At 47.6% G+C, this 144,179-nt stretch overlaps 1 protein-coding gene across 5 annotated transcripts; it reads left to right on the top strand.

Annotated features, from left to right (window-relative positions):
* The first annotated feature begins 54,743 nt into the window (after nt 1–54,743).
* LOC144128132 (uncharacterized) lies at nt 54,744–134,952 on the top strand. 5 transcript variants are annotated; one of them, XM_077661221.1, is made up of 23 exons: nt 54,744–54,891; nt 55,243–55,338; nt 55,451–55,569; nt 62,164–62,269; nt 62,516–62,621; nt 66,621–66,735; nt 68,560–68,702; nt 75,203–75,488; nt 82,667–83,350; nt 85,165–85,455; nt 86,344–86,417; nt 87,596–87,726; nt 92,190–92,247; nt 92,766–92,909; nt 93,250–93,420; nt 101,610–101,705; nt 102,404–102,516; nt 105,394–105,622; nt 112,742–112,861; nt 117,402–117,506; nt 129,452–129,568; nt 131,099–131,260; nt 134,134–134,952. In XM_077661221.1, exons 3-22 carry the CDS (start codon nt 55,476–55,478, stop codon nt 131,213–131,215), a joined length of 3,300 nt encoding a protein of 1,099 aa, XP_077517347.1. In that variant the 5' UTR covers nt 54,744–54,891; nt 55,243–55,338; nt 55,451–55,475; the 3' UTR covers nt 131,216–131,260; nt 134,134–134,952. The 5 variants fall into 5 exon arrangements, with proteins under 5 accessions (XP_077517347.1, XP_077517345.1, XP_077517346.1 ...); XM_077661219.1 differs by having other exon boundaries at nt 86,341–86,417; XM_077661220.1 differs by having other exon boundaries at nt 117,402–117,510; nt 129,456–129,568; nt 134,134–134,271.
* Nucleotides 134,953–144,179: the final 9,227 nt, after the last annotated feature.

Below are 144,179 nucleotides of genomic sequence, written 5' to 3'. Positions count from 1 at the left end.
AATGACAGATGCCGTGCGCGAGCTGCATTTTGAAGAGAAGTACATATTAAGAGACTATGTGCATATCATCAACGGCAAGGAGGTGCGCATACCACGTGGCAAGCCATCTCTTTCGCCAGATGCAGAACCAACAATTCTGCCCAACCTTCCCGCGTATCTGTCCAAAAAGCCCTCGCGCGAGAGGCCAGCAAGGAAAAGAACGTCTTCGCAAGTGCCCAGCGACCCGTCAGCCAAGAGGCAGTGCACACAAGAGGATATATCACCGATTATTACGTCCCAGAATGACGAAGCAGCGGAGTTATGTGAGCCTAGCGAGAATTATGCGTTTCAGCTGAGCGAAGTCCCTAAACCATCTGAGCTCTGGGCACTGCACAAGTTTTGGAACTACGATGGTGTTGCTTTCGTCCACTGCTCCCTCAATTGTGAAACACACGCTATCAGCATAGAGAAATCTGTGTTCATGAACTATGGGGAAGCCCAAGTACAGTGCTTTGCCGCACGTTTGTTCGCAAGACACTGATTTCCGAAAAGGTTTTAAGCTCACTGAGCGAAGGGGAGCAAGTGCTACAAGATGCAGATTCTTTGCAAATTTGTAAAGGCGTGGGTAGACCAGAAGAGTTCGTCGGTGTGCCGCTCACAGAAAGACTCAAGCAGCAGATATCGGATGCAGATGGCCTTTTTGTGAGCACCAAATGCAACGGAACTGTAAATGACAAAGGTGAGCCCTTGCATCAATGCACATTTTTTACTGGTCTAGCCAAATTCTTAATGAGCAACAGAGTTTTACTGATGCATATGTTAAACAATTAGTTAATTAGGTTGAAAATCAATATGGTTTATCTGTTTGTTCATATAAACACACAGGTATCCCAATGTCAAGCAGTTATCGCTGTGTCTAGAAAAGCCTATTTTTGAAAATTCTGGTTCACCTTCGCTGAAGCAGCCTTTACAGTTCATTGATTAGATCTTACTGCATGTGCGGCATATCGCACTATTGCAGCTGCATGTCATTAAAATACAATAGAAGGATCAACATAAAAAAAAAAAATTGATAGCGTTGTTGCCAAGCAATGCGTAGAAATATATTTTTCTTTTGAAACTCTCTACAGGCTCAACATGCATTCCATGCAAGTACCTGCGGAAGGCCCTATTGACACGAAAAAGCCATTTGAAGCGGAGGGTACAAAAGTGCACAGCTGCCACAAAGACCACAAAATTTCGACTTTTGAGCCAGAAAAATCGCCGCATTTCAACCAAGCTCCTTGGTATAACAGCACGCCTGGAGGAAATGAGGGCCAAGAATGCAGTGATTGAAGAAGATGTGCTTGAAAAAAGCATCAGTTGCCTTCCACGAAAACAGCAGGCTAGTGTGCGGCAGTGTTTTCAAGCAACAAAAAGGTCAAGCAGGAGGGGTATGCGCTACAACCAGGAATGGATCCTAGAGTGCATTCTGATGAAGCTCAAAAGTCCCCGTTTGTACGAACACATACGAAAGCATGAGATCCTTGTGCTACCAAGCAAGACTACTATAAAAAAATACATGAGGTCATACCGGTCATCGTTTGGCTTTAGCGCGACGACAATGGATATTCTAAAAAAGAAGACATCGAGCATGTCAAATTTCCAAAGGCATGGGGGTCTACTAGTCAACGAGGTAAAGCTGTCTGAGCACTTCAGCGTAACCTCGTCAGGAGAAGTTCAAGGCTTCGTCGACCTTGGTACTTTTACGAAACCACAGGATAAACACCAACCGTGCGATCATGGTATGGTAATTATGTTTGTGCCCCTTGTAGGAAAATGGAGCCAAATCGTCGGTGTCTTTGCGACAAAAGGAAATGTAAAGGGCGACATTTTATTGAAGATGATGATCGAAGCCGTGATTATTGTTGAGAACGCCTGACTTTTCGTAGATTACATAACATGCGATGGGGCGGCCTGGAACCGAAAAATGTGGAGGCTTGCAGGGGTTGGCGCATCAGCAAAGAGTGTTACGTGCAAAGTGGATCATCCCGTTGACAGAGAGAGGAAGTTGCATTTCGTTTCGGACTTCCCTCATCTGATTAAGTGCTTACGAAATGGACTCCAGAGGGCTGACTTTACCACCCCTGAAGGAAAGGTAATTCGGCACACTTGAAACTACGTATCCCTGTTTGTAATTGAGGAAAGCTGCAATCTTGTTTTTGCATTTCTCTAGGTTTCAATGTGGCCTGTTCGAAAAGCATTCCGACGCGACTGCAGCGTGTGGACACTGAAAGTCATGCCTGGACTCACTGAAGCGCATACAGATCCCAACTGTTTTGAGAAAATGAGGGTTTCGTACGCCTTCCAACTTTTCGGGACAAACGTCCTGAGAGGAATGGCATTTTACAAGAAAGATATTGAAAGGAAATGCGGCTCCATCGAAGCTACGCAAGAATTCTTCACGTAAGATATACTATCCATGAATTACTGATTTGTCAGTCGGCATTAGCCTTGCATACAACGTTTGATTTGTGTTTCTTTTTGTCTTCTTTTCAGGAAGATAAACAAATTGATAACGGCCATGACGTCAAGGTTTCCCGCCGAAGCACTCAGGCCAGCATCTCCAACAGCTGCCATTCTTGTGGACTTTTTGGACTATCTTGACAAGTGGGAAGCTGGCACCTCTGGAAAACAAGGATTTCTAAGCGATTCCACAGCGACTGGACTTAGAGTTACCCTTGCTAGCACGCTATCATTGCTGCAGTACTTGACAGAGACGCTTCGATTTAAGTACCTAATGGCTTCGCGTTTGAGCACAGACCCTGTGGAGCACTTGTTCGGAATAATCCGGCAGTCCAGTGGATGCAATTCCCATCCTTCTCCAGAGCAGTTCCTCATCACTGTGAACTGCCTATCATTTTATAACCTTGCTCGAAGCGTTGACGGGGCCAACGCCACTCCAGAAGAGATAAGTGCCCTCCTGAACGTAAGTGACAAGGACAAAACTATAACCCCAAAGACAGTCGATGAGCTTCTTGCCCAAGGTAAACTACACCAGGCTGAGACTTCTCTCGTTAAGGTGCCACCTGCAAATGACCAACACTTGCCATTAGTGGTCGAAAAGAGTGACTCAAGACTTATTTATTATATGGCAGGGTACGTGGCCAGAAAATGTGTCTTGAAACTTAACTGTGCGTCTTGCAAAGACATTCTTCTCGTGGAACCAAATGAGGCAGCAGTGCACCATCTCCCATCCGAGTATACAAAACATTGTGACTGGGGTGGACTTTTATACCCCTCGAAAAATTTGTACTGCTTCGTCGCTGAATTGGAAAATTTATTTACAGAATGCTTCAGCACCGGAGAATTGCACGCCAACAGCATCTCCGACGTGATATCGCTTGTGAGGCAAACATTCATTCATTCTAATGCTGTTGGGTGCAGTGTACACAAGGAAGAGATCAGCATGAAGGTGGTCTCTTTCTATGTCCTTACGCGCTTGCACTTTCTCGTCAAAGGACTGAACAGCGAAAATAGCGCAAAGCGAAAAAGAGCCAAACTTGCTAAGCTGAGCAGGAGTGTGTAAAATTCACGGCAGTCAGTTACACCAATGCAGCTTTGCGTTTTCTTGGAAATATTTGGGAATTATTGCAAATAAAGCCATTTTGTATATATTTCCAGTGCAATGAGACTTTTCACATGCCTATGTGAGCTACAGTGAACGCACGCCAGCCATACGTCACACGGAACGTTTATGACTTTACAAGAGATGACTATCTGCCTTTCTTCCATAAATGTCTGATGTAAGATTAAACCTCGCAGAGCCCGAATAACTTCAGGAGCATACCTGCCTGATCACCAGCTACTCGCCGAGCTGCTGCGAGCGAGCGCGCGCTTGCCAGGTGAAGGGAGCGGCAGCGCCATCTGTCGGCGTCGGCGCAAGCAGCTTCAGCCCGCCGCCTTCCCTCGACCCACTACTCCTAATTCTAGTACACTATAGCTTTGTGCAATGGATTCGCGGCAGCGGAATGCGATCGCTGCGAGTCTATGCTTGCGAGCACAAAGACGCAGCAGGCTGGCCCTGTACAAAGGCAGATTAGCGCAGCTGAGGGTAGCCATACGCCATCAAGAAGCAGTGAGCGCTGACCTTGAGGATCGACTTATCGCCAATGCCTTCGCGACGCGCCTGCCGCTGGCTCATGGGCTGGCTACGGCTGGCTTTGGGCCACGCTACACAAAAAAGCCAAAAAACATGCCTGCTCGTCCATTCCGGTTGGCTGGTAGCTAGAGTGACAGTTTTATTTTTTCTGGTGCTATTCGGTATTATTATATAAATAAATGAACGACCACAGAATTATACGGGCGTTGAAATATTATAATGCTTGTGTCGCGTTTGAAATTTATGTTCGGTGCATATTCTCACCAAGTCTCTGGTGTCGAGGGAACACATTAGCTCGGAGTTTGCTGGCGAATGAGTTCCCCAAACTCATTCGATACCTAATGTCGTTTTCATCGAATGTCATTATATTTTCTCGTGTGGCAGCAAACTAATGTCGTTTTGAACGAATGTCATTCGATGGAAATGACATTAAATTTGCCGTGTGGCAGGGGTATAAGTCTGTGTCATAGGAACAGCTGCTTATGACATCCAGGTATAAACAAAACCAAGGAGTGGCTATAAATTAAATACTCATCAAAATGTTTCAAGAATGTAGAACAATACACGAAACTGTCCGCCACATGCCAGAGCGTGGAAAAGCAGGCATACATAGAAAGCAGCGCAGAAAACCATGCCACTGATCTCTGAGCCTTTCTGTAAACTTATAATAGATATGGTGGGTCCTTTGTCCAAAAAAAGCCAGGCTACAAGTACCTGCTTACTATGCTATGTCCCGCCACACAATTTTCAGAGGCCATTTTTTTTAAATGATTGAGCTCATCAGAAGAAAAATTGGAGGGCACCCTTAAGCTTTGCCTTAAGGGTATGACGCGATAGCATAGTAGGTTAATTTCCAAATATGCAGAGGGTCATTTTCTACTTTATATTTAGAGATCTCTGGGAATCCTCATGCCCCCTCCTGGTGCAGTGGTGCAGTCGTTAAGCGATGCGCCACTGCCCTGCAATGGTAGATGCTCCCAATGGTGGGTGGCCTGCCTGCTTCCTAGGTTGCTCTCTGGGGACCCAGAGCCATGTCCTTGATTTTTTGCACACGACGCTGACACCAAGAGCGTGGATGCCAGATTTTCTGGTGAACACGGCCTTCAACGCTACCGTGCTAATAGTACAGGTTCTGCTGTCAGTGTTCGCGCGGAAAGAATTTCCGACAGAAATCCAGGTGGATCAGGTGACAATCTTCAAAGTACTTTGACAATCATGTTCCTATAGACAGGTGTAGAAAGTTGATACACAGCTACGTGTATCATCCAGAGTCAAAACTCATAAAAAAAGGCACTCTGTGATTAAGCAAGTGTTGCACACTCTCTGTTATGAAAAAGCAGACAACTGGGATTATTGTCAGCCTGCCACATTGTTCGCTTCACGAACGGTCCCTCACGAAGAGGGTTCACTCCCTCAGAACTTGTGTATGAAAGAACCCTTCGCTCTCCACTCTGAATGCTGAGGAAAATGTGGGAGGGGACAGAAGAGAACCAGACTGTCAGAGTAGAAGGGTAATCCCAAAAGTATGCTCTCCATGGCGCTGAGGCGGCAGATAAACTGTTCGTGCTGATGTTGGCGACACTGTGTTGTTGCTTCCCCCTCCCTCAAACAAGGCATCGCTCAGCCCGTTGGGACGTTCAGTCTGGCTCAACATTCGTTTGTAATGAAGCTTCCGCTAGCAGCCACCCTCAGGTGCAAAGCCCGCGCAGTTATCTAGTTTGGTTTTCGAACAGAAATGGCATCAAACCTATAAAAATTCGTCGACAATATACGAAACTGTATGGAGAGTCGTGCATGGATGTCAGAAATGTCCGCAAGTGGTGTCGAGAGCTTACAGCTTGTCGCACTAAAATTCACAACAAAGAAGCAGGAGACGGTCACTTTCCGACAAGGTAGTCGCAAAAGTTCAGCAAATCATGCGTCATGACCACAGGATCGATGATCTCTACATTTTGGTTCTTGTGCTTTCTCGAAGCACCATTCATAGGAATTCGACCGAAAAGTTGGAAGGTGTGAGCAAAATGGGTCCCCGAGAATGCTCACAGCAGACCACCGAAAGCAATACGTTGACTACCCCACGAGAATTTCTCTGGCGCTATACACAGAAGAAAATAACTTTTTGTTATGAGCGGAATGGTGGCAGCTGCGCTTCTTCCAGTGGCTGCCTTTTTCATTGAGCCCAGCAAGAAAGCACTTGGACCTCAGTGAGACTAAGAAGGCAGTAATGCAATCGACTAGTAGACCAAGCACATTTCTGAGTTACTCTGGCAGAACGCACTCAACCATGTCAGTTCCTGCCAACAAGTGGAAGAACAGGCTTCTACAGTCAGCAAGGTTCATACGGCTGAAGGTGTGCACCTTCCAAACTTTTCTGCAACAGACACCTTCACTGACCCAAGTTTGCTGTGCGACCAGGATGATCCGACCCAAGCTCCTGTCCATCGTAAGACAGGTCTCCAAGCGAGCGCCGGATAACGAACATGACCGGCGTATTTCGAAGCGCGTGGATGTTCTTATGCGTGACACCTTTTCTCCTGTCAGCTTGCCTTTGAAGCGGGTTGAGCGGTATTTAGAGAAGCATGCCCTGTGTGTTCTTGCAACTGACAAAGAAGAGGGATTTGCTGTACTTCCTAGCGTTTCATTAAAGGAAAGGGCTAAGCATGCAATCGAGGCGTCTTTCAAAGCCCTTTTGAATGCGTCCTTTTGATAATAAAAATCCTAGTAAAAAATTTGTGCAATAAGCATGAGTAACGAGGCTGATGCAACAGACTGACAACAGCAAAGCAGGTAGTTTGGAACTACTTTTATCCGTCGGAGCCCACAAGATCAACTGGCCTTTGCGCACCATTATCACGGAGTGGGGAGCATGGCAGTACTCGGCGCGAGTCCTGTGTGTGTGTGTGTGTCTTGGCTCCACCGATCTTTAGCTGGTGCCACAGTCCGAATCATCCTACCCCGGCAAAAGTGGCATCAAACGATCCAGAACATCGGCCGGAACTGGATACGAAATTTGTCCAGGTGGGCCCATTTTCTCCAAATTTACGACCGTTTTTCGACCGACCGCGTGGGCGTTGCTATTAAGCCTAGCGGCAACGCCCGACTGGGTGGAATCGGCCCATCGAGAACAAAATGAACAGTTCTGCGATGCACCTACGACCCTGAGGCGATGGCTTGGACCTCGGTCCTCACCACCGGTGATGGAAACTTGAGGGCTTCTCCGAAAATCTAGAGTCAAGCTTTACTTCAAGCAGCTGCACATTGCTCCCAGGACAAAGCCCAGATGGTGGCACACAGCGCCGCCCCGGCTGCTGGCTTGTCGGTCGGAAACGTGAAAGCTACCGCGATGCGCACCACAGGAAGCAAGGGCAAGGCGTTCACGAAGTGGAAGCCGCGCCCAATTCCCAAACCCGCTTCTGAAGACTACGTTATAGTCATTAAGGCCAAAGAACATTTTTCTCTTCACGAGGCCATTTCGGTGTACCTTGGGTCAAAACGGGCTCGCGCCATCTCCATTCTGCCCTCGTGAGACCAAAACATCATGCATACCCTGGACATCGAGGCGGCCGACCGGCACATCGGGGACGTTGCAGTCAAAACCGAGAAGAGATCGATCCCGCTTAAGGATTACGTGAAACAAGAAGGCTGCAACACGTGCCACGGACGATCATGGTCCGTAACACGGACTTTTGTCATCCACCCTGCCAAGACTCCTTAATCAGTGCAGTAAAACTGAACTTTTCAAAGAAACAAAACAAAAAATACGCCATTACTATGCACTAGTGCCAAAAATATCCTATCGACTTTTTTTTTGCATGTGTACATTTCAATGAAGATCTGCAAATTTATTATTGTCTTACTCCTAGGCTATATTATCATTGCAGATTTGTTGTAAATATCGAAAATTTGTGTGTGATTCACAAGCTGTCAATAATGTATTTTAAGTGGGTTTCTTTTGCCTTGTAAGAGGGGGCTGTGGGCTTTCGTCAAGCTGCCGGTGCCATTGCTAGCAGCTTTTACTTGCAGCCCCCTCCATCTCTTTGATGGAAATAAACTATTTGATTCGATTTGATTTCACACGGACACCACAGAAACTCTTCAACACCGAGTGTGCTGGCGTGCCGGCACCATCGTGGAAATCCGGAACATCCAACAAGATGCGCATTACCTCTGCAGGTAAGGAAAAGCCCCGTTACATGCACTGTGACAACACAGTCGTCCCTGTGCAAAACTATTATAAAACTAACCCAGCCTGAGGCCAGTGTGGGGCCCTCAGGCATAGCGTGGATGAATGTCCAAACCTGCAACGGAACACGTGTGAACTCTGCGGACTCCAAGCTCTGTTAGTGGAGGGGGTGCAGGCCCCTGGCTGTTACGTGTGCGGTGGCGCCCATGCTAGGGTGTCTAGAAGGGAAGGTGTGAAGAACGCGGCGCGCGGCCCATAGAGAGGGGTGGCCCCCTGCGCGTTATGACCGCCAGGGCCAAATCGAGCGCTGCGGTCTGGGGCGCTGTCAGAAGTCCGGAGAAGACGGCAGGGTGGTGGTTGTCACGGCATGGTTTGGGCAGTCGTCACTGTGTATTTCGGTGGGATCTTCAGCGTGTGCTGTTTGAATACCGGTGCTGCGTGCTAGCAGAAATGTCGCCGACGTCAAAGAAAAAAACTCGGAGGTGGTGTTTTGTTCCCGGGTATGATTCGGGTTACAAATCGTGTTCGGAAAAAGTGTCTTTTGCGTGCGCCTTCTTGCCCGGATCAGCTCTCTAAGTGAGCGCGCACCATACCAAGAGCCGACAAGCTTCTGCAAGAAAATTCAGCTCTTTGTGAAAAGCACTTCGACGCAAGGTACGTAGTTCCAGCATTTCTATGCATCTTAATGCTTTCAAAACCGATGTAACAACAACGCCCTAAAGCTGAAAGCGCTTCTTATGACGTGCTGCACATTTTTAAACTTACTGTTTTTGTTATGATGGCAGCAGTCTTTCACGCATTGATTTTTCTCCTCTTCCTTTTCTGTCGGCAGGTATATACAAAGAGAGTTCAAACACGTTGTGAATGGCAAGGAGGTAGCAGTACTGCACGACGTTCTGCTATTGAAAGAAGGTGCTGTGCCTACCCTTTCTGCGGATGAGGCACCTGACGAAAATGAAAGTGAAGATACTTAAGGTGATGCGCTCCCCATGAATGCTGTTGAAGTCGCAGCGGACCATGCAGACTATGTAGAGAAGAGAGGCGATGCTCGCTTCGTGTATTACATTGCGGGCTACGTGGCCAGGAAGCGTGTCCTGTCCCCAAACTGTCGAGCATGCAGGGATGCCTGCCTTGTGGCGAAGGACTCTGTTCTTGACGATCTTCCAGCTGATGTGTGCAAAGAGTGGGACTTGGGTGGGCTTCTGTACCCATCGGCCTCATTATATGATTTGATTAATACAGTAGAATCTCAATAAACGGAAATCGGTTAAACGGAACTACCGCTTAAACGGAACAAACGCCTCGCGATTGGTTGGTTTTGTATTAAGCCAATGTAAAAAAAATCTCGTTAATCGGAACTCAAATTTTGCGACCAATACGTTAACGGAACCGAAAAACTCGAAACCGCAACTATAGTTGGACAAGCGCAGTGCCATCGCGGTACGCATCAATGCTCCCCTCCTCCTCCCCGCGTCACCACTCCGGTTTCCGCCTCCGGCGGTTTCCGGTTTGCTCGTACACTGCCCTCCGCATCGCTCGCTCGCGTTCACGCAACACCACCTTGACTTGACAAGGCCTGTTCATGTCCTCCTCTCCAGACTGCCTACGTCACGCTAGTTGTCCGATTCTCCTGTTGCCGGCAGGCGCTCTCGCGACGGGGGGACGGGGCGAGTCAAAAAACTTTTTGACAAGTCGGAACGTGTTTGCCACCCGCCTGTCCTTGCTTCCTCTGGTTAGGTTCAGTGCTGCGTCGCACTGCACTGACATTCTTTTTGCGCTCTTTTCGTTTTTGGTGAAGTGTCTTATTTTACTATCTTTGCGTTTGTGTGCGATCGTGCTTGTGTGTCTGTGTGCAGAATAGTTGCGGAAGTGTTGCGTGCAACAATCCTGTGGCTTTGAGCAAAAGCAAACGCCTCACTTTGTGCGACATGGGACGGTGTTGTGTTCCGGGATGCCGCGGGAATTACGACAATGGGCCCAAAGTGCGGGTTTTATCTTTCCCCAAGAATGAAGGTCGGAGGCAATCCTGGATTAGAGCCATTCCGCGCAAGGATTTCACACCCAGCATACACTCCAAGGTGAGCAGACGATATTTACTTCATTACATTGTGCATCGCATGACTCGCGTTCTCGCTTAGTAACTCTTGAAGCAATTAAGTATGGTTTGTGGTCAAAACGTTCGCAGTTTTATTGCGCTTCCGGAAGGACAATGCGGTGTAAACGAGCAGAAATATTCAGGACAGTGTCAAACTGCATCATAACAGATGTTTCATAAAATAGTGTGTCCATGTATCGATGATAATTCAGTCGTTTTCACGTGTGGCGCAGGTTTGCGAACTTCACTTCCAAGGGAGTGAACTCATCACGAAGCTGTCACATTTCGATGCAGCGTCGGGAAAAACTGTGACAGTTGACAGCGAGAGGGTGCACCTAGTGCCAGATGCCGTACCGTCGATTTTCCCTAACTGTCCAGCGTACCTGAGCACAACCAGTACTCGTCGCGAATCTCCAGCCTCTAAGAGAGCACAAATGGAAGACGAGGCCTTGAGCAAGGCAATCAAGAACTCCATAGACACAAAAGGAGAAGAAGAGGAGAGAAATGCAGTGTCATCACTTGAAGACTTGAAGGGCAAACTTTCTGCTGTCTGCAATAGTCAGTTCTGGACCGTCAGCGTCAATGATCGCTGTGTAATGTTTCTCCGCATCGAGGATAATCCTGCACCGTATGTTAGGTTTTCCGTCAGAGTGTTTGCTGATCTCTCAGTTTCAGTGTCAGCAGGTATGATTAAGCTTATTTCATTACCCTGTGGACGCTCAGTGCCAGATGCAGTGCGTGACACCCGTACGTTGTCCTTAATGCTCGAGCAGCTAAAAAATCACATGACGGAGACGCCAGAAGCTACAAGTGTGTCAAAAACAACGAGAGTGCTGCAGCAGATCGGCTCCTTGCTCAATGAACTGTCTGAAGACAACGATACAACCAAAGAACAAAGTGCCTTGTTTCGTCTTCTAAACGAGCAGATTGCTCTCACACTCGCTGCCCCCATTCGTCGATACAGTGCTGAAACTTTAGTGTTTTCTAGCATCCTGCACTCCATTTCCCCGCACGCTTATAACTTTGCGAGGTCGGCGTCGATGTTGACGTTACCCCATCCTTCAACACTGCGCCGCGTTTGCTCCAAGTATGGAGGCGATCCAATGCAGGAACAAAACCAAGCCCACTTTCTTTCCTACATCAAAAAAAGGGTGAAGTGCATGGAGCCGCACGAAAAGACTGTAGTGCTGATGCTTGATGAAATTCACATCAAGCCGTACTTCGATTACAAGGGAGACAGCATAGTAGGATCATCAGCCAATTCTCAAGAAGCAGCCACAACGGCCCATGTTTTCATGGTTCAGTCGCTCCTGTCAGCCAACAAAGATGTGATACACATTCTGCCCGTTTCTAAAATGAACTCCGAAATCCTACATGAGTACTGCAAGAAGATAATTTTGGAGGTGGAATCTATGGGCCTTAAAGTCATAGCTGTAGTTACTGATAACAACTCGCTCAATCGGAAAATGATGTCGCTTTTCTCAAGGAACCATGAAGTGAACATTGTTTATCCCCACCCAGCCGATAAAAGCCGTCCTCTTTTTTTTGTCATCGACCCTGTGCACATACTCAAATGCGTCAGGAATAATTGGATCAACCAGAAAAACGAAGGAACATGTTTCTATTTTCCTGAAATGAGCCTGTCTGGAGAACTGCCCGTAGGACCTCCCAGAATGAAAGCTGCATCGTTTGAAGCCGTGCGACAGCTTTATTCATCGGAGAAGACATCGCTCTTAAAGTTCGGCTACAAGCTAAATGCCAAAGCAGTCAATCCAACACCTATGGAAAGACAAAATGTACAGTTGGTTTTAAACGTCATGAACCCGTTTATCGCAAACGCACTTGAAATGCGTGGCGAAGCCTTCCAACTCATGAGCGCCAATTCAACAGCCCTCTTCATCAACATTATAACGAACTGGTGGAAGGTCGTCAACGTAAAGAGCCCTTCCAAAGGTCGCCGACTGAACGACTCCCTGCAGAATCCTGTGACTACGGTGGTGGATCAACAGCTGACTTTCCTGAACGGCATGGTAGACTGGCTGGACGCTTGGCGCAGTGTCAACATGACCAGTGGCTGCATGACGAAGGAAACACATACTGCTTTGAGGCTAACTTGCTACTCTCTTGTTGAGTTGTCGCGTTACTGCCTAGAAGACCTGAAATTCAGGTATGTTCTCCTAGGCAAATTTCAGACGGACACACTTGAGGATCGCTTCGGTCGATATCGTCAGCTTGCTGGTGCACAGTATCACATTTCTGTGCGACAGCTTCTCGAATCAGAAAAGAAAATTCGTCTACAAAAGCTGCTGATGCTTCCGCAGCCAGAGAACAACAGCGCGAGCGACACGGAAGAAATTCCGCAACACAACTTCTCCGTGCTGGTCTCTGATGAAGAAATTTCCAGCCCGAAGCACGACATGGAAGTCGTCGCCTACATCGCTGGATACTGTGCCCATTCAGCTCTCAAGAAGGTGTCTTGCACATTTTGCCGCAGCGTTCTCATTCTGGAGAATCGGGATATAGAAGTTGAATCCACGAAAATGATTGCCAACTTATCAAGGGGAGGATTAAAGTTCCCGCAACCATGCACTGTGCATATGGTGCTAATTACAACCCTTGTTGTGGAAAAACTCACCACGGGAGAAAATGCATATTCTTTCCTCGCATCAGACAACCAACGTGCCATTGTCAGCTCCATTTCCGCCTCTATTATTGGAGATGTTGATCCAGAAACGTGCGAAAATGGACACACTACAGAGACTCTCGTGCGACAGGTAGTGCGTGCTGCAACGAACGTAGCTTTGAACAACTTTTGTAGACTACAAAATGATACGATTCACAGCTCTGCACAAAAGAAGGCTGCAGAGAGAAAGATGAAAACATTAAGCAAGAAATGAAAAGGGTCAGTTCTAGCCATGCTTTCCAATAAAGCAATTTGTACAAACGCATTTGTGGCACTGTTTCAGTATGCTGTCGTAAAGACTAAAAGCAGCCTCACATATTCGCGTTGCATGCCTTGGAGTCGCAAACACTATATTCTACTACAAAAAAAAAAAAACGCACCCCGGTTTTTATCCTAACAAGCACCCAAGACGTATCTAACGCGAATGCGTGGCGACCGAAAGGAGCGGCCGAGGGGGGGCTGCCGGGCCACTGGAGTGACGTCACGGCCTCCGTGGAGGGGCCTTGTCTAGTCTAGGTGGTGTTGGTTCACGGCGGTTGTGTTCAGTTAGGCCTAAGCCCTAGATATAGAGCTTTTGTTCGGTCCGATGGCAGCGCAAAAACGACCGCACAATGCACTTGCGTTGGAAAGGAAGATGGAGATCATCAACGACTTCGAGAGTGGTGGCTTCACGAAAACGGCGCTAGCGACGAAGTACGCCGTCCCCAAAAGCAGCCTAACAAGAATTCTTCAGGACAAGGACAAGCTGCGGGAGGCGTTCGAGACGTCACGCTTTGGTCCTCAAAGAAAACGACTGCGAGCGGCTGACCACGAAAACCTGGAGAAATGCCTGGTGCTTTGGCTGCGCAGAGCCCGCAGTGAAAACATCCCAATCAGCGGGCCAATAATTCGTGCAAAAGCGGAAGAATTTGTTCTTCACCTCAGCATCGAGGGTTTCTCGTGCAGCGAGGGGTGGCTGACCCGGTTTAAAGAGCGCAATGGACTGGTGTTTCGTGCTGTTTCAGGGGAAGCTGCCGCTGCTGACGCGACGGCATGCGGAGACTGGCGAGAAAGACGGCTGCCCGAGATTCTGAAGGAATACGATCCAGAGAACATCTACAATGTACTAGATGAGACTGCACTCTTTTACAAGTTGCTCCCCTCAAAATCGCTATCATTTAGAGGAGAGAAATGCACCGGAGGGAAACTGAGCAAGGACAGGCTGACCGTCCTTATCGGTGCCAACATGACGGGCAGCGATAAGTTGAAGCCGCTAGTGATCGGCAAATCGAAGCATCCTCGTTGCTTCAAAAACGTCGCAACCTTGCCCGTTTCATACCAGGCCAATGGCAAGGCGTGGATGACGCAAGCCATTTTTAGTGAGTGGATTTATCGCGAGGATGCGTGCTTCTCTCGCAACAAGCGGAAAGTTTTGTTCCTGGTGGATAACTGCCCTGGACACGGAACTGTGCCAGGTTTGAAGTCCATACAGCTGGAATTCCTGCCAGCGAACACCACAGCACTGCTGCAGCCTATGGATCAGGGTGTGATTCAAGCGCTCAAGTCGGGCTTCCGCAAAAATCTTCTTAGGAGGATGCTCTTATGCATGGACCAGGGGAAGGAGTACAAGGTAGATGTACTGCGTGCTGCTTACCTCCTGGATGATGCTTGGCGGCAGGGTAGTGCAACCACCATTGCCAGCTGCTTCAGGCATGCGGGATTTGCCGCAACCACAGAAAAACCCAGCACACAGAGTGAGCCTGATGATGATCACTACGCAGCCGAGGAAGATTTGCTACTAGAGAATTGTGCTGCGATGGGCATTCAACTTGATGAATATGTCCAGATCGACAGCGATGTGGCAACATGCCCAGAAAATACCGTGCACAGCATTATAGCTGATGTCTGCCCTCCTGATTAAAGTGAAGACGAGGAGGAAGAGCTGGAAAACGAGACCGCTGACCCTGATCCTGTGGTGACACCTGCGCAGGCGGAATCGGCAGTCCAAATGCTGAAGAGTTTCTTCCAACGAGAAGAAGGTTCGGAAGTGTTTCTGCACAGCCTGTCAAGTATGGGTGATGCCATTAACAAAAAACAGCTGCGAGAGCTCAAACAAGCAAATATAAAATCCTTCTTCACTAGCCAATAAGTGGTAATTCCCACTCTTTTGACATTTTTTTTTTAAATTTCAGTACTAGTACTACTGGAACAAAAATTCACTGCTTATTTTTCTCTAATAAAGTTTGTTCTCATAGTGTACCGTTCTCCTTATTACCTAGATTTCGCAAATTGAGATCCGCTGAGACTGCCAACTGCGCGCGCGCGCGCCAGCCGCGTAGGGTTCACGCGGAAGCGGATTGCGCAATGCTGAACCTATTCTCTCTTTAAACGAAGCTCCTGATAAACGGAACATATTTTCCCGGTCCCTTGAGGTTCCGTTTAACGAGAGCCCACTGTACTATTGAATGCCAGCTAACCAACGAATTCTGCAGAACCCGTCTGCGTTTTAGATTTGCTTTCACCATATTTAACAAAGTGAGCACAAACGTGCCATTCTAGATTGGTTGTGTGGAGCACTGTTCTGAGCTCACAAAATCTGTAGTAAGGTTTTTCTGCCTCACCAAGATTCATTTCCTTTTGAAGGGCCTCAACCAAGAAATGAGTGAAAAAAAGGAAACAGAACAAAGCCTTGTGTGATGTGACCCAAGCAGCAAAATTGATCTGCTAGCTGCCAATAAAGGTTGCTTGTCCAGGAGCATATTGCATGCGCTTACTGGGTTTTTGTAACATATTAAAAGTGCACGAATCGTGGTCGCAGCACCCTACCTTATAGCTGTACGGGTAATGCTTAATTTCGTTTGCGTAGGCTGCATGATGCCCCCCGCAGCAGAAGCAGCGAATTTTGAAGAAGTGGTTGGAATGACCCTGAAACCTCTCAACAGTGTGCTTGCGATGGTTTAGTGCTGCTTTGGCAGGTAGAAACAGTCAACTCCTTTCGAACGTGATAGCACCGCCGCAAAAGGTAACAGACGAAAAAAATCCGTTGTTCCTGGCGATAATTACTGCGTTCACCCAGGAGAAAAAAAAATTGCTTATACAATTCTGCAGAATACATTCAACCCTAGATAAGCACCATAAAAATTCACTGCCTTTAGCAGATTTTTAAAATATGTGCCTTCGGCCAACTCCTTCGGCAGAAGAAAACTCGTGCAAAGTTCGCATAGATTCCCAAAGATACTGTTGTGTTTCTCCATCTTTGTGTGTCATCAGCAGCGTCGTTTAAACTTTATAATGTCTAAAAAACTGCGGTGCCTGCCAAAACCTCGAAAATTCAATAAAGCTCGTTTCCTCTACAGCCTTCTCCTTGCTCGCATGAGCAGACGCGCTGAGCACGCTGACGGCGCTGCTGACAACAGCGCCGCCGCACGGCAGTCACGCGGTGGGGGCCAGCTTTTCCTGATTGGTTTTCACTCCACCCCTTCTAGACACTCTACCCATGTTACCAACTCCCGCGAGTGTGCGGCAAAATTTCGCACACCCAAGAAGGCCGCCCAAACGAGCAGAAAAAGAAAATGGCATCCAAGAAGAAAAGCCACCATCTTGGGCCTCCCGGCAACCAGCCTTGTCAGGAAACCTCCAACACCTAAGCCTTACCATGGATGGATGGATGGATGGATGTATGGAGAAAGAAGGCTGAACCCTATAAATCGGGCGGTGGCTCAAGCCACCTAGCCATGACTCATGAAATTTACTCTTGTCTTGATTTTCGCCACCAATCAGATAACCTTCTACCCACTTAAACTGTATTTTTTTCTTCACTGTTCTTAAATCCAAATGCTTGGAATAAATCAGCCCCACTGCTTTCCACTGTAGGGTGAAGTCCTTTACAGAAAAGTATTAAGTGTCAGCCAACACAGAGAAGATGGCGCGACCTACCGTAGGTGCTGGAAAGCGACCGTTGACGGCGTTGCCACCACACGATGGCCTGGAGAAGGCGGATACCACGGCTAAGGTGGCCGTGGTGGCCACAGAATGGGTAGATGTGAACTGCAGTGCTTTCCGTCGGCTGAGCGTGATCCTTCTGCGCACCGATGCTGCCGGGGGAATATGGCACTGTTACTAGTGGCGCAGTACGCTCAGCCACTCAGCCAACGTCGGCCTTGCACACACCATAGCAGTTGTTAGCCAGTTCAGTTCATTTCATTGCCTGTATTGGAGTGTCTGCAGCAGCGTTTTCTCATGCGAGGGCGAGATGCCCTCAACAGCAAAAAAGAAGACGAAGCATTGGTGCTTTCTGCATGGGTGTGACATGGGATACAGAAAAACATCAGAAAAAGTCTCTCTGTTCCATGCCCCTGCCTGCCAAGAAATGTTCAACATTTTTAGCTAGGCTTGTGGGTCAGACTTATTGGAATGTAGAAAGTATCTAGAATAAACAGAAGTGTCACACATGCTATCGGCGTGCTGTGTAACGGTACATGACGCGTTGCACGACATTCTCGCAGCATGCCCATCCTGGTTTTTCACGCTACCTCAAACTGATCACAATGGTCTGTTCTTTCTGTTGCCTCTAGGTTTATCGTTCGTGACTTCAAGCACATTATTAATGCAGCTGAGGTCTTGACACCGCATCCCATTCCCGCCCTCTCAGAAGACACAGTACCCACTGTATATCCTAACCTACCGAAATATTTTAGCAGGACGCTGCCGAAAGAAAGAAATGGAAGAAATGCTTCACAAGCTCCTATACCTTCAAAAAGAAGCGGCGCTTGCCTTGACACGATGGAGGAATGCTCCCCAGCAGACGTGGAGGCTGCAGATACACAGCAGGATGGAATGCCCGAGCCAGTCACCGAGGAATTATTCATTTTCAATCTTAAAAGACCTTCGGAACGGTGGTCACTGCAGAAGCTTAATCAGAACATTGCTTGCTACCAGACTGCAGAATTTGCAAAGGACGAAACACCGCCTGCTGTGTTTACCAAAATGGTAGTGTTCTGCATTGGAGAAGAAGATGCCAAGTGCAGCATCTTCTTCGCTTGGCAGCTTCATAAGGAATCTGATGTGCAGTGTAAAGAACAAGCAGAAGGAGAAGATTATCATTTACATGGGAAGATTATCTGGACATTGCCTGTTCTCATCAGCATGCAACGGATCAGTACCACAATGTAAGCTGTTATAGACTTGAGGTATTGTATACAGCATGTAGAAATTTTTGTACACTAATTTCTTAACATTGATGCCCGGACTGATACATTTGAAATGTCTTTTTTATTTCAGGTACATCTGCACAGCAACCTAACCGCTGCTTGTCCTGCAAGAATAGTGCAGAAGCAGTATGAAAGCTCACTTGCTACGCTGCAAAAAGAAGGCTTGACTCCAGCTTTCAAACGTTGCTGCAAAAATTGCTAAAGTATGCCATGCATACCCTGCAATGGAGGAACAATAAGTTGACCTATCTGCAAGATGCTCTCAAAAAGATGCAAGAAAAAAACGTGGCTATCAAAGCAACCTTTTTTGAGGAAAAGGTTAGACCGAATACTCTTTTTCTTTATTTAAAAGCACTGATTTCTGTAACTATGTTTTCCAGCTTAAAGAGCTCCCAAAAACAGCAATACGCTGAGCGTGGATACTTTGAGGTATCAAGGAGAAAGTCCAACCATGGGTAACATTACAACAAAGAATGGCTGCTGGAATGTATCCTCTTAAGGATGAAAAATTCACGACTCTATGAGCCCTACGGTATCATAAAATCTTGGTGCTGCCTAGCTGAGTCTGTCTGCAAAGATACATGAAGGTATATAAGCGTGCCTTTTTTTAAATGACAAAAAGTAACTGCTTTTTCTATTTACACGGCTTCAAAGCATAGTATGGGTTTAGCACCAAGCTTCTTGGATGTGTAAAAAATAAAAAAACAAGAACTTGATGGAATGAAGTGCCATGGGGGCTTGCTCATAGATGAAATGAAACTTTCTGCTCACTTCGATATGGCATCCTCAACTCATGAAGAAGGATTTGTTGACCTAGGTCAAGTCACTGACCCCAGAGACAAGTATACGGAAGCTGACCATGGGCTTGTCGTCATGTTTCAGCCTCTAGTAGGCAGCTGGGCCCAAATAATTGGTAAGAATGTTTGTACAAATTAATGTTTAATTTCAAACTATGATCACGTGCTCGTATGACATGCTTCATTTCTCTATAGGCGTATTTGCTTCAAATAGAAATGTCAAGTCTCGGATACTTTCAAAAAAATTGGCAGTGGCTTAACTCCGCTATGCCAGGATATACGTAGCGGGAGGTACGTTTCCCTGGCTGAGCTTGTTGTTCTGGTAATGCCAAACGCAAAGTGCCATACACTGTATTACTCACTCGTGTCAAGCCCTTTTGGTGCCACAGTCTGCCGCACACACTACAACTGTGTCCAAACGGATTGTTCACAAAGTATACTTCAAATGTCCAGGTCGCAGATGCACTTTCGGAAACTCGAATGGTGTGATCAGTCACACGACGGGCCTTCACATCCTCTTCGGTTGGTTCCTGTTGACTAATGCCTTCCATAGGCTCCATTTCGGCGTCTATTACGCTCAGCAGTCTGGCGTCTCCGTTTGGCAAGGCGTTCCTCTCTCTGTTCGGGCGTCTCCGCTGCCCTCTTTGCCTTCTGACGCTCATTCTCTGTTTGTTGAGTAGCCAACTGCCAGGCGACAACCACAGGATCGAAAGAGTTATTGTTCTCTTGTCCATACTGTCCTTTAGCAGTGGCTGGACTCTCCTGCTGTGCATCCATATCAAGCATTGCGATACAGCCGCCGATTACATCTCTAACTTTTATACATAATGCTGCGCATGCGACGACGTGCGGTTCGGGTAATAGAGCGGCGTACGGCGAGGCGGTAGTGACGAACGCGGCGCAGCTGTGGGGTCTCTCTGGTTACGATAGTATCGGCGCATGCGCACAACTGCTGATCCACGTGACGTCACATTCACCTTCGACGGTGGAGCGGGCGCGCGGCCGCGGCGACGGCGGCAGCAAAGCGAGCGGCACACCCATTGCTCCTCTCCGGTTGCCATGGTAACGGCGCATTCGCACAACTGGCCTCTCGCATGTACCGCGAAATGCTCGACTGGCAGCCTAGTGTAGCTCCTGCTACAAAACTGTGTTGGAGGCAACGGTGTTATGTGAAAAAGCTGGTCTTTTTGTCTGCACAGACGGTGCAACATGGAATCTGTCTATGTGCCACAACCTTGGTGTGTACGGCAACGGGAAGAATGTGAAGTGCAAAGTAACACACCCCTGTGATGAACACAGGCTCCTATATTTTATTCGAGACTTCCCGCACCTTGCAAAATGTGTGCGAAACACAATGCTTAAGCAAGCACTCAACACTGTTATGCCTGGCGTGCCTTCCAGTCCAAATGAACAAAGACGCGAACTCCCCAACCAGGACTTCCAGAAAACCAACAGGAAGGCTATTGAGACTTCTGAAGAAACTTGACTGCAAGGACTGGCGCTCGCGGAATGGATGGCGGAAGCAGAGACGACAATGGCGTCCCCACGTGGTGGAGCATGCCACCGGGTTGACGAACGGAGCGTTGTTCTCATCAGTCACACTGGGGTTGACCATTGACGGAGAGCTGTGCCTTCGACGGAGGTTCCGCATTTCGGACAACAGGCGAGAAGTGCAAGGTCTTTCAACCCCTTCTGGAGAACGTCTTGAGATTCCTGTGCAACGTGGGTGCATTCTGGACCCACGTGCGCGCCCACGGGGAAGCTGTGTTGACAACATCGTGACCGTGTCTTGTACTCTTTCCACTGACGAGCTGAGAGAGCATCAGCACCACCCTGCCGTGGGCAGGGTGGTGCTCCTGCCCTGCGGCAGACGTTGGCCTAGATTTATAGTGTTCTAGAACTGGGAAGTGTGCAGTCTGCGAAGCGGGGCGCTGAAAAGCATAGAGGGCACTGGCTGTAAGAGCAACAATGCTGTCGCATCGCTCGCGGTGCAGAGAAAACACTTCGTTTCGTATGTTGTTTTATTGATTTCTTTATTAATGTACCGGCCTCCGAGGAGACAGAGTAAGAGGGTAGTTGAGTTGGCGGGTTGTTGCTGAGGGACGCATCACGCAGGCACCCCAAAGCCGGTAGCTTGGCGCCCCTGGTATTGTGTGTGCTGGCATATTGTCGGGGCTCCTCGAGCAGCCGCCATCCCAGCGCCGCTGAAATAGGTTTGTTTTGAAACAAATGTGGCAGATGGCGGCAATGACGGTTAACCGGCAGTGAGGAGGCCTGGCCTTGCAAGGTCACGTTCAGGCCGCAAGACGCGGCCGACGCGTGGACCCCTGGGGTTTTGAGGGGGGTGCATGTAAATTCATTGATTTCAACAGCACAGCGCATGACGGATCAAATGTCTCAGAAGCAAGCAGTAAGGGGGGGAGCGTGACCAGTGCAGTGTGCGCGGTTTGGACTGGGTGTTAGCCTTCCCTGTGCTTCCGTTGGTGTTTTTGTGCATTTGTGTCTCTGTGCTTCAACCAAGCGGAAATGCGCAACGTATCCATGGAATTTGCATGATGCTCGCGAGACAATAACCCCGTGAGTACCGGCGGGTTATTGGCTCCTTCATTGAGCGAAATTCTCCTGATTGGCTAAGAGCATTTACTATTCGTTACAAAAAGGGTTCCCAGCATACTGGCAAGGAAATTTAAGGGAGTTTTTGGCGTGAAAAGGGGAGATCGGAGGGCAGGTTGCTTGTGAGTGCCCGTGCAATGAAGTACATAGTGCCCCGAAGAAGTTGTCCAGTCTGTGCTACAATGTGTCACAGGGTCACCAAACCATTAGAAGACTTCGAGATCACCACCATCGATCTTCGATCACTAACATCGATCAAAGGGCGACCAGCAAAGGGCGACACCTTGGTGGGAGGCCTTGCCACTGTTGCTGATCATCGCAACAACTGGGCGCCTGTTGCGGAAGAAGTAAGCGACCTCCTGGTGAGAGGTTTAGGCGCCTGCTGAAAGTGAAGAGAGGACAGCAGCTGAGGAGATTCTTGGACGAAGCCACTGCAGTTCTGTGGAGCAACACACAAGCGAGAAGCTACTACAATAAAGGCCAACATGGCTGCGTCTGCAGCGAAACGACACCCCTTCGGCGCAGGCGTCCGAGGCGGCAAGAGATGCATTTATACGGAAATTGCCAGGTTACAGTGCACGGTGACTCCTGAGCTGGTTCATGACAGCACTCTGTGCAGTCCAAGCGGGACACCATCATTCAGGACCGACACGGGACGACAGCAATGAAGAAATTCAGGTGGGCCCTTCTCCTGCTCGCTACGGGTTCATCATGGTGGTCTCCACAACATCAAAGCGCATATGAATCTGGAAGGTTGAAATAAGGGGCTGGAAGCCCACAGAATGTATCTAACTCGGAAGGGCAGCGCACTCTGGAGGAGAAGCAGGGCAGAGCAGCCGTGGGCAGTGATGACGCTGCCATGCGACTCTGAGAACAAGACCTTGAGGTACAGAGGCTGAGACTGGCTATTGAGTTGAAGCAACTCGAAATGGAAGCTAGAACCATCAAGGGTGCCGGTCGGGGTGGTAGGACGAAAGTAGGGCAATACACAGACCAGCTAAGGGCAGTCCTCACACCGACGCCTGAAACTAATGAACTTGTGCCTGCATGGTTTAGGACAGCAGAAAGTATACTCCGGAGCTGTTCAATCCCTGAAAGCATTTCTGGCCAGGTCATACTGCCTTTTCTAAATGAGAAGAGCTGTACACTGGTCACCAAGTCGAACATCCGGATGTTTCCTTATAAAGAAATCAGAGCTAGTGATCACCGAGCTGAAACTCGCCCCGAGGAGTACAAGCACAGGCTGTATGCAAACTGTAAGGGCAAAGAAAGCTGGGGTCAGTTCATGACCAAACTGGAAATTTTGTTGGATTACTACCCGCGTAGTCGAAATATCACAACATTAGAGGATTTCCGGCAGTTGTTGGTCACGAAGAGGCGCCAAACAGATGATGTCAGACGAGCTGCACGCCTATGTTCTGCAACACGAAACAGAAGAATGGTTTAAGACCTCAAAGAATACCCAGCTAGAGGAAAAGTTGGAGGAGAGTAGAGTCGTGCAATGCCTGACAACGATGGACGTGCCGAAAGAAGTTTATGGCGAGCCACGAGAGGCAGACATGCCAAACATGGTGTGGCGAGCAAAGAAACGAATGCCAACCTGCACTGAAATGCTTTGGCTGCAGGGACTTCGGTCAACAAATATGGGATGTTCCTCGAACGAGGACGTCCGAGGGAGAGCGGTGTCGATGTGTGAGGGCCAGTTGCGCGGAGGGGACGATCGCGTGCCAAGGTCAGAAAAGCCAGACACTCAGCGACCACGGAGAAGCGAGGCTCTCGTTTGGACGCTCCCCGGCCAGTGGTTCTTTTCTCTTTGTGTATTTGCAAATAAATCCTCGTTCGTTGTTTTTAACAGTATCATTCTCCCGTACGTCATTAAAAAACAAACAATTCTTTCGTGCCGAAACCCGGGAAGAAGAAAAGAGCAACGGCAACGTGAGGATAGCGATTACAACTACAGCGGACGGCGGCGATAGAGTAACTCCAAACAAAGAGGAGGGTGATGTGCGCCGAACTGGACCGGCTCAACGAGGAGCTCGCGGGGTTGTCGACGATGGAGGACCTGGGCCCCCAGCAACTAGATCGCATCACGGAGATCTCAAATGAGTTGGATGTCCTTGCTAAAGAGATAAAAGAGCAAGATGCCCTTATTGAGCCGCATATTTGTGACGAAGATCTAGCGGAGGAGTACAAAGGTGTTCGTCAGGGCCAAGCGCTCATCACACGAATGCGAACCCGACTTCGGCGTTACAGTGAAAGAAATTCTTCTAACGGAGCAACGAGCACTGTGAATACAGAAGCCCCCGCGACCGCATCATCTACTGACCGCACCAGACAACTGAGATTGCCGAAGCTCGACCTCCAGAAATTCAGCGGCGACAAGCTTGAATGGCAACCATTTTGGGAACAGTTCCGACAAGCAGTCCACGAAAATACCGGCCTAACAAGCACCGAGAAGTTCCTCTATTTGCGGACAGCGTTGGCGGGGAAAGCAGCAGTAGCTAGCAGTGACCGGCATACAGGTGACAGAGAAGAACTAAGACTACGCTGTAAAGACACTCCAAGAGCGCTTCGGGCGACAGGATGTGCTCGTGCAAAAACACCTCACGCAGCTGTTAAAACTGCCACAGGTTAGAGCTCCGAGTGATGTCAACGCGCTGCGACGCCTCCACGACCACGTTCAACGAAACATCGCAGGACTTGGCACGTTGGACCTCAAATCGGACAGTTACGGTGCGATGCTGTGTGCGGCTTTGTTTCGCGTACTGCCCGCTGAGTGGGCTGTTGAGTATCAAAGGCCCACAGTACGGACAAGGATGCGCTCGACAGCTCAAGTCTCCAATCCATTCTACAGTCAGTTCGCTTGGAAGTAGACAGCAGGGAAAAGGTACACGGAAGAAGCTCGCACGTTCCTCAGCAAACACCGACAGCTGAACACTCCAGAGAACGACTTCCCGACAATGTCAAGGGCCAGCCTCCAGGTGGGTGCCAAATCTAGCGAGGAGAGGTGCCCTTTCTGCGCTTCTGATATGCATGAGGCGGCAGAATGCAAAGCCCCTATTCCAGTGGAGGAGAAGAACAAAAAACTGAGAAACGAAGGGAGATGCTACCGATGCTCGAAACGAGGGCACATGACGAAAGGGTGCAAGAATTGGCCACTACGCTGCGCGAAGTGTGGCCGACGTCACATCACCTCGCTCTGTGACCCACCTGCTCCGAATGCCAGCGGCAAGACCACTACTGGGCTGCACTCAACAGCGACTCTCAGCAGCAGCAAGAAAAACGCCGTGCTGCTGCAGACTGCACAGGTGTGGGTGGACGGGCCTGAAAGAAAGTGCCTCGCTCGCTGTCTGTTTGACGGAGGCAGCCAGAGATCATTTCTCACCAAGCAGCTCTCGCGAGAACTGAATCTGGAGGTGACTGGCGAAGAAGAAGTAACCATCTACCCTTTCGGTGGCTCGGTCAACGTCATGAAGGAAAAACGACGCCGAGTTAAAGTGTGGCTTAGAAGCCAATACAGCCGAAAAAAACACTGCATTGAGGCGCTGGAAATTGGAGACATTTGTTCTGACAAACTCCTTCTCCCAGAAAATGCTATCGAGATAAGTGAGGTGGCTGATTTGAAATTAGCGGATGTCACCGTTCCACCAGCTCGACAGATCACAAGGGGAATCGAAATTCTGATCGGCACGGATTACTACTGGACTGTGGTGCACGCCGAAATGAGAAGAGTGCAAGGAGCCTTGGTTGCGCTGAAGACAGACTTCGACTGAACCCTGCAGGGACCTATAGCGCGGTCTGCTTCAGGTGTGTCGTGCTCTACTGTCGCCGTTCTGCGCACCAATGTCTGCAACAAAGAAGCCAGCTTATCGGACAAACTTCGAGCATTCTGGGAACTGGGGAGCCTCGATATCACCTCAAGCAGCTGCCTTCCAGGAAAGGAAGAAGAGCAGGTGAGAGAAGAGTTCAATCGTTCGCTTACTTTGATTGATGGGCACTACGAGGCAAGCCTCCCGTGGAAGCCACTAGACCAAGAGCTAGCAAGCAACGAAGCTGTAGCAAGAGAATGCCTGGGCAGGTTGATGCGGCGCCCGAGACACAACAGAGACAGACTAATGGTCTGTCTTGCGCCAAAAGGAGGCAAGGGGAACCGGTCGCCACCTGAAAAAATGTCTGCGCTTCATAACCGAGCGTTTAGTTCAGAGCATGATGAGGAGGATATCGTAAATGGAATACAACGGCGCAAGAAAACAGGGACTGGAACACTCAAAACACAGGGCAGGAGCCAAATACCAAATGATTTTTATTACCTAGAAAGAAGCACTTATAACCACTTATAAACACAGACGGCGTGGGAAAGGAGAAGCAGATCAAACAACTGGCATAGAACAGTGCAGAAAGGCAATATAAAAAACATAATAAATCAGATAATAAAATCAGTTGGTAGTTGGCATCTGTCCTGTGTTTTTTTTTTTTTTTGAGTGTTCCTGTCCCTGTTTTCTTGCTCCATTGTATTCCATTTACGAAGGCTATTCACCAACTAGCTCAAACTGAAGTCCTGCTGTAACATATCAGGAGGATGTTTCGTGACAGTGTAGCCCGTGTTGCACCACTTCAGTAGAGGCCTCCGCAGTTTATTTTACTTTAATGAAGAGCAAAATGCCATAGAGGCCAGTCACGCCTGCAATATGATTTTTTCATTTCCACCATAATCTCGTGACATACTTTGATCAGTTGTTGGTCCCTTTATTAATTTGAGCATGAAGGCAACCTAACTCCTATTTTAAGTTTTGCAGGGCTTGAATTAAGACCACTGCACTTGTCGATGGGAACAAAGGCTCTATTTGGGTAAACCAGAAGTTTGTACTAACAACGGTTGAATTAGATGAGTTAAAATAAATGAGAGTCATCTGTATGTGCACTTTTGTTATATTTGCTTAGTCCAGCTATACTTTCACTTGAATTCCTGTTCTCTTATTTAGGCAAGTGTTTTCTTTTTCCCAGGCATTAATCTTTGCATCGTCAAGCTGCTGCTAGAGATATGTTCTGATATTAAAGAGCTTAAAGGCAACTATTCTGCCACTTTGAATATGAAAACGGGCAGCGATGCTGCAATAGCAGTGACATCATTAGAAAAGTTTGCCGATATTGAAGTCTTTAAAAGATAAAGACCAGAGGGCTCCTCTGGTAAGAAAACATTTGCTGTCTTGTAGTCTTGTGTCTTCTCAAGTGATGTTAGATATATAAGGCAGCAAGTCCTGAAGCCTGATCATTAATCCGAATTTTTGGATAATCTGAACTGTACTACTCGGTCCGGCCAAACTTTGTAGACACATATCTAATAATGAAGCCTGTTGATTTGAACACGAATCGATTGTGCCATGGATAATTCTAACTATGCCCTGCCGCGCCCTGTGTGGCCTGGCGCCTGGCACATGGCCGGAGAAACGTTTCTGCGATATGGCAGCCTGTTCAGTCATATCACGAGGCTATGTTGCATCTAAAAAGCAGAGAGAAAGTAAAACCATAAAACTGTATGACAAAACCAGTGCCATGACCGGCACTGTAGCCATAGGCACCAGAGTGCAAGGACAGAGGGGGTAGTGGCCATGGCAGCAGCTGACTCCTTTCTGTTCTGTGTGACATCCGAGACTTGCAACTAAAAGCTGGTCAATTCGACCTCCATTAATTCAGCCGGAACGCTGCAAGCACACGGCCACGTCAGATGTGCAACACATCGGCTCCGCCAATTTTCAGCAGGAACCGGGGAAATATTGCTGCGACTCCCCATCGAATATATTCATTACATCCGTGAACTCATCCGGCATCTGGAGACATTCTGATCCAGGTGGGCCCAATTTGCGCCAATTTACGAGTGTTTCTTTGTCTGTTATGTGGACGCTGACAGCAGAGTTCGTTCGGTGCTCCTGTGACAACATGGCCACCGAAAATCTTCACACATATGACCCTACGGCAAGCATCCCTACAAGTCACCTTGTAGCCCCAGTGGAAGCACTTTCACCTTTGCAAGAAGCCATGTTCCATGTTATGAAGCGACGCCGTCGCCAATAAGGCAAGCGTGGTGCCATGGCTACAGGCCCCACACTCAACTCACCGAAAGGGGAGAATCGCGCACTCTCCACCAAGTCTCCTACGAAGAAACCGAAGACACCGGCATCTTCGTGGGTGCCCAAACCAACTGTGCGCATGCAACCCAAGGACTATGTCGTAGTGGTCAAGCCTACAACGACGGTCTCTCTAAAAACAGCTTTCCAAGCAGGTGAGTTGGAACTGCCGTCACTCATTACGCTCGACCAACTCAGCTCAATGCCCTATCTCCCATTGTTGGGCATAGAATGGTGTATGGCACGCAAGAAGAAGAGGTGGTCCGACGCGTGCTCACCGACTTTTCAACTCCCCTCCGGCTAGGGACTCATTCCCAAGTGTGGTTATGGGAAACTAATTGCTGATATGTGCCGTTAGGTTACCACGGTGCACAACCGTGAAACCAGTGAATCACTTCAACCCAAAATCCAGTGGCGTAGTGGTGAATTTGTAGCCATCCGGAAGCAGGGAGCCACCAACGTAGGGCTCCACTGTCCCCCGTTTTGTGCACTACAACTGCGAGCTTTCCCCAGTTCGTGAGTACAAACGTACGGCCCCAGCCTGCTACTGGTGTAGTGAACTGGGGGCATCCATCGAGTCGACATCTGTTCGGCTCCAGTCAGCAAACGTTCATAATTTGAACTTTTTTTCTGGTCCCTCGAAGTTCGAATTAACGAATGTAAGGCTGCGCATAGTTTACTCTAGCTTGAGGTTACTGACCGTACGCCTCCGGTCTACGCGAAAGTTCTCAGAGCTCCCTGCCCGCACATCTACCGCAAACGCACACAAAAACGCGGAAGTCATTGTCAGCTTAACGGCGCCGCTAAATCAGCCGCGGACTCCTAGCATTGTTAACCGCGAGCATCCGCCAAGATCGCTCCGTTTTGGTGGGATGTGGGAAACACGCGTGGTGCGTACAAACGGTAAAAAATCAAGTTCGCACTTAAGTCTATTTATGAGCAAAAATGCGACAGGTTTTCTTTGTTTTCTCTTTCTTCCCCATTTTTTTGTTTTGTTAATTGAATTTTTCAGTTTTATTTTTATTTTTAATTGTCTATTTAATTTTAATTTTTGTGCTTTATATTTTTATTTTTTTTTCCATTACATACATGCTGGTTATCAACTGTTGATTGACAATTTGTGCGGACAACTTCTGTCCACGAGTCAACAGGTGGCACCGTTCGATCCGGTTTGGCATTCCCACGCCAGCGCTACAGTGAACTACTAGCAGATACGCATACGACTACCATGGAAACATGCGAACCTGCGAACAGTTTTGCGAGGGGCCCTTTCATTTGCAATGCCAGCACTGGAGCGTCCCAGGGCTCGTTTCCTGTCTTGCGTGTCGCCATCAGACACTTCTGCCATCAGCCAAGATATTACTCGACCTGTCCATTACCAAAAAGGGCAAGTCATCCTTTGAGAAGTGGCACACAGGTGCGGCGGACATATGCCAGACGCGCGGATGCATGTGCAAAAGAGGAACGAAAGAGTGTTACGCAAAGAGGGTAAGGACTCCTGCTTTGAGAGAGCGTCTTAAATGTTCTCTTGTTGCGTTTCTTTTTCTTTCTAGCCAAGTCCTTGGTGCAAGGTTGTGTCCAACCTTCAGGAGCTGTGGCTGCCTGGTATTAAATCTTCATTGGTTAAGTGAAGCCTAGGGCAGGCCTCGGAACTTGACCGCCCTAACTTCTTTATTTGTAACACCCCTAAATTGGGGCGCAAAAGCATTGGACATCAGTCTAAGTAGAGTCTCCGTACTTAGCATGTAATTTTCACAGCACCTAGGCTTTAACTAATGTGTTTAGTCAATAAGTAAGGTACTGGAGAGTTGTTTCTCTGTGTGAGATTATTTTTCTTAAAGTTAGTTTGTATTTTGTGTGTGACTTCACTTGTGCAACTTACAGTTCGCCTTTGTACATTTCTGTAAATATATTTCTTCATTTCATAATCTGCATCTTCGATGGTCTCCTCCTCCTTCGCTGCCGAATCACCACACTTGAAGAGGTCTGAGCCCCTCCAAATAAGAGAACGAACCATCTTTAAATTTATCGTGAGCTTTTACAGTAATACATATTTTGTTGAAAGCTACACTACAAGCTTTGAGATTAACTTTTTTTTTCGAACTTGAGCAGAGCTGACTTGTTCTGCAGATCATATCTTTGCAACATAAACCGAAATGTGGTTTAGGAGAAACTTGGTGAGCCGCTAAGGTGGCTCAGTGGTTAGGGCGCTCTGCTACTAAGCCAGTGTTCCCGAGTTCGAACCTGGCCACGGCGGCCACATATTGATGGAGACGAAATGCAAAAGGTACCCGTGACCTGACCTAGGGGCCACGCCCTGGTCCTACATGTGTGACGGGTTCCTGCGGCAGCATTGAGGCCTGCCGTGGGCACCACTGTCAACCTTTCACCAACGCTGTGCCTCTAGCGCCTGCTGTAGATATTGCCGTCCACCGGGTGTGTCAAGCCAAGCAGCAGATTTTCAAGGTGTTCGAACACAAGCCGCGGATAGTGGAGTTAATCGGCAAGTACAAGAATAAACGCTATCGAAGAGCCAAGGCTTGGACCTGCCGTAATAAACGATGTCTACGTTAGGGCTTCGATCAGAGCCCACAGACTGCGCGGATGGCCCGCCACACCTCCTCGCTGATGCATCAACTACCTACCAGGCTCATCACTCGAACACTGAATCTTGAGTGGTCCTTTCCTTTTTTCCTCAAGCTCTCTCCTTTACTTATTGCGAGTGTTGTTTTTTTCCCCCTTTCAAGTTCTTGTTCCATCTTAGATCATTTCCTCTCAAGACTTAAATTAGAGTTTAGTTTCTTACATGCCACCTCGTTTATTTCATTAACTGTTTAACGTGTGCTAATTTCAGCCTGCAGTCTTTCCCCTCACAGTGGCGCAATACCAGTGGCAGCTTTGCATGTTAACTTACGGAGAGGATCCCAATGTGGCATGCACTGATGCCTCGCCCTACGCACCAGGCGCACAGGCAGATAGCGGCTGTTCATGACAGCTGCCCTGTCACGGCAGAAACCATTCTTACCTCATCCATAACCACAGCTGAGGAGGCGGCTATTGCTCTAGCCATCTCCTCCTCAGCTGCCACCAAAATTATGTCCGATTCTCAAACAGCCATCCAAAATTTTAGCATAGAACACATCTCTCAGCAAGTCAGTACGATACTAAGGCACTGGATCTCTACCAAAATCGTACCGCTCATCCGGGCGCCGGCACATGAGGAACTACCCGGAAACGAGGAGGTGCACGCCCTCACCCAAGATCTTTCGCTCCAGGTGGGAGAGCACCCTGCCTCCTCCATCGAAGGGGAATGCCAGCTAAACTTCAGAGACATTCAACACCATCGCTATCCACCATGCAATCATCTTTCTGGCGGAGGCTCCAAACTCATGTGCTCCCCTACCCGATAGTCATGCACGGATGTTTTCCAGACCTCTTCTCCACCTCGTGCCAAGTATGCGGAAAACCAGGCAATTTCCTATATGTACTGCTCACCTGTTCCACTTACCCTCACCCTCCCTCCCCAGAGGCGGCACTCACTCACCAGGAACAGCTGATGTCAAGCTCAGCACTACAAGAACAACGACGCACTACCACCGCTGTGCAGGCCTCTCCCATAGCAACATGTATATCTAGTATAAGCGTGGTCCCATGAGCCATGACGGAGGCCTCCCACCTGTAATTTTTAATGGCCAATAATGTTTACACCACCATCTACCAAGGCGTCTCGCGCGCTGGCCAGTGGGAGAGTGAAATAGAAGGAAGTGAGGAGGAAAGCAATCGAAAGGGGAAGAGTGTTGTTACTTTCAGAATCAAGGGGGCTTTACAAGGCACACCCGTCACATGGGGTGTCGGAAAGAGGCACTCATTTCCTGTGCCTCGTGCTGGCTCTCTCTCGTGCTATCCCCGTCACGCCTGATCAGCGAATTTCACGCCGAGAAGAGCGGCAGCTGCAGCAAGTACAGACTTTCCCCACGAAGTCAAGAAAGCCGAGCGTCCTCTGACTGGTGTATGCTGCCGCGCCGGTTCTGGCACGTGCGCGGAGAGGGTAACACGGGCAGGGACGCATGACAGGTACACACAGATCAGGGTGCCGCGCACATGCGCAGACCAGTTTTGGCACACGCATGGCATGTTTACCTAGAAAGTGTTTACGGAGATGGGGCTTTAGTAGCGTGCGCACCGCCATCCCACAAGAGGTACTGTCGAGTGCCAAAGCGGCACATAACAATTTGATTTATTTATTTATTCAAAAATACTGCAGCCCCATTCTAGGGGCTATAACAGGAGTGGTTATATAAGATGTGGTACAATTCCATGCATAAAAGGGTACATGACAAGGATTCCAAATATAAACGCTGTACACAACACCATACAATGCTACGACTCAACTGCCGATGCAAAATCAGAAATTGATAATGCACAAATATTGCTGTGCAAAGAGTTTCAACTCTCCACGGTACGCGCAAAAAAGCTGTATTAGAAAACGTTAGTACGGGCAAGAAGAGGCTGGATATTAAGATCGTGATGGCTCCTGGTTGCAGATGGTTTTGAAAACGAGATATGCTACCCTCTGAAAGGCAATGCACTATTGAGCGAAGAAGTTTTAAAGACTCAGTTTTCCGGCGAGATGCGAGCAGACTTAATTTTAGGGAAGACATCGCAGATGAGGGTGAAAAATGAAAGTCGTAGTGGTGAAAAATAAATCTTACACCTTTTCGTTGTACAGATTCTATTTGATCAATTTCACATTGCTTATATGGATTTCAAACATCTGAACCATATTCAAGAATAGGGTGAATTAGAGTTTTGTACATGAGCAATTTGGCCTCTTTAGGAGCATCCCGTACTGTGTACCTCAAGTAACCTACCTGGTGGTTACTTGGTGGTTGCATGGCTCTGTCCTCTTGTGGCGCCTTCCGCCGTTCATGCCAGGCTAGAGAGCCACGTATCGAAACATGCGGAATGTCATTCCTGGATAAAAACAGTCACATGGAGAGTAGGCACTGCTGGAAAGTGCACCAGACAGTACGCTGAACCAAAACCACGTGAAGAAAGAGCTCCAAAAACGAAATTCACTTATGACTGATACTTCCAAGATTTTGAATACAAAACGTTCGGATCGAATAACCCATTCAAGAAGAAATTGATGACTATTGATGGTCAGCCTATCTTCGGTCTAAATTAATCGGCAACCGATATGTTCAGCAGGTGAACATTGGACTGCGTCAAGCAAATGTTCAGTGTACACATAGCTGGTTAAAGCCTAGCAACTAAGGTTAGCCCGACGACGCGCATTGATGAGTGTTCTGAGACAAGAGCTCACAGCAATGACGGAGCACACTCTGCAAAGCCGTAAGTGCCCGCAGTGCGGCCCGGCTGCCCAAGTGGCTGAAGTTACGTGCTCAGTCGACACGTTCGAAGCCCCCAATGGGACTGACTTTCGCCCCTCTCCAACACACAAGCCAGGTGTCACTTCTCCGCTCTCCCCTGGAGACAGCGGTCATGTTGTCGCGGGGAGAGGGGAAGCGCGTGCAGTGCCAACAACCCATGAGGTGGACCATTGACGCATTAGAAGCAAGAAACAACTTCCTTCGCAGGCCTGAAACACCCCAGAAAGCTTCGGATGGTGAGGGGTCTATTTTTGCACTCCTTCTCTCGCTCTCGTCTGACTTCAGTGCCTTACCCAAACTAGAAGTTCGTCCCAGGAGACCCCCCTTAAACCATAAAAGATGCAGAGAGCCGTTTTTAAATGGTGTGCCATAAAAAAATTTCGTTTTTTTGTAGCGATAGCTACACTACGCTAGCTTTTCGACCCTTCAGCGCGGCGCCACAAGAGCTCTGTGGCGGCGCCGTTGGTGACGTGGTTGGTCATATGGGTTGATCACGTGGTGCGGCAGTTGGTCACGTAGTTGGTCATGTGAGTTGGTCGTGTGAGTTGGCAAAAAGACAAATTGAAGACGATATAGTAATTGGAAATTTGTTATATAAATGAGAAAAAGGAGGGGCCCAAGAACGGACCGCTGAGGCATGCCAGAGCAAACAGGCGAGGAATCTGAATTGACGTTATTTGCTGTTACGAACTGACTTCGGTTTGAAAGAAAACAATGCAACCATGCAAGTAATGTGGAATCGATGTTAAGGCTGTTTAGTTTAAGAAAAAGAAGCTCATGTGAAACCTTGTCAAATGCTTTAGAAAAATTCATAAATATAGAATCAGCATGGGACCCGCGATCTAGAATACAATGCAAGTCATTTGTGAAGCATATGAGTTGCTTTATGCATGAAAACGATTTATGGAAACAGTGTTGGGCATTACTGAAAAAGCAATTGGATTCTAAAAAGCTAGCAAGGTGAGAGTAGATGACATGTTCCATGATTTTACATGAAATGCCGGTGAGCGACACAGGGCGAAAGTTATCAGGGCAATATTTATCGCCAGACTTCAGCAGCGGAATCACCTTCCCAACCTCCCAGTCATTGGGAATACAGCCTGTTTCCAGAGACTGGTCCAACAGTTTGGTAAGGATCGTTGAACTGTACATCTTCGTATTAACCAGAAATTTCGAATTAATATTATCAACGCCACAGGAGGAAGAAATCTTAAAGGGGCTGCGAAACACTGCTTGAACGGATGCCTATAACACTTCAGATGGATTCTTTGTCACACAGATACTGACTCAAAAAGAATTACAAGAATCGATGCATAGGAACGCGAGTTATTCAATGAAGAAATTTCAAAATACCAGCAAACAACATGCTGCCCTCAACTAGATTTTCACGCAGCTTCCCATTCCCATTTCACTCTCCCAATGACGACACTTAGTGCAACCAATCAAAACAGCCTATCTGAGCACGTCGCAGAAGTTTGCACTCCATGGTTTCCTGTTTTCTGTAACTCGCTCATGCCAAGGCTGGCAGCGCCGTTTGCATGGTTACAACAACCATGTGAATGCCCAGCTGACCTAGCGATGCTTCATCGTCACGTCGACGGCGCAGAAGGGAACACTGATCAGTGACGTTCCCTTAATTATGGATCCAAACTCGAGCGCGAGATACTGCGACGGTGTGACAGGCTGCTCAAGATATCAGACACATTTAGCATAGCGCGTACCGCTACTGCTTACCGCCAACCATCGCCCGTCGCTCCTAGTGCGCTGGTTGGTCACGGCGAGCAAGGAGCGCGCACTGTTGACGGGAACGTGATCTGGCGCCACCGCCCGGTGATCCTCCAGCACAAGCTGACGATGCGCACTGCCTGTTAAATGTGAAATGAACGCATCCTGCCTTGGAACCGAAACAAACGCTTATAGAGTGCACGGGCTCGATCGGATCGATTCCGCAAAGCCGCTCTCAGATACATAAAGAGCAGCCATAAGTGTTGAGTGCTAGGTCATAGGATGTTTACAGAGAGGCGCAAAGTCCTTCGATGCAAAAAGTAGCCAGAGCCTCTGGTGGTGTATTTTTGTTTTACTTGCTTTACAGTGCTTTTATCTAGGGCAAACAAGTTGGTTTTGTTAATGTAATATAAAACACAAAAACCTGACAAAACGCATCTGTAGTTATTAACACAATTTGTGGTATATTTATTCTTTGTCCAATCATCAAGCTCCCACTAAGTGATGTTATATCGGCTGCTAAAAAACGCCACTGTATGGTGACACCGTCAGCGCCACAAATTTGTTTTTGCGAGCTAATTAAAGTATTCAAAACCACAGTATACGCGGTACGACCAATGCTAATAGCATCACTATGGACCTCCTTCACCCCGCGACGTCACGAAGATGCGGTGGCGCTGATGTTAGCAGCGACTTTCGCATGGTAGGCAAAACAGGTTCCGCTTGCCCGTGCCTACCGCAGCTGCCGCAGTTACCGGCGACTGCTTCAGGCCTGTGCACTGCAGAAACAGCATATATTGACCAGCTGCGTCACTGCTGGATCCGCGTAGTAGCATAAAAATATTAAATTACGTAGCCTCGATAGGTTTCTGCTGCATAAATGCCGCATTCGGAAACTGGCTAACAGGCATTGGGCCACGGTAGTAAAGCGCGAAGTCTGGGAGTCGATAGGCACTGCCACTCAATGCACTTAATACCATGCAAGTTACTGCGTTCATTCACCTCAACTTCAGGATAGTAGGCTGATAATTGCTCAAGGAAAAAAAAAGACATGTAGCTGCACGCGTACTTATCACCTTGAGCCGGGGTGCACGGGGCACCGACAGGTTCACCCGCCCCCAAGGAATGCGTTTTTTTGTTAATAGCACACCATGTTTTAATGGCGCGTTTTGTGACATTTAATATTTACTTGAAACTGTTTCTTGATATGACGACGTAATTATTTCATTCGAGTAGAAAGAAGTCTGGTAAGTTGTGTCAATCTTGCGCGGTCGCGTTGGTGTGCTTAGAATAGCGTACCTTAAGTGTGCTAAACGCCATATGCTTTTTCATTGTATCATGCATGTGTCATGTTTTATGAGGTAATACATGATCACGAAGCTTGTTTGGAAAGAAGCAGCCGCAGGCGTGCTACTAACAGACACGTGGCGAGATTGAGAGGGGACGCGGCATGAAAAGTGTTTTCGTTATTCATACATGCGATATTTAACTAAACTTGGTGCAAATATGAAATTCCTACGCTAGTTTCAGTCATTCCTTTTATTTATAGCTATACCTGGTGCAGTTATGGGTAATTATAATTAACACCGTCGTCAAGTCTCCCCAAGGTCTCAAATAATTGAGTAGATAGTGCGCAGTTTTTTTATGCCAGTATGTACATAAAGCCCTGTTCTGTACGATGACGCGATTAGTTCTTTTTCTATATGATCAGTACTTATGCATGCATAGTTACATGAAAACGTTTCTTACAAAAAATAACTAACACAATACTGCACGTGTAGGGGAAAATATCGAGATTTATTACGCTCCTCAACGTCTCAGGAATAGTTTGCGACAAATGGAATCATTTGATTTTCATGCGAATTACGAAGGTGAGTGATCCAGTCGCAGAAAATGTGAGAGGTCAGAAAACGAACCTTAAAGTTTATTCCCTCATTTATGGCATCTTCGCTTTCGCTTTGGTCAAAGAAATGCGGCATTTAAATCAAAGAAATTCCTCACAATTTTTGACGACCACACTTCTAAAAAACGTAATTTATAAATTTGTACTCAATATTTTGCTATAAGTTTTCGTCACGAAACTAGACTTCAGGGCTAGGAAAGAAAACAATTCTAGAAATCAAAAATTTTCACTAAATCGACCAGCTTAACAAGAGGACAAGTCGGCCTGGCTGGTGCGTGGTCATGCGGCTAAAAACAGCACTAAGCGAGACAGGAGATCGGGGACACGACGCTGTCCCCACTTTTCGCGCAGCGCGGCACGTACGTATATCAGCAGACGATGAGCGCATGTCTGCTCCGACGAAACAACGCCAGCACTTACCCTCACTACTGTCCCGAAGTAAAATCATTCCGGCTAGTGCAGAGTGTCAAAACTTGTTTTATTCAATGCCTAGCACATAAATAAACGGCAGGAACGCTTTCTACATGTTTACTACTAACCATATATATAATACACAGTGGCAAACTATTTCTCTTTATAGGCCGCACGTGGACAATGCGAGCTCGTGTACTTCGACAAATTACTAAGTTGGAAGCATCTACCATTGCTATGATTCGCAGAAACTGGAAACGCGCCTACAAGCCTTGAAAGCCCGCGCTCAACACCTATCCTCGACGCCACTCCCCGACCTTTTGCCTACCACGAGCTCGCTAGCGACTGTAGCGCCACCTCGTTTGTTTACAAACATGCAGGCGGTCCATAGCATCACTATAACCAACAGGCAAAACAATGCACTGAAAATGTGTTTCAGGGCCCCTCCCTTTAATGTTTTCAGTTATTCTCAAGATGCCAGTTGTGTCAAAAAGAATTGGATCCATGGGAAAAGCATCCAAGACCAGCCACTCTTGATTGGTAAGGCAAACATTGCCAGAAAAAGTAGCAACAAAAAAACTATTAAGAACACTAGCACATTCATTAGGTGAAAATGCAAAGCCGTCAGAAGATGTTAGTAGTATTCACGAACTATCTTTCTTTTTCATAGTGTTCCAAAACTGTCTAGCGTTATTCATTAGCAGAGCAGGCAAAGTACTGTTAAAGAAGGAGTCCTTAGCATTTTTCAGAGCTAATTTGTACTCAGCGGCCGCAGAAAGGTAACTGTCCCGTCATTGTTGCGAATTCGATGATTTGGCCGAGCGAAACAAACGCTTTTTCTTATTGGATAGCCTTTTTAAAATGTTATTAAACCACGGTGATTGGCTATTACACCGCAAAAGTCTCAGTGGCACGAATGCATTAGTGAGACGTTCAACAGTGTCCCTAAACAATTCCCAGTTAGTGTGAAAATTCTGGTAAATAATTGTTTAAGAAAAGAGCTAATTCATGATTATGGCATCATAGTCCGCTTGTTTGTAATCTCCAATAGACTTGAAGATGCTCCGGTGATTAGGAATATTAATTTTTACATCGAAGTGAAGCAAGGAGTGATCACTAAGACCAGGCAAGTACGAGATTGAAGAGGTAAAATCCGGGGCATTGGTTAGCACAAGGTCTAATACACTAAAAAACGATGGTGTGACTAGAGTTGGCTTAGTAACTAGCTGCGAAAGGATGAAGTCCAAACAGGTTCGCAAAAAGTTATTGCATTCAATAGAAAACAGGCGAGGATACGGCGATGTATTAGCCCACACGATACTGGGATAATTGAAGTCACGAGCAAGAAGGATTGCCGCACCCGGATAACGTACTCATCATGCTAAGAGCATCATGCAAATCTTCAACGAAAGTTGCACACGAAGACTGGGAATGGTAGCATATGCCCAGAATCAGCTTCCTGAAATGAACACGAAGTTCAACCCAAACCAACTCTAAAGTGTTAGAAAGACTGATGGGCGAAGACAATATTATTGGCGATGGCTATTAAAACCCCTCCTCCACTTCTGTGACCTCTATCAGAATGATAAACATTGCAGCGCTTCTTGCAATCAAACAGTTCCTTGCTCTCTATCTTTGCAGAGAGGCATGTTTCAGTCAGCAATACATCGGCATCACATGAGTCGATGACAGAGTTTAGATCTTCCCGCTTTGGTATTATGGTTCTTATGTTTGTGAAAAGAATTGAAAGCGCTGCCTTATCTCCAGTCGCCGGTCCACTGCCGCTCCCACATCTCTATGGCGAAGCGTGTGGCGAGCCAGAAGCAGTGCGATAAGGGGCCACTAAAGATCCCGGTGGGCCAGCTAGCTCGAAAACGCTATCGTGAATAGGGTCACAGCCGTAGCATTTGTTGTTACAATACAGTTTGTTATACCTCCGCTTATACTTAAAGTCAGCGTCCTTCGCAAACTGCACAAGCTTCTTTCTAGCGACACATGTCTGCAAAGAATAATCTTCACTTACAGTGACATTTTATCTGTAAGTTTGGCAGACTGCACTAGGATTTGTTGTTTTGTTTTGAAAGACCGAAACTTCACAACAGTCGGACGACCCTTTTCATCCGAGAACACACCAATCCTGTGTGTTCGTTCAAACATGTCATTCGTAAGATCAGGATCAAAGAAGCCTGAAACAAGGTTCAATAATTTTTCCTCCGTTTCATCCCACATTTCGGGCAAACTGTCAAGTACAGCGAAGAACAGAAGATTGTCCCTGCACTGCCGGTCTTCCAGCTCAGCCTGTCCAAGATGTAACTTGTTATTTTCATTAACAAGCTTATCGGTTAGCTTGCGCAAAATCCGCAAATCCCCATGAGCAGCATCACTGGCAGATGATTTAGATTAGACTGCTGACAGTCTCGCATCAATATCGGCAATATTACTAATCATAGATTCCCGATTTAGTTTCATTTCATTTATAGAGGCAATTAAGTGTGATTGCTCCAACTCCATTTCAGCGATCCATGAATTAACGCCTTCTAACAGTCAACATGTCGTTAAGCTGTTTCTGCAGAGAATTATAAAGAGTGCTGTCTTTGGACCGCGAGGCAGCGCCAGAGCCCGCCCCAAGGGCAGGGTTACGCTCAACATCCTCCGACACCAAAAGCAGTTGACTAGAAACATCGAAGCACTGGACGAGCAAAATTAACAGCACTCCCGGGCGTTGGAACAGGAGCAGGCACATATTGCTCGATTTTTTAGCAAACAAGGAATCCTTATTACCAACCTGCATGAAGAAACCGTGAAGCAGTCGCATGACGACGCTGTCCGCACGCCCACTGAAAGGCGCAGGCCGCTGCAGCCTGTTTTTATCCAGGTGGAAAGGTGATGTCGTGGACGATGCGCAGAACTTGTACGATGGAGCCATAGTTTAGCAGGGTTGCCAGAGCTCTCCAATTTCCACGCTGCCAACTTGAACGTCGACAGTCACAGGCGTAGCCGGAATGGCATCAGCCGGTGGCATAGGTCCCGCGCTGAGTTGAAGGATTGCCGTTATCTGCATGAGGAAACGAATGCCGTGAAGCAGCAGCATGATGACGCTGTCCCCACGCCCACTCTATTGCCTTGGTTAATGGATTCCATGGTAAAAGCGAGGCCTTGACCATGCCTGGTGAACGTGTGCAAAACACCCTGTGTGCAAGACAAGCATGACTGTACAAGGACTGGCTGCGTGTCCATTGCAGTAGCGGACCTGGACGAGGAAATCAAAATCACCATTTGTTTGCTGACTGGTGCAGGATGGCCAACCATCCCACGGAGTTCCTGAGGAACGGTGTTCGCAAGCAAGGGACACGCGTCTACAGGTGCTACAGTGACGAGTACCGATACTAGACGAGGCAGTTGTGGATCGCCATCACAAGATGTTGCAATTTCGTCCAAAATTCTGCTTTGAACCATGGCTATCTCCGGTGAAAGGTTTGGCCTTATCGAGGACTGCTTCTTGCCAGGTTCCTGAGGGGCAACATCAACACTGCATCTCAGACTGCTTCCCCGCTATTCCCGATTCTCTTGGAAAGAAAAGGACACTAAAAGGGTATGGCTCTTTGGTCAACTACCTTGTCTCAAATGACCTGAGACCGGTGATAGCAGACAAGGAATGCTTCTTTGTTGTTATGACTGAAAACACTTGCTTTGAAAAGGCGATGTCTGTGATTTCCAAGAATTTCCAGCAGGTGCAGGAGAATTTCAAGACTTGCTGTGGCCCTCTTGTGTAAGCTGAGCTTTGACCATTTGTGTGACTCTGTGAGAAAAGCGGAACAGTGCACAATAGAATTGTTCCCTACTGTGAAGTCGCACATGTGGGGGGGGGTCCTCCGTTTCACTCCATAGTTTCAGAGCGCGGGACATGGCAGCTCTCTGTTTCTACTTACCTGCAGAAGTCACTTGCTTCCAAAGACCCGTTCCGTGTACAAAACTCAGATGCTGTTCAGAACTACCTTCTGTCAACTAATCCTGGGGACTGCCATGTATTTAGCGTCAACGTTGTAGACTTATATTACTCGATTCCACAGGATTGTTTGGTGCGTTATGTCAGACAGTGCATAACTGAGGAGAGTGCCGAGGTACAGTTCCGCAATGTATATGGTGCTTCGAATGATGCCTTTCTAGAAGTGCTGGGCATGTACCCGAGGTGTACTATTGTTGCCTGGAAGTATGGTGTATATGCACAAAGGTCTGGAATATGCATTGGGTATCGTGTAGCACCGTTGCTTGGCGACTTGTTGCTCAGCTGTGTTGACCAGGCGATAGCGGCGGAGTTTCCAAATAGTGTACTAAAGGTACATAGGTACGTTAATGATTACCTTATTTTGGCAAGGAACGAAGGTTGCACACATGTTGTTTTGGACACGTTCACCAGGAATGGTCAAGACCTCGCTTTTTACCATCAAATCCACAAACCAAGGCAATATGCAGTTTCTAGATTTGAAATTATCTCTCCAGCCACATCACATCTGCTAAGTACTCCCCTTGTTCGGTCAAGCCACTGCTCAGTTATCAGTCTGGCCATTCAAAGTTGATCAAAGATGGCATCACCATGTCTTTGTATTCGCAAAGCCTTAAGCAATTCTTGTCTTCATCAAGTTGCGGTGAGCGTTTATGATCAGATTGCCAGGCTGAGGGAAGCAGGGTATCCCAACACGGTGATCGCAAGATTGTGCGAAAGAATGATTGCTGAGAGCAAGTCGGATCAGCATCACGCTCAGAGGCAGACGGATGAACAACTCCATAGAAAGGTAGCTGTGATCCTGTACACATACGCCATGTCGCACAGAATGCGAAAAGTTGGCAAAAAATACAACGCTGATGTCGTGTTTCTTCACAGCGTAAACTGGCCAAATTTGCCCAGCAGTGCAGCAGAGGTGGCAGCCGGATGAAAGAAGGAGAGAGAGATGAGTTGCTCTGTAAAGAACAGTGTTAAGCTTGTAGACTGCTCCAAAGGTGTTGTCTACCTGATACCCCTTTCCTGTGGTGGCTACTATGTTGGACAGACAGGACAACATGCACATTATGGAACCACAAATCTTTGGAGAGCGGCCGGGATCTAATCTACCTATTTGTTGTCGCCAACAAGATCACACATGTAACCCTTTGTTTCATGAAATGTCAGTCATTATCACACATAGCAATCAGATGGTAAGGGAGATAGTCGAAGCTTACCAAATTGGTAAGGGTGGTTCCTTGTGCCAGCAAACCGTCCTTATAACTTGACAAACGCGAAACGAAATTTTTGGAGGGTGCCTTCGCGGAGTGTAGGCCTTGATCAGAGATGGTAAGTTTGGTTCTTTAAACTAAGTCTTTGCAAGAAAGGTAAAAATGTATGCAAGGGGGTAATAAAGTTTGGATGAAAGTCAGCACTCGCGTTGTCAATCTTTTATTTGTCCTCGTCTTCCGCACTTTTATACTATGCTCCGCATCATATTTGGATTTTGTAAAGCCCCACAAAGAAAGCAAACTGTCAAGAGAAAGATGTACATATATAGATGATATTGCTCAAAAGGTGCAAGATCTATCGAAGGAGCCCTCAAGCTCCTGAAAGAAGCATTATGCCACATAAATATTAATGGCCTGACAATGGCCACCGAAAGTAAGGCACCGAAAAGTGCCTTACGAAAGAAGGCCACATTCCAAACCCTAAATGCATAGAGGCCATCAACAAGTTCACACCATCAAAGGATCCCAAACACCTTTACTCATCCTGCAGTTCGCAAACCATTTCGGAAAATTCGATGAAAGTCTCCTTGTTCTGGGAAGCTGGCTTCTCTTGAGGAGTGTCTCGTCAGATGCTCTATGTTAACTACTCTTTCTCCTATTTTGTGCGATGTCCAATGCGTAAGTTTTATCTTCACTGTGTTCTCGCCCAAAATTTCAGATATCTCAAAAGAACCGTCAAACAAAGGGTCAAGAGTTGATGATCGGGAGTCAAGTGTCTAGTATACAATATCTCCAATCTGGGAGTCACGTGTCTTGCGTCTTCCATCATAAAATTCCTTAGCGGCCTTCTGACTCTCCTCAGGGTTCTCCTTTGCTCGGCCTCTGCTCTTGGCTAATTCGTGCAGTCTCGAAGCTTCATCCAGTTCTTCTTCAACAACTGACAGATGAAGTTGTCTAGGAAGGCGGGAAGTGAGCCATGCATTAGTTCAAATGGTGTGTACTGTGCCAACTTGTGCTTTGAGACGTTTATGGCAAGTACAGCTTCTAGAAGCTTCTTGTACCAGTCGAAGCGTGTCTCTAAAATTTTTTGAAGTATATTCTTTAACACTCTGGCTTCTCGCTTTACCAAACCTTTCGCCTGAAGCCAGTATGGTGGTGTTGTGATATGAACAATTCCAAGATTGTGATGAATGGCAGCTGTCTTCTTGTTGGTGAACCCTCTGGCTTGATCTGTCGCAATCATCTTTGGAACTCCAAATCTTGGTGTCCATCTGTTCAACATGAATCTATATAGTAGACTGCAGCGGTTGAAGGTACGGCGACTGCGTTGATGTAACTGGTGGCATGGTTGATGCACACAAGTACGTGCTGGTGACCTTCATACTCTTCCAACAGACCAAAGTGATTGAGTAATGTTGCTGTATTTGGATGGGTTGGGATATCTCTAGGTTGCAGACACCCCTCCGCAACTGTGGTCCTTCAGTTCACCCTCTTGCAAGTGTCGCAGGACATAAGATAGTTCCTCACTACACTCTGCATTCTTGGCCACCAGTAGCTTCTTTGAATTTGACTCAGAGTGCGCTGTGCATCCATGTGCACTGTTGAATCCTGAAACAATTTAAGTATGAAGTCCCTTAAGATTGCAGATACTACCATGGGCCCTTTTCCATCACCATTATCCTTCACCAGAATGTCACTTCTCACAGCAAATTCTGTACGACAGCTCGTACACAGCAACGCTGATGACAGCGAAAGTTCTGGGCTGCCTGTCTGTCTGACTCCATCCCAGCAAAACCCAAGAGTCTGCAACAGTGGTGGAACAGCGTCCGGCCCTGGTAAGTTATCTCCGAACAAAAACCTCTCCAAGAATAAGCAGTGCGACCAGCCACGCCGTATTCCCGCGCGCGCTTGTGACAGTGATACGAGGGCAGGCCAGCCAATATCAGTGCTGGGCGTGTGAGCGCGAGCTTGTGTTCCGGAGCAGCGCGCACGTGCGAGCGAAAAGAACGTAGATGTAGCAGCGTTCCAGTACACCGACCTCTAGCACCATATTTTAAAATGAGAACTAATTAACGGCGATCAAAACAAGCGGCGCTGCGTGCACATTTCAATAATACCGCGCGTTCGCACACGACCATGTCCATATGCTAACTCCGTTCGCTCTTCCGTGTCTACCTGGCAGTATTTTGCAATGTCTCCCCGACATGTTCAAGAATATGCACGTGTAGAATCCGCGAAAGGTCACGTTAACGTTAAGTAGGCTGAAGAGAATTTCATCATCAAAATCATTGGCTGGGGTGTCACGGCCAGTCACCGACGGCGCTGGCTCATGCGAGGCGTAATTAGCGTAATTTATATTCACTCCAAAACATCGTCTGAAGGCTTTGAGCAGGCGGAATCGGAATCGCCGGCCTGTCACTCGTGAGAATGAACAGAAGAATTGCCCCTACGTTTCGCCCTGCTTACAGAGTTGCACTCTGCTTGGACAAAAAAGGCAAAGAAACGAAGGGACGTCAAAAAGTGCAACATCACTGTGGACAGATCAGCGCGATTCGAACGCTATGATTCCAGCAGACAGTCACACGACGAACATTTACCTGTGGGTGGGGACGGTGCGCCGGCGTTGCCAGGCAACGTGGCGAGTCCGGCGTTCGCCACTCGTTCAGCGTTTCACTGTTCCACATGCCTGGCTGGAAATTAATGCAGGACAAGCAATCTGAAAAGTGACCAGATAACGCATTCTGGTTATAGAACGGAGTCTGGAGCTCGCACAGCAAAATAGCAATCAACAGCGCACCGTTTCGTGAGACAGCCGAACCTGGAGGCGTAACACAAAGTAGGCAGCCGCGGCATAGGGCTGCTCGTGCGGGAAAAAAGTGTCGGAAAGGAAAAAATTCGGCAAAGATTTGCCTGGGCGGGAGGCGAATTAGAGAGAAAAAAACCACCCCGACCAAAGGTTCGTGTAGTTATGCAAGTGGCTTGCACACAATCCGCGTTGAAAATTGGATGTGCCGCAAGAGCGACAAAAAGAAAGTACAGAAAAAAAAAATGTGGACCGTCCACGACAAATGAACAATTTCATTAGAACAAAAATAGTGAATCACCACATAAGTTCTAATACTGCTACTGCGGCGCCCAACTTGTTGCCTGAAAAGCGATGCAAGTTCGCGATGGCGCCCAACTTTTCGAAGGGTTGGCTGGCTGCGGCCTTCTCTTCTTTTGACTCGTGCTACGCTCGTGCGCGTGCCAAGCCAAGCGCGCGTGCAGGCGAGCGCGACCGAAAACAAAGCGTTTCGATGGATGCGAAACGCTGACGCCCGTGTGCTGTGCGATGTCAGTGCACGTTAATGATCCCCAGGTTAAAGTAGAGTAAGCCCACTGCCCCTTCTAGAACACTTTACCCAGGTGGTCGAAATTATTCCAGAGCCCTCCACCACGACAGCTGATGGACGCTCCGTACATGGTCTGCAACGGAATTCATTACTTGGCGTTTTTATGCCGAAGGGCCGCGGCGCGGCGCTGATGTCAACTTCACTGTAGTGTTCCTGTATTCAGTATTGTGCGTTTTTATCGCTGACACTTTTAAAAATTTCCCCGCCTCAACCGCTGGCTCGTTTGCGGTGAAACTGCACACAGAGCTTGCGTATTATGGTAACTTTTGTATCGTAGCAAGTTTGACAATGGTACTTAGTTCAGGCGCGCATGATGCGAAAACGTAAGCGTCTATAAGAGATCGGCGAGCCAAAACCCGCAGACGATGCTTTTTCGCGAAAACCGGCAGTGGCGCCATCTGTTTTCGGCAGCGGAAAGCGTCACGACTAGGCCGCCGAGGTGAGCGTTGCAAGGAGCGCGGGCAAATGATGAGATACGCCTGGAATTGGTTTGTTTTTCAGTGCTATAATTTGAAAATACTTAAGATGAAGCAAATGCCGAACGGCCTATTCAAAGGGCCCGCGCTCCTTAAAACGCTCGCCTCGGCGGCCTAGTCGAGACGCTTTCCGCTGCCGAAAACAGATAGCGCCACTGCCGGTACTCAAAGAAAAAGCGTCGTCTGCGGGTTTTGGCTCGCCGATCTCTAGTAGACGCTTACGTTTTCGCATCATGTGCGCCTGAACTAAGTAAGTACCATTGTCAAACTTGCTACGATACAAAAGTTACCATAATACGCAAGCTCTGTGTGCAGTTTCACCGCAAACGAGCCAGCGGTTGAGGCGGGGAAATTTTTGAAAGTGTCAGCGATAAAAACGCACAATACTATGCTCCCTGCGGGAGCTGCGGGAGCATATACAGGAACACTGCTTCACTGTAGCGGGCCGTGTCGACCGCGTTGGAGCACGTGCGTGAAGTAAAAATCGTTGACATTTCCGGCGCGCCCGCCAGTGGGAGCTTGGCTGGAGAGTAAGCCCACTGCCCCTTCTAGTACACTTTACCCAGGTGGTCGAAATTATTCCAGAGCCCTCCACCACGGCACCTCTTTCTTCTTTCACTCCCTCCTTTGTCTCTTCCCATTTGGCGCGGCAGGCGTCCGCCGATATGTGAGACAGATATTGTGCCATTTCCTTTCCTCAAAAACAAATTTTCATTTTCGGCGGCTGCGTTTTTATGGAGGCAAAACGCTAAGGCGCCCGTGTGCTGTGCGATGTCAGTGCACGTTATAAAGATCCCCAGGTGGTCGAAATTATTCCGGAGCCCTCCACTACGGACCTATTTGTTCCTCTCTTCTTTCGCTCCCTCCTTTATCCCTTCCTTTACGGCGCGGTTCAGGTGTCCAACGATATATGAGACAGATACTGCGCCATTTCCTTTCCACCAAAAACCAATTATTATTAATATTATTTTCGTATTCCTTTTCTTTACATTGCGCAATAAGAAGTGAGAGGCAAAGAATTTGCTAAATATACGAGTCGCTCTCGACCAAGGTAGATTTTTTACCCTGCCGCATCAGCCCTGGCCAAGCTTGGCTCCTCCCGGGTATACGTAGCATCTTTTTTCCATACATTTCACAAATAACGTCCGCATGCGGTCAGCCGGCGGAAAATTGGTTTTTGGGGAAAGAAAATGGCGCAGTAGGGGGCACCTGAACCGCGCCGTAAGGGAAAGGATTAAGGAGGGACTGAGAGAATAAAGGACGGAAGAGGTGTCGTAGTGGAGGGCTCTGGAATAAAAATAAAGGTGGTCTAAATTAATCCTAAGACTTGCTAGGAACACCTCTCATTGCTGTGTTAAAGGCACTCCTGGTCTGCGCTTATAATGCCGGTGTATAAGCGTGCACCAGGCCATAAAGTATAAAACAGAAGGACGTCAAGCAGGTAAGTCTGCGAGAAAGTCCGCCAATTTCACTGATATTCCACTGTGCCCATGGCCAGGAACCCATACAAGCCTACTTTCATGGATATGAGCAGGTACAAAATTAAAAAAATTATCTGCATTCTGCGGTTCAACTACTGCTGAACTATAGTTAGAGAGCAAAAGCTGTGGTGTATAGGGTAAGTAGACGCGGCTTACTTGGCCTCTAACGTTGAGTGCGTTCAGCGCGCCCACCCTGCCAGATCGATTAAATTAATGGTTGATCGTGATCGAGGTTGGTCACGCAATGAATCACCCGCCGCGGAGACCGGCGCTCGGCTATACTGATCCGGAGTTCTCGGGTTCGAACCCGACCGTGGCGGCTGCGTTTCGATGTAGGCGAAACGCTAAGGCGCCCGTGTGCTAAGCGGTCAGTGCACGTTAAAGATAATAATAATTGGTTTTTTGGGGAAAGGAAATGGCGCAGTATCTGTCTCATATATCGTTGGACACCTGAACCGCGCCGTAAGGGAAGGGACAAGGGAGGGAGTGAAAGAAGAAAGGAAGAATGAGGTGCCCTAGTGGAGGGCTCCGGAATAATTTCGACCACCTGGGGATCTTTAACGTGCACTGACATCGCACAGCACACGGGCGCCTTAGCGTTTTTCCTCCATAAAAACGCAGCCGCCGCGGTCGGGTCCAGATGGTCTAAATTATTCCAGAGCCCTCCACTACGGCGCCTCTTCCTTTCACTCCCACCTTTATCCCTTCCCTTATGGAGCGGTTCAGGTGTCCAATGATATATGAGTCAGATACTGCGCCATTTCCTTTCCCCAAAAAACAATTATTATTATTATTATTATTATTATTATTATTATTATTATTATTATTATTATTATTATTATTATTATTATTATTGAAGCGAAAAGCTGATTACTACGCTAGCCAAAACCGTGCTTCGCGCGAGCACGATCGAGTAACGTCACGCACGGCGCAGGTGGCCGCCGCCGACTCCGTCGCCTTTTTCTCTCTCGCTCCCTATAGTACAGTGCCTATAGTCGCATCGAGCCACAGGTGTTCCGCCACTGCGCAGGGCCGCGCCTTTCCTTAAAATTCAACTTTCGGTTTTCAGTTTTCTCTTTCTTCTTTCCTTCCCTCCTTTATCCCTTCCTTTACAGCACGGTTCGGGTGTCCACCGATATATATGAGACGGTTACTGTGCCATTACTTGCGTCAAAAACTAAACAAAACATGTGAGCCGACGGCGTTCATAGAATTAATTTGCGTTGACAGCTTTGCAAAGGCTGTTCATTTTCACGAAAGGAAAGAAAGGCGCACAACCGGCTCCGTGGGTCAGTGGAGACCTCAATCTCGCTTTCATGTGCATGGCGTTGGTGTCAAAAGCCTGCTTTGATTACGTTCGCACACTGGATTGGCAGCGCGCCCTCCGTGCCACCCTGGGAGTTGGCATGCAGTTAATGGTTGATCGCGAGAGATTGATCACCAAATGAACGCTGCAGCCTAGGTATTTCTGCAGTGCCGCATGTCAACCACAGCGCGCTGCCAGCGCTAATTCATTCATTCCACATCTCTCTCACCACGAATCAAAGCACGATTGAAGCGTCCACATATCCAGGGAGCCAGTTATGCGCCCTTCCTTTGTTCAAAGCCATCGCCGTCTAGAACATTGTCAACGCCAACGCCAATGAACACAGTGAACGCCGATAACTTTCGCTTTGTATATCCTGGATTAGCTGAGCTAATCCACATTAATTTTTCTTACCCGCCGCGGTGGCTCAGTGGTTAGGGCGCTCGGCTACTGATCCGGAGTTCCCGGGTTCGAAACAGGCTACCGCGGCGTGTGTGTGTTGTGTTGGGTTTTATGGCACATAGGCAGCTATTTTAGGCCATCATGCGCCAAGCTCAGGGTATAAAAATGGTTTTCCGTAGAATGTTTAGGAATATTAAAAATCGTCGATAGTGTAGATGGCCTAAAAATATTGAACTGCTTGGAAAAAAAACAAAGAGGAAATCTGGAAATAGTTAATAGTAAAAGCCCCAAAAAAGGTAAGGTATATATCCTCAGCAGCTATCCTTGGCTGGGCAAGGACCCTGAGGCTCCCAACCGATCAAATGAAGAACTTCAGCCTTCTTCTCAGGAAAGATAAAGTGGCTGAGGTTTACCATGCAATAAAGTGAACCCCTGCTTCTTTTAAAAAGCTAAAAACGGAAGGTATGTTAGCAATAGCATTATCATCTAAGTGCATGCAGTGCTGCATGAAAAGGAATGCATTCATTATAAAATTGAGTAAAATATTTCTTTCTTAGTGTTTCAAGTTTCACACATGAAAATAAAATGTTATGAACAGTAAGAACATCTCCGCATTCGCAAACAGGTTTGTCTTGTTTTGTTAGCAGGAACTTTGTGCGTAAGGTGCGTGTGGCCTATCCGAAGACGGCATAAAATCACTTCCTTAAGACGTTCCTGGTGAACACATGATTTAAATTCCCCTAAAACCGGTTTTACCAAATGTAATTTATTATTAACTTCGCCGTTCCATGTGGACTGCCATTTTTCTCTTAATTTACGCTGTGCTAAGTTTATGCAATCCTTAAAAGGTATATTTACTTTATGCAATCCTTAAAAGGTATATTTACCGCGGCGGCTGCGTTTTTTATGGAGGCAGTAGTAGTAGTAGTAGTAGTAGTAGTAGTAGTAGTAGTAGTAGTAGTAGTAGTAGTAGTAGTAGTAGTAGTAGAAAACATTTATTCCAAAAGGTTAGGATAGAGAGGCGAAAATACAGATTTTGGGTGGAGTCCTTATTTCAGGACCCCAGTGTCCACCGCAGTTGCTCTTGCTTGGGATATCAGCTTTCGCTGCGTCGCCAAGTCAGAGCTGAGCAGGGCAGATTCCCACTGTTCCTCGGAGTGATGTTTGTCTAGTTCGGGGGGCTTGGGACCGGAGCAGCCCCATGTTACATGATATGTTGGAATTCCGCCACACCAGGGGCAGATGCTGTCATATCTGTCGGGGAAGATGATGTGGTACTCGTGTAGGTCAGGAAAGGTGTTCGTCTGTAGTTGTCGCCATTCCCTCGCCTCTGCCGCCGTTAGCTTACGGTGTGGTGGGGGATAGACTTGTCTTTGTGTTCGGAGGAGGAGGCGCTCGCCGTACGTAGAGGGGAGAGGGGTGAGGTCGGGGAGGTTAGTCGCTCGGTTAGTATATCCTCGAGCTAGACTGTCCGCGGCCTCGTTTCCCTCGAGCCCCTCGTGCCCAGGAGTCCAAGTGATTTGGTGCTTTCATGTGGAATTTTGAACTTGTGGGGTAGTCAGAATGGGAGCGACGGAGTGTGGAAGTCTGCCAGAGAGGAAGAGGCGACACGCGGACTGGGAGTCGGTAATAATTTTTAACTCATTTCCCGTAGCATCGCCGTGCTGGATTGCGAGGGCAATTGCAGCAGTTTCTGCTACTGTGGGAGAGCAGTTTCGTAGGGAGGCGCTGGCGATTTCCTTGAAATTGGTGTTCAAGACGACCGCCACCGCGTTTGTTGAATCGGGGTACGTGGCTGCGTCCACGTAAACAGCATTTTGTGCCTGTCGATGTGTGCGGCTCAGATAGTCCACTCGCGCCTTTCGTCGTCCCTTTGTGAGTCCGAGTGCATGTTCTTCGGGAGTGGAGCTACATACACGCGAGTTCGCAGAGTTGAGGGTAGGTCTCGGTTGTCCTGGACGGCGCGTATGTCAGCCGGGGAACCCACTCTTTCCAAGATTGCGCGTCCAGCTTTGGTGGTGAGGAGGCGTTCCTTTTGCGATGCTAGAACGGCTTCTCGAATTTCTTCTATTGTGTTCGTCAGTCCCAGGTCCTCGAGGTGGCAGTTGGCCGTGTACATCGGGAGGCCTAACGCATGTTTGTAGGCGGTACGGATGATGGCATCTGCTTTGTCTCGCTCATTCCCCAGAAGTGGTAGGAAGGGGAGACCATATATGACAGGCGGCTCATAACTATATAGAGCCTGTATCAGTCGAATTGTATCCTCCTCTCTCATGCCTTTTCGGTTGCGAGTGATGCACCGAATCATGCGGGAGATCTGGAGGGCAGTTGTCCGGAGACGCTGTAACGTGTGGTTGGCTTTCCTGCCGCTCTGAAGCCAAAGGCCCAGGATGCGGATAAGAGGGACTTCCTTTATTCTCGTGCCTTCGAGGTAAACCTCAATGTCGCCTGGAGATTTGTAGGCATAGCCCTAAATGAGGATAATTTCGGATTTGTCGGGTGCGCTGCGGAGGCCGCAATTTGCTGCTTGTCTTTCTACGCAATTGACTGCCTCTTGTAGGGTGTTTTCTTTGTCGGCAAGGGAACCCCAGGTGGACCAGATGGTAATATCATCAGCGTAGATAGTATAGCCGATGCCTTCAATATCCTCGAGTGCTTTTGCCATGCCGATCATAGCTATATTGAAGAGGAGAGGAGAGATGATGGAGCCTTGGGGAGTGCCTTTGTTGGGTGTCTGCTCTGTGCCGGAGCGGACATCTCCCATGCCAATCGTGGCCGTGCGGTTGCTGAGAAAGTTTTTGATGTAGTTGAAGATCTTGGGTCCACAATCGAGGGCGAAACGCTAAGGCGCCCGTGTGCTGTGCAATCTTAGTGCACGTTAAAGATCCCCAGGTGGTCGAAATTATTCCGGAGCCCTCCACTACGGCACCTGTTTCTTCTTAACTATCTCCTTTATCCCTTTCCTTACGGCGCGACTCAGGTGTCCAGCGATATGTGAGACGGATACTGCGCCATTTCCTTTCCACAAAAACCAATTATTATTTTTTTACGCACGAACGCGGCGGCTTATAGATGCAGTGGCGCGTGTCTGCCACAACGTTGTCAGCGCTAACGCATGCAGCCGACATATATATCTCTCCGCACGGCCGCGTAACTCAAAGCGCGACTGAGGCGTCCACAGCTGCCCATAGGGAGCCAGTTATGCGCCTTCCTTTCCTCAAAATCATAGAGTCCAGGTCTCGTCAACGCTATCGGCAATGAACACAAAAAACGCCGATGGTCTAAATAGCTTAATTCATTGCCGCGTTCTTGCTTCAACGTTGTGAATGTCAACGCGCATGCAGCGCACATATGTCACTACCGCCACGTGTATAGCTTAAGAGCGACTGAGGTGTCCGCCGTCCCAGGGGGCAAGTTATGCGTCTTTGCTTTCGAAGAAAATTGGTTTTGGGGGAAAGAAAATGGCGCAGTATTCGTCTTACATCATATCGCTCGCGATCGAGGTTGGTCACACAATGAATCACCCGTCGCGGTGGCGGGTGATTGATCACTATGCGAACACTATTAGAACACACATGCAAGCTTTGCTGGGACGCGTTTTGTCGAAGCTGCCCGCAGAAAGTGTTCGAACGCACCCAGCGATGTGTGCACAACTCACTTGGCTCCCTCTTCAAGTATCGGCAAAAAATAATCCCAGGAAAACAGACCTGAAAAGCAAACCGACAGGTCAGCGTAGACTTGCTTCAGAACGGCGTCTCAAGCTCCCAGAGCAAAATGACAGAACAGCGCGGCGTTTTCCGGGGAGATTTGAACGAAAACGTCTTCGACGGAAGTCCGTCTGGTTGGGTTCTTGAGATAGTTGACAGAAAACTGACGTCAACCAATATTTTTAACTTTACCCAGCGTTTCGGGACCGGTTCCTTCTTCAAGGGTGAATAAAGCGTGCTAGCAGCAACGGGTTGCTGCCTTAATTCGCTCTCCCTTTGTTAGCACGTGGCGCAGTCCACTAACGTGCGCGTCTGTCTGTTGCTGCCAGGAAGAAAGAAAGGAAGGCTACCGTCATTGGCAAACGGCTAGTTGTCACTACCAGAAAAAAAAAAAATTGGATATCCATACAATGCTGCACATAACCTGCACCAGAAAGTGAGACGTGGCAGATGCCAGGGCTAGCAAAAATCTTTTCCTTCCTTTTTACTATTATTTTTAATAAAACCACTACCACCACCACCACCACCACCGGCAAAAGAAACTCCGTACGATCAAAAGGCGGGAGAAAGACCCCACCAGTGAAGCGTTCTTTTGTACACCAATCGACGCTGCCGCAAAAATAGAGACGACGCACTCACCGTTTCTTCACCAGAACCGTGTACGACAAGTTGTCCTCAAGTTAATTACAGGGCGTGCACTGACATCGCATAGCACACGTACGGGCCCGCGCCTTAGCGTTTCGCCTCCATCGAAACGCGGCCGCCGCGGTCGGGTTCGAACCCGCGGGAACACCGGATCAGTAACCTAGCCACCGCGGCGGGTGAAGATTGGTTTTTAAAATTGGTCTTCAAGAAAGGAAATGGCGCGGTAATTAACTTTCTCGCATGGCGTCTGGTTTCGATGTCTCACACCAGAACCGCGCCGTAAGGGGCTTGACCTAGCTCTGGCTCTTGATGGTCGAAACCGCAAGCACCGTGAAATCGTTACGAGGTAGCGTAGCGAAGCTTTCGCTTTGAAAATTTGACGACGCAAAATGCAATAGAAGATGCCAATTCAGTACTAACTGAATGAGCACCCGTCGCCATAATGACGTGGCAGTGATAAGGACGCACAAATTCCGCATTGCTGTTGTTGCCTCAAACACGATGGCACATTCCCACGCTAGAGGATTGGCCAGGGTTTGGTGCAGATCCAAGCAGGAATAAACTCATCCACCCTCCTAAAGGATAGGGTTTGGTGAGGAATGTCAAATACATTGATTGAACAGATATGCTTTACAGTACGGGCGAAGCATACGCAACGCATTAAAAAATAGCTTGATGGCTCGCAATCTGCTTTCTTAGGGTAGTAAGATATTGGTGGTGTGATTCCCAACAATGTTCTGAGGTGTGCTACAGAAGCACGTTCTGTGTCCGACCACCGACGACGACAAAGTTTCATCCTGGCTCCATTCTTTGTTCCGTTTTCGATTGCGTGGCTTGCACGTGCGCATGGAACGCGCACTGGCCGAAAGAAGTAAAAGTCGTAGCCAGTCCAACCAGCCGGTCAGACCGTTTCTGTCGGTGCAGTAGGACGGAGGTGGTGGCAAGTGGCTGTACCGTGTCTTGAATTAAAAGGTTCTTCATTCACGATCCGTAATTGAGAACAACTTGTCAGCCACGGTTCTGGGGAAGAAACGGTGAGTGCGTCGTCCGTATTTTTGCGGCATCGTCGATTGGTGTCCAAAAGAACGTTTCACTGGTGGGGTCTTTCTCCCGGGAGCCATTTGCTCGAACGAAGTTTCTTTTGCCAGTGGTGCGGCGTCTCACTTTCTGGTGCAGGTTATGTGGAGCATTGTGTGGATATCCAATTGTTTTTTTTTTTTTTCTGGTAGATGCTGCCGTTTGCCAATGACGGTAGCCTACTCTAGCTGTGCTGCCCCTGAGCTTTCCCCGGAAAACGCCGCGCTGTTCTGTCATTTTGCTCTGGGAGCTTGAGACGCGGTTCCGAAGCAAGTACGCGCTGACTTCTCGGTTTGCTTCGTTTGCAGGTTTGAGCCAATTTTTGAAGAGGAAGCCCAGCTAGCACGCGTCCCAGTGCGCGTTCGAACACTTTCTGCGGGCAGCGTCGACATAACGCGTCCCCGGTAAAACTTCCACGTGTGTTCTAATAGTGTTCGAATTTCATTTATGTACGCTTAGTGCTGCTTTTTTTGTCTTTAATATTGTTTCGGCTTTTCTGTTCCTTTGTCTTGGCAGTGGGGGACGCTGAAAACCGGGCGAAATGGACACCCAGTCCCTTAGTGAAGAAGTGGGGACCATTCTTCGGTCCATTCTTACGAGCGAGAAGTTGGGGATTCCATTGCGCCTGCTCGATGGTAAGTCTCCAAGCGAGGTTTTGCACAAAAGTAAAATTGAGCCTTTATGAGCCGTCGGTGTCGGGGACTGCTCCGATTCGTGACGTCCGTAGCTTACAGACGCGTCGCCCTTGCTCAAGCAAGGACTGTGGTTGAAGCTACCTGGCTTCGTCTTTTATATATAACGCCTCTCAAAACAATTTTTAGGCGCTATACACCACTTTAGCTCATTCCGCCAGACTTATACACGCTCTACACACACTATAATCATGCACATACTCAATACTCTTGGGCCCTATACACTTGGCGTTTATTTTAAAATCTGTACATATTTTAGCCTGAGGCGACCAAAAACCTCGGGTTTGGCGTTCTTTGGCCTTAGATACCCTTGCGCCATAAAAACCTAGCATCATCGATTCGTGACGTCGCGGCACTTTCAATGATTCAGTAATGCTGTTCAGCTTGCTTGACATGCTTGCGTGTACTCTTGCAGAGGTTTGGAAGTTCTGAATTTATTGCATCATTGAATGCGTCACAAAAGGCGGAGACTTCAGACGTGCTCGCATATGGTCGTTCAGATAGTGGCGAATGTCGAGTGTTCATTTACGATGTATCAGACTGTCAAAGCTGTTTTGGGTGGTGTTAATTTGTTTTTTCATTTCATTTCCTCCTTGCTTTATCTGCGGCTTATAGGGAGAGGTTAGTCGCAGTCATACAGAGGTTCATTCTGGCGAGCTGTTGATAACGGTACACGAAGGTTTTTTTTTTTTTTTTCCTTCTGGGCTCTGTGCTTAGTGTATCTGAGGGAGGAAAAAATGCAGATTGTGCTGCGTGAATGAAAGCGTGTTGTCTTCTGTGTGCCTTTGCGGCTTTCATACTTTGTTGATCAGTTTATGAAAGCTAATGGGGGCCTGTTAGCTTGCATATAGTGTACTGCTTGGCTTCAAGCTAGCCTGTCTTGCATTCCGTTCAGTACACCAGTCAAGTGCTATTCAACACTGGTACGATCACACCTAGACTACCCGTCATTCATTGCCCATTGTGGTGGCTAGGTCACTATGACATCTGACTGTTAATCCCATGGTCGCGGGATCGAATTCCTGCTGCTGTGGCTGCATTTCAGTGGTGGTGTGGTGCAAAAATGACCTGTTATGTGTAATGTCAGCACATTAAAAGAACCCCAGGTGGCCTAAATTAATCCAGAGTCCTTCACCACAGCGTCTGTCATCGCCCACATGTTGCTTTAGGGGCGTTAAATCTTTATGCCGCCCACTCATATAATGTCACTGTTGCTGGGCTTATCTTTGCAATTTAGATGACTAAAAGTAAAGCTATTACATTCATAGCTGTTTGCTTCTTTCATTTTAGTAGTGCAGTTAATTTCAAATGCCGTTTAATCACGATGAGCTTTAATTTAAAGAGCAACTAAATAGGTTTTAGAATTCACTGAGCTTAAAGGGGTCCAATGTGTGATGTATGCAGGTAAAGCCTGCAAAGTCTATTTGTCCTAACATTTAGAATCGTGATGCAATTGCGGAATAAGCTGTGGTGGGACAAACTTTTGGGCAGGTTGGTAGCTTAGCCTCTCGCTGCAGTTATGTCAAAGCTGTGGTGGCGTTCAGGCTTCTCCGCAGCGCACAGCCACAGTACATTTCAAAAGCAGAAACTTTTTTCGGACGGAGAAAACCAGCGCCACCAGAGGGAAAGGCCGTGAAGAGTTGCTTTGTGGCATCAGGCAACATGTGGCAGAATTTGGGCGAAGGCAGCGAAAATCTGAACTGTCACACAGTGGTGCCATATAGTTTCCTCGCATTCCATCAGTGCTTTGAGAAGCGTGAAGATCGTCACTGCTTTAATCGGCAATTATAACATGGTATGCTTATCCTAAAAGCACCATACATTCGAACCCTTAAATCTTGTCTAAAAGTAAAGTAAAAAAAAATTCTAAAAGTATTTCGGCTTCCGTTTAAGAACATGCTGTCAGGCGCTTTAATTTGTGAACTTTACTGCAGTGTTTCCTCCTTTAGAGTGCTTTTTGCACCTGACTCGTCACATGTCGCTTCAGACAGTCCTCTTAATCTGGAGTCTTCTGCTATGGCATGCCTCGCAGCCAACATGCAGCTTTGAGGCCACATGTTGGCTTGCATACCACATCACATACCATATCATACTACATCTCTGCTTCTTACCCTCTCTGAATGACCAACCGCCAACAACTAGTAAAAATCAATAGCAAATATAGCGAATCGCAGTCAACCAGGTCCCCCAAGAATCATCACTGGGACGATTGTTATTCATTTTGTATATTAATGACATAGGTGTGGTCAATGTGTCTTCAGAAATGTTTCAGTTTGCCGATTACACCGCACTCGCCTTGACACATCCAGTTTTGATGCTGCTATAAAAGACATGCAGCTTGACATAATTATGCAGTGGTTCGAAAAAAATTTCATCTTTAAGTTTAAAAAAAACTTAGTTTTCAGAATCTGCATAAGAGACTACACACAGAGCTACACAAACTGCTCATGCTTTCCTCTTCAGTACACCGCATCTGTCAAATATTTAGGTATTGAATTCGATACCACACTTCCTTGGCATAAGCATGTTGAAACATTATATAATAAATTAAGGTTTGTAGTTGCACACCTCTTTATCACATTAAATCATACACGAATGTTAACCTCATACAGTGCATAGATGAGTTGGAGAATTAACATTAAAGTTTGGCAAATGAATAATAATGAAATGTGTGGGAAACATAAGTTATGGCGTTTTTAAGCCTTCCACTACTACAAGCGATCTAGAAATATGTATTACAAGATTATGTGATATATGTTAAACATTATTATAACTCTCGCTTCAGAACAGTCAGACCTAAAACTAAGTTCGATCTAAGAAAATGTGAGCAGTTTAATAATGATATTAAAAAATTTATTTTCACCTTCGTGTGCAAGGTAGAAGCCTGCGCTGCTTAAGCAAATCATGCTTGAGCACGGCACAGGCAGCCAATGGCTCACATAGCACTATGATGTAAAAACTGTCACGTAGACACTTGTTAGAAATGCTGTGTACTATGTACTTTCTTCATTTAATGAATTAATGAACGTATGCTCAAAATAAACTCTCTCAAAAAGTCAGAGGAAGTAAAGAAAGTGTATGGGAAAGTACAGCAATTAGGATTTGGAATATTTCATTGAAATGCACCTTGTCATTTTGCGGTCCTTTTGTTCAAGTGAGTAATGCTCATTTGTAGTTCACTGGGCAGACATGTTCTTTTTTGTGTGTATGCTTTCATCTTTTTTTTCTAAATGAGTTGACTTGATTTTCTACATGCCTAAGTTATTATCATAGTGCTATGTGAGCCACTGGCTGCCTGTGCCGCACTCAAGCATGATTTGCTTAAGCAGTGCAGAATTCTACCTTGTACATGAAGGTGAAAACAAAGTTATTATTATTATTATTATTATTACTGTAACAGCCTCCCAGGATAGCTGCCTATTGGTGGTCATGTATCGTTCATCAATTCACTTCATGGAGTACACTGTTGGGATGGAACCTTAGTGTAGTTGCATCCTGTATAGCTCTGTTCTGTCTTGTTCCTCATTTTATTTTGTATACTCTGGCGCATTTCGCATGAGTTTTTGGGGATAAGCCTTGTGTATGTGTAAGTGTAAGTAAATTGTTGGTTGTTTTGGCTACATTCAAGGTTCAGCTATTTTCAATGAACCAGGAAGACAAGATTTTCAGTTCTCATTATTGTCCTTTGAATTACCGGAAGAGATTCACCAGGAACTATTAGGGCGGTGTCATCTGCATAAATTATTAATTGTGAAGAGTGAAGCGCCTGTGGGAGATCATTTTTATAGAGTGAAAACGATATGGGTCCAATAACAGAGTCCTGTGGTACACCCCAAGGTACGTTTTGTAGCGATAGCTACGTTACGGTAGCATTTCAAGCCTTCAGCCTGGTGGCGCAGCCACGCTGTCACGTGGTTGGTCACGTGGTGCAGAGCAGTTGCCGACGGCGCGGCGCCGTGGCTGATCACGTGGTTCGTCGCGTGGTTAATCACATGACCAGTGATGTGGTGCTGAGCAGCTGCTGCTGCTGGCGGTGCGGCGCGCTGGCAAAACCGAGCTGCAACAGCTGTGCGTATGCGCAGTGTCAAGTGGGACGAAGATGAAGAAGGAACGCCCAGCGAAACAAAGCGGTGAAAGACTGACATTGAAATTCAACTGAGCAAGTTTCACCCAGCCAGTCACTCCAGGTTTAACCAGAGCTAAACCACTGGCAATTTTTTAATATCTGTCATGAAATCATTAATTACCCGTTGTTTTCAAGAAGATAGATAGCTTTGAAAGAATTTAAATGAGCTCTCTGAAATGAGCTCTCCCGCTCCGAGTTGGGATGACAGACAGTGTCATATGCCTTTTGAATATCATAAGAAAATGACAGCTATGTTATTTTTATGCATTGCGGAATTAAGGGTTTGTGATAATATTAGTACAGCTGTGGAAGTTCATCTATTTTCAACAAAAACATGTTGAGGAGCAATAACTTGTGCAATTAGCTTTTTGAAGAGAATGTTTAGCACACTGAGCACAGATATTTCCCTGTAACTACCTAGTTGGTTTGGATCTCCATCTTTGTATATAGGTACATAGGCACTACTTTAGCAACTTTGAGTATATTTGGCTAACAGTTAATTTCTATAGAGCGATTGAACAAGTGGCATAGGTAAGGACCAAGAGTATCGATGTTTTATCTGATTACCCTTGTCTGTATGATGTCAAGACCAACTGCTTTATTTACTGCCATCTTAGACAACAGATCTTATGTTGTCAGTAGAAATGTCATGAAAATTGCACTGTTTTAGATACACACGAGGTAGATAACTGCAATGGCAATTGACTAGTAAGACTAGACTAGTAAGACTAATTGGATGGTTTTTTTCTCAGTGTCCCTTTCAAGGAGTCAATTGAAATTTGAAATTTGATGTTTGAAAAGTGCCTGCAAATGTTATGAGTTTGAGTGTTTATATGCTCGTATTTTTTTTTCCCACCCTGCTATGATCTGTATTAGATCGCAGTATCTATAAATAAAATAAATAAATAAATAAGTAAAGGATTGCACCAGACGTACTTGGCACTGGTACCCGCTGAGAGCCATTCATATCATACCCGTACATTTGTTGGGGTGGGCCATTCTCCAAAACTCTTGCGAGTGCCTCCTATACTAGATGCCCGCTTTGTCACCTGGACAAAGGCTGCCGTTCTTTGTTTCTCCTCTCCTTGTGAATGACAGTCAGCGGTGCTTGCAACAAAGGGCTGCATTCCATGGCCTACGAGATTATCTGACGTTTCGGCTAGCATTGTACAGATGTCACTGGTTTCGCTGTGGCAGGACATAGTATGAGAGACGAGAGCATGCGCTGTGAAAAACAAGTTTTTCTTTTCCTCTTGTAGTTGAAATGAAAAACAAAGGAAAAAGAAATGTTCATGCTGCATGCTCGTATGTGGTCGCAAAGAAAAAGCAAAACCAACTCGCTGAACAGCCTGCACTTTTATTCCAATAATCTTGCGCGTGTCTGCAGCTCATAGTGGGGCAGATGTGAAGGTATTATTCAAGGAATGTTGCTAGCATCTGGTAGGAGCCATTGGGTCCTACACGTATTTGTGTTGCATGTGCTCAGTGGCCAACATAAGGGCCAACTTCTGCCTATCGTCGCAGTCAGTATAATCTTGCTTGTCCTTCTTGTGAGCAATAGTGCTAGCAGTTGAGAGAGAGCTTTAAATGGCACTGTGGAAGGCCTTTGCTTTGCAGTAGGTATAACTTATAGAGGGAGATGGGGGATAGGGGGGTTTCGTAGGGGGAGATAAATGCGTTCTCCCGCTTAATCGCGGCTGACTCAGTTCAAAACCGCCAGACGCTACCGAGTGCATGCCGACCACGGCAGGCCTTGCTCTGAGGGAACAAAGGAAGACACATTGGCTGACACAAACTGACTCACCAGCAAGGTTACGAGCGAATGTTCGCCCACGCTAGGGCAAGGGATGCTCCGAAGCCGGACGGGACTACATACAAGAGCATGTCTCCCTGCCACTTCCTTGTCCGGCTGGCGAAGAGCGGAGCCGCAAACGACACGTCCGCTCACACCGACAATCCCAGCCGAAGAGGCTCTCTCTCCCGCTCGTGCGCAAGCTATCTCTCGCGCTGCGAAGCTGGCGCCCTCTCTTGTTAGTTAAGGTAACTAACCATGAAATGTGCCCCTTCTCGAGGCTAGGCTGGTGCTGCCCGGTGCATCGTGGGAAAGCAAACCACAAGGGGAAGCTGCGGGGCAATCCCCACAAACTAGGCTGGTAATGCTGTGTATTTAAGCTGTAACTGAGCAGTATTCCAAACTTCACGTAATAGCTTTTGACCTGCACACAGAATCAGTCTAGTTAATCTATTGAGGTTCTGGTGTTAGACGACACGAAAGACACTGCTGTCACGGTGCCTGTGCTGTCCTCTTCTCTCCTGGCATTTGTCACACACATGGCTTGATGGTTAGCTAGCTTTGTCATAGTTTAATTAGCAGGCGCCTGTATTCTCTTCTTTGCCGTTATTTTTTTTAGGTGAGTATCGGACGCTTACTGGCTCGCACATACCTTATCAAAAATTGGGGTTCAACACGCTGGAAGCCTATCTCCGGAGTGTCCCTGATGTGGCTAAGTTGAACAGGTGAGTCCTTGCACTGCTGATATGTTTACATCCTTGTGCTTAGCCTCCCTCTTATTTTTTTCTTCTTCGCTGGGCAGCTGGTGGCCTTGATCAAAAATGGGGTATATAGTGATTGATGTCCGCATCTATAGACAGTGGTCCAAGTAGCATGGTAGAAGGATTATTTTTGCGAGATGCTTAGTTTTTTCCATCTACACATTTTCCTCTAAAGGGCCATGGACACATTCTTGCACATTCTTTTCACAGGAATGCAGCGGGCGACATTGTGGTGATCGCAGTGGTGAGCGAGTCGACTGCTCACGTTGCACAGATGGTGCGAGATCAGAAGTCGACAAGGTCTAAGCCAGTTGTCGTGAGTGACTCTGCCCGTTCCCAGCGGTCAAGATGCTTGTATATCTGAATGGCTGCATTCCTGTGTGCAGAGAATAATTGTATTTTCTGCATGACTGCAAATGTGATGCACAGCCTTTGCAAAAATAACCGAACAGCTCTTCGGCGGCCCGAGCGGACTTGCAGCCAAGCGACTGCGCTGCTATATTCAGCGCTGGTAGCTGCTCCCTGGCTGAGTGTAAACTGGCTGATGCAAGCCTATGTCCTCGCTCAGTGTGACGGCACTCCAAAGGTTTGAAATTGCTCGTCAGTCGCACATCTTATCATCCAAGGAAGGAGGGTGAGAGTGGGGGGCTCACATCACCCAGCTTACACTCTCAACCGGGAGCAGCGGCCAGCACCGGGGACCGCAGCACTGCCGCTCGACTGAGAGCCCGCTCCCACTGCCGTTGCGGCTCCTCAGTTGCTTTTGGCAAAGATGGTACCTCAGGTAATTGGCTTGTGCATTTCTAAAAAGAACCTCCAAGGAGAGAGCCAAGGAAAAATCCCACTTTTAAAACCATTATTGCTGTTGGTAAATCGTGAAATTTATTTAGAAGCAGAGGCTACTGCTTTCTGGTTTATTTTTTTTGTCTGTTTCGAATTTACAGTTGTTCTTAATTTGTAATTTTGTCTTTTATGTTTTATGTTTGGGGGGAAAATGGACATTTTTGAGGGGAACAAGTGAAAAAATTTCTATAAAGAACTATTAGTGGGCCTCTTTTAAGGCAGTCGCAGATAAACTGAACCATGTTAAGGGATGGTAATTTATTTGGCATGTGCGAGAATATTCAATAATTTCGAATATTCGGTCGATCAGTAAATTGTATGATATTCGATTCGATCAGTGTTCGGTATTCGAAATCGCTAATCTCGAGCAAATAATGCTTCTGGAACTCATGCGTCATGTGGTTTCGGTTCAGTGTACCATGGCACCACAGCACATGCGCAGCCACAGCCCTGAATCCATGCCGCATGCCTGCACTCCCGTGCACATGCCAGGCTCTGTCTGAGCATGCTCGCCTGTACCTGCCAGGTGTCTGCGGCCACGCTACTTGCAATGCGCATGTGCCATCACCAGTGTGGCGGCGTGTATCAATTTTTGCATGTCGCGATTTGCCTCTGTGCTCAGCCAGTGTGCGCGCGCTGATCGGTCCGAATGGGGCAGGTGTGCAGGGCAGGTGTGCGTCATTTGAGGCCAATCTGCGCATGCGCAATGATTTCCTGAGGAAACTGATAGCGCTATGCTTAATCTGTCTAACTGGATGATGCTCTGAATGAGCCTGAACTGACCGCAGCTGCCGTTGCCGCTCTTCTCCGCATGAAATGACGGCATGGGCATGAAGAGGGGCTAGGACGAGACACAGATCGATGCCTCTTTCAGACGCCTGATGCAGGCTGGCACTGGCCGCAAAGTGCGTACGCCTAGCAGATGTCATGGATTTATCGTTTTAATAAAGCTGCAGCAGCTGCGCAACAACCCAGTCGCAATTAAAAGCAGCAGTTGGAGGTCTCTCATATAGGTCTCGCACTCCACAAATGCATCGGCCTCACTTTTAGGTCGGCTCGCCCAATTTCCAAAGGCTGTTATGCAGAAAATCGACACAGCTTCATTGAGTATGACAAAGCTCCAATGCGTTCTCTTTTCTTCATGTAATGGCATTCTGTGCTCAAAAAATACATTGTTTTGAAAATGCGTATTGTGCCGTTCAACCTTTTTTGTGTGGCGAAAGTATTCGAAATGTGCGCTTCGAAATTATTCAAATGAAATAGCTGTTTGCTTCGAATTTGCTTTGAACAAGCCGTCGCGGTGGCTCAGTGGTTATGGCGCTTGGCTGCTGACCTGAAAGTTAGGGTTCAATCTTGGCCGAGGCTGTCGAATTTTGATGCAGGCGAATTTCTAGAGGCCCGTGTTTTGTGCGATGTCTGTGCACGTTAAAGAACCCCAGGTGGTCGAAATTTCCGGAGCCCTTCACTACGGCGTCCCTCATAGCCTGAGTCGCTTTGGGACTTAAGCGCCCATTAACCATAGATGAATTTTCTTCGAACCAAAAAAACCACTATTAGCAGTTTCCCATAGATGGTGCAAAAAGAAAGCTTGTTAATCTGAACCATTGCAGTTGTGCATCCTTGCTAACAGACTTGTGCAGTGTCATGAGAGCATAAAATTCGGTAAGTTTTATATGTTGTATGGTGTCAGTGGTGGCATTGCAGGTGACATATGATTGTGGTCGTTCCGCTCTTTTAAAGGGCAAATTTGGAATTTTAAAAATATTTTAAGGTATTTCTCAGTCCTCTATACAACTAGTAGTTTTCAGAATGCTGATTAAACAACTTACAAACAGCAAACTGCGTCCAATATCAACCAAACCGAGACCCAAAGCATGTTTTGAAAACCTTTTTGTGCTGAATGATTGAAATTCGTTTACAGTGGAACCCCGATTATGTGTCCCCTGATGCAATGACCCGCATTTTACAACTAATTGGCACAGGCCCGCTGATAAGGATAATACATTGACAGCCTCGATTATATGACTGCAAAATATGCCTGCCCCACCGTCTGAAATGAGACGCTGACAGAGCTCTTCAATTAGCAGACGTGATGTCAACCAAGTTGGTTCCAAATCTGAATCAAGACAGAGGCGTGCACGCAATGATGCTATCGAGCACACGACGGCCTGTAATGATGGTCCTGCAGACTGCTTGGACTGCGACCTGCATCATCTGTGCGAGGCAGTTCACCTGGCCAGTTTTTTCTGCCTGCTTCGCTGACGAAGGCGTTGGGGAAAGAGGCGGTAACGAGATTACTTTTCTATAACCATTGGCGGCTAGTTTTCCCTCTGCGGCTTCAGTGTGGAGCACTTGAGGCGCTGCTGCCGCAGAATGACAATGGTTCAAGAGGAATCCTGAACAAAAAGGACATGTTGCAGGCATGATTGTACTGCGCGCCGCAAAACATTTTCAAACAGTCGGGAAGCAGCCATATTTCTGGCGCGTCATCCGGATTAATCATTTTTGAGGTGCTTGTGATGTATATTTAATGCACAGGGATGGCAGCAGAAACGCACCTCGTCTAAAGCTGCCTCTTCAGTGTTGAAAAGCATGGCTGCATGCGTTCTCGGAACTAATTCTCGCAAAGTGAAAACTGGGGCTTTTATAACATGCGGGGAAAAAGGGCATTAATATTTTAAAGGCAGAGTATCAGATGCGTTTATTACGCGAATGCGTCAGTTGTGTGAGGATTATACGACAGTTTCATGCGGTCCCCTTAACGTCACATAATAGAGGTTCTACTTTATGTGAAGGAAACCAACAGTTAATGTGGGATTGTGTTCGCCTGGCCTGCTTTCCCACATGCTTCTCTGCCAAAGGCCTTGAGGAAATGGGTCGGCTATTGTATTGCAGCCTCTATCGGGTGGAAACCTGCAGAAGCTGGTGTATAGTGCAAAAACATGATGTTCTGCTTGTTCTAAGCTCGGTGCTTGCTTTAGAGCTGTATAGTGGAACCCAAGCTGCTGACTTGTTAGCTATGCAAGCGCCCATGCAGTAGGCTCTGCAGGGTGGTATATTGCCTCTTCTTGAAGGTGCAAAAGAGAAACTTGTGGGAGTGAGTCAGTATTCAGTGTTGCTTTCTAATGGTGTGGTCTTTAAAATGCTGCAATGGCTGGTTTCAGGGCACGGTGCAGCAAAAATTGTCATCAGCGGCTTGTACTGAAACCAGATGTTTCCCAGTACCTAGCTCGTTTAGCTAGAATTTTGAGTACAAAGTTGCAAAATTTTACTGGATCCTCAGTAGTGTGGGCTCCTGTTGAAAAGCACTTTGTTTTACATGGGACGTGCGTGGTATACCGGTTGCTCCTTTTATTGCAATCTTTCGTGGCTGGGAGCAGAATTGACCAAGAGTTGCTGCAACAGCGTGCTTGGCGGTCCATCGATGAATGCATTCCGAGATTGGTTAGGGTTATTCTTGCTTGTTTTGCAGCGGAAGACATACCGGAGACCAATATCACAGCAGCATGTTGGCTACCGTCCTAACAACCTTCTCACGACCCTGACACGGAATGCGAACAAGCCGGCGCCAAATACGTTGCCTGGAGGCAAGTCCCTCACTTTGATTCATCACCCTTCTCTCCTTTGCATATCACTCACTGTATATCGGTGGGAGATGCTACATCTCCTTTGTATCCATGCTTTCTTACTTTTTTTTTTTTAGACAAGAGCATGCTGGCTTAGTCTCATTATGACGTCTTTGTTGTTTTACCCACTTAGGTCTACTGTTAGGAGTTGTATTGTACTGTTGCACGAAATGTGTAGCTGCGGATGACTGTTATAAATGAGCGACGTGCATTGAGAAACCACAGTGAGCTGTAATGTGAACCATTTAGGATGCTATTTGTGTATATACCTATGCCATAGCCTACTGAGAAGCTTGCTAGCAGTGGCTTGGGATTAAATAACCTCAGTGTGCTCATTTAAGGGACAGGGTGGACAAATTTTGGTTGGCATCTATCGTTGAGCTATCGCATCCTAGTAGCTAAGTGACCATTCTTGCCGAAAACTGAGCTTTATAAGCTAGAAAAGACTAAAAACTATATACAGGTGTCGCCATCAGCAGTCTATTTTGCAAGTAAAATGCGTGGCACCAATCTTTGGTTGAGGATGCCAGAGGCTTCATTATTCTGCCAATCACTTCAAAAATGTGCCAACCCTTTCTTTTTCGGTGCAACTGTTATGGGTTTGAGGCAACTGGTGGGGAGATTTTTAAATCCAATTTCTTGGCGATAATTGTGTCCTTTGCTGTTGGACAAACGTCGACGTGCCTAAAAAGCAGTTTTTACTGAAAACAGTAAAGTAGAATCTGGAGTCTATGCATGTCATGGGGTCACGAAAAGTAGGTACTCGTATCATCCAAAACTATTCGCTTGCAGAATTAACACACGTCTTTGGGTGACTGGGTTTACTTAAAGGACACTAAATAAAACTGGAAATATGAGAAAGTACTAGATTTACATTTGTAAGGCAAGGTTACCCAAGTATGTGGTCATCATTTCGGCTATCTTTGAATGGATGGCTGTATTTTTGGCGATTTGTGAGCGGCCTCTAGGCCATACTTGGCAAGGGCCCGCCTAAGAGCTGCTAGACATGACGTCATGTCTTCCCTCAGCAGTGCTGTAGGCACTTGGCAGTGTGATGTTCAGGAATGCCGCTCGTTCCTCTGGCAGGTGTGAGATGGGGCCACCTGTACTGCCTCTGTGAAAACTTGCTTTCTTGGTTCGCTGCCACTACAGGCTATGGAGCTTTTTGATTAATTCTGACTGAATCAGGCAAGTAGTCATCCAAAGTATACAACCACGAGATGCAGGCAGATAATCTTGAAGCACGGACATGAGGCGCATGCGGCTTGTGCGGAGGGAAGTACGGCTATGTTTCCAAGCCCTTGGCTGGGTTAACTCATTCCAGCACCTCCTTTTCCCTTCAGTTTCATGGCGGGCATTCCTGAAGTGTTTTTTAATCTATCTTGGCACGGGCACTCATCTTATGTGAAACCATGTCACTATTTGCAAAAACCTTCTTTCTGTCTTCTCATTTTCTCTTTTCTTGCCAACAAATTTGTGGAAAATAACAAACAAACCATAACAGGGTACCGCATCCGTGAAACAGGGTATCGCATCCGTGAGTATCGCAGTCTGTTTCTATTCTTATAACCCGTTATCTCAGAAAAGCACTAGTTGCCCTCTGTGCACTCTTAGCATTTGTGGTTTGCATTTGTAATTTCTCTGCAACAAATTTGAGTAGTTTGCCCTATCAATGGTCGTAAATAGGGGTCAGTACAGAAAAGAGACCAATTTTTCTGCCTTAGCCGCTTGCATGCCGTAAAACCTAACTGAACAGCAACAATTTTTTCGCTTTCTTTCCTCCAGAGAGGAGTCGTGCAGGCTACGAGGTCTACCGCGTACCTGCTCAGAGGGGTGCAGTGACCAGCCATGCGAAACAATCTAACAACACCGGCTCGCACAAACAGGAGCCATCAGCAGGCCAAACACCTGGCAGCTCTTCTAGGAATGTGAGTGGTGTACGGCTTCTCTCTATCTTGCTTATGCTTTGGTCAGAGGTGCATTCACGTTGCACTTTAGATGAGGTGCTAAGCTTGAGCAAGAAAATGCGAGGACAAGCGTATCTGAGCAACCATGGAAGCCTGTCTCATCTGGAAGCGCATCTTATCCGGAAAATGCATCTGGAAGTATAATTTTGCTCATTAGGGAAAATAAAATTTTTGGTTGATAATTTTGGTCACAGCCGCTGTGTAACTGCGGTGACATCTAAATTGCTGGGGCGCCACGAATGATTGTTCCAGAACTGGAGCATCTAGGAGACTATCGATGTTTTAGCCTCATCTGCAGTATCGAAGTCCTCAGAAAGCCGGCTCGCCAAATCAAGCGCTTGAGAGATGGAAGTTTGAACATGGGCTGTGGTGCAGGTCTTTGAATTAAAGAAATGTTACCATAAGCACTGCCTAGTGGCTTCAGTGAGTAGGGTGTTTCCGCTAGTGCAAGTTGAGCAAAAATGGGGAAGAGTTTAAGTGGAGGTAGAACAACAAAGGCTAATTATTGGGTCTATAATTTTTCCGTTTTAGCTGAGGAGGAATTTGAGCAGTTTTCTCAGCCTGTACTTGCTTGGTGCGCACCAATCATTAGTGCCCCTGGAACTAGCGCCATGGTCAGTTGTAGTCTTCCGATGGCCATTCCATGCTTGTGTTAACTTTCATGGCGGTGGCGAAAACGGCGAAAGCTTTCATTCTGGCGATCCGTTTTTTTCACTCGACACTGCTGTAATGTGGGGAAGGCCTCCTAACTGGTGTTTGATCTGCCGTCGCCGCATCCTGGCGACCTGTGTAGGGAAGCCAACCTAACTGACTTCTGGCACTCTTTTCTGCGACCTTCACAGTCGCTGCAAGCGACTCTGAAACGGCTCTATAATGTCGGAAAAAGTTGTGGAAAAAAACAGCACTTTAACATTGGACAACACAGAACAATTACAAGTCAGTGTTATTTCTTTGCTTCCTGTGCCAGACCGGCACCTCGAGAGGATTCAGCACGGAACTAACAAGGACGCTAGTATGGCTGAACTGTGCTGCTGCTTTAGCACCGAATGACCGAAAACAAAGAACCAAGTGCCACACGTCCTGCGTCCATATTGGTGCTGCCATGCTGAGCAGCACTTTGAGGGAGGCCTGCTTCTCAGGAGCATCAAAATAGTCATTCGTGTAGCCAAGTGATGTGGAATTCCCCGCTTGCTACACACCGTACATAAAGAGAAAAGGGAGGTGAAAGCCAGAGAGGTAATGATTTGGCCCGGCATGAACGCAGACATTTCAGCTCTATCTAGCTAAGTCACATGCGGCGTGCAAAAAGTAGAAGCACATTAGCACTCCACTGTCTATGCTGAGCCACAAGATACCAGGCTTGCCATGGCAAGTCGTCGGGCTTGATATTTTCCACTACGATGGCCTTTCTTACCTAATCCTCGTGGATTTCTACTCACATGATGTTCACATAGGGTTCACGTGGTGCCTCCCAACCATGTGAACAGTTGGGAGGCAGGGAACGAAGTGTTTGTGTTATCAGGCTGCTTATGTAAGGGCAGATACAAACATGAGCATGCACACTCTGTACTCTAAGGGCACGCGTTAACATGACAGTGCACATCTTCCTTCTTTTCGAAGAGAAAGAACAGGGAAAAAAATAGCTGCGGCTTAGCTTGGCTAAGCCCGATTATGCAAGCAAAAGCTTTGTTATGTGTGGGTATGCTGTGTTGCTAAGCCAGGTGTAGACTCAACCTCTTCGTCGCAAGTTGTGACGGAGGCAGGAGCAGCAGCGGCTGCCTCGAAAGCTCTTCGCTGCCGCCTTTCGGCATCCTTCAACCGCCGTTGAGTCAGCTGGCGCTCCCGTCCTTCGTTGGTCTCTGCTGCTAGCTTGGCACATTTAACCTCCCTACCTCTAGCTAAATACTTAGCATAATTGGCAACGTCAGCCGGATGATCCGACAGCCCGTTGTCTACGAGATCTTCTCCCTGGCGTAGACTGTCCCGGCTGACTCGCTTCGTTCATAGTGAGAAACTGCGAGGCGGCAATGTGTATGCATGCAAGAGCAGTGCCGTCTCCCTTTCAAGCGAATGGCGAGTCCGCTGGCAAGGCGGCGGCGTGTGACTGCAGCTGTGGCAAGTCTTGTCGTACGTCACATGGCTGACACAAACCCACTCCTCCAGCGCCCTCCGATGACCTTGGCTTGACAAGGCTAGTAAAGCTTTCGCCTTGAAAGAATTTACATGCCTGGGAATAACGTTGTGGTGCTCTACGCAGACTTAACGTCTGCGAAGGGTGTCTTCAGGTAGTAGCTCTGCTGTCTGGTCAGGCTGGGATACTGAATCTACAGAAATTGTCGCTTCAGTGTAGGACATACATTGCATATCTTTGGAACTGAGATGCTCCCTGGTGCGCTGCAGCTGTTGTCCGCTGTCTGTAAGTAGGTTGTAGGACCAAGGTGTGCTTGCAGGGCCTGCACCACAGCTGCAGACCAGGCTCTGCGTATGGTGTTGTGCACCGATACTGGAGACCCGCTGGAAAGCTGTGGTAGACGCTTGGCTGCTGTCTGGTTATAGAAGATCGCCACTTTTCAATTATGTCATGGAGGAGATTGCTAACGATTGTGGTCTGTGGCCGAAGGTGCTGGGGGAGAACAGGCAATTGAGTCCTTGTTTGGCGGGCCATCTGCCTTTGAATGGGAGACTTCAGTTGCTTGTCCTTTGGCCACTCCAGCAGGGTGCCGTAAAATTCAAGGATTGCGAAAAGGCACTTCATCAGCAGTTTTCGCCTCCTGCACTGCGCACTCTGTCATGCAGTTATCATGAGGATTGTATGGGCATCAGGTTACATGCGTGATTCCGAGCTGCGCAGAAAAAGACCGGAAGCATGCATGGTTTCAAGGTGGGCCTTTATTACTGCATAGCTTTGTTGGATCCCATGAGTTGCGAAGACGAGCATGCACACCTTGGTTACCGCTGCCGCTGTTGTTTAACACAATTTTTCAACCTAACCTCCAAAAAGAACGAGTAGAAATCCATGAGGATTAGTTAAGACTGGTCATCGTGGTGGAAAATATCAGGCCCAACTTCTTGTATGGCAGGCCTGGTATCTCATGGGTCAGCATAGTCAGTCTAGTGTTCCTGTGCTTGTACTTTTCCCACACTGCACATTACTTGTGTCTGCGTTCATTCTGGGCCAAAAAAATGCCTTTTTGGCCCTCATCTACAATTTTTCTTCTCCTTTATATGCAGTGTGTAGCAAGCAAAGAATTTCCAATTGCTTGGCTGGAGGAATGACTATTTTGTTGCTGCTGAATAACAAGCCTTCCTCAACTCACAGCTTATCATGGTAGCACCAATACGGATGCAGGGCATGTGGCACTTGGTTCATTTCTGGCCATTCTGTGCTCAAGTTGCGGTGCAGTTCAGCCATACTAGCATCTTCGTTTTTTTCGTGCAAAGTGCTCTCGAGCTGCTGTTCTTACACAGGAATCTAAGAAATAACGCTGACTTGAAATTGCTGTGTTGTTTAGTTCCATAAAGTGAGAAAGCGCACGTTGGCTAGAAAAAACTCCTTTCCTGGTTTGTACGTCACCTTGATTGGGAATATTTGCAAAACAAGCCTCATGCATTGCAATCGTAGCGGCTACAGTTGAATCCCGGCGCAACGAATGCCGCCTCAACGAAATATTTTTCATTTCCCGCGAAATTCCCATAGGAGTTAAGGTATTAAAATTCCCTTGAAAACGAATTACTTTGTGAGCACGCATTCGCTTCTACGAATTTTTCGCGAGCCTTCACCGGTCAGTGGCTCGCCTTTCTTCAAAAGTTGGGTGCTCTACGAGATTATTCCCTGCTAAAGCAGTGGCTTGGAGCAGCTAAATAATGCACGGAATGTATGTTTACTACATTTTCATGTATTCTTTATTAAAAAATTTGGTTGGGAGTCGTTTATTCGTTATAGGGAAGCAGTGAGGGGACTTGTTGGCGCCGCGCGAAGGCCGCCGGCCATACGAGGTCCAAAGACAAATATAAATCCAATCACTAGCCTCCCCTCCCTGCCTTCTCCGCAGCCCTTGCTGCCATTTTCTCGTGTGTCGGTGTGTGTTGATCGTCGATCTCTCGCTGCAGTCTGATCCCGTCGATTGCCTCTGCCATGTCGCCGGCAACGAAGAAGCGAAAGTTTATTTCTCTAGAAGAAAAGGACAGAACTATCGCCGAAGCGGAAAGCGGGAAGAAGAAGGCAATCATTGCTGCAGATTTTGGCGTTGCGCAGAGTTCTCTATCGATGATTTTGATGAATAAGGACAGCATTAGGAAGGCACTTTCATCGGGCACTTCAGCGCAGCACAAGAAAGTGACACAACCAACATATGAAGAGCTCGACAAGGCTGTCTATGCTTGGTTCGTCGATACGCGTGCAACAAACATGCCCCTGAGGGGTAAAATTGTACAGCAGAAGGCCCTAAATTATGCTTGTTTGCTAGGGCTGAACGACTTTAAGGCAAGCATAGGAGGGCTGAATCGCTTTAAAGTAAGGCATAACATCGTCGGCAAGGTTTTGTGCTGTGAATCGGCATCTGCGGACATTGACGGCGCATCAGCATGGGCGGCGGACAACATGACTGACATAATGAGCAGTTGCGCTCCGTCTGATATTTATAACGCAGACGAGGCGGGCCTCTTCTATGAGATGCTGCCAGTGAAGACGCTTGATTTTCAAGGGCAGCGTTGCCACGGAGGCAAACATAGCAAGAAATGAGTGACTGTGCTGCTGTGCACAAATGTGGATGGGTCTGACAAACGCCCCCCGTTAGTTATTGGCAAAAGTGCGAAACCGTGCTGCTTCAAGGGGAACAGGAGCCTACCTGTCAAGTACGTGGCAAACAGCCAGTCGTGGATGACCCGTGCCATTTTTGCTGACTGGGTGGTGGCACTTGACCGCGCCATGAGCAGACAAAATCGAAAGGTTTGTTTGCTCTTGGACAATTTCTCTGCGCACTGCATTGACGACGTCAAGCTGTCAAGTGTGGAGCTGAAGTTCTTCCGGCCGAACTTACCTCAGTCATTCAACTCCTGGACCAAGGCATCATCCGGAGCATGAAGTCTTTCTACCGGGAGAGGTTGATCCAGCGGCTTCTCCTGAACACCGACACTGGTAGGGAGACGAAAGTCGATCTTCTCATGCCTTTAGAATTGATGGCTGCGGCATGGAGAGCAACACAGTGCAGTGTGATCCGCAACTGCTTCAAGCACGCTGGGTTTGTCAACAGCAAGGCGACCAGCACGACTGTAGCCGCGGAAAGTGTACCATCGTCATCGACTCCGGAGATTGATGTTACTTGGAAATCTCTCCAGGAAGCTGGAAACGTCCCTGCTGACATAGTGCTGGAGGATTTCCTCGACGCTGATGCAGACGTGATTGTCCACGAGGAACGAACCGATGAAGACATCACCAAAAGTGTTCGCGAGCCGGAAGAGCCGTCCGATCATGAAGACGACTCCGCTCAAGATTTACCTGCCCCGACAGCCTCATCGCAGGTACTGGATGCCTTCGACGTTATTAGAAAATTCCTTGGCTCACACGATGACGACGTTGCGATGTCGCTGTTAACAGAGTGCGAGAGTAGCGTGACGCCGCTGCTGGCAGTGAAACGCAAGCTGGCTAAGGTCACAGATTTCTGGCAATAAAACTGTTTTGCTGGAGTTGTTGCCATGCATTTTTGGTTAATTTCTCGACAACGAAATTTCTCGCGCGTTCCGTCGATTTCGTTGTAGCGGGATTCAACTGTATTCACAAAGTGGGTTTTTAAATATTGATTCTAGAGGCCTGTGATCAAACTCCACGATAACCTCTGACTGCTCAGAATTATAATCTATAAATTTTGTGCAACCATGAACAATTGCTAGCGTTTCCTTCATGATCTGCTTGTACTCCTTGCTGACCGGCGTCTACTGACAACGTGAATGATTGTTCTTGGTTAAAGTAGGCAAGGGATGTTATCTGTGTGAGGGTTGCTCGAAGCTGATGAAAGCTGTTGTTTTGCTTGTCTGCCCCGACCTACACAACGTCGCTTTTTCAACAGATTGCGAAGGGGTGTTTACAATGTAGATCTGTTTGGGACAAACCGTGCTACGAAGTTGTTCATGCCGAGAAAAACTTGCAGTACCTTGCGGTTTTTTGGCGGCGTCATTGTCCTTCTGGAGTTAGAATGTGGCCCCTGTAGTGAACTCTGGGCTGCAGGGAATTCCACTTGTTCTTATTGAGCTTCAAGTTGTGTTGTCTAGCAAAGCTATCAAATCTCTCTTGTTGCTCTCTCGACCGTCCCTAGAAGGGACGCATCCTTACTTTTTGTCATCGTGCTGTCATTGCACTATGATTGAATTTTACTTGCAGCCGACTTACCAGTCCTATTTTTTTTTTTTCTCGGACGAATGCAGCCACTCTCAAACTTAACTGTGGCCTCGCATTTCCACTGCAGCCAGCCTACAGTGCCTTAGCACCCGAGCAAGGCCACCGTTCGAGGTATCGAGCCCCTCGGTTCCAGAGGGCCAAGGCTCCCCACCGGATCAATTCGAGCACTGGCCGGCATGAGGAAATAAAATCGAAGACTGCATCCTGCACGGCTGAGCAGCCCTCAGTCAGTGATAGCCCCAAGCCATCAAGTGGCTGGGGCGAACTCAACAATAGCTGGGTCGGCCCCAGGATGACCACAGTGAAGACTGCTGCCCAGTATTGGGAGTGTGATGATGTTGGAGGAGATGCAGGTATGTACCGCTCGCACAATGTCTCGCAGTTATGCTTGCAAGTAGAGCGAGTGAAGTTCACTTCAAACTGGGCTGTTGTTTCAGTATGTGACGTGAAGGGCAGGTTGTGGCATTGTGCAGCTCTTCTGAATACAGTAAAACCTCAACTCCATTCCGGTTAGCTCTGAAAACTTGAGTAAAGCAGACTGCTGGCATGCTGCCATTGAGCGCCCATGGTTTATGGCGGTTGGACACTGCTGGGTTCATGGCGGTTAATTTGGCAGTGTTTTGGGGAATGTTCAGTAATTCAACTTTTTGATGATTCATACTTTTTCTAAATTAGCAAGGTTTTACTGTAAATTTTACATGCTCTCAGGAATGGCAAGCATTTAGTGTTCTGCATACACTGAAATGTGGCAGCAGGTGCACACACTTGAAATGTTATTCTTACCATTGAGTTGTTTGTTCTGATCATTAAAATTTGGCCTTTTTAAGTGCTTGTGGGAAAACCAGTAAGCAGTTGATTTGGTGAACAGGTGGCTAACGACATCCTTTGCTTGAGTTGCTGGAACTGTTGCATATTGCTGCTCTGTTCTGTTGCATTAGCAGTGGTTAGAATGCTGCTACAAGTCTGTGGTTCTTGGCAAAATTGTGCCAATGCTGTGCCAAAATGCCATTCAGCAACCAAGAAATGTGGCAAATCTGAGGTGGCCACAGGTTAAAGATGATCCTGTGAGTCCAGCTTCGCCTTGTTTCACTTGCTAGTCCTTTACCATTTACTGTTAGTACATGGCATGCACACGTTTTGCATATCTGCTTCGATGACACTGGAAATATTGTCTGAAACGGACACAGCAAATGGACATGCAAAAAAAAAAGAATTACTTTTGAAGAGCCTTACATAGCATTAAATTTTAAGTCTCATCAGGCTTGCTTACCACCGGTCCCGTAGCGTAAATGTATGACTGCAAGTAAAATTTTGCACGTATTACAACTCAGCCCTCGCTCGTACAAGGACCTCGTTCGCACTTGGGTAAATTTTTCTTCAACAAAGAGGTTTCTGTGAAATCTGTTTAGCTTTCCTTTGCAGTCTTGTGGCTGTGCGTGGGTGGATGCTGATGAGTAATAATTCCTTTATTGGCGTACTGTGACCACACAGTGGTTGCATGATCTCAAGCTTGTGTTCTTGCTGGACGTTCTCTGCCATGCGGGCTTGTGAATTATGATCTCTCCATGGTGGCTCAGTGATTAGGGCGCTCGGCTAGTGAGCCGGGGTACCCGGGTTCATTTGTGGCCGCGGCAGCCGCGTTTCAAGGTGCCTGTGTGTGCTATGCTATGTCTGTTAAGGAACCTCAGGCAGTCTAAATTAGTCGGGAGCCCCCCATTACGGCGTACCACATAACCTAAGTGTCGCTTTGGGACGTTAAACCCCATATTTTTACAATTTGAATTATAGTTGCAATGCAAGTAGATTTTTCAAACAGAGTCTCTTCATATGGAGCACTTAAGACACTGAGGACTACCACACATTTTTTTTTTTTGCAGTGATACTCGATTTTGTGGTTCTTTCTGGGTGTGTATTCAATGCTTGTCCGACAGCATAACAAGCGTTTATTGCAGGGAAAATTTTGCACGTATTACAACTCATAGCCCTATTTCTATTAGTCTGTTATTCTGCCACGTCAATACTGAAAAAGCTAACTCTGTTGTCGATGTTTTTAAGGGAATGGCAGTGTAGCCTAACCTCTCAGGTTTTCAGTGAAAACTTTTGTTGTGAGAATAGAACAATATATTAGTACAGCCCAGCTTCAATCTGTCCGCAGTGTTCCTTAAAGCTGCACTAGAGGATTCTGAGCTCTTATTTTTACCGTGGGACCTCTATCTGCATGCTCGGAGCATTCTTGGAAACTTTGAAGCCTCTTTTTTTAACTCGTGTCTGTAAAAAGGAGGAGTCGGCCAACGTGTGGGGTGCCTTTCAGTCAGCCGCGTGGCGGCTTGCTGCTCTGCCATCGGCGGAGTGATAACGTAGCGATCGGCGAAAGCAAACAGTCCACACGTATTTTTATTTCCGTGGGCCTAATTTGCGGCTATGTAGTCTGTGACAAACTATTTATTCACAAAAATTAAAAATAAAATAAAAGGTGAAAGCGAAGCAGCCACATGACTGGCTGACTCCGCCTCTTTTCGGAGTTGAGTTCCAAATAAAAAAAAAAGGTGGGAGCCGGAACGTTTAATCTTGTTAGAGAAATAAGTCGCACAGGAGAATAATTTGAAGTTCCTGAGAATGCTCGGAGAGTGTAGATAAGTTCCTGGAGTAGAAAGACTATTTCAGATACTTCTTTAGTGCACCTTTAAATTAAATAGGAAGCAGCGAAACGTGAAGGACGCACTCAGCAAAGCCGAGACCATGAGCAGAGGAAAACAGCGCTGCTCTTTGAGGCAATGGCCATGCTTGCTCGATGAAATGCTTTGTCACAAGAAGCATGGCCATGTTGGACTAGAAGAAATTATCTGTGCTTTATGGCGGGGCTGGGTGGCTATGGTCGTTACTTAGCATGGATGCACTCTTTTTGCAGCATCATAGTTCCGGTTTGGTTTGTTTTTGCGGGGCTTGATGTTCCAAAGCTACTCACCTATTAGGGACGCCGTAGTGGAGGGTTCCGGATAGTTTCGGCTACCTGGGGTTCTTTAACGTGCATTGACATTGCATAGTACACAGGCCTCTATCATTTCGCCTCCACCAAAATGTTAGTGTGCACAGCTGCTTACTCGAAGGACGTGGGTTTGATTCCAACCGCGGCGGTTGAATTTTGGTCGTGGAAAAGTTTTCGGGGTCTGTGTACAGTGCGACGTATGTACTGTGTACATAGCCCGAGTTGGTTTGGGACATTAAGCCCCAATAAACCAAACCGAACTGTAACCGGCCTGGCCGGGATCGAAATCCGTGGCTTCCAGGTCAACAGCTCAGCACCATAACCACTGAGCTACCATGGCGGTAGGTCTAATGAAGCAGAATGCCCGCGAACATCCTGGAAGGATCTGTGACCTGTGCTGTGACTGGCAGCATGTTTATTGATTGCAGCTTTCTGTAACTGGCCTTCAGTCAGAGCTGGTTTGAGGGTGCCAATGAAACGGAGATATGGCTTTCAAATCGTGGAGTTCTAAAAAAAAGATTGGATTTTAGAAAACATGCGACTTCTTATCTATAAGGGCTTTCTAATTATATGCCGAAAAATTTTCCATGAAAATAGCCCAGAAGTAACTTAAGGTTTTTTGTTACCATAGGCACCAAAACACTGACCGAGACCTTCATGAAAGTACCACTTTTCTCAAAAAGCACTTTCTGACCTGACTGCCCAGCTATAGAAAGCATTGCTTGACAGTGGCTTCATGGATTTTCATTCGGTTTGTTGCATTGTGTTCCTTGATAAATTCTTATGCAGTGGCGTTCCTACACTTCTGAATTACTTTCCCACTTTTTCACTGTGTTGGTCACTCTGTCACTATTTGACGCGACTATAATAAGTGCGTTATGCCAGCATGGATATAATGTTCTTCACTGAGGTTGATAAAAATATTTGGAGAATGTCACCGCATGAACCATTCCTTTGGTTAGAATTTAGGGCTACTCTAGGCAACTGCCAAGTTTTGTTGTCATGCCAGGCTTTCTGCAAGTTTCGGGCAGCAATGTGGCTCATAAGAATTTTTCTGAACAACTGAAGATTTGAGTGCAAATTTGTGTTTATTCATTTAGTGCACCTTCCAACAAGCGTCCCAGATTACACATCCTGTGACAATTTTTAAATCCTAGGCTTTATTTTAAGCTTAAAAAAGAAATTATGCTTAAGTGAAACTGAAGAAAACTGAACTGGGCGTTTCTCAATATTCTCCGCAGTTAATGATACAAAGGTTTGCTAATTTGTCTTTGTTAAACCATCGGTAAATTGGGCGCAGTCAAAAATATGCAGACCTGGTCAAGTTGACCTGGTGAACTCTTCGCTACTGCTTCGGATCTGTGTGCAGCAAGTTGTCATTTTTTAAACATTGGGGCCATGTCAAGTGAAAAATCCTATATAACAGAATTTCTGCCTTATTTCTCAGTGTTAGGCTCCGGGTACAGAACACAGACCTGCTCCAAATTACTTTTCGCCTGCTACAAGGCCTGCTCTAAAATGCTCTTGGCCATTCTCACTATACTGCATTAGGGAGTTTGTGCAAGCACTTCTCTGGCACTGTTCATGTGTGAAGGCTACCATCTTTAAAGGAACATGTATGAATTCTCGCATTCGAGAGGCATCTCTTTTGTTTAATTGCAGGCAAATTTTATTTGCACGTGGGAAGTTAAACCTGGATGCTGTAAAAGCTCAATCTACAGACACGGTCCTGGCCAATGCGCATTTTAGTCAATGGCTTAGCGGCAATTGATAGTCCATATAGCTCTAGTCAGGCGTGAACTTCATACCGTACAGTCTCTCACGCTCTTCTGACACGCACAGTGGAAGTCATGGTGATGTGTGAACAGTCAGGTCTCAAAAAAATTCGCTCAGCCTAGTTTCGGTTTCGCTTTTCTGAGCTTTGCACGCACGCAGTTCCGAGCGCTGATTGGTATGTTTCGCTAGTCTTTTGTAGCCTCATTTTTTCATTGCCACTTCGGCATTTCCATTCACATGGTTCTCTAAGGGCGCCAAAACTGCGTGCTTGTCGCGTGCCATTTGCAGATTGTGTGGTGAAGCCACTTTGCACATGATGCTGGCGCTTGCGAGGTGTGTGACACAGTAGTGGTGAAGCCCCACCACTAAAAATAGTCATTGTCGCTCTGTTCTCATCTGAAAAGTAAGCAACCAATGCCCAGCCTTCACCAAATAAATTTAGTGATGCAAACTGTTAAGTTTTTTCGGTGTCATTCGATACTTCGATACTGCGACAGCCATGGCCGCCTTGACTCTCACGACGTCGCTAGTTGGAGTTTCCTGTCTCGGTTAGAGGTTCCTGTCTTAGGTGGAGGCTCCTGTGTCATTTGGAGGCTCCTGTCTCTTCCATTGTGTCCCCTCTTAGTCTGCTTGGGCACCGTTGCCTTAGGAAAGGGCTATTCACTTTCATTATCGGTGCTTTTCACAGTTTCAGCTACCAGAGCGTGTAGTCTGTCAGCACTGTAGTCATATGGACAACAGAGTAGTAGTAATGGGCACGCAGTACTTTTATCCAGTGCCTTTTTTTTTTGTCTGGTTCAATCGTGCCCGTTGCGGCCGCGTTTCAATGGAGGCGATTTGCAAAAGGCACCCATTTCCTGTGTGCGATGTCAGCACATGTCAAAGAACCCCAAATGATCTGAATGCTACTGTGCAGGTACCGCAGGTTCTCCGCACAAGTGAATCACTGTAGTGTAATAAGGATCACACTGTGCCTAATCTTGTCTTGTGCACCTTTACCTTTGTTCACGAGCATGCATCGTTGAGAGTAGGAAGCGAGGTTATCAGGTGTGGAGCATAAGACTGGCTTCGCAGCGGACATGTTTGCCGAGGGCACTGACCTTTCCAGTCCTGTTGCAGAGATTCAAGAATTGATAAATGTAGAGTGCTATCTTTCGGGGCCAATTATGGGCAAGATAGTGAGGGAAACGGCTGATAGGGGGAGATAGTTGACCTGGAAGCAGATGTGGAGAAATGCAACGAGATGCCAAGAGACCCTTTTAGGCGTCTGGCTGGCTGCATTGGGCTGCACACACTCTTGTGCCAGCCTCTACCGTACCACACCAGATGCGCAGTAGATGGAATACTCGGTGCGCTATGATCATCACATTTCTGTCTGCCTATGCGCTTTACATGTGCCAGTCACGCAGCGCCAATTCGCGCTTGTTCGCTCCAGGGCACGCTTAGGGACTGGATTCAGGACGCGCTCCGCTCAGCTACGCAAGCCTGTGGCACAATTTATTACCGTAAAAACCGTACTATAGGTCGAACTGGAATATAGGTTGACCCCCCAACTAACCAATTCTAAAAATGAAAAACATCTTTTTCAATGGAAAAAATACCAAAAGACACCCTTACCTTGAAACAGATGTGACTCGACAGGTTGCACAATGGTGACAGTATTTATTTCCATTTAAATGCTGCTCTTATGTACACCCGGTCAATTTTTTAACGGTATCGTGTGCCCATCGAGCCGCGTGTTTGTTTCTGACACACAGAAGTACGGTGCCGTAGAGCAGAGCCTTCCCGTTTCCTGAATCGCCGCATCCAGGATGGTGAGCCCTTGTATTGCGCCCTCGTGAGTCTAGATGCACGCGCGATCTCTACTGCTGTCACGCGGATGCCTTCGGCAGTCACAGGCAGCTGTCTTGCACGCAGTGCAACCTTTCCTTCCAATTCTGGATACGCTGCGGTCCGCCCACGAAATGATGTTTTCTTCTGGTTGCTGTAAGTTGTAATACGCAGCTTCTGCCTCCGCCAGTACTGAATGCTCTTTTCGGATACTCCAAATTCGCGTTGTGCCGCCAGGTTGCCGTGAGCTTCCATGCACTCAATCGGGTTTTTCTTGAAGGCTATGGTGAATTGCCGCTGGCTTCCACTCATTTTGAAACAATGTGAAAAAGCAGCCTTTAACCAAACAACGGAAACGGAAAATGGCTGCTGATGTCGGCGGGGATGGAGGCTTTTGACTTCAGCCGCCGATTGTTGCAAGACTTCCATAGTTTTTCCGCCAATGACTGGTATATTAAGACGTAGTCGACTTTCCGCCATTGTTTTTTGAAAAAAATTCGACCTATATTCCTTTTTTTACGGTAGGTTTGTTTTGAGCCAACAATTGAATTTCATTTTATCAAAAATGCTGCAAAATTTACGAACCTGGAGATGTATGGTTCTGTGTGGATGCGAGGTTACGAAAACTGAAGTACTTCATTACATCGAGGTTTAACTGTACTGATGAAGTAGGTAGCAAAAGGATGTTACTTGGCTGAATTGCCTTTGCCTAGCTGCCTGACAGTTTGAATTTATTTACAATGCAAGCCATGGTGTGAGAAGTTTCTTGTGGGGGCATTGCTTCTGGGCTGAATTTGCGTTTTTGTGTGCTGGCTTGCTGTAAAGTGAAGCTGTGAGGTACACAGACTGGAGATGTGTAGTTAGTTCTGCCATGTGTTGTTTCTTGGTGGGCTGCAATGGAAAGGTGGCATTAGTGGTGACGACAACATTCTTTCCCAGGGGACTCCCGTTTGAGCACTACTGGACCATCAGCGGCAGCCGCACAGAGTGGCTCTGAGGAGCCTGCCCAGCCGGTGGCAACAGTCATGGCTGCCAAGAGCCTGGGCAGCACTCGTGCATCAGAACCGCCTGCAGTGCTGCCAGCACCGGTTGCCACACAACTTAGTCCAGTCATAACATCCAGGCCAAGCGAACGGAGGCCTTCAGTAGAGCTGGACCAGGATCGCTTCAACCCTTTTAGGCAGCCCTTGCAACTTGACTTGATCCCATCATCATCAGTGCTGGAGGAAACTGACAGCACATATCCTAAGCCTATGGTTCCTACCTCTGTAACTCCTGTGACTCCTACCCCCGTCTCCAAGGAACTGGGTATCTCATTGCGGTCCACATCTCCCAAAACTGCAGCTACCTCCAAGGAGCTCGGCATCTTATTGCAGTCCCACACAGATGCTGCCAGGGCACCAGCTAACTGTACCTCTCAACTAGTCCACGTATCAGCCACAGTGCCCACCCTTGTGGCAGCTACCTCTATTCCCAAGGAACTTGGCATCTCGTTGCATTCCTCCACAGCTTCATCCAGGCCAAATGTCTTCCCCTATTGGCCAATTCATGTGTCTGCTACAGCACCTGTGAACCAGTCGACACTCATGCCTTCTCCTTCAGGGCCTGTGAGAAAGTTGCCAAGTGAGTGTCAAACCATCTGCCTGCAAATTATCAGTGTTGGCTTGACAGTCTGCCAATTCACAACAGCAGTATGATTGTTTGTGCCTTGAGCAAGTCGCCTGGTTTTGGCTGGATTCTGACTTTGGCTGTTGTAAGCGTACAGAGTGGCCAGGAGTAAGGGAATTTCTTAACTGAATTGGATTGTTGATGGCTTTAGATGTGATTGTGAGCACATCTAGATGTGCTTGTCACTTGGCATTCAACATTGTTGCTGCTCGTCTTGGAGGCGGGCACTATCCTGAAAGAATTTGAGCATGTTCGAGTGAAGGTTAAGCAGTCAGATCAGCACCCTGTATTCCATTTAGTACTTTGCTTGCAACAATGCCAAAGCTGGCATGCTTATGTGTGCTGCTGTGTTTGCACCCAAAAAGTAGCCAGCCAACTGTGCAGAATAGGCAACTGAAAAGTCTATCGATTTAGGGGTACCAATAGCTGCACATGACTGCGACGACAAAGCGTGTTTGCTCATGGTGACAAGTATCTAAGCACCTTGAGTTGCAGCGTTAAGCACTTCGTTTTACAATAGAACCCCACTGTTACAGTTTTCATAGCACCGGGAAAAATTAGTGTACTGGCTGGGAAGCGTAGTAGCCGATGTCAGTGCACGAAAAAAAAAAAAAAAAACCTACATCATTGTTTTCCTGTCGGGAATTCGAGAGGCTTTGTGGCTCTCGCGTGCATCTGTGGTGGAATAGTTGGTGGCGGGGAAGGAGCATGAGCGGAACACGTGCAGGTGCAGCATCCATGTCACGCTGCTTTAGAGGCTGCCACTTTATTTGCGATGTACCATGCAGCAGTGCTGTCGCAGCTGTGATGTAACAGCCACGTTTTTGCAGTATTGGTTTCCACAGTAGCTAGAGCACGACTGGCTGCAGCATCCAGGAACATAACAGTGGGGTTCTACTGTATATTTTCATCGCAGCCCGCACCGACGCCTCAAGAAATAAGCCGCCGTGGTGGCTTAGTGGTTATAGTGCTCGGTTGCTGACCCGAAAGATGTGGTTTCAATCCCAGCTGCGGTGGTCGAATTTCGATAGAGGCGAAATTCTAGAGGCCCGTGTACTGTGCGATATCAGTACACGCTAAAGAATCTCAGGTGGTCGTTATTTCTGTATCTCTTCACAGCGGCGTCCCTCATAGCCTGTAGCCTGAGCTGCTTTGGGACGTTAAACCCCCATAAACCAAACCAGCCTCAAGAAGTAGGAGTGATATAAAACAGTGGCACGCTAAAAAGTCAAATGGAGCATATAGTCTTGAAAGTAGCTGCTAGCAGTGGTCACTATTAAGCTTTCCGCTTGCAATACTAGGTTGATCAGGGCCTTCACTGCACTGTTTACAGGGCACTCTATTGCCACTTGTGCTTGTTTAATTAGTGCTGTGTTCTATACGTGCCACACCAAAGCACTTCGCAGCTTGAAGCTGGTGTGAAACATTGACAGTGTGTCAGTCGCTGCAGAGAAGGTGCGAGCACAACAAACTGACATGTTATGTTAAGGCCCAGCAGTATTGGGCTTTGGCTTGGCACCATGAAAACAGAAATGCCCCCTGGGCTAGAGGTTCGCACTCTTCCTTGGCTTCTTGGTTGCTTGCAGCAGTGCTTGCAAATGCAGCAAAAATGCGGCTTGGCTGCGTTCCACGTGTTTCGGTTGCTCACAGCACTTGGCCCACGCCATTGAAAAATAGTCATATGCTCTGCTGTGCCAGCTTCAGTGTAGTCTTGGTGCTGATGTTACTGCCCCTACCACCTCTCACGATTCTTCCCCTTGCCATGCCAGTATCAGGAGACATGCTGCAGCCGAGGCGACAGAATTCCGCGGGTGAGCCGGACCCGCCGACGCCCAATTGCCAGCTGGTTCTGGAGTATGCTCGCCGCGAGGGCCTTCAGCACCTTTACAGCACCATGCAGCACCGTAGCCAGCGCAAGGAGGTCCCCCTGGTGTGGCTGGCCGTGCTGCGGCTGGGAGACCACAAGTTTGTGTCCTATCCCGAAGAGGCAGCCACACCCGAGGAGGCCAAGGAGATAGCAGCCGAGCGGGCTGTTACAGCTCTTCGGCTGCACCCACAAGGTGGGCGGTTTGGGTGGTATTGGAAAGAGGCTCTTTGAAAAATGTCTAATTAATTATAAACCTCTTTTCAACTAGGTACTGTGGGTACTATAGGGGGAAGCTCATGTGGTGTATACCATATGCGTTACAGGGCTCTGCCATGCCACTTTCCAGCAGAACCTGCTTTTGAGATAGGCGAGTAGGGGACTATTATTTTCTAGTGGCATGCTTGTTGGGTCATCATTTCAATCCATGGTGCTTCTGCTTGGCGAAGATGCCAAGAAGCGCCATAAGAGGAGCAAGCTATGCAAAAGCATGTGGTATGTGCACCCTCTTTTGCTCCCAATGCTACAGCCAGGTAACGTAGCGTTAACAATGTGCAGACTGAGACTTGTAGACGTGGGACTTGGCGTCATAGAATTCAAACCATCACCGCTGTGCAGAACTCTTCAAACCAACACCTAAACGGTGGCAAACTGCACATGAGCAATTCACTTCACGGCGGTCGGGTCCCTCTAGCATGTGAGTGCCACCTGGCCGCTTGAACAGCTGTAGTACCACAGCACCATATCATAGCAAGGCTTCTGCTCTTTTCTACTCCTGTGCATTGATAAGTAGCATGTTTTTTAAGTGAATGTACGGTAGAAACTCACGGATACATTCCTGGTCCATACGGTCAAGATGTATCAGGATTGAACCCAAACCGGTGAAATACTGCCTTGGCCTGCCGCTTGCTTGTGCAAGTCTTTAATATGTGCGGCCAGGCAATGTCGCAGAAAATCGTTGCTGGTGGCAAATTTTCAATTTCAAGTGGTAATGCATGCTACTTTCATCGCTGATGCTGTGCTGCGCTTGCGCGATTGGGTAGTGCCATGTACAAGTCATTTGTTTTTGTGCCCTGCACAGCAGCTGCACACGTCTTGCCAGTCACACCGGCCTCGTCTCCTGAGGAGGTGGCCACCCTTGTCAAGAAGATAGCAAGTGTAAGTGATGATCCACAAAGCTAAGAGAAGCGCTTGTACTATTATATAACGGATTTCAGCACTGGCTTGTGTGTTGCATACTAGTGTTTCCTCTGAAGCTTGTCAAAAGCCTCCTTCACTCTTGCCCAACAGTGAAGGCTTTTTTATGGGGAGGTTGCTGATCGTATGGGTCCAGTGTATCTAATACATATCTGAGATGTTTTCTGAACCTGATGTGGTGGCTTGGAGGATGACTTTTGGCTACTGAGCATGAGGTCAAGGCCTAGGCAGTCTCATTCCTACAAAGGTGTAGTTATTGAAATGTAATTTAAATGTAAATGAAATGTAAATGAAATGTAAATGAAATGTAATAGGCCATGTACCGTGCTTTTCAGTACACATTTAAGAACCCCACCATCATCATGTCTAACTACCGTATTTACTTATGTAATTTGCACACTTATTTTTTTCTTTAAGGCTTCAAAAAGAGGGTGTGCAAATTATGTAGAAATTTTCTGAACACGTCTTAAAAAACACTATGAAGGTGTTCATAATGTGTAATTTATACTGTATATTGCTGTCAATAGGTCGCTCCCTCTCACCCTTCGCTGGTGAAAAAAAAAAATTGACCAGATATAAGCCGCATGCCCCCTCCTGCCCTGCCCTACATTGTATTGTAGTTCCCTGTGCGAAGAAGGCATGACTGTGCGTGCGCAGCTCAAAGCAATAAACCTGCAACAATACAGGCATGAAGCCAGCAGTCAAAATGGATGTTACAGGTGATAAAACGATGCCCTTGCGTGCAGCAAACCGAGCAGAAGGCGGTATGGTAGTTTCGGATTCCGGCACGCGCACAACTGTTTATCAGAGAAAAGCGACCGCCAGTGCCAGCGAGCCACTTACACAGCACGCACTTTGTCCCCTCACCACTCGCACATTTCACAGCCGCATACAGCGGTGCGGCTGCACCGATCTTCCCAAGCCTGCCTTGTGCACACTTGTGTGCATGCAGGTAGTCTGGCATGGCAGGGAGCATAAAATGTGCAAGTAAGTTTTTTTTTTTCGTAAACCCGGTTAAAAAAATTGCGGGTTTGCAAATTATGTGGGTGCATAAGGTAATCTCCCATATCCCTCTAACCCTGTCCTGTGACAGCTTTTGCGTATAATCCACACTTTTAATGCTACGGTGTTTTCTGCAGCTGGTGATCGGCAAGCCCAAGGGGATCCTCAAGGAAGGTGTCGGACCTCTGTATGAGCAAACCTTTGAGGAGCAGCTGCCTGCGGGCTGGTTTGAGCATGTCACCAACTCTGGTCTCATCAACATTGAGAGGTGCGTTTTTGGGGATGTGTGCCAGTTTGAGGCACGGACTGTTGTCTGTTGTGCCCTGTCAAATTCCAGCTGAATGCCGCAAGAGAGAGGAGAGTGCGGTGAGGTCTGAGGGGGGGTCTTGCGAAAAACATAGGGGAAAAACAGGATAGGGGTGATAATTTCTGCGTGTGTCCTATGGGGAACGCATCCACATTAAATGCCATGGACAATAAACCAGGCTTACTGAGCAGGTTGTAAGTGAAATGCTAAGTAAAAACTGTCAATTTATCTTGGGTTTAACTAAATTATGAAGGGTATTTATTTGCACAGTCAACTAACGCTAGCAAAATGTGTTTGAGCTTCATAAATGTTAATGCAGCTTCTAAAAGCACTTGCTCTTCCTGTGCCTGATGACATGCTAGTGTTTGCAGCCAGCAGCTTCAAGTGAAACCTTTATGGCTTTGATGTTGTCGGAAATACTGTTCTAGTGGCTTTGGGCATATGCGAAGCCGGACGTGTTAAATGCCTCACTATGACTAAAATGATTTGTGCAGCTGCAGTGATTGCAAAGGCCAGTATGGCCAATACACTGGTAAGGTTTTTCTGTGCTGGCTGCGAGTCAATCCACGAAATACAAAACAGTGTGGTCATCATTCAGCGGTGGAAGTGGCAAGTGCGGCTTTTGTAAGGCGACTGCCATGGACGAAATTGGCTTAGATGGTACCTTCAGGGCTTGTCATATTGATATGGCACTTAAGGGGGACGCGGGTCTTGAAATCGCGAAAAATGGTCAAAAATGGCAATTTTCAAAAATTGCGATTTTGAAGTCTTTAATGTCCCAACTATGCCTCTACAAAATATATTAGCTGAATTCCAACTCAAAGTATTAAAAAAACGGCAATTTAGAAACGTCGGTGAGCCGAAATTGAACGCCAAGCGCGAAGGTTTGCCCCATTTTCATGCTGCCGTAGCTCCGCGCGACGCGAACCGATCGGCGCCATCTTAGTCTCGTTTGAAAGCTGGTTTCCCGCTCTCCATTTTGGCGCCTCTCGGCAAGCTGTAGACCCTCGCACAGCGGAGCTATCAGCACCCGTTCGCAAGGGGGAAAGCGTCGCGAGACAGCCGCCGATTGGGTAAAACGGGCGCCTCCTCGAGGCGCAGCCCTCTGATTGGCCGTAACGCAAGCTCCCCCCCTCCCCGCGGCCGCGTTGTTCGGCTCCTTCCCGTCGTCTGCTTTCGCCTGCACGCCTGTCATTTTTCACGCTCCTCTTTGTTTCCTAGTATTTTTCGTTCCGCCTTTTTCCTTATTGTTATTGTAGATATTTTGGCTATTGAATCGCTTCTTTTAGCCTCGAATTTCGTGCTTTTGCATGTATTTGCCTGCCTGGTGTCTTTGTTTCGTGTGTCACGATGGCCCGAGACGCGCGCTTGAAAGCAAGCACGCGAAAAGCAGTCGGCAAAAAGAGACCCGCATGGAATCAGTAGAGCGCTGCATCGTCGAGAACTGCAGCTTCGGTGATGCCGCAAGCTGCTGTACCCTCGGTGTATGCGGCTGGACTGAGCTCGCCAACAGCTTCGCCGGTGGACGCGGCTGAACAAACCCTGTTGACGCCAGCATCGCCGGTGGACGCGGCTGGACAATGCCGATCGGCGTCAACTTCGATGTTACCGCAAGTCTCTGCAATGCCGGTGGATGTGCCTGGACTAAGCCCGTCGAAAATGTCGACTTTTGATACGCTGCAAGCCGCTTCGAATTCCGTGTCGTCGGAAGCGGCCGAGCCGGCTGACCTAAGCCTAACGTCGACTTCGGCGTTTCCGCACGCCGCTTCGGTGCCGACGGACGCGGCTGAACCGAGCTCGCGTGCTCAACGCTTCGACAAGCACGCGCAGCGCGGACCTTGGCAGCGTGCCAAGCCTCTGCCGCCTATGATAATATCATTTGTTTTTTTATATATTTTGAGGAGAGCTCCTGCAAGGGGGGGGCTCGGCGAACTTGGCTGAGCGCCAAGACGTTGTGCGCTCTAAGCTGAACCTTGAACATTCGCATTAGACACTCCTCACTGTCCTGTTTTTAACCTCGCAAGAAGCAGTTTCTCGCTTCAACCAAGGAATGGCAGCAACCAGCAGAGCTGTTGCAGCACAGCATGGTTACAGGCCTGGGAGCTGCCTCATTGGTAGGAGCCTTGAAAAAGATAAACAGAGGCTGTGCAGGTCAACGTTACTAGGACTAGGATCTAGTAACATTGGTGCAGGTCTGATAAGGGTCACACCAATGCTGAAAAGGTGAAGAAGAGGATGGCCCAGAAGCACAAGCCTGACAGCACCCAGGACTACTGCCCAGGACTTATGTGAATGTGTGGCAGATTCAAAGAAAATAGCAAGTGATTTTCTGAGCTTTTTTTTTTGTCAAGTGCCAATGCAATACAAAGGTTTTCACAATCTTTACATGAACAGATTTCTGTAAATTTGGTGTTATTGTGTTCAGCGATGATTGGGCTGCATGCTAAAGCATTAAATTTTTCCATATGATCAGTAAACAAAAATGGCAGAGTAAGCAAAACTTTGAATGCAATTTTCTCAGCTTTGCTTTTTCGATCAAGTGCCTTTGCCTTACGGAACTTTTTCATAATGTTTGCATCGACTGATTTTATTGAAGTAGGTATCATTTTTTTCAGCAACACCTCAGCTACATCCTAAAGCTTTCCAATTTTCATTAAACCCAATAGACTAGCAATTAGGTCAGGTGTAAGCTAATTACTCCCACATTGTTTTTTTTCTCCTACTTTGTTATTCATTCATGACCTTTGTGATGACTTCTTAAAAATTTCTTTAGCTTTAGGATGTGCAATGGGCCCTTAAGAATGACAGCGTTACTTTAAAACTAGTTTTCTTAAGAAATCACCATAATGGCCCATAAGAAAAGACCTAAGTGGCATAAATTATTTTGCCATATCTTCATTTCTAGATGAGATATATAAAATCTGAATATATATTTGGGATTAGCATTCAAAGATATATCTGCATGCCAATTTTCAGGAAGATATGTCAAGAAATAAAAAAAAAGTTTTCAAGACCCTCATCCCCCCTTAAAAGGACTAGGCAATAAATCAATTGAGATTACATTGAGCAGACGAGAAATAGGCATTTCATCACTCGTCACCCCAACGCAAGAATTTTTGAGCTAGCATCAATAACAACGGAGATATAGACGATTAAAAAATTCGCTTTTCCTCTCCCCCCTCAACTCGTACACGCGGGCCACCAGACAAAAATAAAGAAAACAGCTCTGGGACTGGGCCCCGCCCATGAATACTTCGTCCGCTGACGTTCCTTTTGCAGCTTCCGGTTGTCGCTCCTAGCACCCCAGCAGCAGCGTCGGCGGCGTAATTGCAGCGCGCGTCTGGTTTCTTTGCTTGTCGTCTGTTTTGGTTAGCAGTAATGGACCCGGACCTCGAGGCGCGGCTGCTCGCTCTTACGGCCGCGATGGGCATCGAGCCCTATGCGTTCACGCCGTACCGGCTGAACGCCAGCGACGACAGTAATGACTCAGCGAGCCACTGCGAGTGGCTCCGGAACTCCCGACAGGAGGAGGCGGCAGAGGAAAATTGAAACCATATGCGCGAAGGCAATGGCCTGGCTCGCACTTGCCCGAGAGGGTCGCGCGGCGGCACGAGCAGAAGATTATCGCGGCTACCAGAAGTGTGCCCGTGACGTCGTGGCTGCCGTGGCTCCAGCGAATGACAGCGTGTGGTGGCCTGGTGACGTCATGGGTATAGGGACATCTTTTTTCACGATTTTAGTCTCAAAATCTGTCACTACGAGCACACCAGTCAGCCCGCAAATTTTAAAAAACACTTTAAAAAACATTTTTAAAAAATTGCCGGCTTAGTTTTGAAGACTCATACTTGGTGTGAATGCTTCTTAGCATCATTTCTAAGCATTGAAAACATTTACAAGCCACTTTTTATTCGTTGCATGGTCCCTTTAAAGGCGGGGGTGAAGGGATCTGCAGCCCGGCTATGTATAAATTGTGGAGAGTTTGTTAGATGTGTTTGTAGAGGCAACCAGATGAGATGCAAGCTTTGCTTGTGAATGGATGAAGCGTTTGACCTGCTTTTATTTTTTTTAGGTTGCCAATCTCTGCTCATGAAACTTGTGTTTTCATGTTCATGGCATAGCTGCGATTTTTCGTGTTGACTAAAAAAGGTTTGCTGTGACATGAATACTGAGATATTTGCGTGACGTTGACATTGTAACTGGATGATTCAGTGAGTAGGTGCCAGAAGTTGAGTTCATGACTTTCATCTATTCAGTGCACTGTTTGTTGCATGTTGCTGCTATTTATTTGTTCATGAAGAAAGGTGGAAAGTTTAGCAGTCAATTTATTTTGCCACCCACTTAATACCTTAGTGCACTCACTACTTGCCATAGTGTATGCGTATGTGAGGATTTTCCCGGCTCATGATTTCCCTTTGCCTATCCAGAGGACACCACCTCATCCTGTACCCATTGGACTGCGCTGACCAGACTTCTCCCGCCCAGGTACCGACCATCCGTTCTGTGTAGACTACAAAGTGTCATGACATTTTTGTGTGGTGGCTGGCTGAGCTGAACCATTTCATTAAATGGTGAACACGATGAGAGGTTGTCAGATAATTATCTCCCTATTGGTATTATCTCCCCATTGGTTTGCCTTACCAATAGGAAGATGATTATCTCCGTGTACTGATGCCTGGCTGGTTTTGGTAACTGGAATTTGCAAACAGAACAGTTTCACAGTTTGTTGTTGTGCCGATCTCATTACCTGGCTGCAGACTACTGCTGCCCCTGAGATTAAACATGTGATGTCGGCTTGGCACTTTTGGGCATGTTTTAGTGGTGATGTTAGAGCAAATATAGGCCAGTTGTTTTTGTATATATTTGCCGGTAGTGTTAACGTGAAGCGCGTTTGCTGTGGCTTAGGGAGTCACCATGGAGGGTGGTCTACCGTTACGTGCATGCTTGTGTGCCCTGTGCACCATCGGAGCAAAATGGCCTTATATATCTGAAAATTTTCGCAGAATGGTCACGATCCTTTGAGCGACCACAGCAGCTCTGCAAGCAACTCTACAGGAGAGCCTGGGATGGTCACAGATTATGTCGATGTGTTTGTGACCTGTGTCACAAGCACCAACAATGTGTGCTTTAGGTTCATCAACTATGATGTAAGTGGAGCTTGGACTTTTCTATTAACGTGATGTTGATCTGAAGGGCCGAAAAGGGTTGCTGTGTGGGCTGGTTACATTCATGCTTTATTTTGAGATAAACTGGAAGGGCAGGGGGTGGATTTGAGGTGCTGCATGCCTTCAGGCCTGCTTGCTGATCATGTGAAAATTTTTTACCTTCAAGCTTGCATCTTACAGTGCCCTTGGGCAGACGTGGGGTGTGTTTGCACGTGATGCGCAGGCATCATTAATTTGGCAGTGTTTTGCCTTACCGAGGTCAACAGGCCAGGTGGCGTCGTAAAGAGCATGTGCATTTTATTAATCTGCCATTCTTGGGCAGGCGGAGTACAGCCAGCTCCTTGAAGACATGGCTGCCTTCTACAATGGCCCCGCGGGATCAGCAGCCAGCCGGGGCACCGTCCAAGCTCTTCCGGATGAGCTGTATGCCACATTGCACGACGGGCGCTGGCTGCGGGTGCAGGTGGTAGCACTCCATGACGAAGGGCAGAAGGTGAGAGGGTTTCTCTTGGCTGCTCTTGAATCTGTTGTTCCTTATTTATGTGCTGAAGTCAGTGGCAAGCGTGGCTTTTGTGAGGGGACTGCCATGGGCCGAATTGGCTTAGATGAGGTCATTTGAAACAAACATTGGGTTAAAAAATGCTAGAGAGAGAGAGAGAGAGAGAACTTTATTGTCTGGAAGATGATCTTTTTGGGTTACTTCCCCGCTCTGGGTGTTGTGGCCCGGGACTGAACGTCCGGGTTGTCAAGAATAGCTTCCCATTTTTCAAGCGTGCGAGATGTGACTAGAGCTGCTGGAGGCGGATCCTTCATGCAGTCTCAGATTATGTTGTCTAAATGTTTTTCTTAAATGAAGCGACATACAGTTGAGCTCACTTATAACAATACTCAAGTTCCAAGAAAATGTCATAACCAATAATTGTTATAACCGGGTTTTCCAACAAATACAGTCAGGATAAGGTTAGGACGTTTTAATCAAGCAGAAAAAAAAATCCACTAATTAAGAGAAAAATCATAGTCCGTGAGCTCCGCTTACTTCACAGAAAGCTTACCAACATATGTCTCCAGAGCATCTAATTGCTCGACGTGCTCAAGTGGAAGGCCCCTTGAAAAAGCAAAGTCCCGGAGGGGCTGAATCATCTGCAGGCCCCCTGTAAGAAAACTACTTGGAGAGGCTGATCTGCAGTGTCATCACTGTTGTTGCCCGTTGCTGGCACATTTTCTATGATTGCCTCGTCAGTGAGGTTCTTGGATGTTTCTACTTTATCATCTGTATGCAGAAACTCGTCCAGTCCCGACGCGTCGTCGCTGAGCGCAGACCGCAGTTCGGGCATACCTTTATCGTAATGACGCTAGCATCACCCGCGGCAGTCGTGTGATCCCGAACGAAGCCTCGACGAGAAAGTGGAACGCCACAGGCACTGCACCCACGCCATGTGCACTCACGATGTGTATAAACACTGCAACACATGCCCGCACACTGCTGCCGCTTACGCCACACAAAGAGACCACCAAGCACGGACGCGGGGACGCGACCATGTGACGGAGCACAGACGGGGAGAGGGGTAGAGAATAGGAGTGCTCTCCTCTCTTCGTATCGTGGGCGCAGTCCACTCGTGTCGAGGGGTGGAAGGTTCCCGCAGGGAGCGAAATGCACTTGGCGTGCTCGTGGACGCTTGCATTTTCGTGTGAATCGCGCATTTTTTTTTATTTTGAACCTTGGTCACAGTAGCTGGTTTTAATCGTTATAACCGTTAATGCGGCAACCCATCATTGTAGTAGACGGATATTTTACTTTTGGATACATAGTAATTTTGGTAGTGCCATGGCTGTTCATTGTTATAGCCGATATATTGTAATAACTGGCATCATTATAAGTGGGCTTGACTGTGGTTGAACCCGTTCTAAGGGAGATGGCTCTAACTGACAGTCGAAATATGACATTTTATGCCTGCTCGGTTCACTGCTGTATCTCTCCCGTTAAGTGGACCTTTTTTTATAGCGAATGTTGGATATAGAAGACACGCGATAATAAAGAAACGAGTTAGTGGTAAGAGGGAAAATAGAGGAATTCAGGATATCGCTGCAGAACAGATATTCAGCCTTAACTGAAGAAGAGGATCTTAAAGTCCATACAATGAGCGATAATCTGACAGCTATCATTACGGGGTGCGCAGTAGAAGTGGGCGGTAGGACGGTTCGACAGGATAGCGGCAAGCTATCTCAGAAGACGAAAGATCTGATTAAGAAACTCCAAAGTATGAGGGCGTCTAATCCTACAGACAGGATAAAACTAGCAGAGCTATCGAAGTTAATACCGTATTTACTCGAATCTAGGCCGGCCACGATTCTAAGCCGAGACCCGAAAGTTGAAGGCCACAGAAAAAAAAAAACTTACCTCGATTGTAGGCCGGCCGAAAAAACAACACTGTTTATACCTCATTATCACAATTATTTTTATGACGCAACACGACTGTTCTTACGTCGCCGCGCACGTGAAAGTGCGTGGCGCGAAACGACTGCACCATGTGTCTGCGCATAGGCGACTTGGTGTAGAGAGAGGAACTCGAGTGAGACACAGCGGGAAGCATCGTGCCTGCATGCTCTGCCGAAGCGTGATTGATGGCCCCGAGAGGGACCGTTGAGGGACTGAGGGGCGAGAGGGACTGCTCTGCAGCGACTATAACTTTCCGCTTGAAGGCGGCACTATAATGGCACCGCCTGTTTGGTGCCATGGTGTTGGTGATAAAAACTACGCACGAAAACTTCACTGCTGCGAATGTGCTCACGCCACCGCACGAGAACAGAACAAGGCCAAAATGGCAGCCAGTGCTCATGTGTGCTTTGATCAGTATCGGCTACGGATAGCAACGGCTACGGATAGCAACGGCTACAGTGCTGTCTTTCGTTGGCGTTTTGTGGGGGCGCCACCTGCGTGCTATATTTATTCGTATTTTACGAATATGAAACCTCGAAACGAAATCCTCGAATCTAAGCCGACATAAGAGTTCTACATCTCGTTTTTTTGAAAAAACTATCGGCCTAGATTCGAATAAATATGGTAACAACCGCAAGGGTAGGTGACGTAAGGAAGTTTAATATGGAGAGAATGGAGCATGCTCTAAAGAACGGAGGTAGCCTAAAAGCGGTGAAGAGGAAACTAGTAGGCGTAAGTAAAAACGAGATGTATGCGTTAAGAGACAAGGAGGCCAATGAGATTACCAATATGGATAGCTGAAGAGTTTACACAAATCTATGCAATAGCCAATGTATTCAGAATGTTAATGATAGAGACACTAGTGCACAGCAACGAGTCATCCCGCCAGTAACGAAAGAAGTAAAGAAAGCCTTAGGAGGAAATCAAAGGGGAAAAGCAGCTGGTGAGGATCAGGTAACAGATCTGTTGAAGGACGGAGGGGAAATTGTGCTAGAAACACTAGCCGCCCTGTATACACAATGCCTTATGACCTCGACCGTACCAGAAGTTTGGAAGAACGCAAACATAATCTTAATTCATAAGAAAGGAGATGCCAAGGACTTGAAAATTACAGACCGATCAGCTTGCTGTCCATTGTGTACAAAGCGCTTACTAAGGTAATCGCTAAAGAGTCAGGGCAACCTTGATCAGCCAGGCTTTGTTAAAGGATATTCCACAACAGATCATATCCACACTATCAATCAGGTAATGGAGAAATGCACAGAATATAACCAACCCATATATGTTTCCTTCTTTGATTGCGAGAAAGCATTTGACTCAGTGAAAACCTCAGCAGTCATACAGGCATTGCGGAATCAGGGTGCAGGTGAGCCTTGTCAGAATAGTGGAAGATATATATAGCAACTGCACAGCTACTATAGTCCTCCATAAAGTCAGCAATAAAATTCCGATAAGGAAGGGCGTGACGCAAGGAGACGCGATATGATCTCGCCAATGCTATTAACCGCCTGTTTACAGGAGGTATTCCGAGGCCTGAATTGGGAACAGTTGGGGATAAGAGTTAATGGAGAATACCCTACATAATCTGCGATTCGCTTATGACATTGCCTTGCTGAGCCACTCAGGAGATGAACTACAAATCATGATCGATGAGTTAGACGGGCAGAGCAGTACGTTGGGTCTTAAAATTAACATACAGAAAACCATAGTAATGTTCAGCAGTTCACAATTGGCAGCAAGGTGCTGGAAGTGGTGAAGGAATATTTAGGGCAGATGGTGACAGCTGATCTGGATCATGAGAGGGAAATAACTAGAAGGGTAAGAATGGGGTGGAGCGCATGTGGCAGGTTCTCTCAGGTCATGAATAGCAGGTTACCAATATCCCTCAAGAGAAAAGTGTACAACAGCTGTATCTTACTGGTAATCACCTACGGGGCAGAAACGTGGAGGCTAACGAAAAGGGGTTAGCTTAAGACAACACAGTTAGCCATGAAAAGAAAAATGATAGGTGTAACGTTGAGACTCAAGAGATTAGAACTGGGCAGAGTGGGTGAGGGAACAAACGCATGTTAATGGCATCCTATTTGGAATCAGAAGAAACGGGCTTGGGCAGGGCATGTGCTGCGAAGGCAAGATAACCGCTGGTCCTTAAGGGTAATGGAGTGGATCCCAAGAGAAAGTAAGCGGAGCAGGGGGCGGCAGAAGGTTAGGTGGGCGGATGAGATTAGGAAGTTTAAAGCACATCCCCCACCCCCAGATCTCATGGCTGCTCCCTCACCCGACGCGTGGCTTTCAGTAAAGGTCAGCGACGACCGAGGCACTCAAGTCAAGGCTGTCGAATGGGCCTGTGCGGTACGAGACCTACATGGTCTGGACCTCACTTACTGACCACGAATCTACACTTTCTTTCAATAAAGTTTTTACTCACTCACTCACTCACTTGCAGGGATACGGTAGGCGCAGCTGGCAAAGGACAGGGTTAATTGGAGAGACATGGGAGAGGCTTTAACCCTGCAGTGGGTGTAGTCAGGCTGATGATGATGATGAATAAAGGAAAAAAATGATCCTTGAATATGGACCATAGTCTTGCTCATAATGGACTCATTAAGAACTCTGCAGATGTTGCGCAGTTGCTCTCAAACCATGTTGGTGCCCTTGCGCGAGAAGAACGGCAAGATGTGGTCAGTGTGAGCTGGCTAACTGCAAAACATCAGCAAGGGTCTCCTCAAATGCAAGTGCCACATAAAGGGCTTCCAGCCCACTTGCGGCGATAGGACATGAGCGCGCGGGCATTTGCTCACACCGAGAATGGCTCAGGTGCGTGGTGTAGTGAGCTAGCATTCTGCGGAGCACGTGGGGTGTTTTCTTGTGTGTGCCGCTTCTGCGACCAAGAAGCTGAAAACTTGGAAAAATGGCTGTCAGCCAGCGGTTAAAGTGGCCTCCATGTCATGCCACAATGAACAAGTGCCTCCCAGCATGCTGAAATGCGCTCGCCGCCACTCTGTAGCTTGATCATGGCGTTGCGTTGATAGCAGAAGCCCTCTTTCCTTCATCAGGTTGCAAGCGCGATCTCCTTATCAATGCGATTTCAAGCCCAAAGCAGACGTGCTGTTAGTTGTTGCCTGATATATGCTGCTATGCCACTACATGGGGTTCTTCTTTTTTAATAAATTAAGGGCTTGGTTTGCATTACGAACACTGCTGTGCAGTAAAATGCTAGAGAGAAGGGTTAGAATTTACAGTTCATAATTGATACTCTGAAATTTTCAGTAATTTGCTTATCTCTGAGCACCATTTATTGGAAGATTTCTGCGATTTTGCTTCTTCTAGTTATCGAGCGCTCACTACTTTACAGTCTCAAATTGATGCAAGAAAACTTGGCAGCATACAGCTTGCAGTGAAAGTCATGAACTGTTCTCACGTGTGCCGTGTATCAAGAAGGCAAAACTGAACAGCTATTTTTGCTGGTAATAGACTAGGATAACATGCTTGTAGCCCTCTCTTACAAAAGTGTCGCCTGGTGGCATGGCAATGCCGGTGTGGGAGCATGCCTGTAAATAATGCAAAGACTGACTCTGCTTAGAGGAGCCCTCTTTTACGACACAAAAATTGCTTTTTCCTGTGTGTATGTTATAAAGGGGTTCAACTGAATTTAGAATCTGCACAAAAAAAATAGTGCTCCCTGAAGATTTCAGAATTGTGACTCCATGTTTCTTGATGTTTCGGTGAATGCTTGTCTGTGCAGTTCTCATCATCATTGCTCATGCTCACTGGTGCTCCTCAGTTTTCTGTAAAAACCCGCGTATAGTTCGAGGCGTTTTTTCCTATTATTAGAACCTCAAATTTCCGCCTCGTATTATTTGCGGATCCAAACAAAAATTTCAGTTTTGCTCGAAGTTTTGGTTTCGTTATTGCCGCGTGGCTACCACTTGGCTTTATTGATTTGTGGCTACGACTTGGCTTCGTTACCCGTGACAGCGTGGCTAGGGCTAGCGTGGCCTTCCTGACAGCGTACGCGCCGACGCATAAACCACGCTTCGCGAAGGGAAGGATTTTTTTTCTGGCGTGGATGAGCACGATGTCAGGGCCACGAAAACAGTATTTGGCTGCTTTCAAGCGAAAGGCTATTTTAGTTGCCGAGAACATCGGCAACAGTGCAGCCGGGAGGCAGTTCAGCGTCACCGAGGGAAGCATCCGCGGATGGCGACGACAAAAGGAAGCACTTTTCGCATGCAGCGGAACCCGAAGAAGCTTTCGCGGCCCGAAGAATGGGTCATACCCAGAAATTGAACTGGCCCTGACGGAGTTCATAAGAGAACAGTGAGCCGCACATCTACCTGTGATCGTGGAGCTCATGCAGGTAAAAGCTAGGGAGCTTTCTAGAGAAAAAGATATTCCAAGCACCGCCTTCAAAGCGAGCAAGCACTGGATATACCGCTACATGTGCCGTGCTGGGTTTTCGTTCCTGCGGCGAACGTCGATTTCCCAAAAACTGCCCGAATCTTTTGAAGAGCTGCTGGTGGCTTTTCAGCGCCACATTATTTCGTTGCGGAAGTCCAAGAACTCTCAGCTAAAGCAAATAGGCAACGCTGACCAAACGCCAGTTTATCTGGACATGCCATCTCCCCTCACAGTGCACGAGAAGGGTTCCAAACAAGTTTGCGTCCGGTCTACCGGCAACGAGAAGACGCGGGTTACGGTCATGCTATCGTGCACAGCAGACGGCCACAAGCTCCCGCCCTATGTTGTGTTCAAACGCAAAACAATGCCGAAAGGTGAGCTGCCAAAGAATGTTATCATGAGATGCCACGACAAAGGTTGGATGAACGAGGGTCTTGTCCTTGACTGGGTGAAGTCCGTGTGGTGTAGGCGGCCCGGTGCACTATTGTCCTTCCCGTCGATCCTCGTGCTGGACGCGTTTCGCTGCCATTTGGCTGACTCGGTCAAGAGAGTACTACGCGATTGCGGCACTGAATTTGTAGTCATCCCAGGCGGAATGAATTCCCAGCTGCAGCCACTTGACGTTTGCGTAAACAAACCTTTCAAGGATGCGGTCAAGCGGTGCTACGCTGAGTGGATGCGCTCAGGTGAGCCTGCAGTGATGCCGACTGGGCGGCTGAAGCAGGCATCGCCAGCCACGCTGTGCAAGTGGATTGTGGACGCGTGGACGAGCATTCCTGCGGACCTTGTGCGTCGGTCTTTCAAAAAGTGTGGCATATCGCCCTCAATGGCACAGAAGAATAGTGCCTGTGGGAAGATTTGTCGGACAAAGAAATCTCCGAGGAAAGCACTGTTGAAGATGAGAGCAATTGAAGTGCAGTGTCCGATTGCAATAAATGTCTTTCTTCGTGCTTACCTGGCTTACCTCACTCGTATTATACGCGGATAAATTTTTTTTTCTATTTCGCGTCTCTAAAATTTCACCTCGTATTATATTCGGGCTCGTATTATTCGCGGGTTTTTACGGTACAAGCCGGCTGTGTTGGCCTTACTAGCCCAAAATTACTAGCCCGGTTAATTTTATTAACAGAGGCCTTCGGATGAACAGGGAATTTCTTCCGGTCCCTTGAACTCCGAGTGAATGATGTTATTTTTTTTGTTGCCGGTCTTGTCATTTTATGGATTTTGTTTTGCATGACCTCATTATATTTAAATACTGTTATGCTGTCTAATCAAGTAGTGTACATTTCTGTGTACATCATGTTCTTTTATATGGTACTGAGGCAGTGTAGTTTTGTTTATTTTAGTTGCAAAGACCATACACTATTTTGAAAAAAAAAAAAAAATAAGGGCAACAACGTTTACTTGCTCATCGTTTTCTGAATTTTTTTTTGTACTGAACAGATATTCGATATTTAATTTGATATTCAAACCCATTTTTTCTTCATATTTGTATTCGATTCATATTCGAAAATTTCAATATTCGCACACCCCTAGATAATATTTAAGGTGTTTACATTTTGGCTTGCCAGTAACGATAACAGACAGTGGATGTTATGACAGTGAAGCAGGTTTGCTTAGTAAATAAGTTTTTAGGGATTTAATTTTTTTTTTACAGAAAGTGATGTTCACTCAAGTGGCATTTTCTTGCACCATCACACCTCCTTCACTGTTTTTTTTTTTTGCTTAGCTGGTTTGTCATCAGAAAAAGGTGGCCCTGGTGTTTTCCCTGGTATGAGGGGAGCTAACTGCAGCACTTGAACAATCGTTGAAACGGTTGATGTTCTGCTTATCTGGGCTTGCAGGTCGAATGCTTTTTTGTTGACGAGGGCAACACCAGCCTTCTTCCACCTGCAGCCCTGGTGGAATTGGATGATGCTTTTGCCGCAGTACCTCTGCAGGTGAGGGTAATGTGTGCGGTGACAGTGTTTGCTCTCGGTGATTTGAGCTCAAAGAGGACCGAAAATATCTTGAAATGTTGCGAAGTCGGAATTAACAAGAGCCTTTTCAAACCTTTTGCAGTTCGCGGGCAGAACCAAAGCATGAGTTGTGTTGCATGCATCAGACTGGGTTGCAGGAAAAGCCGTGGATTGTGCCCTTCGAGGGCTTTTTGGGTTCCCCTAGCACTCCTATCCATCTATGCCTCATCCCTTGCCTTTAGCTGCATTATTTTGGGGCTGACCATTTTGAAAATTGCTCATAGCTGTTGCAGTGTACAGGCAGTCAATGAATTTGGGCATTTGTTGGGCCATGCTTGTACGTTAGGCAGGGAGAGGCGGAAGCCACGACACAGGGAGGTTCTCCAGCACCTGTCAGAAACCACTGAGGTTCCCCAAGGCCAAAAATAATCCCTGGCATGTAACAAGGCTTTTCTGTGTGCCATTCTTTGGTGTTTGAATATTGTTCATTCACTGAGTGGTGCCTGTTCTCGGGGTGGACACATTTGGGATATGATGCTGAGAAATGGTCTGTCTACCTAAACGATGTGCACTGTGGGCTAGCTCTGGGGGGCTCACGTTTGTGTGAGGGGAATTTTGTGCTGACGCGGGTGCTAGTGGACAGTGTGACAGGTCCGCAACGTTCTGTTTGTTGCTTGCAGGCCATCCGGTGCCAACTGGACGGGCTTGCCGAGTATGCCAAGTGCGGCGACGTTGCGGACATACTCAGCGATGTACTGCTCGGAAAGACTCTAGTCGCAGAGATCGTTAATAGGTAAGCCAGGGACTGTGGTCAGTGCAGGCTTCCTGCCTACGCATGCATTTGTACATGTGTTTGTGTGTTATTCACATACAGTCGACGACCGGTTTTTTGGACCCTCTAAGGACCGCGAAAACGACCGAAAAATCAGGCAGTCTGGGAAATCAAATTTGACCGAAAAAATCACGAACTTATTGCCATTATGCTGGAGGAAGAGGTCAGTTGTGTTGCACACATTCTAAAGATCCTAAGGACTAAATTTCGCCGTGCTACACGTGCACAGACAACGAGCAGCGATCGCTTTCACGAGCTCGGCCTGGCTGTGCTAACATCGGCATAGTTGATGAACGCACGGGTTGAGACAAAGTTTAACTGAGAAAGCGAACACGCTGCTGTGGGAACTGCATTGTGCCCGCAGTACGATGGGCCCAGAACGAGAACGCGAAGATGGCGGAACAATAAGAGCCGAGAAACTGCCGAAGCAAGCGCTGCGTCGGCGTTGGCCTCCATCATTAGGCTTAGCGACTAGAGCCAACATCGGCATTGTATTTGGCGGTATGCACTCTGCGGTGGCTTGCGTATAATGAGGGGCATCTTGCCTGTCATCAAAATGCCCATTATTTACGGTTTTACGATGGAAAAGTCAGGGTTGCGATGCGTTTTGCCAAGGGTACGCTGACATCTCTTTAAAATGCCCCACTGTTTCCTCCCGTGCTCACCGTCTCCGTGAGGCTGTATGCCTCCCACACTCTTCGCTGCTACTCTTCCCGTATTCGAAATGAAAGACCCAGCATAGATGATTTCCATGAACTCTGACTGCTTTTAAAAAAGTTCGTGCGGTGGAAGACATTCAAGAACAGTACGGATTAGAAACTACATGGGCCCAGTGTGCCGACTCTCGCAGAATCTCAGCATTGCAAGGCTCCTTTTAAGCTTGAATTTCGTTTTGAAGCTTGAATTTCATTTTGTTTGATCAAGGTTTCAATCTCTCCTGCAGTTTGAATTAATGAGGTTCCAGTGTACACATTATATGGCTGGCGGCTTGGGTATTGGCGGTGAGTGCGAACGAGGCCTGAAAAATCAAGCAGTCAGTTGCGATGTGTCCGAAATTTCAGGCGCTTTTATACATTGACTCTGTGGGCCATGTCGCGGTGCCACGAAATAAGTCCAAATAATCAAGCATGTCCGAAAAATCAGGCGTCCGAATTTTCGGTCGTCAACTGTATGTATGTGACCTTTGTGCTGTTACAGCTTCTAGAGAATTAATCCTTACTGTTGTGGTGTTCGGTGTCAAGTTAGGGTTAGGGGTTAATAAGGTCTCAGACCAAAAATATTTGTTAATGAAGGCACCATTGTGAAATCATCGGCGAACATGTATTTTTATGTGGAGATTCCAAATTGTTTCACTTAATTACCAGGCCTGTGTGAGTATTCGATAATTTCAGATATTTCAGTCAAATAATCAAGATTCGTTATTACTGTAAAAACCGAAATATAGGTAGAATTTTTTTCAAAAAACCATGGCGAAAAGTCGACCCTTGTCTTATATACCGGTCATTGGCGGAAAAACTGTGGAAGTTTTGCAACAATGGGCGGCTGAAGTCAACAGCCTCCATCGCCATCAGCAGCAGTGTGGCGTGGCGACATAGTCGCACCACCATTTTGCGTTTCCGTCGTTGCAAAGGTATTTTGTTAAAAGGCTGCTTTTTCACATTTTGTTTCAAAATGAGCGGAAGCAGATGGCAACCGCCTTCAAGAAAAACGCGATTGAGTACACGGAAGCTCACAGCAACCTGGTGGCAAGGCACAAATTTGGAGTATCCGAAAAGAGCATTCAGTACTGGCGGAGGCAGAAGCTGCGTATTACAACCTGCAGCAACCAGAAGAAAACATCGTTTTGTGGGCGGACCGCAGCGTATCCAGACCACTGCCTGTGACTGCCGAAGGCATCCGCGTGAAAACAGTAGAGATCGCGCGTGCATCTAGACTCACGAAGGCGCAATTCAAGGGCTCGCCATCCTGGGCGCGGCGATTCACGAAGAGGAAGGGCTTTGCTCTATGGCACCGTATTTCTGTGTGCCAGAAACAAAACGCGGGTCGATGGGCATGCAATACTGTTAAAAAATTGGCCGGGTGTACATACGAGCAGCATTTAAATGAAAATAAATACTGTTGCCATTGCGCATACTGTTGAGTCGCATTTGTTTCAAGGTAAGGGTGTCTTTTGGTACTTTTTCCATTGAAAAAAATTTTTTATTTTTAAAATTGGTTGGTTAGGGGGTCAACCTATATTCCAGTCAGACCTATAGTCCAGTTTTTATGGTAGTTTCGAAATCTCTGAAGCATTCGTCTCGAGCAGATAACATTTCTGGAACGCTTGCTTTGCATGGTTTCTGTTCAGCATACCTCCTCCAGGATGGCACCACAGTGTGCACAGGCCTACATTTTAATGCAGAGCAAGTCCGTGTGCAGTTGTGAAGTATGTTGTGTAACACTTTTGTCTCGATATTTTTAAAAATTTTTCAGCAGGGAACTTATTGACAATGTGTGTGCTGTAGGGCTTTCCTGGTAGCAAGGAATGCAATGTAGGTAAAATTATGCTGCTGTCGTAGAACTCCAGTTATGGGGTTTTTTTTAACCTTTCCCGGCCGGTGGTGGGGATATGTTACTTGTTGATTTTTCTTTTCTGCCTTCTAAAAGCCTTGTTTTCAGTGAAGGGTGCCTCTTTGTCATTAGGACTGTAATCGGTCTACACAAGCCAGCTTCAGTTTGTGCTCGGCGTCTCTTCAGGCCTCGCGTTTTTTAGTATCTGTGCGAGTGACGAGAGCTGCCTCCCTCGTCCTCCTTGTGAGCCCTGCCTCTTCTGGCCCCTTGTTCTTTCTGGCGCTGCAGAGAGGAGCCAGTGTCGGTCATAATGTTCGACACCTGGGGGCCAGAAGACGTCGACCTGAACAACGTAGTCTTCCAGCGGCTGATGGGGCCGAAGCTCCCCAAAAAAGGCTGCGTTGGCTGCTGTTACGTGAGCCACATCCAGGGTGACGGCTTGATCTGGGTCCAGATCAGTGGCCCAGGATTAACTGTCCTGAATAAGTTTATGCATGCAGTCAACGACTTTTGTAAGGTGAGGGTCCCATGCATTCGTCTCGCTTTCTGAGGCAACCTACATCTCTTGAGTGAGAGGGTTTTTCATGTGTTGCATGCAGCAAGGCAGATTGTGCATCCTGACCTCAGTCATTATCTTATTATCTATTTATGTATATATGATTGAATCTTTCTATGCGTTCGTCATGTTTTTTTTTGTACTTGGACCCTACTGTTATGCTTTTCATAGGACCCCACCGAAAAAAAAAATATATAGACAAGATTACGGTGGCCTGTATTACGAAATTGGAGCAACTTCTTCACTTGCCACCTGCCACTGCTGGCAGGGGGTGTGTTTCGCTCTACTGCTACCTGCCAACATGTTGCCAGTCACATGCCATAACACACCACCTGAAAGGTGGTGTATTACATTAAAACCTCGTTAATTCGAAATCGCTTAATTCGAACTTCCGGTTAATTCGAACTGACGGCCGGGTCCCGGCAAAGCCCTGTGTATTTCAATGGGTCAAAACTCCCGATAATTCGAATATGCCGGTATCCACATCAATTAATTCGAACTAGGCGCCGATGACTGGCATTGCCCCTCGCATATAGAAGTCACCTTGTAGCAAATACAATGCGCTGAAAATTAAAAAAAAATGCAGAATGATGAGAAAAAAAATAAGCCAGCACGCATGTCAGCACGCACGAGGTGAGACGTGAATTTCGTTGCCCGAACCAACCCTGCGGTGCATGCCGTAGCAGGTTTTCGCTGCCGGAGCGTCGAAGCATTGGCTTGTCTATTTTTGGCTGACGCGCGGTCACGCGGGTAGCCACCCTACCGCGGGCGCCGCCTATGCTCCGGCCACGGTGGCTCCGGCGCAAGCCGTTGCAGGTTTCCGCTGCGCCGAGGCGGTCGTGATCATTGGAGACTCACGCGACCATGGAGGAAGGAAGTACAGTCGAACCTCGTTATAACGAACACTGATATAGCGAATTATCGGTTATAGCGAACTAATTACGAATTTTGGTTGGTCATGCTTCATTTCAGTGACATTTATTCTTTTATAACGAAACCGAAAACGCGAGATCCGCCGCGATATCGGCTGTAACGAAGAAATATTTGGTTTACACGAGGCTCAGAACTTGAAAGTAGCATAAAAAAAACAAAAACCAAAATGAAAATCGAAGGCCGATACACAGCTGAATTTTTTTTTTTATCGTTTGAAAAAGTTTTGCCGTCTGGCACAAAAATCGCGTTTGGATGGTCGCGCCACCTGTGAACAGAGCGCGAAAACTCTGAAAGCTCATGACATGACAGAGGGCTGAAAGGCGGCGCCACTTGTCCAGCGGTAAAGAAAGGCAAGCGCAGCAACATTGGCAACTTTGAGGCCGGCGTTCTGACATCAGCACAGCGGCCAGTCTTGTTGTTGCAGCGCTCGAAATGGCATCGAAGAGGAAAGCGATCTCGCTCCAGACAAAGCTGCAGATACTGAGAGCTGTGGACAGTGGCCGCAAGAAAAAGGATATTGCTTCGGAATTCGGCGTTCCTCCAAGTACGTTATCCACCATTTTGGCCACTAGAAAGAAGATTGAGGGCAACACCGAGGACGCCATAAAAGCCGACCGTAAATGAGTTAGGCCTTGCCATCACCCGGACGTGGAAGCGGCTTTGCTTTCTTGGTTTAAAGATGTGAGGGCGCGAAATTTGCCGGTGTCGGGAGCACTTCTTCAACGGAAGGCCCACAGCCTGGCCTGCGTACTGGGGCATGACGATTTCTGTGCAAGCAGCGGTTGGCTGCAACGTTTCAAAGATAGGCACGAGATCGCGTGCCACACTTTGTCTGGCGAAGGGTCCGCTGTCGACATGGAGACATGTCAAACGTGGCTGGAGAATTTTCGTCCTCTGCTCCAGGAGTACGACGAGTGCGACGTATACAACGTCGACGAAACCGGCGTGTTTTTCAAGTTGTTGCCAGAGCGGTCACTGGCGATGAAGAACGAGACCTGCCATGGGGGCAAGAAAAACAAAGACCGGGTGACTGTCGTCGTTGCCGTGAACATGGACGGCTCCGACAAAAGACGGCTCACCGTCATCGGCAAGTCGGCACATCCGAGGTGCCTGAAAGGCGTCCGGAATTTGCAGGTTCAATACACGTCGAACAAAAAAGCGTGGATGACGACCAAGCTTTTCGAGGACTGGCTGAGAGCGTTCGACCAGGACATGGAGAGGCAGCACAGGAAGGTCCTGTTGCTTTTGGACAACTGTTCGGCGCATAAAGTTTCGATCGTGCTGAAGGCAGTTCGCTTGCAGTTTTTGCCACCGAACGCAACTTCTGCTTTGCAGCCTTTAGACAAAGGCATTATTCGTTCGCTTAAGTGCAATTATAGGAAGCGTTTGGTGACGCAACTGGTGTTTGACATCGATCGACATAGATCGACAACAATAAACATCAAGACGACACTCGAAATGTTGTACGGGTCGTGGAATGAGGTGAGGCAGTCGACAATAAGGAACTGTTTCGCGGATGCCGGTTTTGTTCTGCCTGCCGACGAAGAAGGGCAGCCCGAAGACCAGGCAGAGCTGGACAGAACTTGGGATCGGCTGGCAGTCCCAGGCGTCGAATTCGACGATTTCGTTTCGGCCGATGAGAACTTGGCCGTGGTGCCCGAGCTGACGGATCAAGAAATTGTGGATCGCGTTTTGTTGCCCGAGGATGACAGCAGCAGCGACAGCGGTGAGAGTGAACGGGATGAACCAACGATGAGCAGTGCGGATGCCGCGGACATGGCCAGGAGGCTGAAAGGATATTTGGAAAAACTCCCGACGACGAAAACTGCTGACGTAGAAAAGGCCCTCTTGAGCATGGACAATGTAGAAAACTTCATTCTGCGCAGCGCTGTGAAAAGCCACCAGACGAAGATAACATCTTTCTTCAAATGAACGAATGCAAACCTGTTTGGCTGATCCCGGGCTGGCGTTGCATATGTCTCCTCGCCCAACGCCGCCTCTCCTCCTTCTCTTCTCGCCCAACGCCCCCTCTCCTCCTCCTCCTCTTCTCTCAAAGCTGCTTTGGCAGCTTTTTTTTTTTTCAACGGTCCCTCTCGGGGCCACCAATCGCGCTTCGGCAGAGCACGCAGGCGCGATGGTTCCCGCTGTGTCTCACTCGAGTTCCTCTCTCTACACCCAGTCGCCTATGCGCAGACACATGGTGCAGTCGTTTCGCGCCACGCACTTTCACGTGCGCGGCGACGTAAGAACAGTCGTGTCAACCTTCCCATATTCCGGCCTATTTTGATTGAATGCACAAGGAGACAGGTAAGGATTACCACGTTTGTAGTGGGTTCAAAGCCAAGTATATAATGCATTTTAGTGTCTAGAATATTTGCGCGAGCCAAATTACGAATTTGTCACAGCCGATATTTATGTCTACTGTTACAACGAATATCGGATATAACGAACTGATTTACGGTCCCGATGCTACTTCGTTATAACGAGGTTCGACTGTACTCGGGAGAGGCGGTTACGTCACATTTTTTTGAAGCCGCGCTTTTTTTCTGATGGAAATAAACGTTTCAATCAAGCGGGCCTCCCCTCCCCGTTCCCCCGCTTCCCTCTACTTGGGCGCCGTCCCAGCGCGCCTGCCCATGCAGCAGACGACGCCGCTGCGCCCAGCGTTCTATTGGCTGCGCCGTCGGCTAAACTCTCCCAGTAGCCCTTGCGAGAACGCGTGACTTCCGGTACCCTTTTTTTGTGCAGCTCGGGAAGCGAATACTCTTTCCTTTCCTTCATCCTGCACGCAGCACTCGGCCCCTCTTGCGCCTAGTCTTTGTTGCCGCGGTGTCTAGCGAAGTTTGTGTTGCGTGATATTCCTTGTTTGTTCGGTATCTCGCTTGTGACGTCTCATCGACTGTGCCAATCATGGCAAACCGAGGAAAGTACTCCGCAAAGGATTTGAAGACGAAGGTGGAGATATTACAGGAGGTCGAACGTGGTCTCCTAACAAAGACAGCGATCGCAGAGAAGTTTGCAGTCAAGAAATGCACGCTGTCCACATACCTCAAGAACAAGGACTCGATTTTCAATGCGTATCAAAAGGAGATGGAGCCCTCGCGGAAACGACTAAGAACATCGGCTCATCCAGAGATGGAGGATGCTGTAATGGCATGGATTAAGGACGTTCGCAGCAGGAATATTCCGCTAAGTGGACCAATAATTGCCGCAAAGGCAGTGGACTTCGCCAGCCAGATGGGCATAACCCCTGTTACACGGGCGTTTTCAACAGCAGTTCAGTTGATTCTCAGTTGAACTGAACGGCAGTTAGCGGTGTTACGCGGCAGTGCTAACTGCCGATGAAATCTCAACGGCAGTTGATTTCGACTGAGATCGGGGATCCCAGTTGAACGGCCAACTGACAAGATGGCGACCTACAGACCGAAAAACTTGCCCTCTTACCGGATTGTCTTGGCTCAGTGTGCTTCGAACCCGCAAATTTCTACCGCAAAGCAAAAAGTACACAAAAATAATTGTCACTATAGTAAAGAATATATACACTACGATCATTTACAACAAGAAAAAATGCACACAATTCTTTTTTTCTTATTTAAACTTCGCTCTAGACGCGAGGACATGTGGTTAGAGTGCTAACTGAACTGAACGCGAAGTGCTCGTGTAACAGCTGGCGATTCCAGTTGAGTTCAACGGCAGTTGAAATCCTCAACTGGCGGTTAACTGAACTGTCGTTGAAAACGCCCGTGTAACACGGGTATTTAGTGACTTCAGCGCGTCGGAAGGCTGGTTGTCGCGTTTCAAGGCCCGTCACGGACTTACGTTTAAAAGCGTTTGTGGAGAGGCAGCCGCAGTCGATGAAGAAACGTGTCAAAATTGGATCTCAGGTCAACTAAAGGACTACCTTGCCGATTACTCGCTCAGCGATGTGTTCAATGCAGGTGAAACCGCGCTTTATTTCAAGTTGCTGCCGAACAAGACTGTCAGTTACAAAGGCGACACGTGTTCAGGCGGGAAGAGAAGCAAGGAAAGAGTGACGGTGTTGGTGTGCGCAAACGCGACTGGCACGGAACGGTACCGCTTGCTAGTTATCGGCAAAGCAGCGAAGCCTCGCTGCTTTAAAGGGCTAAAAACTCTCCCTGTTGATTATACTTTCACCAGAAAGTCGTGGATGACGCGAGCAATTTTCACGGATTGGCTGCACACACTCGACAGGAAGTTCGCGGCACAGAACAGGAATGTTCTGTTGTTCGTCGACAACTGTTCAGCCCATTGCGACATCAGCGGACTGAAGGCGATCCGTCTGGCATTTCTGCCGAAAAACACTACGGCTGTGCTGCAGCCTATGGACCTTGGGGTTATTAAAAACCTCAAAACACTGTACAGGCGCCACCTCCTAGAGCGGATTCTTGTGTGTATGGACAGCGGCAAATCGTACGACGTCAATCTCCTCGGAGCCTGCCACATGCTGGCAACATCGTGGAATGCTGTCAAGGCGGACACAGTCGCGAACTGTTATCGAAAGTGCGGCTTCATTGAAGGCCTAGAAGCCTGCAGCACGGCAGAGCTGGATGCTCAGTGTGATGACTCCGTCGCGCTGCACCCTGCCTACGCTGCTTTATCGGAGGGTGTTGACTTCCAGAGCTTCGTAGACGTTGACAGCGGCGTGGAGACATCGGGGCCGTTAAGCGATGCCGAGATTATTGAAGCGGCCTGCGGTGACCAGATGCGCGGCGAGCACAGCTGACAGCGACGACGAGTCCGACGGAGGCGACGATCCATTGCCACCCCCGAGTGCATGTGAAACAGCGTCAGCACTCGATCTGGCTGCGCGCTACTTCTCCGCCGATGATAATTCTGACGCTGCGTTGGAGCTGTTGGGCAAGTTGCAGACGATGCTTGTCGAGTCACGGCAAAGAAAACGAAATCAAACGCATCACCGATTATTTTTCTCTTTGATATGCTTTGCGAATCTGCTGTTAATAAACATGTTTTTGAAGCATAGTGTCATATTTAATCATTAAGCTTGCTGCTTACGCAAATGCATTTTGATGTTAGCTCCAACCGCATAAACAAATTAACTTTATTTCCTTCGACATTCGGGCTCTATGATTTAAATTCGCGCCATCGCCCGCCGCAAATGTGTAGTAGCGCGTAGTAAGAGATAACGATCTCAGATATGCCTGTTTTAGCTTTGGCCCGTGCTGCCGGGCGTGATGGCCGCTTTTTTTAGCGCCCGCTCGTTAATTCAAACTCCGCTTAATTCGAACAATTTTCCGGTCCCCCTCGAGTTTGAATTAACGAGGTTTTACTGTACACCGACTATGCTGACGATGACGCAGAATGCAGGAACGGGTGCCTAAGAGCTGTGCTCTAGAATGTACCAGCCGGTGAACGTAGTAGCCAGAAAGTCCATGTGAAATAGACTGTTCATTATTGTCTGCCCTCCATCTGAACAGCGCAGCCACACCTCTTGCGTATTAAAGCTAGGAGTGAATGACCCTGTGCTTTTTTTTTCTTTGTGCTTAACCAAGTGGGCAAGGAGAGCTTGCATAGCAATGTCAGGTGTATAAAAAGAAAAGTCAATCCTCAAATAGCATTTGCAGTCCAGAGATCCAATGGCAGATTTCTCCGAACCTCACGCTGGTAATGTATGTGGTTGGGTTGTCCTGCAGCAGCCCACTGTGAGTTGTTGGATGCCTCTGCTCCATTTCTTTTAGTGCGATAGCATTAAAAAAACCTTTAGTCTCGGATTCCGCCAGTGTCTGCTCTGTCTGTCCAGAGCCTCTCTCCGTGACCTTGAGTTTGCTCGGGAAGAGCAACCTGAGTCTGGCAAGCCCGGCAGTGCCTGCCATCGTAGGGGAGTAGCGCATCACTTAACTGCTGCACCTCTGTGCCAGGAGTGGTATGAAGAATTGGAGCGATCTATGAATGTAAAGCAAAGAAATGACCAATTCCACATATATGGGCATTAACGCTACATACCGTTAAAGCAGAGCACAAGTCAGTTTCTCCAGTCTTTACCTGGAGCATGCTTGGCCTTGAAAACAGAGCCTCAAACTGAAGCCAAAGTGAAGACCGAAGTGATAGCGCACCTAATTCTCATTTGGACTAAACATACTAAATATTCCCCCATTTCTTTATTTGCAGAATAACAATGAAACTGTGGATAAGCCGGTATTTGGCAAGATATATGCCAGCCAATACCGGGTGGACAATGAATTCTACCGGGCTGCACTGACCTCTCCCAACCCTCTGCCGTCTGGCGAGGTATGTTCTGGCACTTCTCTCAGTTATGGGCCTCCTTGTCACCACCGCCTTTATAGTAGTGTTCATGTTCTCTTTGCTGTTGGCGAAGGCCGACTGTAGGCTTGTGGGAGCCCACACAGAGGTGCCGATTGCACTGAGGACAACTTATCTGATTTTTTGCCTGGCCTCTGGGATCCGTGCCAAAAAACTGTCAACGCTTCGCAGTTTACTTACGAAATCGATTGGTGATGGCGAGACCAGTGTAAATTTTTTATCAGGTTTCCCGTGAGAGCGGAGTCTTTGTCTTTTGACTGCTTGAATCCATCGATGCAGTTCTTTTTGCACGGATCTCAGAGGCCAGGCTACACTGCCCTTGACTCAATTGCACCAGGTGTTTCCGCCAAGGTGAACCAAAATTTTTGAAAATGGGCTTTTTCAGGTATGAAGGCAGCTGTGGCTTGACAAAATTTGACTTTTTTTTAGCTAGTTACATGCACTGGAATGGTTGCTTTGCCTGCATGCTTTTCGAAAGAGCATTTATTTTGGCACGATGTAGCCAAATCTTGTTGAGCCACGGCGCCTAGGAAAATCGCGTTTTTGAAATTATAACTTGTATGGCTATTACTAATGAACGGCTACAAGTCTCTAGTCGCGACCAGTGGCCCAACTGTCATAGTAAAAAGTTAATTATCGAAAATAGTTTTACATGTTTTCTGATGTCCGCCAACACAGGTACTATTGTGCCGCAGAAGCTGTCTTCATACCTCAAAAAGCCCATTTACAAAAATTGTGGTTGACGTTTGCTGAAACACCTGGTATATGTCTTCGGTGTTCGTGGTGCATTGCTCGCAGGGTGTTTATTTCTGGAAGTGCTTTAGTCTCGGTGACAGGGTCACAGTTGATGTGAATTGCGGATGTGGTATGAATTCATCATATATTTCTCTGGTCAAAGTGCATCATGTACAACATGGAAAATTTCTAAATCGAACACATTTCACGCACAAGTGCCTTGTACACAGATTCATGATTCGAAACTGCAAACCTAAATGTGGACCATGAGGAAAACCTATATGTGGAAGCTATATGTAGAAGTTGTGGAGCGAGCTCATAACTTCCTGTTGCACAAAACTTGAATAATGTAAGAAAACTGCATTTTATCCAGTTTTTTGTCTAGCTTATTATCTTTGAGAGACTTAACTTCAGGAGAATATGCCGTAGTAGATCCTTCATGTGCCTTGAGGTTCCCTAAAAAAATGTTTTGAATAAGTCGTAGGTACCTTAATTACAATTCTAACGTGCGCCCGTCCATAGCATGGTTTCAGATTTGTATCTTATTGTTGCGCACATGCAATTTCGAATTTGTTTTCATGAAAAACTGTACCTGAGAATCATGTGAATATATTGTACTTGGGAACATTTAGTCCTTTAACAGAACCGAAATTTGTCACGCTGTGTTAGATGTGTGATATTCATAGCTGCTTGTGTACCTCAAAACTAGGGGTGTGAAAATATTCGAAATTTCGAATACGAATCGAATATGTTTCATATTTGTTTCATATTCGTATTCGAGAAATGATATTCGGGAATTTCCGAATATTCGAAAATTCCCGAACACTCGGCAGCGATCGTATACCACGCCGACTTTTGCAAATTTGATTGTGGCAAAAGTGCAATATCTGGACAAATTATCTGAATATAAAGTTTAAAGTTCCAGGAAAACAATATGAAGACCCTGTTCTTTTTTTTCTCCATCGTTTATCGCGTGGACGGATCACATTCTGATGCCGCTAAGCTTGACCTTGTGCGCAATTCCGCAAGTGGGCTTTCCCACAAACCACACGTGCTGTGAACAAGATGGGGGACGATCCGCTCCTAACAACTGCAACGCAGAAGCGCATTTATTTTTTTATATCCTTTTGTAATATGTTATCTAATTAATGCTCACACCGATAGCATTCGTTCTATCACCTCAACTCTCTGAGCGTGACCACCGCCATCTTGTTTTGGTCAACTACGCTATGCGGAAAAGCCTACTTGCGGAATTTCGCGTGAGGCTCCCGAAGGGGCGAGTCGAGGTGTCACAACAGGGCAAGCGATCCTGTAAAAATCCCGCCTACTGCATGGTGCACTGTAACCCATGCACTTCAAGTGGGTGTAACGGCAGGCGTGACAACGTTCGAAGGGCCCCTGTCACGAGGTCAAAAAAATAACCTGGTTGCGTAGTTTTGGTTTCTGAGCTTCGCCACTCGACCGTGGCAGTGGCAACTGTCGGCCCGCGCATTCGCCAGTAGTCCAATCTCAGCACCGTGCCGCTTTCAGACGCTGACTGACGCATTGCTGGTCATTTTTTTTTTCCTTTTTAGGAGCAGTCTCGCCATTCCGACGTCAGTGTGCGTTCCCATCTCGCTTACGTTCGCGATGTCTTCCAGCACGTAGAAACTCGGTGCTCGTCACGGAATTACAGGTGTTTGCGCGATAGAGCCGCCTCATAAGACTACCGCATCTCAGCACCGTGCCGCTTTCAGACGCTGACTGACGCAATGCTGGTCATTTTTTTTTTTCCTTTTTAGGAGCAGTCTCGCCATTCCGACGTCAGTGTGCGTTCCCATCTCTCTTACGTTCGCGATGTTTTCCAGCACTTAGAAACTCTGTGCTCGTCACGGAATTACAGGTGTTTGCGCGATAGAGCCGCCTCATAAGACTACCGCATCTCAGCACCGTGCCGCTTTCAGACGCTGACTGACGCAATGCTGGTCATTTTTTTTTTTCCTTTTTAGGAGCAGTCTCGCCATTCCGACGTCAGTGTGCGTTCCCATCTCTCTTACGTTCGCGATGTCTTCCAGCACTTAGAAACTCTGTACTCGTCACGGAATTACAGGTGTTTGCGCATAGAGCCGCCTCATAAGACTACCGCATCTCAGCACCGTGCCGCTTTCAGACGCTGACTGACGCAATGCTGGTCATTTTTTTTTTCCTTTTTAGGAGCAGTCTCGCCATTCCGACGTCAGTGTGCGTTCCCATCTCTCTTACGTTCGCGATGTCTTCCAGCACTTAGAAACTCTGTGCTCGTCACGGAATTACAGGTGTTTGCGCGATAGAGCCGCCTCATAAGACTACCGCATTTTGGGTAGTTTTTTTTTTTTTTCGTGGCTGCAGGGCATTTTATTAATCGACCTTCGAATAATCCGGGCATTTCTGTCGGTCACTTGAACTCCGAATTAATGATATTTTACTAGCCATCATGTTATTTTTGTTTCCAGTCTTGTCATGTTATGGATCTCATTTTGCCTGGTCACATTACAGGTTGGATACTGTTACGCTGCTCAATTAAGTAGTATACATCTCCGCGCACATCACATTTTTTTTTTAATTTGGTGCTCAGGCAGACAAGTTTTGTTTATTTCAGTTGCAAAGGCCTTGCACTGTTTTGAAAAAAATATGAGCAACAGTGTCTGCTTGTTTATCTTTTCTGAGTTTATTTTTTGTGCTGACCAGATATTCGATTCAATATTCGAAGCCATTTTTTCCTTCATATTCATATTCGATTCGTATTCGAGAATTTCAATATTCGCACATCCCTACTTAAAACCCTACACGACAATAATTAGCGTGAATGTCTGCAAATCGATGCTTCAAACTATGGATTTGCTTAGATCCACTTCTTATGCTTGAATATGTGCTTTATTTTTTTTGTAATGCAAATTTTGGGCAGTGCACAAATTTTTCTCAAAATGAGATTCTTCAACTACTTATTGTGGCAGTTGCTTTGGCTGATGCACTCAGCATTGCACACCTCAACACACTTGACCCCGGACATATCGGACCCGCATGTATCGAATGGTTTTTTATATTGAGCAGTCAGAACACCCCCTTAAAACAACTTCCTTGCTAAAAATTGGCACTGTTGGCGTTTTTTGATCAGCGCTCACTTGCCACGCAATGACGTGTCTGCTGCGTGGCTTTGGACACCTGCTGACAGCATTGACACTGTGAAATAATGTGAAGAAGTAAACGCGAGGTTTGCTTCAGGGTAGCTTTCGATCTCTCGTATTTTTTTACTACGCGACACCGCTATCATGCGGGAAAGGCAACTACAGCTTGTTATGTGGTGAAACCAACCTGACTGGCTGAAGCCTGGCAGCAGCCCTCGCCTGGTGTGCTTCACTGCTGATTGGCGCTGTGGAGACCATCTGTATCTTAATTTTAATGAGAGCTTATTCTAATTATAGTGTCCTGGCAACAGGATTAGACCTCTTATCACGACAGACAGTGACTAATTTCAAAGCACTGTTTGCTGCGACTTCGATGCAGGCCTAGTGACGCCTAGCGAGTGCGACTTCGATGCAGGCCTAGTGACGCCTAGCGAGTGGTGCGCTGCCAGCATGCTGGCTGGCGTCCTGGCGCCGCAAGAAGCGTGTCACTAGCATGGATGCAGCACATTTTTGCATCTATTTCGCCGTCCCATCAGAGTTTGATATATCCTGGGCCGACTGTATGGCCTGTCTTCTCGGACCCTCTGTCAATTCTTGCCTTTCTCTCTCTCTGTCTCTCACTGTTGCAGTTCCGGTTGAGGTTCGTTGATTTTGGTAATGAAGACCAAGCGTACCTCTCAGAACTGAGGAGCCTGGACAACCTCGGGGAATTTGTCGTGAGGCTCCCATACCAGGCATGTTTTCAGCCTCTTTTATTGCGTCAGCAGTATAGTTTTCTAATGACGAAAAGGCCACTGTGCCCAAAGTTTTCCACCTACCTCCACTTAAAAGGCCACTCGAAATTCCGGAAGAGGCTTGTGTGAATATTCAATTAAATAGTAAAGTATTCGTCTCAAGCGAGAAACGCTTGCGGAGTGCTCGCTTCGTATTTTTTCGTCTCGTTGCTTGTTGCAATGCTTGCTGTATGTCTCCATGTACGGGCCGCAGACCCTGTCAAGCTCATCTTGATGCTTGTTTGTTTGCGGTCCCTCAGCACCGTTGATGTTGAAAATAAACTGATCAATGCATTTCCTGCGGATGGCACCACAGTGCGCACACAGCTAAAAGCAGCAACCACCTAAGAGTCGCAGTTAAAACCAGTGGCCGGAGGGAAGTGGCGATCAGAGATAACAGCTCAGACCATTTATAACGTAACCGCTTCTGCATTATACGCGGCTGCGCGCAACCGGAGACCTCATATAGTGTGGTTTCTGGAAAGGCTGGCGGCCTGCGTGCTGGTGCGGGTACCAGCGGATGCGAGGAGCATGCGAAACTGTCAAACAAAGTGGCGACATCTTTGTACTTTGACGCATGAATCCGCTTCCTTGCAAGCGACACGGAGGGCGCAAGAAGGGGGCAACAGGCAGGGCGGGGGAACGTTGTCAGCGTGGTTCAAGGCAAGGCCAGCAAGTTTTTCTCACCGCCGCTAGAGGCGCGACGACCCCACCGCTGGCTCCACGCCTGCATCTGCGGCGGCGGGTGGCTTTTACCTGGTTTCGCGCTGTAGTCCGCTGGCTCATGGTGAATGCAGCACTGAAATCAGAGAAAACAATGCGGATGCTTAAGCTGCGTATCTCCAACATGGTCCACTTGTGTGCATATTCTTCGCTACAAAATTTGCTCAATGAAAACTTTTGAAATGAGGAATAAGTCTCACATTCTTCAGTGCTATGTCGAGCATTTGTGGTTTTAAATCCAGAAGGAAATACTCTGATCAGTTCTTCGCGTATGTCTCATGGTCCGTGATTAAATGACTAGTTAACCTAAGCGGAAAAGAATGAAATCTTGGAGAACGAAAGTGTTGTGCTCATCCCATAAAAATGTACTATATCGAGGAAAATATTCTCTACCACGCGTGATCCGTAAATCCCATAGCACCGTAGCGGGGGCTTGAGACGATATTTGTAAAGTTGAAAGTCAGACTCATGTACACCGTTGAAGAGTCAAACTCATTGCTGGGAGATGTATATAGTACTTAATTACGCCAATATCGCTTTTCGCACTTCCTGAATATACTTATTTTCACCCTCATATACATCACAACTTCCTTAAACGCGAGACATGGTGCGTTTTCCAGGGCAGCACCATGAATTCTTGCTAACGCAGCTGTTGTGCAAAATTAAAGCAGCTGCACTTGAAATTTCAGGAGCTATATGTACGTTGCTTAAAGTTTACTCTTTGAAACTTGCCATCCAAATGTTACATGCCCCATATCATTCTACACACTCGCAAAGAGCCTACCGGAAGATGAACTATGTAAGCTGATAGCCTTGCTTTTTAGCCATATTTAAGGGTAGACCGTGTTGACGTCTGGGCTCGAAGCAATACGTTCGACCATACACAGTCGGGCTAAAGGTGAGAGCGTGCAATCGTTAATCCGTCGTTTCAGACGTCGCTGACTAGGCGGTCTTTGCGTATAGCTTAAGAGGTAACATTTAAAGGCTTGATGGTTACCACTGACATGGGCCGAACTGGGAGCGAGTGCGCATTCTCCTTCTGCGTGGACGGCGGTCGCAGGGGCGGAGCGGTTGGAGCGGTGGGGCAGTGGCGATCCCACCGAGGTTCGGCGGGAGGCTGAAACAGACGCCATTGCGAAGGCCGTAAGAAGAGAAGCGCGCTCTCCCCTCGAGACCGGCCGTGGTTGTGCACACTGATTGGACAAAACTTGAGAGCACGTGATGGCACGGCCAGATGGGCATGCTGGAGCGGTGGCCGTGGCATCAGCGGCGAGCGAATGGCATGACGCTGCAATCTCTGCTTGTACCGCGCGCACGTGCGGCGGCATCTTGTTGCACTTGAGCCCATGAGCAAGATAAGCGAAAAGTTGACAAGTCTGCTGACAACGTGAGCATATCTACCAGCCTGGGCTATCTTCAGTTTCGATGGTGTCTGCTCCTCTGAAAGCCAGGCTACGGCAAGCTCTCGAAACCAAGCATGGCATTGTGAGGGATGTCCAGAGCGGTTTGAAAAAGACTACGGTGGCAAAAAAGTATGGTGTCGCCGAAGCTACTGGGCCCGCCATTTGAAAGAACAGCAACAAGTTGCGACAACAGCTGCAGTAAGACTCCGCGTCGCTTGCAAGGATCCGGATTCATGCGTCAAAGTACGAAGATGTCGTCGCTTTGTTTAAGAAGTTTGGCAAGGTGCGGTCCCAGAGTGTTCCTGTGGGTGGCTCGATATTGTTAACATAAGGACCGGCACGAGATAAAGCTTGCCGTCATTGCCGACCCTGACGGCGTTGTGTGTGAAGTAGCTGCCACAGATAAAGACATCGTGGCAGTGGTGCCAGTCGCGATGAGCCTTTATCCGAGGATGTGCTCAACGAAGTGAAAGTGCAGCAGATGTTTAGTGCAAAGATGCGCTCGACTGTTGCATCAAACTGCGCTCAGAGCAAGGCGTGCTCAAACAGCGAGCAGTCGTGGTCTAGGGGCCTGGGCATCCGCCTCTGCTGAGGAAGGTGGTTGGTTCGAAACTCACCGCCGGCTACCTACCAGTAAAAATGGTTACAAGCGTCCCCTGCCTTGGCGCCTGGCTTCTTCAGGGTGTGCGCTTGGAAGGGGCTCCGCAAACCCCGCTGCACCCTACGGGGGCAAAACCAGTTTCGAACACTGAGCCTGCAAAGGTGGTTCGTGATTCAGATGAGTGATTCAGTTGATCTAAATGAGTTCTCTCTGCGAGAGTTCGGCAGATGAGAGTGAGTCCTAGTCTTTGAAGAGAGTTCGGCATGCTGCGCCATCAGAAAAAAGGCCACAAATGGGCTTCTACCGCACGAGGTGGATTTAGGGTTGCTTGACGGCGGAACTGATCTGATCCATCAAGGCAACTGTGGGCAAGACCCTTTTCCTAAGCATCTCACCCCAGAAGAGCCGAGCACCAGGTCGGGTGAAACCTTGCACCCATTAGAAAACCGGTGGGTACACGGTGGCACTGGGGATCGAACCCAGCACCTCCCGAATGCAACGTGGATGCTCTTCCACAAGGCCACTGCTTCGATCCCATTGCCCGTTATCTCCTTTGCTTCCCACTGCTGGCTTTGCGATTCTATCATTGTGTGTTTATTGCTTTGAGCTGCGTATGCCCCATCGTGCCATCCCACAGGGAACTACATAATATGGGGCAGGGCGGGTGGGTGTGTGCATCATGTATTTTATCGGTTTTTTGTTTCTTTTTTGGCCCACAAGAGGTGTGAGGGTTTCTATGTAATGGTGACAATATGCAGTTGTATGACCCCTGTAGTGTTCTTTAGGGCTTGTTCAGAAAATCGTGTAATTTGCACACCCCCCTTTTGAAGTCTTAATGTAAGAAAAAAAAAAGTGCACAAATTATGCGAGTAAATCCTCGTACGCAAACGGATGCAGGACTTGGTAGCTCGAAACACTGAGTAGCGGGGGCACGGAGGTGATGGTGGCTGCTGCTGCATGCTCTGAAGTATTGGCATTTGCTCGCTGTATCCGCTGCTTCTGTGTCTTAAAGTGTCAATCTGCATTTCTTTGGAAGACCCTCTGCCTATGGTTGACGTGAATAGTTTGAGATTACATTACGAGTGTAATATTTTATTTCTCCCGAGTCCTCAGACTTCACACTTTAATTCATATAAGTAAGGCAAAATGGTTATTTTTCAATCTACTAACGTTCCTACTGATGTCCATAACAGCAATGCCACAAAAAATGTGAATGTGACTGCTAACACAATTCTGCGAAATATGCTTAATCGCAAGAAACTAGGGGCCTTTACTATAAATTTACGTATTTACGCGATTGTAAGTCGATTGTTTTTTTTTTTTTTGAAATTCAAAATTCCGAAGTGGGGGGGGTCGACTTACAATCGAAACGAAACCTTGAACTGCCAATAAAAGCAACAAAAACTATCTATCAGGGACGCTACTGCGAGGTTACAAGTTTTTGTTTGCTCTACGGCTCCAAGCCTAGCATTCAGGTATTCCGCGGGCTTTTTGGCTAGGATTTTTCATTTATTACTTTTACTGCACACACCGTTACCCGCCGCGATGGTTCAGTTGTTAGGGTGCTTGGCTACTGATCAGGATACCCAGTTTAGAACCAGGTCGCAGCGGCAGCATTTCGTTGGAGGCGAAACGCAAAGGCGCCGGTGTGCTGTGCGATGTCAATACAGCACGCTAAAGATCACCAGGTGGTTGAAATGATTCCGGAGGCCTTCACTACAGCACCTCGTTCTTCCTTTCTTCTTTCACTCCCTCCTTTATCCCTTCCCTTGCGGTCCGTCCGCGGAGATTTGAGACAGATACTGCGCCATTTCCTTTCCCCAAAAACCAATTTCATTTCATTTCACTCGCGGGAGTATCGATAGTTAAGGAAGGGCCGCTGTACCAATCGCGGAGTCTGCGCCAGCGCCTGGGAGTGTTGCTAGCTGATGGAAGAGTCGCTATTTCAGTTGGTTGTGTAATACGGCGGCTTGCCACAGTACCAATTCATCCAGTGGCACCATACCGCGGCCGAACTGTTTTAGCTGGGACTTGCCATGCCTTGCGCATTCGAGGGGCTAGAGGATTGTCGTCTTCCTCACTTGAGCTGCTCGAGCGCCCTGCTGTCTTTCTCGCCCAGCATGTCTAGTTAAACCTCGTCTGTGCTTTGACCGTTTCTCTGTGACATACAGTTGCTGACCGATTTTTCGGACTTGAAGGGACTTGAAAAATGGTCCGAATAATTGAACAGTCCGAAAAATCCGTCAAGTACAAAAAAATCACTTTATTGAGATGAAATCGGCTTAAAAATGTCACTGATATTACCTTGGGGCAAATTTCTCTTGCTGGTGCTGATTGGCGCCTGTATTTGCGCCAAGGTTGTGCTTTCACTGTACACGCTAGACAGCAAGGTCACCACATTTAGTTGGAATACTTCCCATGCTTCTTTGAGGGACCCGGCGGGGCCATGTTGTCCACAATCCGAGTGTGCACCACACTGCTCGTTAAACACACGCAGAGATAAGGCACTTTCTTTCAAAGCAAAGGAACCGCCGGACGCAATCACAAAACGGTGAACAGATGCAACTTCGTGAAGACTGAGCGCCACTCGGTCAACGCGGTCAGAGAAACCCATGTGACGAAACGGCGAATGGCGAACGTATGAGACCCGCCGCGGTGGCTCAGTGGTTAGGTCGCTCGGCTACTGATCCAGAGTACCCGGGTTGGAACCCGACCGCAGTGGGCACGTTTCGATGGAGGCAAAACGCAAAGGCGCCCATGTGCTGTGTGATGTAAGTGCACGTTAAAGATCCCCAGGTGATCGAAATCATTCCGGAGCCCTCCATTACGGCACCTCTTTTTTTCCTTTCTTCTCTCAGTCCCTCCTTTATCCTTTCCTACCGAGATGTGAGATAGCTCCTGCACAATTTCCTTCCCAACTACCAATTTTCAACGTATGGGACAAGCGATAACTGCCCGCGCCATCGTCGGCGACAAAAGCAAGTTGGCGGCGATGACAATCCGGCTGCCACCTCGAAGTGTCGGAGATTGCAGGGACCCCTACTGGCAACAATGAGGTACCGAAAGTGTGTCAAGCCAAGCAAACTGCAGCATAAATCCACCTCAATCCAAGATGGCGCCTTTTGCGCCGCCGAAAAGCCGATAAGATGGCCGACTTTGGCCCGCAGGTGACTGAAATTAGTTCGAAAAATCGAACTTTCGGGCTTTTTAGGTCCAAAATATCCGTTGTGAATATGTATGCGCTTCTATGGGGAGACTGACGGTGCCTAATTGAGGTCCGAAATATCCTACAAGTCCGAATTATTGGAGTCCGAATTACCCGTCGGCTACTGTATTTCGTGGAGCAGCTGGGTAACATACCATGTACTCTGACTACGAGGATGCTCTTGACGCCTGTTCTCCACGCGTAGACTCAACACCCGTCCACAAGGCGAGCCGCCACCTGAGAGGCCTACAACTGGAGTTCAGCGCCGGTAAGGGCCATGACATTCATCGCAGCTAGCCAGACGACTCAGCACTCCGGGAGTGCCCCGCCTTGCGTCATTCACACACCTCGGTCGCTGCCACCGTTCCAGAGACAGGTTCAAGGACGTCGAAGACTGGTTGGCCAGCGTTGAGTGGCAGGTTTCATTGAGTGGGTTGTCGAGTGCAAATTGCGCAACGTGTGCTTTGTGCTGCAGGACTCGGCCAAAACGTGGTTTGAGAACCTCGAAGCTTCCTTTACCACCTGGGAGGCTTTTTGTCGAGAGCTGCTAGCGACATTTACCTGCAGCGAAAGAAGAGAAAGCTGAAATCGCCCTCGTCTCGAGATCACAGCAGCCGAACGAGAGTGTCGCGATGCTCATAGAGGACGTGGTGTGACTGTTCAATCGGGCTAACCCTGCTATGCCTAAAGCCAAAAAGGTACGCTACTTAATGCCACGCGCGGCATAAAAGAGCAGCTGTTTGCTGGACTGGTCCGTGTCCCGCCAAGAACAGTGGCCGACTTCACCAAGGAGGCAATGGGTATTGAGCGCTCTCTGCAGGAATGGAGCGCGCACTATGGACGTCAGGCTACTGTAGCAGCCGCTTCCTAGTACACGCATTCGTTGCTGTCCATTGAGGAGCTTTGGGAGCGTGCAAGAAGCCTTGTGCGCAAAGAACCGGCGAAACTTCGCTTTGAAGCTCCACAGGTCAGCGTTGCTGCCGTAACGGACGTGGTCCGTGAAGAAATCCAAGAAGTTGTGCAGCCACCCCCAGCTCCACACCCGGCGCCCTCCGTTATGACGTACAGCGATGCGCTCTGAAGTCCCGGGCCAGCGATGCAAGCCTTCTCCCCCGTTGCTCCTGTGCCACCTTTGCAGTACCCAATCACAACAGTAACTTCCGTGCCGCAGGAGTCCAGGCCCCCCATGAGCAAAGCGCACGTGTGGCGTGCGCCAAACAATCAGCCGCTCTGTTACCACTGCGGGGAGCCTGTCCGCAGCCTCCGCCACTGCCCCTACCTCAGGATGGGTTTAAGGGGGTTTTCACCCGACGCACCTCGACCACGCTACGGTGAAAGACCACGGGATATCGAACAGCACTTGGCTAATAACATGCAATCCTCGACCTCGCAGCGACGCCAGTCCCGATCACCACCCCCAAGGCGGATCTCTTCGCCCGTCTGCCCGTCGTCCTCTGTCCAGTTCAGAGGTATGTCCCCACGTTGGGAAGACTGAACACGGCATCCTCCGGGGGTAAGGCCGCCGCTACTGGACCAAGTAAAGAGCCTCCACCCGACGATTCACCGCGACGCTCCGACCGACGACACCCTGACCAGACGACCACGACGACGCGCTGCGACCGACTGGTTTCCGCCGAAATTCCGGTATCTGCCGACAACCATGATGTTACCACACTCGTGGATACCGGCGGTGATTTTTCCGTAATGAGCGGACGGTTAGCCACCGCCCTGAGGAAGGTTCTGACCCCTTGGGACGCAGATCCGGACAGCTGGTGGCCATGTGGTAACTCCGATCGGTGTCTGCACTTCGTGAATCCATATCCGCTGTGTTACTTTCTCTGGTTGCTTTGCTGTGTTACCCGAGTGCTTCAAGGACCTCATACTCAGTTTGGATTTCCTTCAGGAGTACGGTGCTGTTATCAACTTTCGGGAGCTAATCGTGTCGTTTTCCATCCAAGGCTCTGTCAACGATAGCGAGCCACGCAGGGCTAAGTTACGCGTCTGTGACAACCACGTATTGATCCCATCAAGAGCCAGCATGTTTGTTACCGTAGAGTGCGACACCAGCCACCAGACACATGCGGCGACCCTTGTCTTCCTGCTTCTCATTGCTGCGGCACCGAGTCGTTGCCTTTCAGAGAGGGGGAGTAATGCCACAGTACCAATCCATCCAGTAGCGCCTTACCGCGGCCGAACTGTTTTAGCTGAGACTTGCCATGCCTTGCGCATTCGAGGGGCGAGGAATGTCATCTTCCTCGCTTGAGTCGCTCGAGCGCCCTGCTGTCTTTTTCGCCCAGCACCTCTAGTTAAACCTGGTCTTGCTGCTTCAACCGTTTATCGATGACAATATGCATAACGGCGGCGCTTCTGGGTAATGCCGATGTTTGCTGGAAGAGCCGAGGCCCGGCATCGATCACTATTTGTTTGGTGGTGCTTGGAGTTGGTACATTTGACTCTACTGCCAGCCGCGTGCTTCGCCATGAGCTCTCCAGGTTTGAAAGGCATTCGGCGCTCATTCACTGCAGCGTTCAAGAAGGAGGCCATCATTTACGCCGAAGAAATGAACAACTGCGAGGCGGGCCACAAGTTCGACGTTTCTGAATGGTTGGTGGGGGAGTGGCAGAAGCAGCGAGACAGAATTTTCGACTGCGACTCCAAGCGACGGGGTTTCCGCGGGCCAAAGTCGGGACACTTTCTGGAGCTCGAGATCAAGCTTGCATCGTATGTCACCGAAATATATGATCGGTCTCTTCCAATGACATGCGAAATGATCTTGCAACAAGCCCGGGCCTTCGCTGCGGAAGCTGGGATACTCCGAACAGACTTCAAAGCCAGTAAGGCTTGGGCTTCGAAATTTATGAAGAGGGCTGGCTTCTCTCTTCATCGGCGCACTAGTGTATGCCAGAAGCTGCCTGCTGCTTACGAGGAGAAAGTTCTCGCCTTCCATAAGGCGATACCTCAAGCTCTGCGACTCACAGCGATACCTGCTCGGCCAAATCAGCGATGCGGACCACGTCTACTTCAACATGACTAGCAACACAAAAGTGAGCATGAGGGGAGCTCGCGAGGTTAAGCTACTCACGGCAGGAAATGGGAAACTTCGGTTCACTGTTATGCTATCATGCTTGGCAGATGGCAGAAAGCTCCGACCGTACATCGTCTTCAAAAGAAAAACTATGCCAAAGGAAATGTTCCTGAAAGGTGTGATTGTGCGAGTGAATGAAAAAGGCTTTATGACGGATGACTTAGTTATTGATTGGTACCGTCGGGTGTAGCTTTTGAGGCCAGGGGCATCCCTCAATTATCGGGATACGAACCTCCTCGTGCTGGACTCATTTCGTGGCCACCTTACCGCGAAAGTGAAGGCAGAGCTACGAAAAGGACGTACAGATATGCTGGTGATTCCCGGCGGTCTGACGGGGCAGCTGCTGCCGCTAGACGTCTGCATTAACAAGCCATTCAAGGACGCTCCGGCATAAGTATAACGAGTGGCTGGCGGCGGAAGGCCGGAAACTTGCGTCAACGGGGTGCGTGAAGAGAGCCTTCCTGGCGACTGTGTGCGGGTGGGTGATTTCCGCTTGGGCGGCTGTACCACACCATGCAATGTCGTGGCGTGGCCATTTAGGAAGTGCGGGCTTTCCATGGAGGACGATGTGCTGTGGGACCGCAGTGGCGACAACGACAGCAGTACCACTGAAGATGACTTAAATGAGGATGAATAGCCCATCTATGCAATAAATTTGTTTTTGAGCGCGTTCACCGGTGTTTTTTTTTTTTTCGGGCATGCGGTTTGGGGGGGTCGCCTTACATTCGAGTCGACTTACAATCGTGTAAATACGGTAGTTGCTGTAGTCAAATATCATGGGCTGACCCGTATGGATTAATGTCTTAACGCATCATTTGAAATAAAAAGCACTAAAATTTTAGCGTCAAAAGTCCTTCAAGGCACATTTCTGGCACTACTGCACATTCCAACGTTAAGTGAGCCACGGCAGAAACAAAAAGCCCGTAAACTGTGCAGTTTGAAGTGGCCCATGCTCTATGAGAGGTGCTATAGTGGAGGTCCTTGGATTAATTACCTAGAGTTATTTAACATCATTGCACTGCATCATTGCATTTCCTTCAGCATTTCTGTATGCTGTGATAGCAGTGCACGTTTAAGAACTCCAGGCGGTCTAAATTAACCTGGAACCCTCCACTACGGGGTCACTAGGAGCCCATGTGTCATTTCGGGACATTTATCTTATTGTCTTTTTTTGCTACGGCTCCTAAATATTGAAAATGTGCAGTTATGCCAGAAAAGTGCCTTAGGCATTGAATGTCAGCAATGTACAGCAAAAGGTTGATTTGAACTGACATAAGTGAACAGAAAATGGCTTACACTGCTGTCAGAAAGGAGTCAGGTTATGAGGTTAGCCTGTTTTATTGCTCTGAAAGTGATCACCCGCCTTTATCCAAGTAGGCCCAAATGTAGCTAAAGGCCCCCTCGTTGCCTTCAAATCTGGAAAAGAGGCAGGTGACTTTCACTGCATGCTAAGTTACGGAGCGGAGGGCCACACTAGAGTCTTGAAGAGCGTACTACCATCTTGCGACTGTTACTTTTTGACCAAAACAGTTTCGCAACTTCTCGGGACAATCGCATGTCACCCAATTTTCTAGCCTCCTGACCCCAAGTTGCAAGTTGCTAAACCATTGATCGTGCTTTGTGGTGGTAGTCCAGTGTAGACTCCATGCGTAGTTTTAATAATCTCTTGAAACCTTTTGGCTTTAGAAATACCATAGACTGATGACACTTCTAAATCACTACAGGCCACCTCGTACAGGACTGTTGAAATCATTTCAGCCATTAGTATCAAAAGTCTCATGCCAATGCTTTGCTACATCATATTGGCCAGTGAAAGTTGCGATCTTGTGAAAACCGTTCTTTTACTTTGTGCTTTGAGGGAGAGACAACAGAGTGGGATTTTGAAGGCTGGAAAAAAATTTGCAGATCCTCCAGAATGTTTGACCACTATTTCGTGTACATTTTTGTTCTAGCAAACTAGAACTTTCCATTTGTTGACTTGCAAAAACACTTGGAGCAATTAATTTTCTCAGAGGAGGAATTATGCTTGGTGGCATCAGTCTATTACTGTCTGAAATGTTCTCTCCTGCCTTAAAGGCTGTCTGCAGATGCAGGCCCTAGGAGGCAGGTTCCAAGTCACTGCCGTTAAGCTAAGGGTCTACTGCGCTACTAATATAAATCTTCAACTTCCATGAAATTGAAGATGTATATTACACACATGTATGCATGCGCTTTCACTGAATGGGGCGAAGCTTACACTCTAAAATGCAGGCGGCCCACTTGTCCACCAGTCCGTGGGAAATTTGCCACAGTAGTAGTGAAGTGAATTCAAATAAATTCAATGTAACTGCCACGTGCCCACCGTGGCACTTTGCATCGGTTCATTGGTCAAGAGATAAACCGCTCCCTAAGACTGTCAGTGCAAAAATGAACCTTATGGGAGCTTGGGAATAGCAAGCTGGATTGTAGATGCCACACTGATTGCTGCGTTTGAAACAGCCACCTGCTGGAGCAGTGGCACATCGCCTAATGGCCACACCACTGTGCCAGTAGTGCTGTGACGACTCCTCACGATCAGTGAATCTATGAAAGTGAGCTTGCATGAGAGGCATCTGTAATGCTGTCGGATTGTACCCTATATGGTAGGTTAAGCATAGGTTAAGAGCATCTTAAGTTTTTCTGTGTAGCAGGCGACCTAGAGGGCGCCACTTGTGAAAAAAGGCGAATTCCTGTTTGCGAGATGTGGGAACTGTTCTGGTGTACAGAATTCCCGTTTCAGAAGAAAGGACATGTTGTTAGATGCAGTTATGTAGGACGTGGCATCTGAAGGTTTCGAGGGTAGCGCTTCACCTTTGCTAAGCTGAAAGATTGCATGGTTCTTACCGTTCAGTGTTTTGTGTGCGTGTTCAGGCAGTGCAGTGCAGACTGCGGAACCTGACCCCCGCTGATGGTTTCTGCTGGTCTGACAAGGCGTCAACAGCCTTCATGAACATAATTGGAAGCGGCAATCCTGAACTTCTCATCAAGGTGAGCGGCATACTTGGCCGATGCGTGGTGCTTGCAGCTCACAAGCACGCGCACACTTTGCTTTTAGAGCACAGCTCTCGGGCACCCGTTCCCGCGGTGAAGTTTGTGGCCATCAGTGTTGGCATGCCACGCCACACTTGGCATGTTTGCTTGTGGTGGCAGAGCGAAACCTCACCTGCCACGGGAAGATCCTGAAGGGGTGGCTAGCACTGCATCTTCCAGTGGTGGCGTGTGAAGAGCTGCACTGAAATTTCGCATCGCTATCGCAGTATGCGTGCCTGAAAATTTTACTGTGTGGAAGTGACACTGCAAAAAATGTGGAGGTAGGAAAAGCTACCGGGGTTGGCTGATCTCTGAAAAGAAACGTTGTTCACGAACAGTGTAGTTAAATCTGTCATTTCTTAGAATTCTTTGCGTGTCCCATCAGTTTCATTATGATGGGGCTTAACTGATAGCTTATTGGTGGGCATTGAGGGTGACAGGGATTGTGGATAAGAGTAAGGACCTGAATAGCAGTACTCTGTGTATTGCAAGGTGATAGCATGTAACTCAAATTGCTGCGCTTCAACAGACATTGTGGAGGGTGTAGGTTCTTTACCCATGTAAAGTACAAGGTCTGCATTGCAAATTCTCACTTAACCGCTCCATCCATGTTACTCTTGTGTTATCAACCCGACATGTCTTTGGGACAAGCACAGGCTTTGTAATGTATTGCGCAACTAGGTGGAGTTACGATCAGCATGCAGCGTGCGTACTAACTCGGACTCTAATACTCAGCTGTCAAGAATCTCTGATACAAATAGGGGTGTTGTTGTAGACATGCATTTATATATGAGCAAGTACTTGACACACTGAACTCTGAGCCACTGATGGGAGATTGAAGGGCCTGCACCACTTGCTTGGTTTCGGCAGCTGTGCAGGGAGCACTGCATTCACAATCTGCGGAGGGTGGATGTTTTCAGAAATCTTTAAGCTGGCTTTCTCACGTTGCATGCTGATTGCAAAATGGCAGCATGTGCCAGCAGTCAGATGAAGGCGAAAGTGCTTAGAGTGCTTACCAACGCTTGGCAGCTGTGTCGTGTGATAGCGGGACCATGTCAACATCTAAGTTTTAAAACACATGAACTGCACCTCTATTTTATGGGTTAAAGATGGCCGTTCCGTCACTGCTAGATCACACAGCATTGCTGTGAAGCTGGTTAACTATTTTTGAAAAGCATCCTTTTCTGCGGAAGTCTTGCAATGGTGGCTATGGCTTTCTGTTGTCAACCATACATGTGCAGTTTTTGTCCTCGTCTACTGTAGCATCCCGGTTTAATTCGAATGATGCGCAGGAATGTTTGCATTACAAAAATTTTTCTGTGCACTGTGAGAAGCTGCTCATTACACAGATTGGTCCACTGCCTTTCATCAACTGGCAAATGTTGGTTCTGGGCATGGAAATGCAAATATTAGTTACTGTAGTTGCCATTACATGTTAAATGTAACTGTGCGCATTGTACCACTTGGGCTGTTTTTGTGTTTTTGCAGGTAACTGTTCCACCAACTGACAGCGAACCTGCGGTTGTGGAGCTTTTTAAGAGGCATCCAGAGACCAGACACCTCGTGTGTGTCAACTCTGAGCTTGCCCTTGCAGCACCTTTCTGAGTGTTGATGTCGCACTCGGGCAGCTAGAAAACGCCGAGTTCTGGGGTAAGTGCATCAAGGCGCTTATTTCAAACATTTTACAGTAGGTGTGGTAGCCTCGTTTGTAGATGAACAGCCACTCTGAGCATTCGGAATTTTTTTTTCTCATCCTCGCAACATGGCTCAAAACACACCACAGTGGACCCTCTTTGAATAGAATTTGTGCGGACCAGGAAGATGTGTACCATTTATCAGACGTTTTCATTTACAAAGAGGGTGAGCAGAATGGCACAAGAGCCCAGACTTCATTGCAAAAGAGTAAAAAATGAATACGAGTGTTTTTTACAAGTTACTGCAAAGTGAAGAAAATTGCAAATTGTATGATACTCCTTTCCACTTATAAAATACTTATTGAAACGGCCACTTTAGCAGTTAAAAAAAAAGGCAGTTCTTTGCTTTAGCTTTTGCAGCCGTTTTGCATCAGTGTCACCAACCATACTTGACAGGCAGTGCAGAGGGAGTCTGAACCTTGCTCTTGCTTAAAGCTTTTCAGTAGGGGTGTGCAAATATTAAAATTTTCAAATATGAAATATTCGTTCGCTGTGAAAAAGTTAGGAAGAGAATTGGGCAAATGTCTTTATTTTTGTTGAAGAATTAAGCAAAACCAGACTGACAAAGGACCACCAAAAAAAATTGGCTGTGGTTTAGCTCTGGTTACACGTGCAGTGACGCGAGAGTTACATCTGCCTGGCTATGCTTAGGTTCGGCTTGAAAGTGAAGACACAATCGTTTTGCACACATATATAGTAGTCGGGTACCGGCTTGAACCATGTGACCAGCCAAAGCGCCCCCACCCAGCTCAAGGGGTGGCCACGCTGGCCAGGCTGCAGGCTCCTAGAGCTGGCCCAGTGTAGCTCTCGCTACAGAAATAGTGACATACACAGAAGAGTACTGCATTTTTGACAGCATAACAGTATGCAACATATGTAGTGTGGTTGTGCAAGTAGGTGACAAAATGAAGCCCATGAACACACTACTGCAACTAAAAATAAAATCATGGGTAGTAAAACCTGATTGCACGTGCATCCGGGTGGCTGTCAAATTCACGGCCAACAACCGCTGTCACTGTGAACTGTCTGCAAGCACAGCTATGCTATTTCTTTTTTGCCTAATGATAATGGCTCTTCAATTCGTCGGCACGCCTGCCATTTTGTGTAGGTCAGAGGTGCACAGGCTGCAATGTGCCGTGCATTAGGAAAGATTTTTATTATATTGCTTGCCCTGCTGATGATGCCTCCACTCTGCCTCCCTTCTAGAACCCCATGCGAAATTCCACAAGTGGGCTGTCCTGCATATAACAGTTAACCAAAACCAGGCAGCTGGAGCTCACGCATGAAGTTGTCAAAGCAACAGGAAGAGTGTTGTGGGTGTGGGCACTGAATATGAAACACAGTATGGCTGGATAATAGAAGAAACTATGTGCTTTCGCACATAGGGACGCCTTTTAACGATTTTGCTGAGGGTTTGAAATTGATCTTAGGATAACAGGATTTAATTCGCAACGTTACGGCTGGAGGACCAGCATTTTTCGACCCTTGGCCAGATATTGTTTTTTACCACGGTCTGGTTTATGAAAGTTGGTGGTATTGGGTTCTGCCAAGAATTGTGCGAGAACCAAATAACAGACATGTCCATTTCACATTGAGTGCATTGGCTTTGAGCGTGCCCTGCTAGGCGTAGTTTCGGTTCTGTTTGTAGTTTTATTTACTCCATGGGAGAGGGAGCGGGAGAAATTTGGTTCCAGTAAGAGATTTTTTTACAGTGCCTTAATACAAAAACTATAAACCTCAGACCAGGGGTTCCCAAACTTTTTTTCCTCAAGGAACCCCAACAGTCTTAACCAAGGACCGCACCCCCTCTTCGTCATAATCTGTCATCACAAGTGTTACAACTGGTCGGTGTTGGTTGTTAATGGATATCCTTTTGCTTTTTTTTGCTGCTTCGTTCACTTTTGTAAGTGTTTGTTTTCTTGCCTTCAGTAATAAATTTTTTGTTCAGTGCCTATGTCACTCATGTCCAGACCTTTAGCCCCAAGACAAAAGTGCAGAAAACTACGTCGCAAAACAAACATTCCCTCTTATTCACGCTACATCCAACTGGCTGGGCTACACACAGAATCACGCGACGTCTCGTCAGTATTTCATTGGCTATCTGCCGCTTCCTGCTCCATGTGTCAGCACTGTGCTCTTTGCTAATTGTGAAAGACACCGGATTTCCGGCGTAAATGGGCTCGCTGGCAGCAAAGCTTCGCCAGACAGCCGCTGAAGCCATCAAATACCCCCGAAAAATGTGCAATGAGACGCACACGCTTTTTGTTCTCTTGGCTGGGCTAGCTGGCTCGGAGGTGTGGTCCACAGTTCCAATCGCCGCGTGCACGAATGCACATAACGTGTTGTCTTATGCTCCATGCTCCATAATCCTCCCACAGAACCTTGCCAGCATGTTAATCATTCGTCCACTGGTGCAGCAGTGTCTTTTCACGCTGTGCCAAGACACTAGGCACATGCCAGTTGTGCAAATTTGTTGCAGTTGCATTAGGATTTTGGAGCAATAGCGCATCAGGACAACGGACCAAGAATGAGTAGATACACACAGCGCTGTATGAACGAACAAGCCCGAATTTCAACGTTGCTCATGCATTTGGATGCTATGGCCGACAGTAGTGGCAGTGTACGATACTAGCTTGCACTGGGTCATTCAAGAAATGACAATTGTATTGCAGGACTGACTTAGATGATGTCATATTACACAGAATATAACATATTGTGCTGTTTTGCACAGGGTTAACCTCTCTGGCAACAAGCATGATTTCACAATAGAATGTCTCCTCGGCTGGGTACCTGAAAAAATGGATCTCTTACGTTCTGTGTTATTTTCAGGTGGTTCCAGCATATTCTGCCTCCCAAACGGACTTATTTCGGACTGCCCCAGCTTCAGCAAAAATAGGACTGTGTTCAAATTGCTGTGTGGCGGCCTTTTTTTTTTTCTTAAGTTGCACACGTATTTGTTGTTTCCATGGGCATTGCTTATCTATGCTTTAACATTGTAATTATTGTAATGATATTTCTATATGTTGAATTGAATTATGTGTCTGTGTATGTTTGCACCATCTTGTTTCACTGCAAATGACTGCACATGTTTTCACCGCTTCACTCCTGAGGCCCTGTGATGGCTTCCTCATCATTTAGTTTCATTGTGTTATTTCTCGTAGTTTCTATTGTCTCATCTGTGACGCAGTTGTGCTGTTCTATAGTGCGATTGCAGTTTTGTGGTATTGCTGCTCGTATTGACTTTGCCATATTGATCTGCAGTGTGTTGAGAACTTGTTTTTGAGGGCATAAGGAGCAGGATGCCCCATACCTTGTGATATGTGCACTTCTTGTTTCACAGGCTTGCCAAAGTGATATGTTAGTCATTCCGTACCTATGCAGTATATAGATGTTTTATTGCTTTAGCAACTCGGAGGCATGTGGAGCAGCATAGAGTTCGTGAGCTTGCTTCTTTTTCCCTCTTGTTGGCTTTTTTCACCGCACTCAAGTACAAAAAAAAAGCCATGTCACAAACACTTCATGCAAGCAATGTTTCTCACCTTTTCTTTTTTAATCGTGGAAATATTGGACATTGTTATTGTCATTTGCCTTTGTGTGCTTTGTATAGTCTATTCATTCGTGGAAATAAAGTCATTAAGTTGATCACTGCTTGCAGGTTGTGTTTCGTGGTTGTTGTTTCTTGCACTTCCTCACTCATTGCAGGTTATGGCAGCCACACTGAGAAAACATGTTATTTCGTTTTAGCTAGGTGTCTAAGTAATGAAATTTCAGCTTTAATTGAAACTGTATCGAATGTCTCCATACAGTGCCAAACTAAGGGAAACTCTATATATAATTGTAATGCTGAAAATATCACGTGGACTGCTCTGAAATTGAACCGAACAAATCAGCTTGCATTCCAGACTCTGGCCGACTTCTTCAGTACAGTACGTTTATTTGCGATGTTGGGAATTCGTATCCTAGAAGCCAGGGGCCGAATCAAGAGATGGGTTCACTTTGGAACTGGCTCTTGGATTTGTCCCTAGGTTGGGTTTAGATAGCAGGTAGAGGTTCCTTAACAAGGAGAGGCCTCTATTAGCTTGTGTGCTGCTGCGGAAGTCGTTCTCTACATATGCATCCTGGTCAGTACCCCATGTGTGGTGAGTGAGTGAGTAAAAACTTTATTGAAAGAAAGTGTAGATTCGTGGTCAGTAAGTGAGGTCCAGACCATGTAGGTCTCATACCGCACAGGCCCATTCGACAGCCTTGACTTGAGTGCCTCGGTCGTCGCTGACCTTTACTGAAAGCCACGCATCAGGTGAGGGAGCAGCCATGAGATCTGGGGGTGGGGGATGTGCTTTACAGTCCCAGATTATGTGGTCTAAAGTAGCTTTTGCACCGCAGAAGCGGCAGTTAGGGCTGGAGGTTGTAATAAATATGTGTGAGTACACATTTGGGTTGGGGAAAGAGTAGGTTTGTAGTCTTCTCCACGCCACCTGCTGCTCCCTTGACAGGGAGGGGTGCGGCGGCGGGAACTGCCTACGTGTGAGTCTAAAATGGGTGGTGTGGTCGTGATAGGAGGTTAGCGCTTCACCGGTTGCCTCCGGGTTCGGACAGTCTACTGCTCGGCCGGCTTTAACTCGAGCTTGTGCGTTGGCGGCCTCGTTTCCGGGGTTTCCGGCGTGCGCCGGGACCCATACCAGGTCAGTGTCTCGGAGGGGGGATGTGTCTAACATTTTCCAGGATATTTCTGGCCTGAGTGAGATGCGGCCTTTGGCAAAGTTCGAAATTTGGAATCGCTAACGATGGTTGTAGCGTGCGTAAAGGCGATAGCAGCTGCAATTGCAGCTTCTTCCGCGGTTTCCGCGTTCTTGGTAAATACTGTAGCGGCCATGAGTGTAGTGGCCGGGTCCGGGTCATGAGGATGAGATACCCCACAGATGGTGAATCTGTGGGGGCTGTCTTGGTAGTTGGCTGCATCGACGTAGATGACGTCTTGAAGACTCTGCAAGCGTCGATGTAGAGCTCTGGCTCTTGCTTCCCGCCGACCCTGTTGGGTTTGCGGATTCATGTTCTTGGGTAGAGGTAATATTTTTATCTTTTTTCGGATATGGCTAGGAACGGGGCCTGGATGGTCCGCCATAGGCTCCCCTTCGATGCCAAGTCTGTCCAGGATGATTCTGCCCGCTGCAGTGTTGGAGAGTCGAGCCGTCTGTGTTAGGTGGGCTTCCTTAAGTTCAGAAAAGGTATTGTGTACTCCCAGGGCGAGGAGTTTCTCGTTGGCTGTGAATTTAGGAAGGCCCAACGGCGTTTTGTATGCATGCCGTATTAGGGTATCGATCTTTTGTTCTCCTTTCTTGAGATGAAGATATGGGAAGGCATATGTAATTTTGCTGATGACGAATGCTTGAAGGAGTTTGTATAGGTCGTGCTCCTTCATGCCTCGTCTCTTGTTGGCGATGCGCCTGATCATGCGCGCCACCCGGTGTACTGAGCTTTCGAGTCTCCCCAGTGCTACAGTGTTGCGGGAGGTGTTGGAGATGTGGAGTCCTAAGACCCGTATGTTCTCCACTTCATCTATGTTCTTGCCTTGGATCTTAATGTTGATGGGGATCCTGTCTTCAGGTTTCTTGCTCCGCCGTACGATTAGGAGTTCTGATTTTGGTTGGGAACACTCGAGGCCGGCTCTCCTTGCCTCCAACTCAACCGTTTCAGCCGCTGCTTGGAGAGCTTCTTCAATTTGTCCATCGGAGCCGCGGTTTGTCCAGATAGTTATGTCGTCTGCGTACAGAGTGTGATGGATGTTTTGAATTGCGTTGAGCCTGTCTCGAAGCTTGATTAAAGCCAGATTAAAGAGGAAGGGCGACAAGACTGCTCCTTGTGGTGTCCCTCTGTTACCGAGCCTGATTGGGGTGGATTTCAGTGGTCCAACGGTGATCTCCACCGTTCTATTTTCTAGGAAGGCTTTAACATAATTGTACGCCCGTTCGCCTGGGTTGAGGTCGGCTAGGTGTTTCAGAATGGTATTGTGTGACACGTTGTCGAATGCCTTTTTGAGATCGAGGCTCAATATTGCTCTTGTGTTCTTAATGGAGGGGTCGAGTATGTCACGTGATAGCTGGAGCATGACATCTTGGGTGGAGAGTCCTCTTCTGAAGCCCACCATGGAGTGTGGCATGAGGTTGTGGTCTTCGGTGTAGTCCCGTAGTCTGTTCAGAACCACGTGCTCCATGAGTTTCCCGAGACAGGATGTGAGGGAAATGGGTCTTAGGTTGTCCACATTAAGTTTCTTGTTGGGCTTTGGAATAAATGTCACTCGGGCATGTTTCCAGCTGCTGGGAATGATTCTTGTCTCCCAGCATACGTTGAAGTAATCTGTGACTGCAGTGACAGATTTCGTCCAGGTTACGGAGGACCTTATTCGTAATCAGATCTGGTCCTGCCGCTGAGGTTGTTCTAAGCTGGCCCAGCGCTGCCCAGACCTGCATCACTGAACGGCTCGTCCAGCTGCGGATTTGGTTGTCCCGAATACTGTGGGCTCGTTTCTCCGTCGTATGCGGTATTTAGGTATTTGTCCCTGAGGAGGTCCAAGAAGTAGTGTTCGTCCCCGGGGTGTTGATGGATGACTTTAGCGAGCTGTCCTTGTGCAGCCGACTTGAACTGTGTGGGGTCGAGAAGGTGGCGGAGCAGGTGCCACGCCCTCTTACTACCCAGTTGTCCGTTCAGGCTGTCACAGGTTTGATACCATTGTTGCCGGGTAAGTTCTATCGCATATTGTTCAATTTCTCTTTCGAGTTGGGCGATGCGACTTCGTAGCCTTTTGTTGAGTCGCTGTCGCTCCCACCTCTTCATAAGACTATTTTTTGCCTCCCACATGTGTGCCAATCTTGAATCGAGGTTAGGTTGTGCGGCGTCTGTTATTTCGCTTGTGTGCGACTCTACATCCTTACATATTGATTTAACCCAATCTTGGATGTCTTCGATTTCAGTCGGGGCCGTTTGATCTTGTTCTTTCCGAAATTTTTCCCAGTCTGTAAATTTCGTTACCTTCCAGCCCTTCTTCCGAATCTCGGTGTGAAGGGTAATGGCCAGGATGTAGTGGTCGCTGTTTAGATCCGTGCCTGTGTTTCGCCAGGCGGGGTTCTGCACATTCCTGGCTAGCGTGAGGTCCGGGGTGGTGTCTCGGCTAACGCTGTTGCCAGTTCTGGTTGCTGTGCTAGGATCGTTAAGTAGCGAGAGTCCTAATACTTGGATTTTGTTCCAGAGGATGTTGCCTTTCTTGCTTGACTTCTGGTATCCCCACTCTACATGTGGCGCGTTGAAGTCGCTTGTAATCACTAGCTGCCCATTCTTGGCTAATTTCGTGGTGGACTCTAGTAATGCCGGGATTTCTCTGGATTGATCTTTTGGGGAGCTGTATAGGTTAAGAACGTATAGGCTCCCCTGCCTCTTTCTGGCGGGAATAATTTCGGTGAGCGTGTAGTCTGCTTGAGAATCGTCGAATTCATGTTGAATGGCCGTGAGTTGGTTACCCACTAGCGTGGCTGTCATTGCTGCTTTGTGTGGTATGTTTTTTTGTGATATGGTTTTGTATCCTGGTAAACTAACGGGTCCCATCGGTTCTTGGATCGTAATAATGTCCGGTTTGACTTCTAAGTTTTGAATATAGAGCTGCAGATTGGATTTTTTGCCTCGAAAACCTCTACAGTTCCATTGCCAGATGATATCTTGATTACGAGCTGCCATGTTGGGGCACTGTCAGCTGCGTAACGGCGCTCGCTATTGCGCTCACTTGGGCTTGTAATGCCTTGATGGCGTCCATCATTTCTTCTCTGGTCTGTTGTAGGTTCTTGGCGATATCTGTGCATGTCGCGTCCAGCCTATCTGCTCGGGCTTCCAGTTTGTTGACCCTCTCATTCTGCTGGAGAGCTAGCTTGGCTTTAACAGCGAAAGTTGACGTCGGTTGGGACGCCGCGTCTGTTTCAATTCGCTTCTTGGGATTCTGGGCCTCTTGCTGGTCTTTTGGGGCCTGTCTTTTTTGAGCCTTCGGTTGTTCTATGTCCATACCCGCACCTTCGGAAGGAGGGAGGGATTGAGACCTGTCATTAGTGGTTGTCGCGCTTTCAATGTGGCGTTGGGTTTGCGTGAGGCTCGCGAGTTTACTGCCTAGCTCACTGATCTGGAACTGCATGCGTTCTATTAAAATGGCTTGCTCCCTCACCTGATTGCGAAGTGCCTGCTTCTCCGGATCTTCCTGCCACTTGAGAGCCTTTTCTTCTGGCTTTGTCCAGGGGTTCTTGGGGTCCCGCTTCCGGCTGGACGATGGTAGGTCCTGTCGAAGGTCTTGCGACTGGCTGCGTCGTGTAGCAGACTTGCTTCTACTTCGTGGCAGCGGCGGAAAGGACTCCTCCCTCTCGGCGCCTAGGGTCAGCGTCTCTTTTTGTCGGGTACTGTCCCTCGATTGGCGTCCGAAGGTGTCGCTCTGCCCGGCGTTTGGTCGGCGTTCCTGGCCAGGTCGGGTTTCTGGGTGGCTTGCTGCTTGACGAATTTGAACTTGCAGCTGGTGCTCCCGGTTCTGTGCGCCCCCGTGCAGACGATGCAAACGGGGACGCAGGTTGGTGGTTGTCCCTCATGTGGTGGGGGGTGCTCTTCTCCGCACCTGACGCAGCGGGTTCGTTTTGGTTGTGGGCAGACGTCTTGTCGGTGCCCTGTCTTGCGGCAGTTGAAGCAGGCCTCTACTCGGTTGAGAAAGAGGACCACTTTATGTCTTGTGCCGGGGTATCGGAGTAGCCGGGGGAGCTCCGTTCCGGCTACCGTAATGATTATATGATTTGTTCTCCCATACCGTTTTGCCGATAGGATAGTCCAGTCGGGGTTGTAGGTGTTGTAGTTAGGAACAAGCTGCGCGTCCGTTTCGCCACAATACTCGTTGTGGATGAGGCCTTTTACCGAGAGATCCGGGGAAGGCGCGTAAGCTTAGATGGGGTACTGCTTTTCCCCCATGACGAACGCTTGCAGGTTGAGGTAAGCGTTCGCATGTTTCTCGTTGGGCGTGCTTATCGTGAAGGTGTGGTTTACTGGGTGTTTCTGAAGAATATCTTCGGTAAAGGTGTTGTCGTCGGTAATCTTGGCGGCTTGACGAAAAGCTTCGAGCAGTAGCGCTCCGCCATGGGTGGGAAGGTCAAGGGGAGACTGCGGTCTGATTACAATTTTTTGTAATGCTCTGCCGGTAGCCTCGGGATCGGGGGTCTTCTTCTTCTATGGGGAGGCCTAGGCTTCCTATGGGTAGAGGCAAGGGGCTTGCCTTTCTTCGCGTAGCCTTGGGCGCCAGTAATGACGGCGGCCTCGTCCCCAACGCCGGGCGTCCCGATGGCGGCTCGGCCCGGCGCCGAGCGTCCGTCTTTGTCGACGCCGCGCCGGCGTAATCGTTGCTGGTTCTTGAGTGCCATGGAGGTCCATGTTCCGTCGTTCAAATCATGTTCTGTGATCGGTTCACCCTCGACGGTGACTTCCATGTTGCAGGCGTGTCAGCTCCCTCCGGGGAGCCGAGGTCGTCGGGAGTGGTTACCGCCAGGCGGCCGTACTCGTGCTAGGCTAGCGGCGGAAAAAACGTGGTCGACGCAAAATGCGCCGAAAAATAGGCACACGAGCACTTGCACGCAAACACCGGTCGTCCTCGTGATCCAGACGAGGTCCTGAATGCGTTAGTAAAGGTTTCAGCAGCCGGTCGAGGGCTATTCCGCGGGTGGTAGCCGTAATCCTCGGAGCTGCGGAAGTCGTTCTCTACATATGCATCCTGGTCAGTACCCCATGTTCGGTGTCTTGTGCTTGCATGACTGGTACCTTAGGGCACTGGTATAGGGTTGTAAAAATATTGATGCAAGCACAAAAAAAGTGTAGCGTGATTGTAAAGATGTAGTTGATGTGAATTTGTATGCTAGCAGCAAGTCTGGAACTCAGCGATGCAAACATGAAAATGGGTGGTGGTAGTAGTAAAAAATTCTGCAAGAATTCTTCCAGAGAATTCTAGTTATACAGGTTCGGAGGGGCACTGGCCCTTTGGTGGAAGGGGACACCGGGTGGCACATAGTACAAAGGGGCAGTAGGCAATCCCACGGGTGGGCGGCATGTGCATAATGATATGCATGCTGGGGCTACACTTGCAATCCACTAGAAGTAACGCCCAAGCGTTTGAAAGAATCCAGCAGAGTGCACAACACACTAGCAGGCTTATTCAGCGCGTCGCAAACAAGCAGGCTGCCATAAAGCAGGCAAATCTGCTAAGGCTACTGCAAGCCTTTGTAATCTGCAGTCTCTGACCGTTAGCACTTAGAGCTGATTATAAGGAACAGTGTAAAGGTAGCTCTAGGGCTACAGCAATGGGCTTTGACTAAGAAGCTCATGGCCTTAGGTGTGTTACCATAGATGAGCTCAAAGAAGCTGTGCTCACTGCGCAGTTTCATCAGTTAACGACCATGATAACTGGTAGATATATCCTCAGGCTGTTGGGATACTTTCCCATGCAGACGATTAAAACTTGAGGTGGGAATTCCTGCGGAAGTGAGGAAGAAAATTAAGATCCCTCCTGTGCCATGTATGTAATATGCACCCCTCTTTTTATGAGGAACGCAGGAAGGACAGGGCGGAAATGTTCCATTGGAAATATGCAGGGCAGCAAGACGTATATACTGATGTGGCAGAGTACACCGGACAAAAAGCCAAGGTGGCGGTGGTCACAAAGGGAGGTGCTTGGTTAGTAAGCTGCACACACTGAAGGGGTACGCTCACAATGACGGAGGAGGCGGCCATTGCTTTGCGCTTGCACAAAAAAGACCTAAAGGTGGTCATTTGCAACTCTAAGGAAGGGATACAGAATTTTGATTTAGGCAGAGTATCGCCAGTGGTAGCACGCATACTTTCGAACGGTATCAGATTCTCTTGATTTAGGCTCTTGCGCACCAAATCCTTCAGTGTAATGAGGGAGCTCATGAGCTCTCCTGAGGGCTGCCTTTCCGGCCGATCTCCGCAACTTGCTCTGAGGATGGATACATTTCAGAAAACGGGCAACTATACTCTTTTCAAAATATCACACTGTTCTACAGACTTAGCAGACGGGAATATTGAGAACCACACAGGAAGCTCGGCAAGAAAGAGGAAGCAGCATGAAGGCAGTGGCAGGCGGGGACCTTTCTGAACCCATCCCCACCGAGAAGGTTCATGCCGGGCTTAAACGACGGCAAATGTAGGGCCAGTGGAGAAGGACAACCCTAGCCCACATGATGGGGGGCATGTGCCCAATCCACCACTTTAGTGGACAGCAAGGAGTCGTGGGAAACTTTGCTACGCAGCCAGGACCTGGATGAGCAGACCAGCATCAGACAAGCCTTTGAAGCCGGCAGGTCCGAAGATCTCTGCAGTCTGACAACAATGGGAGGGAAAACCAGTAAAAAACAAATTACTGGAACCAATTGCATTTCCAACTGATTCCAATTTGAATGGTGTTCACTATCCAACTGGACCAACTGGGTTTCCAACTGTTAAGCCCAAAAGGTCTTACCAGGTTTTACCAGTTACTGCACCCAATGTATCCATATGAACGTTTGCATATTTGACACACAAGGCAGAACTAATATGATTCTTATCAACAATAGCTATCAACATCCTAAGCATCTAAACTGTATTCATCATCTGCACTCCTACTGTGCCAGCTGGTATAACACGCAGTGCTGTGAGGTTTAGTGGAGCTCCGTTAAGTTGCGGAAAACTTTTTGTGGCGCACAGATTCTTCGTCACAAACTATGCTCGATGAAAACATTTGAAATGAGGAATCACTCTCCCATTCCTCAGAACTATGTCGAGCATTTGTAGTTTTAAATCCAGGAGGAAATACTCTGATCACTTCCTCTCGTATATATCATGGTCCGTGATTAAATGACAAGTAATGCTAAGGGGAAGATAATGAAAACTCAGAGAACGAAAGTTTTGTGCTCGTCCCATAAAAATGTACTATATCGCGGAAAAAATTCTTTACGACGCTTGAGCCATAAATCCGATAGCGCCGTAGCTGGTGGCTTGAGACGATACTTCACCCAGCAAACAACGTACCTCCCCAGGAGCGCCCAGAAAGGATGGAATGTCCCAGTCCCAGTACGACATTTATCGAACATTTTCAGGCCGTAGAGGCAGGACACAGAAACACAAGCAAAAGGAAAGTGCGCCTACTAATGTCCTAGAAACGTTTTTTCGAGGGTGTTAAGCCGAAACGAAAACAAATAGCATTTTGGTCCCAGAAAGGTATTCGACGAACGTGGATTAAAAATCTGGTAGTTAGTCAGCGTTGATTCCCGCCTCTCCTTTGTTTCGTGCTGCGCTGCTCCCGTCACAAGATCATGCACCAACCAGCCCAAATTTTCAGCTTGTTAAAGTACATTTGATATAAACAGGTAAGTCTGAATGGCTAAGCCAGCAAGCATTCACGCGAGTGGACAGATGTGTTACACCTACTGTAACGTAAGCATGTGCCTGAAATTTCGCACATATGTGCGCTTAGATGCCTGAAGTCTGCATGAAAAAGAAACAATTTTATTGAGCCAGAGTCGAGAAATCTAGCAGTAAACTTTTGGGGCCGTCCCTGGGACGTACAACTTTTTGGACACGGCTAGTTGTGGGGACATTTTTTGAACGTCTTCGGGAAAAATGAACACCTCCTGGGGACGTTCCAGATGTCCTGATGGGATATTTCTGAGAGATTTTGAGGAGGTTTAGTGTTTGTTGGGGAGTCGTTGAACTGTCAAATAAATTGCTTGCTGGGAGGTGTATATAGTACTTAATTATACTGATATCGCTTTTCGCACGTCCTGAATGAACTTATTTTCACCCTCATGTACATCGCAACT

Source organism: Amblyomma americanum, chromosome 4 (genome assembly GCF_052857255.1).
Source record: "Amblyomma americanum isolate KBUSLIRL-KWMA chromosome 4, ASM5285725v1, whole genome shotgun sequence".
NCBI classification, from domain to species: domain Eukaryota; kingdom Metazoa; phylum Arthropoda; class Arachnida; order Ixodida; family Ixodidae; genus Amblyomma; species Amblyomma americanum.
Note: the sequence above shows the minus strand (reverse complement) of the source record. Positions and strands in the feature narration are given on the sequence as shown.

Coding starts and splice junctions, on each gene's coding strand:
- LOC144128132 (XM_077661219.1), top strand. CDS start 55,476: ATGGACACCCAGTCCCTTAGTGAAGAAGTGGGGACCATTCTTCGGTCC. Junction 62,270..62,515: donor GATGTGGCTAAGTTGAACAG/GTGAGTCCTTGC, acceptor TTCTTTTCACAG/GAATGCAGCGGGCGACATTG. Junction 117,507..129,451: donor TCGTGAGGCTCCCATACCAG/GCATGTTTTCAG, acceptor GTGCGTGTTCAG/GCAGTGCAGTGCAGACTGCG.